Genomic DNA, 110952 nt, shown 5'->3' on the forward strand with positions numbered 1-110952 from the left:
GCTTGAACAATATGAAATTTTTACCAATTTTAATATGAAGCTATCTACTAAAATTGAGCAACTTGAGACTAGTGTAAACATAAATAATTGCACAATCAATGATGAACATCTTGTAAAGAAAAATAAAAAATTAAAGAAAAAGTTAGCTAGCTCACAAGATGCTTATAAAAATTTGCTCGCTAAAATGGAAACTATGTGCAAATATTATGATGAGCTAACTAATAAAGTTGCTAATCTTGAAGCCGTCGGTTCTACCCCCAATGAGGCATCTAAAAAGAAAGGTTTAATTTTTTACTCTTGTGCAACCAAGTTTGTGTTGAAAAAGTTGTTGTAGATATATGCACACAAGAGGTTGCAATGGAGAATGAGCAACTTAAGCAAAAAGTGGCTCGCCTTACCAAGGACTTAATTCAAGTGAAAGGCAAAACGGAGCAAGCCCAACTTCATCAAGATAACACCGTCAAGGGAGTGAAGAAGTTTGATGAAGGACAAACCGTGGTTTGTTACGTGTGCCACAAGGAAGGCCACAAAGTCCTATGAGTGCAAGGTAAAAAATGGGGGAGGAGCAAAGAAGAAAGAGAAAAAGCAAACAAGCAAGTTTTCTAACACCTACACCAACAAGGTGGACAAGAATGCCTCCACATCATACTTGTTAAAGAAGAAAAATAATAAGATGGTGGCCATCAAGATGAACAAGCAAGTCAACAATGGAGCCAAACACATTTAGATGCCAAAGGAGATCATTTTTAACATAAAAAGCACCAAGAAGGTTTGGATCCCGAAAGAAAAGTGAGAAGTCATTTTGGGCTTCAGGGAATTTAGAGACTTGGCAAAGTATGGGTGCATTTCATAGGATGCATCATTATGAACAAAGTCATTGCCAAGTGAGTTAGTGGATACTATGGATCCAAATTACTCTTCCCATGTTAGGTAACTAGATATAATTTCTTTCAATTTGTATTACCTATAAATTGGTATCTTTTAACATCTAGTTCCTTTTTATGTCTAGGTTTGCATTTGCATGTTTAATCTTTTGTCATGCATACACTAGGTAAATCATATGGTAGGCTTGCTCCGTTTTACTCTTGACCCTTGGAGCAAACCTATATGGTTTAAATTATTTAGGAGCACGCCACATAGCTTGTTTTACAAATTATACATCTAATATGTGCCAAAGTCCAATTTGTAGATAATTTCTTCCGAATATTACTTTCGAAAATGATTCTCACATTCATGTGATATCATCTTTCAAGTGGTATTTTTGATTCTAAAATCAATATGCATGTTTCCAACAAGTATTCTATACTTGTGTGCACAAATTTAGGAGGAGATTACTCTACAAGTTGGATGCTTTGAGACTAACACCTTTTAAAGCTTATCATGTGTGTAGTAGTCTCGTTGCAAGAAAAATAGAGTCCCCGGAGTTAAGCATCATACTTCAAATTCAACCACCTATTGCAAGTGGTATAAATCAAATTGGTTTCCACATATGGTATTTCTAAACCAATATTATTATGTTGATTTTATTTTAATATTTATATGTTTTCTCCATACATTATATAGATTAAACTCCCTTGAGCATTTGCCAATTATGCGTAAACTACATTCTCCATCACATGTATGCATATATTTAGGGGGAGCTTAGTCTATGTAATGTGAGACTCAAATTATGTGACCTATTTCACTCCACATACAAAGGATCACAAAGTTTGACCCTCTCTTGTGTTACTAATGTCTTTCTTTTCGATGTTTGATTTCAAAGAGGAAGAATTTAGAAGACCAAAAGCAAGATCATAATAATTTACAAGTGGAAATGGTCTACAAGTGGTAATAGTCCAAGAGAGAAAGGACAGTGGGTTATGGATTAGTCTATGTAATGGAGAGAATTGGTAGGACAAAAAAGCAAAGCTTAAATCCATAATGTCACATGGGGATATTTGTAAGGGCAAGATAAGTTTCAAAAAATGTTTACATGTGGTACCGTTTAGTTTTACAATTGGTATCTTCAATTGATATCTTTTAGTCTTACTAGTGGTATCTTTTAGCATCATATAACCTTGCCCTTTGCATTACATCCTAGCAAGTAAATAGTTTTTAAATTTTAAAATTTTTACTATTTGTTTGTTTTAGTCGTGTTGCCATCAATCATAAAAAGGGGAAGATTGTAAGAAAAATGGACCCTATACCCATTTATTTTGGATTTTGGTGTTTGATGACCAACACAACTAAATTGGACTAATGAATTTGTAAGTGATTGTTTTGTAGTCCAATAGGGTACAAGACGTGACTTGAACGAAGGCGACGTGATGATCCCACGATCAATACCATAAGTAAGACCCTAGAATCACAAGAGAAGACCCAAGATATCAAACAATGTCCAAGCACGAAGATAGGAATCAAGCCGGACGCAAGATCGCGAAGAAACGAGCTCACAGAGGTGATCGGACGCTAGAAGGTGATCGACTAGACGCTCCGATCAGTGACTCGACTACAGTAGGCGTCAGCAGCAGCGACCGGACGCTGAATAGTAAAGGGACCGGACGCACCGATGGCACTGTTCATCGTCCCGACAACACGTTCAGTATTGACCGGACGCTGGCGGCAAATCGACCGGACATAGGACTGCAGCGTCCGATCAAGTACAGAGAGGTTCCAGAGCGGCAAAATTGCGTCCAGACGCGTCCGGTGGCATGTGACCGGACACCATTAGCGTTCGATCAGTTGATCGTGGCTCTTCCGGTCGGGACGACCGGACGCGTCCGATTAGGATGACTTGCGCGTCCGGTCAGTAGCAGAAAAGCGGGATTTCGTCCCCAACGGCTACTTTCTCAGTGGGGCTTATAAATAGAACCCCCAACTGGCCATTTGATAAGTATGGAGCTGATGAAACATATGAAGGGTGTTGATACGCCATTTTAGTGATCTCCATTTGTATAGTGCTTAGTGATTCATTAGGTGATTAGCGTAGGTGCTTTATGAAGTGCTTATGTTGATTAGACCACCGCTTATGCGCTTGCTCTAGGTTTTGGCCAAGTGTTTAGTGAGGTTTGCATATCTCTTACCACTCGGTGCTTGCGCTCACCATTGTTGTACATCGGAGGGGCTTGTATTCTTGCAAGATCACACTAACCGTGTTTGTGGTGTGGCCGCCACCGTATACCGAAGGGAATAAGGCCCGCGCGCGGTTCGGCCGGAAGCTTGATAGTGAAGACGACGGGGAGCGGTTCGGGATAGGCTTGTCGGAAGGCACACCGGAGACCCACTTGCGCGTGGGGAATGCCTAGGGCTATCCACGGAGTTACCCGACCAGGAGCTTAGCCCTTGCGAGGGGCTCCAACGAGGACTAGGGGGAAGCTCGTGCGCTTCTCGATACCTCGGTAAAAATACCGGAGTTGTCGACGGGAGTTTGCATATATCTACCCTACTCTTTAGCTTCCGTATTTACATTATTTGCATAACTCTTTTGCGGTAGAGATAGCAACACACTAGCAAAACCATGGTTGCACATTTAGATAGTTTATCTTTTGCATAGGTTTTGCTAAGAATGGAAAAAGATGCCATAGTTAAGAGTTTGAGTTTTAAGTTGACTAATTCACCCCTCTCTTAGGCGTCACGATCCCTTTCATGTGGGATAAGGTGCTAAGAAAGTGTGGCACGTCATAGTTGTAGTAGTGATTAACCAAATAGCTACCGAATAAACCGTGGCATGATTAACCTTTGATGTTGCAAGTTTTGATCACCAACCAAATAGGGATTGGTGTTACATATCAGTTGATGCATATGATCAGTCAGATGACGACGGGATTGTTTGGTAGGTGCCTAAATTTGACAAACCATGCGTTAGTATCCCTAGTTTCATATGCAGCTATTTGGTTTATTTGTAGTAACTATGGTGTTCCAAAGAGGAACATGACATGATATGATACTTTTAGAAAAAAATTTATACTATGTGATCGTAATCGTTTCTGGAACGAGGAGAGGAATACGACCTCTTTTAGTCTTTCCATGTCACTAGCTGCTAAGTGCGTACCACTTTAACACTTTTTTTAACATCCTATCTCACACTATATAAACTTATTTTGTTATCAAACTCTGTTTCACACAATATGAACTTATTTCCTTGTCAAATTCTGCCATAGGTATGGTACCTGCCGCTGGATATTCATTCTCCGTGTCCAAATCCACACCCACGGTAATTGGGGAGGGTATGGGTAGAAATAAAATACCCATTTAGATATGGGTGTGGGTAGGATAATACCCACCTTAATCATTAATTATCCATTTACCCGTTCAGTAGCTCAAGCTCCCACCGCGCTGCCTGTCGGATGTGCTCGCCTGACGCCACATTCCTGTTGCTAATGCCTTCCTGCTGCTTCCCCCACTTTATCCGCTGGGTAATCAAAATCCATCGGGGATTACCCACTGCGTTCGGGTATGGAGAATTTTAGGACACTTGGATATGGACAAAATGCGGGTGTGGACATGGATGCCCCGTACCCTCCCCAACGGCAGCTATAGGTATGGCTTCAATTTTTTTCGTCATGCTTTGTGTCGGGTACAACTTTGCCTTGTGTTCTTTCCTCTTCTCTTTGCATTGTTTCTTTCCAGAGCTCTCTGCCCCCTACCAGGCTCCTTCCATCTCTGATATCTTGACAACATGCCCTCCTGTCGTTCAACCAACGGTCCTGCGTTAGGACCCGCCTCTATGTCAAAGTTTAAGTTTCTAAAACAAAAACTTGACCTAGCAATCAGTAATCGTTCTTGAATTCCGAATTTCAGATATTTGAAATAAGACAAATAGTTGCATTGCATGTTGCATTGAATTGTCGGACATAAACAGTTGCATCAGAGGCGGAACAAGCGATTTTGATTAAGGGGGGGGGGGGGGGGCGGACAAATATGATCGCATTTTTTACTATGATAAAATATACATAATTATATGTTTCAATAATTTTTTTAAAAAATTACACTATTTATAACAAAATCATAATATTTTAATAAAAAAATAGGTGAAAATTGATATTTTTTGTGCTGAAAATTCATATATTTATATAGATATTAACATAATCTACTATGTTTGGTGGGGGGGGGGGGGGGGGGCACGGCCCCGCTGGCCCCCTGGTTACGCCACTGAGTTGCATCCATACCAAAAAAATAATTTTCATATAAAAATTGTAGCTATATACGAGACTACAACTCTTTAAGAATTATCTTCACATACATTATTACTTTTATCCAAGCTCATATGAAAAAATTATTAATGTTCAAAGGTTTGTTTGCCCATTGGTTGGGCGATATAATTTGTCCAACACTAAGGGGCGAGAAAAATGAATTCCCACGTGTCGTGGACCATTGCATTTTTCAGCGATGTTTGAATTTTCAGACAACAATATTTGACAATCAACTACAGTATAATTAAAAAAATTGTAATTTTTTCTATAGTCAAACAATGACAAAATAAAAAAAATATTTTCCGGTCATTCTTCTTTTCCAGTGCTCGGCCCGTACCGCCATATCCTGCTAGGCCTGGAACTGTAGAAGCTGTGGGCCGCTCCCGTCAAACAGTATGGGCTCCTTTGTGCAGGTGGTCCGATATCGAAGGGCTTCGCAAATTCCAACGGCCCATCCCCAAGCGGATTAGAACACCTGATATTATACCGGCGGCCACGCCTCTTCCAGCAAACCCTAGCACGCCGCCGCCGCCTCCACTGCCCCGCCGCGCCTCGGCTCCCCTGCCTCTCCTCTCCTCCAACCCAACCGCAGCCATGGTGAGTGGCCACAGCTCGCACCCTCGACCCGCCCTCGAATCCACAACGCGCACGCATTTTGCTGTGGCCGAGCTGACTAACCCCTCTCCGCGCGTGATGGTGCCTCGCAGGCGGACGTCGACGTCGAGGCGGAGGTCGCCGCCGCGGGGCAGCCCAAGAAGAGGACGTTCCGCAAGTACAGCTACCGCGGCGTGGACCTCGACGCGCTCCTCGACATGTCCACCGACGACCTCGTCCAGCTCTTCCCCGCCCGCGCCCGCAGAAGGTAGGCGCAAGCTGCACCAGAAAATGGTGTTGTTGGCGACGGGATTCCGTGCAGGAGGGTATAATGTTTCCCGTTGTTTTGATTGCGTTTTATGCTTTTTCATTTTTTTTGGGTATGTGTTTGGATTTAGGTTCCAGAGGGGTCTGAAGAGGAAGCCGATGGCTCTCATCAAGAGGCTGCGCACGGCGGTAATGCATTCCCTTCCTCTCTGCGATTTTGTTTCATAGATTGCTTGGTTGTCATGCCCATTGCGTTCTGTAAGTTTAATGCTGGGATGCTAGAATGTGCGATATTTGTAGTCTGGATGTTGAGTGCATATAGCAGCTAAGGGTGATATTGATATGGACATGTGGAATCATCTGACTTTTTAGATTCAGTGGGTGTAGTTTCAGACGTGTTTTGCTCACACAATCGATGGTCAGCAGAATTGAAATGGTTCTACTCACGTATTTCACTTTTGATGCTCGGCCAGAACCCTGGTTCAGACTTGCAGTAGAGATGGTTGACTTGAGGTGCATCGATAATTTTGCAGCAAACGGTGTTAGATTATTAGTATGAAATGTAATAGCAATTGCGTGATCTGAATGTTACTGTTTGAAATGGAGTCATTATTTGTTGAGCTGAAGGTTGATTTTCGTTTTATGCAGTTGCTATAAGTACGTACCAATTTATTTACCAGCTATGAAATTCAAATGCATGGCACATGGTGGTTAATATAGCATAAATGTTAGTTTTGTCCTAGAAGATTTATGCTGTGCTAGTCTGCTGCCAAGGCTCAGATGATGAGTTTCTTATGAGCACTTGAAATAATGCATGTTACAGAGTAGTCAAATGGAGCTTAAGCTATATAGTAGTTTGGAATAGTCTGTCTAGTCTGTTGACTTCTTATTCCTGTTGTATGGAATGTTATGACAATGATATTTTCTAATTAGAGTATATTTGCTCTTTGTTTTACCCACAGCAGTGAGTAGAGTTGGTAGACTTAAGAATTTGTTTATGACCTATCTATGCATTTTTTTCTGCATATTCCGATTTCATTTGATCCTGAAGATAAGTTGTTTTCTCAATTTCTACTGCTAATGCTATTGTTTGTAGCTGTTTCACTGTTTCTAAATTGTTGTCATGGAGCTAAGCTATTGCTTCGAGATCATAAAAGCTAAGCTATTAACCCATTTTCTACTTTTTACATGCACAGAAAAAGGAAGCACCTGCTGGTGAGAAGCCTGAGCCTGTCAGGACTCATCTGCGCAACATGATCATTGTGCCAGAGATGATAGGCAGCATAATTGGAGTGTACAACGGGAAAACATTCAACCAGGTTGAGATCAAGCCTGAGATGATTGGGCACTACCTTGCTGAATTCTCCATCAGTTACAAGCCCGTCAAGCACGGAAGGCCGGGTATCGGTGCTACCCACTCCTCCAGGTTCATCCCTCTCAAGTGAAGGATCCCAGGGCATGCTCGTGTTTGCGCCAAAGTTATCTGGCCCTGCTGCTATCTGTTATTGGATAAGTCTTTGTTATTTAGCATTTGGTGCTTTGTCGGAGGAACGTTTGAACACCAATGAATTATAGTTCTTTTTAGTGAAATTTTGACATGTGTGCTACACTGCTACTTGCGATTCGAATTGAAAGTAGAGATATATTGTTATCTATGGTGCAATCCCTACCCTGTTATCTGTCAGTGTATCTTGTATTCCATCCTGTATTCCTGTCTCGCTTGTCAACTGAAATATTATTTTGTGTCTTGAGTATGTCAATGAAAGGACTATTAAATTGTATTAGATGCAGTACAAAAATAGGTGATGGATGAAACCATTAAAAACGCAAGAATCATATGCTCCAATAATGGAAAGAACTAGTGCACCGTGATGACGAAATAATAAGAAATACAATGAAATTATGAGGAAATATAGAAAGGAGATGGGAACACTTGAATGAAAGTGAAGAAATCTAGAAAGAGATGACAAAATAACAAGAAATATATTGGGATTATAAAGAAATATAGAAAGGAGATGGGGACACTTGAATGAAAGTGACCTGTCCAAGTCTGTTTTGAATCCTTCCACTTTGCAATTTTTGATTTGAGAACTGAATAGAGACAGCACAAAAAGAGTTGCAGATGGACAGGTCTCAGTGTCTCACCGTAGGTTTCAGGGTATTGTAGAGTTCTTTTGTTAGTTCAAGTTCTACTTCTGTTACAAATATATAGGTTATTCACTCAATGGTGCAATGCAAACCAGCCGCTAAAATGTTCAGTCGCAGTTTTCTGTCTAAATCTTTGCAGTTTTATGTTCAGCAGATATAAGCAAAGCCCACTCTTTTATACATTAGAGGACTTCATTTGGAACCATCTAGATTGAAACTCAATAGTTCATGGGCACCAAAAACTGGCAAAAAAATACAGAGGGTTTTTTATTTTTTAGCATGTACTGATGTACAACAAATTTCTCAAATGATGGAACATAGACAGAACAAGAGCTTAATATCAGTAAGCCAAAGCCACAACTTCAGTTTGTTGAAAGTCAAAAACAGTAGTGAGAATGCAGACATATCAACACTGCTATGTGCAATTCAGTTTCCTAAAGCACAGGTGCAGTCAACTTTACACAGACAACTTTTTGACTAAACATATTGGTGCAAAGAAAAATGAAAACTTTATGGACGACGATAAATAACTTAAACAGTAGGCCAACATTGAGGAATGCTGAGGCATACAGAGCGGAGGTATGCAAAGTGGACAGTCGGAAGTGAAATACATAATGGGGAATGAGAAGAACAGTAACGAAATAAGGTCACAATTATTACAAACACAAAGACCTTTTTTTCAGATAATGGATAAGTTGGTGCTTCAGACCTCTTTAAACGAGAGAATCAGTTCACAATTTGTCAGTGCCTCCGAGGAGCCTGAACCTGATGAACCAAGTAAGGAGCCAGAGCAGGCCGAGACGTCCGCTGCACCCAGGCCAAAGCGCTCCGTACGGCCCAACACGCTGCTCAGCGGCCCAGAATGGCTCAAGTAGACTATATGTACTAGGAGAGGGAAAGAGAGAGGGCATCAAACATTGTATCCCAAAACCTGAACCTGAATTAAGATTCGTCCTCGCCTCGCTATCGCTCGCCGCTCGTTCTTCCCCCTTCTCCTAGTTCTTCCAATTTCCTCCCCAATTTCCCCCACTCCTGGCTGATTGCTAACAATTTGGTATCAGCTTCCACGCTCTCTGCATCCTGGACACCGACCCCAATCCCCACCACCACTACACCCGTTTCTAGCGAGCTAGAGGTGCCATGGAGCCCAACTTCAAACTCATCCTCGACGAGCTGTCGCAGCTGAATCGCCGCTTCGACGACGAGCATGAGCACTGGAACCGGTTGTTCTCCGACCTGGAGCGCGGCCTCACCACCCGCGCCACCACTTTCGATGCCTGTTTCGACGCCCTGGATGTTGAGTTATGATCCAAATTCAAGTTTGGGCCGAAGCGAAGCGGCCCATTAGCGTTAAGAGGGACTACACCATCTATTAGTTCCGTATTGCTAATAGACGAGGGTGTGGGATTTTTCCTCCCAATATATACGGACCACCTCCCTCATGAAAGGACGCATCATAGACTTGTATATGGGAAGGCCCCCAGGTTAGGGTATCCCTAAGTTGTAAATCTCCGACGTTTGTAATCTCGCCTGATATAGTGAAGATTTGCTGGCTAGTGCCCGTGGTTTTTTCCCTTCCACCTTGGGAGGGTTTTCCACGTTAAAATCTCGTGTCTCATGTATTTGATCTACTGTTCTTCGTCGTTTATATTGCCTATCGTTTATAACAAGTGGTATCAGAGCTTGGTTTGACCTTAGGGTTTTCGCGATGACATCGATGAAGTTTGATCTACCGCTGCTGGATTACAAGACGAGATTTGCACTGTGGCAAGTCAAGATGCAGGTGATTCTGGCACAATCTTCAGATCTTGATGAGGCACTGGACGGTTTTGGAGGAAAAGAGCAAAAGTCATGGACCGCTGAAGAGAAGCGGATGGATCGTAAGGCTTTGTCTCTGATTCAACTTCATCTACATAATGATATTTTGCAAGAAGTGTTGCAGGAGAAAACTGCCACAGAACTTTGGCTCAAGCTGAAATCGATCTGTATGTCCAAAGATCTAACCAGTAAGATGCACGTGAAGATAAAGTTGTTCACGCACAAGCTGCAAGAAGGTGGTTCGGTGATGAACCACTTATCGATCTTTAAGGAGATCGTTGCCGACCTAGTGTCGATGGAGGTAAAATATGATGATAAAGATTTAGCTCTTCTACTGTTATGCTCACTGCCTACTTCGTTTGTAAATTTTCGAGATACCATACTATTAAGCCATGATGAACTAACTCTTGCGGAAGTATATGAGGCCCTCCAGACGAGGGAGAAGATGAAAGGTATGGTTCAATTTGATGTGTCGTCCTCCAAGGGCGAAGTGTTATAGGTTAGAGGTAGGCCCGAGCAGAAAACCTACAACAACAACAATAATCGAGACAAGAGCAAGAATGGTAAAGGCCGTTCTAAGTCCAGAGGTAGGGATAAGTTCTGCAGGTATTGTAAGAAAGATACTCATGTCATTGAGGATTGTTGGAAGCTGCAGAATAAGGAGAAAAGAAATGGTATGTATAAACCAAAAAAACAAATCCGATGGTGATGGTAAGGCCTCTGTTGTCTCCGCTGTTGATACTTCTGATTCAGGAGACGTTCTGGTTGTTTTTGCTGGTTGTGTTGCTGGTCGTGATGAATGGATACTTGATTCTACATGCTCGTTTCATATATGCTCTAATATAGATTGGTTCAGTTCTTACGAGTCTGTGCAGAGTGAAGATATCGTGCGTATGGGAGATAACAACCCACATGAGATTGTGGGTATTGGCTCTGTTCAGATCAAGATGCATGATGGCATGATACGCACACTGAAAGATGTGAGACACATATCAGGGATGGCCAGAAATCTTATCTCCCTCAGCACACTTGATGCCGAGGGATACAGACACTCCGGTTCAGGTGGAGTGTGTAAGGTATCAAAAGGTTCTCTCATTCATATGATATGTGATATGAATTCTGCAAAGTTATATGTTCTTAGAGGAAGTACTTTACATGGTTCCAACAATTGGTATCGTGAGCCCATGGTAAAAAAAAGCTAAACCTGATAAAATCTCGAGCGTCACATATGACGGGGGCACTCCGATGTGTGACTAAGGGGAAGATTGTTGGGGTTTAGTCCCACATCGTGTAGCGATGGTGGGGGAGCACAACATATAAGACGGGAGAACCCTCACCTATGGGCTAGTCTTTTAGGTTGGGAAGGCCCAATGCCTTATATGCTGTAGCTCCGGTGGACCTGGGACCTGTGGGAACGTAGGCTCGTGGTAACGAGCCGGGCCGACTGTAAACCAGCTCCAAGATCGCGAACTCGGTGGTCACCACCGGTTCCAATAATTGGTATCAGAGTACATGTCAAGAGTTCCATATTCTAGTGCTGTTGGTTCTTTTATGTATGCCATGGTTTGCTCTCGTCTTGATTTATCATATGCTATGAGTCTGGTTAGTATATACATGGCTAATCCTGGTAAAGAACATTGGAAGGCTTTTCAGTGGATTTTTAGGTACCTTCGTGGCACAATAAATGCCTGTTTGAAGTTTGGCAGGACTGATAAGGGACTCACTGGCTATGTGGATTCAGATTTTGCTGCTGATTTGGATAAGAGGAGATCTCTCATAGGTTACGTGTTCACTATTAGTGGTTGTGCTGTGAGTTGGAGGGCAACATTGTAGCCCGTTGTTGCCCTGTCTACCACTGAAGCAGAATACATGGCTATTGCTAAAGCATGTGAAGAATCAGTTTGGTTGAAAAGTTTATTTGCTGAGCTTTGTGGAGATGATTATTGCATTAATTTATTTTGTGACAGTCAAAGTACTATATGTCTCACTAAAGATCAGATGTTCTATAAGAGAACGAAGCACATTGATGTCAAATACCATTATGTTCGCATTGTGGTCGCGCAAGGTAAGCTGAAGGTATGCAAGATAAGCACACATGATAATCCTGCTAATATGTTGACAAAGCCAGTTCCTGTTGTTAAGTTTGAGCTTTGCTCAAGCTTAGTTGGTATAACTGTTTAGCCCAAGAGGCTATTTGGCACAGAAAGTATTTCTTTGTTATTTTAGGGTGAAGGTTCATTTTATGCTACAAGAAGGAATTTGTCTTAAGGTGGAGTTTGTTGAGTTATGATCCAAATTCAAGCTTGGCCCGAAGCGAAGCGGCCCATTAGCGTTAAGAGGGACTATACCATCTATTAGTTCCGTATTGCTAACAGACGAGGGTGTGTGATTTTTTCTCCCTATATATACGGACCACCTCCCTCATGAAAGGACGCATCATAGACTTGTATACGGGAAGGCCTCCAGGTTAGGGTACCCCTAAGTTATAAATCTCCGACGTTTGTAACCTCACCCGATATAGTGAAGATTTGCTGGCCGGTGCCTGTGGTTTTTTTCCTTCCACCTTGGGAGGGTTTTCCACGTTAAAATCTCGTGTCTCCTGTGTTTGATCTACTGTTCTTCGTCGTTTATATTGCCTATCGTTTATAACACTGGAGACGTCCCGCGGCGCCGACGCGGATGACCTCTCCCGCCGCATCGCCGACCTAGAGGCTGCCCCAGCGGATCCTCAGATCAACGCCGTGGAGAGGCGTCTCGCCACCCTCGAAGCTAGCTACACCGTCCACGACGCTGAGTTCACTCAGCGCTTGTCCGAGCTGGAGCGCCTCCGCGTCAACCCCGTCAAGGACGAACACCAAGGCCTTGAACTCATGGTGCCCCGAGGTCAATGGTGTGCTCGATGACGTTCGTATTGTTGTTCGGCGGTTAGAGAAGGGTCACAACCGCCAAGTGTTCGACGAAGTGCCATTGAACACGAGTCTCCTTCCAACCCCGAACAAGGCGGCCACACGCTCATCTGTCGGGTTCCCCGCCAACCAACCCATTGTTGGGCACCGCGTTGATATGACTCCACGGGATTCGGGATCCAGGGTCGTCACGACCTAGATCCCAATCCCGGGCAACGGTATGTTGCCGACTTCTCCTCCTCATCCTCCTCCTGTTCCTCGATCCCCCACCACGTTACCTCGTCCTCTTCCTGAGCCACCTAGAACCACCACCCACCCTGCCATTATTGCCTACCTACCACCACGCCCACCACCTACTGACCCCTATCACCAAAATGATCCTAAAGGCCGGCTAACCAAAGTCCCATTTCCTCGGTTTGACGGCGAACAACCTCGTCGTTGGAAAACTCGTGCTGAGAAGTATTTTAACATGTACTTCGTTGAGCAATCTCTCTGGATCAGTGTTTCAGAGATGCATTTTGATGGTGCAGCCCCCTTTGGTACCAGTCCATTGAGCCCCAAGTCGCCGAGTACTCCTTGCATGAGTTTTGTGCCCTATTGCCCGATCGCTTTGATCGTGATCAGCACAAGTCTTTAATCCGCCAACTCTTCATTGTTCACCAGACCACTACAGTCACCGATTACCTCTCCCGCTTTACTCAGCTTGCTGACCAACTGAAAGCCTACTCTCCTAAACATGCAGCATGTTCGTTTGGCTTGTGCTTGTCGTATACGATCGTAAATTTTCAGCCGGAATAGTATTTTTCTCTCACACAAACTAGCCAGCAGTACTTCTTCACGAACCAGCAACGATACCAACCAGCCAACCGAACAGGCTGATGACCGGCTCTATTTTATTATGCGCTTCATTGATGGTTTACGCCCAGACATTAAAGGTGTAGTGCTTTTACAAAGGCCGAAAACATTGGATACTGCCGCTACTCTTGCTCTGTTACAGGAAGAGGTGACATCGTCGCCGTACGGGCGTATTGGTCCATTTGGTGATTGGTCTACTTCATCACGCCCTACTGTCCCTGCTCGGCGACCCTTGCCGTTGCCGCCACCACCAACAGCTGGCAAGCCGACGCCTGCTGCAACTTCGGCTCAGCCGCACACTGCTCCAAATGCAGCAGCCAAACTGTCTGCTCTCAAGGCCTTCAGGCGCGCTCAAGGTCTGTGTTACAAATGTGGCGCCAAGTGGTCCAGGGTTCACACCTACAGTGCCGAGGTATTGCTGGCAGTAGAAGCTATCTGGGATTCAGTTGATGATTTATTGATTCCTGATCCTGAAAGTGAGCAACCCACAACTGAAGAGCAAGTGTTTTTGGCAATCAGTAAAGTCGCAATGGGTACTTCTGCATCAGGCCGTGTGATTCGCTTCATTGGGACGATTCAGGGCCACTCTGTTCTTATACTGCTCGACTCTGGAATTTCAGCTTCATTTATCAGCCCTAATGTCGTGGCTCGTCTTACTGGTGTGTCTGCAGTACCTCTCTCTAGCCAAGTCCGTGTTGCTGGTGGCGGACTATTGGACGGTGCTGCAACGATACCGCCAACTCCAGTGGAATGTTGGCCAGTGTTCTTTCATCTCTGACTTCCGAGTGTTACCGATTGGTGCTTATGATGCTATTGTTGGCATGGACTGGCTGTCGTCCTTTAGCCCAATGCAGATTCATTGGCAAGACAAATGGTTGCTCATTCCATACCAAGGGCAGTGGATGTTGTTGCAGGGTATTGATTCTGATCTGCCTGATAAGTTGGTGCTGCAAGTTTGTCAGGTTACCTCTGATTCTAGCTCGGACCCAACTACTGAGCCTTTACCTCCCCCAAATCCAAGCTATCCTCGATCAGTATCCTATGGTGCTTCAACCACCAATATAATTGCCTCCTTCTCGCCCATGCAACCACTCTATTCCACTAATCCCTGGCGCTCAGCCGGTCTTCATCCGTCCTTACCGCTACCCACCGGCCCTGAAGGACGAGATTGAAAAATAAGTGTGCGAAATGCTCAGCCAAGGCCTGATCCGACCCAGCTCTAGCCCGTTTTCTTGTCCTGTACTCCTTGTTAAGAAGAAAGATGTGTCCTATCGCTTCTGTGTTGACTTCCGCCAACTAAATGCCATCACTGCAAAATCCAAGTTTTCGGTCCCTGTGTTTGATCAGTTGATTGATGAGCTGTCTTCTGCCAGTTGGTTCTCCACATTGGATCTCCGGGCTGGCTTCCACCAAATACTGTTGCAGCCCAGAGAGGAACCAAAGAGTGCGTTCCAAACACACTGTGGACAGTATGAATTGACGGTCATGGCCTTTGGTCTTACGGGTGCACCGGGAACCTTTCAAGGGGCGATGAACTCTACTTTGGCCTCGGGACTTCGCAAATTCGTATTAGTCTTCTTTGATGACATCTTGGTTTACAGTGCCTCGTTTGAAGAGCATCTTCACCACTTGGACTTGGTCTTCCGATGGCTAACGGCCGATCAGTGGCGCCTCAAACTATCTAAGTGTCGGTTTGCTCAGAGGGAGATTGCCTACCTTGGCCAAGTGATTAGTGAGCGTGGCATCTCCACAGACCCTGCTAAGATCCAGACTATCTCTAGTTGGCCTACACCAGCGAATATCCATGCTCTCTGTGGATTTCTGGGTCTTTTAGGATACTATCAGAAATTCATCAGGCACTTTGGGTTGATTGCCAAGCCTCTGACTGACTTGCTCCGCAAAGATACCATGTTCATTTGGACTTCTGTGCGTGAATCAGCATTTCAGTCCCTCAAAGCAGCTTTGTGCTCGGCACCTGTTCTAGGCATCCCGGACTTTCCAAAATATTTCACATCGAGACTGATGTGTCCGGGTCTGGTGTCGGTGCGGTTCTGCTTCAAGATGGGCATCCCTTGGCTTTCATTAGCAAGGCGCTCGCACCGCGCAATCAAGGTTTATTAGCTTATGAGAAGGAGTATCTCGCTATTATTATGGCTATTGAGCAGTGGCGCCATTATCTATTGCAGGCAGAGTTTGTCGTTCATACAGATCACCACAACTTGGTGCATCTCAATGAGCAACGTCTGCATATGCCGTGGCAACAAAAGGTTTTCACTAAACTTCTCGGCTTACGCTATCGTGTTGTTTATCGCTGGGGTGTGGACAATCAGGCGGCCGACGCTCTGTCCCGTCGTGATCATGATTTGGAATTGGCAGCAGTATCCTCGCCAGTGCATACTTGCATGCATGATCTGCAACAGTGGTACAAGTCTGACACTGAAGCTCGACAGATACTGCAGCAGCTGCTCTTGGATCCAGCGGCTCACCCACCATATAAGTTACAGAATGGGATCATCATGTACCGTGGCAGAATTTGGCTCAGGCCTCGTTTAGATGCTGAAAAAATTTCAACCCAATAAATAGTACCATTTTCGTCTTATTTGACAAATATTGTCCAATCGTGGACCAACTAGGCTCAAAAGATTCATCTCGTGATTTCCAACTAAACTGTGTAATTAGTTTTTTTTTACCTACATTTAATACTCCATGCAAGCGGCTAAAAATTGATGTGACGGAGAGTGAGTAAAAAACTTGGAATTTTGGTGGCATCTAAACAAGGCGTCAGTCAAAATACTACATTTCAGTCCAGGGTGCTTGTAGCCCTCCATGATAGTCCGGTGGGGGGTCACTTCGGCGCCCCAGCTACTCTGCAGAAGCTTCGTCCCTTGTTTTTCTAGCCTGGTATGCGTGCATCAGTGCTCAAGTATGTCAGACGTGTGCTCAAGCTAAGCCTGATCGCGCAGGGTACCCTGGTCTTCTATAGCCGCTACCTGTGCCGCGTGCGGGAGGTAATTTCCATGGACTTTGTTGAGGGTCTGCCCTTGTCTAGATCTGCAAATTCGATGCTTGTGGTGGTTGATAAGTTTTCGAAGATTGCTCATTTCCTGCCGCTTCGCCACCCATTCATGACTGCCTCTGTTGCTCGAGCGTGCATGGATAATATCTTCAAGCTGCATGGCCTGCTAGTGGCGATTATATCTGACCGGGACAGGGTGTTCACAAGCAAGTTTTGGCAGTCACTTTTTCAGCTAGCCGGCACCGAGCTGCGCATGAGTACTGCTGCGCATGAGTACTGCGTACCACCCACAGAGCAATGGTCAGGCTGAGCGCGTCAACCAATGCATGGAGACGTATTTACGCTGTTTCGCTCATGCTTGTCCCAAAAGTTGGTCTCAGTGGCTCTCCTTGGGGGAATGCTGGTACAACACAAGTCTCCATTCAGCGTTGGGATGATCCCCGTTCGAGGTGCTCTATGGCTGTCAGCCTCGTCACTTGGGGTTGGATATCAACTTGGCCTCCCCTGTGCCAGAATTGACAGAGTGGCTTGACGACCAGGAACTGATGCAAGCTCTGGTTCGCCAACATCTCCTTCGTGCTCAAGCTCGCATGAAACGTCCAGCCGACAAGTGTAACACCCTCGGTGTTACACCCTAAATCAATTATTAAAACATGTCATAAACATCATGTTTATGTGTTAATGCATTTGATAAAGTGTGTAGATTAATTACTGTAACTCAAAATGATCAATAAAAATGCTAAACGAAAGTAGATTCGGTAGTTCATATATATCAAGTAGGGTTTAAAACTAATTTTTATTAAACAAAAATGCTATAGAACATATATGTGACGCGTAAATAAAGTTTGAAGTACAAACTTTGTAGATGACAGTGAAATACTTATTGTCGAAAAATAATATTACTAGCCAACATTTCCACTAGCTTAGAAATCGTAAATTAAAATCAAATTCAGCTCAAAACTTAGAAAAAATTTTAAGCTCGTCAACAGCTTTAGCAACCTATTTTGAGAGATTGGGTTAAGGGGTGGTGTAGTGTTATAGCTCGATTTGGTAGCCTCATATGTCATCTTGAGCATGGTAAAGATGGTTTGGCTCCTGAAGCATCCGTTTAGTCGTTTTGGGCGCTTTAAAATTTGTGCACGACACAGCCTCGGGATGGTTGGCGCCGTGCGTGCGGTCACCGTGTAGCCACCTCGCGCCGCGCACATGGCCGTATCCCGCGCGGTCACCCTGTGTCGCCACGCTAGGTCGTTCGGGCCGCCGCGGTTTGGCCGAGGCCGGTCGCAGCGAGCCGCTGGCCCCGCGCCCTGCTGCCTAGCCTCGCGCTGCCGCCACTGGTGCCACTGCAGTCGCGCTGTCGTCGCGTCCGCCCACTGCTGCCTCGCCACACTGTCGACCCGCCTCGTGTCGCGATGCTGCCGCTGCCGTTGCATAGTCGTCGCGTCCGCACCTGTCCGCTGTACTCTCCGCGTCACTACCGCGCGCACGTGGTCAAGCCACCGTCGCCTTGTCATTTAAGACACTACAGTCGCGCAGGCCACGCCGGTCGGACGCGTGCATGCCTTATCTGTAGTGCCTGCGCGTGGTTGTCCTAATCGTGCCGCTCGTGTCCCACCAAGGCGAGGACGAGCCGAGCCATCTGCCGCGCCCCATCTCTCTCTTTCTCCCTTTCTCCCTCTGTTGCCACCATCGAGCGCGCCATTAAATTCGTCAGGGAGAGATCACCTCAAGTTGATCCGTCGTGTTGTTGGCTTCGTCACGCAGCTGCCTAGCTACCCGTCCCTACCCTGCCTTGAATGGCGCCCGGCCGAGCTTCAATTTTGGAGCTTTTCCCCGCCACCGTGCCGATAAGGCTGAGTTCGCCCATCACCGAGGGCAGCTCTCATTTGACCACCTCAGGCCAAATTGGTTGCATCGCTAGACTCGCCTCGAACCCTCCTCGCCATGCGCACCTGAGCCGTACCCCTACCGCTGTCCTAATGCTACTGACGCGGTTGTGTCCACCGTGGCTCGTCGCCGAGCTCGCCACGCGTACATGGCTAGCCTTGCTCGAGGCGTCTTCGACTGAACCATCGCCTCGGTTAGGTCCTTGGTAAGTCGCTGATGCTCACCTGCTATCTCTACTGCTTCCTTAGCATCGTGGCTCACTGGAACATCGTTGTCGCCACCGTAGGTTGTCCCTTGATGTGGAGAGGTCGCCCTGCTTCGTCTCTGGTCTCCAAATCGCTGCCCATTGTTGCACGCTATCCCGTAGGTGAGCATCGGTCCTCTAGATGGGTTGAGGGGGTCTCCAGTTGGCTGGCATTGCGGCCTAGTGCCGGTCAATGCCACGGCGGCGAGAGTGGAGGCGTCGGGGACCTCCTCGATGAGAAGACAATTTCTCTCGGGGTCTTTTGTGTTAAGTGTTGACTGAGTAAATAGGATGAATAGTGGCTGCAAGAATAGTAGGAAGCTCGAGGACATTTTCGCTAAAACGCCAGCGCGCACGGGGGCTCCTCGTCGTGGGTCGCGCCCCGTGTGGGCCGCGTTGGGCCAGTTGGTTTGTCTTTTTAAGTAAAGAATTAGAAATGGTTTTGTATTTTTATTTAAGAACCAGTTTTGTGTGATTAATCTAAAATCATGTAGATGGTCAAAAATTGTGAAACAAATTTTGTTAGGTTCCTAAAATTATGTTCTATCTGTTAGTGTATTTAGTTCATATATGTTCATGTTGATACAAGGAGCTATTAAATCATTTGAAAATGTTTAATATTATTGGTTTAAATATTGTGGGAATTTTTGTGGCAAAATGGTGATAGCTTTAGCTTAAAAATTTTGTAGTAGCTTCATTGTATTATTATATGCTCCCTGTAATTTTTGTAGCCTAGAATAGGCTAAGCACTAGGATAGTTAGGTGCTCCTTGTTGTAATATAAGTTAAATCGCTAATAAGAGTAAGATTACATTTTAGTTGCTAAGTTAATACCGGTTAGATGAATCCATACCTGTTTTGGGTGGAAATGATAGGTAGTTAGTATCTTAGCCATTAGAGCTAGCTTAGTGGCTTAGTAGATGTATTCTTATTTTAAGAATTGTTGTTGCCTTAATATTAAGGGTTGCATCGTCATTGCATGCATGTAGAGAATGAGTTGGTGGAGTTCGGGACCACCGAAGAGCAGGAGTACGAGGAGAAGGTTCTTGTACAGGAGGAAGCCTCAGAGCCATCGGCGACTGACTTAGCTGACACCCTGCCTGCCCAAAGCAAGCCCCTTATTTTGAATAATCACTGGATATATATGGCATTTATGTTATAGGATTTATATTGAAACTATGTGTATAGATGAACCTACCTATAAGTCCTACTAGTATAGGTCGAGTAGCTGCTATGCTTAGGCTTTTGGTAGCTTGAGTAACTTGTCGTTACCCACAATAGATGATGATTATTATTACCCTTATGATAAAATGATAAAAGAAAATAGAGATCGGGCATGGATTGTAACACCTCTGGTGTTACGAGCTCGCTTAGCACCAAGGTTATGGCCTAAGAGAAATCAGTCAACTAAATTTTTTGGTTTTGAAAACCTAATACGCACATGAAGTAATAAGTGAATCCTATGTGACTCACTTTTGTGGACTCAAATAAACATCCAAGGTAACTCACTCAGTGCATGAAGTATTTAAAAAACATCCAATAACGATTCTAGCAAATAAATAGTGAATGGCTTGTTCTAATAGATTAAGCATGAAAAACAATTTTTATAATTTTTTTAAAGTATAACTCATATTTATTACTTGAATAAAAATTGGAGTGCAAGTTTAGTAGATGGAAATGTAACATTAACTTTTGGGAAATAGATGTTGCTAACTAGTGCTTTGGGAGCTCAAAGATCAAATAGGAAATTAAGATAAGCCTTTTTCGTTAAGACGACAAACGCTTGAATTTATGTTTAAAATACCATTTGTGGCGAATTATATTGAGCGAATTAGTTAAATGGTGCTTATATATTTTGCTCGTACGGGTTAGTATAAGGTATGGACTATGGCATGAAGTATTTGTTAGTTGAGGCTAGCAAGGTTTACATCTATTAAAAATTGCAACAAAAGAATTAATGGTTACTTAGTCCTAACTGAAAACCTTAACGTTTCTAAGCATGAAGGGTGGTAGACAATGCTATTTTAGTATTTAATTTCTAACAAAAATGTTTAATCACTAGTTGCATGTTTTGATATTGTTGATTGCATCAAAGTAAGTGCTTTGTGATGGTACAGGGGTTGATTTGGTTAGTGCTTGTTTTGATCACTAGTTAAATGTCGTAAAATAGCTAGAACGTGTTGTTGGCTAGCTAGTTCTTGACCTTGGGCGTTGGTTGGCAGTCCCAAGTTGGCAAGTCTCTATCTTCCACTCTAGTTCATCTTTGTCTGAGTTTGTTGCTACTACTAGTAGCCGTATATACCTTCTTGGACCTTGTCGAGATCGTTTAGTCTTAATCGAGCTGGATTAGAATTTGGGCGCGCTTTAACATTCGTGCAACGCACGAATCTGGCTGTTTGGCCTGGTGTGCACGGTCACCGCATGCTTTGGTGCTCGCGGGCTACCTTGCTCGCCCTGTCGTCGTGCTGCGCTGTCGCTGTTGTGCCATGAACTGCTGTCAGTTGTGCCTGGCCACGTCCGGTCATCACTGACCGGACGCGTCCGATCAGAAATCTCCCTCTCTGGAACCTCTCTGGAGTTAATCGGACTCTGGCACTCAGCGTCTGGTCGCAACCAGACGGCTTCTGCTTGATCAAATGAACTGACCGGACTTTACTGCCAGCGTCCGATCCCAACTGGATCAGCGTCCGGTCAATATTTGACCCTCCATTCACTTTCAACTCGAAATCATATGTGAATGAAGTTTACTCCAATTGATCTTAGGGCTACTCCGGAGCTACCTAGTACTAGATTTGATAAGTGTGCACCACACCTAACCCACTAGACTAACCTAGGTCAAGCTACTAGTCCATACCCCCCTTAATAGTACGACAAAAAAAACAAAGTCCTAAACTACTCTAAGTGTCTTTTCAACACCAAACGACACTTATAACTAGTCTATCCTTAACATTGTCGTCCATCCTTTAAAAATCAAAACGATATCCATCGTAGGGGCATGACAACCATGATTACCCAATCAATTGCCATTACAATGACTTAACTTAATTGTCTCTGCAAAACACACGTTAGTCATAGTAATCTCATATTGTCATTAATCACCAAAACCCAACTAGGAGCCTAGATGCTTTCAGAGGAAAAGAGAGAGGGCATCAAACATTGTATCCCTAAACCTGAACCTGAATTCAGATTTGTCCTCGCCTCGCTATCGCTCGTTACTCGTTCTTCCCCCTTCTCCAAGTTCTTCCACTTTCCTCCCCAATTTCCCCCACTCCTGGTTGATTGCTAACACAATTATTACAAACACAGACTTGAGACGAAGCACAAGACGTTCACCATTTATGATCAATAGGGAACCTAACAATTTTCTAAATCCCTTCGAAAAAACTTGGCAAGCGAGAAACGAATGGTAGGCGAGGGCGCGAGGCTTTCTTTGTAGCCGTGTGCATTAGCTCTTGGAACTATGTCATTCCTCGGGTACTTCGCTATAGTCTTGCTATTGCAGTCCGTCCAAGTGAAAGAAGTACGGATTATGACAATCACCCTAGGGTAACAAGCATATAGGCCTGTTCGGCTGGTATTGAAGCTGATTTGTTGTGAAAGAAAAATACTGTAGATTTAAGCTGATAAGCCGGCTGATAAGTTCAAGCGAACAGGCCCTTTACATAGCAGATGGCAAGTTTTCCATCCATCTCACGACAAATCAATGAAAGTATAATAGCCAAAGGGGTCGCATCAACCTGAATGACTCATCCTTCATATCAACTTATTGTCGGTGTCATCGGGGTGAGCCCTTAGGATCTGTTTGGTTTCAAACAAGTCACCTACTTATAAGTTAAAAAGTGAAATAAGTGACTGATTTTGCCAAACACCACCAACTTATAAGTCACCTCTGCTTATAAGTTTTAAGTTGGTTCACCCCTGCTTAAAACTTATAAGCCACTCTTTTTTGCGTGGGGCCCATAACTTATAAGTCATCTACAACCAAACAGCCATGACTTATAAGTCACTAGTTTTCAGTCACCTGACTTATAGAAACCAAACAGACCCTTAGGCCCTCCACGATGATATCAAGTGGTGCCAATAAAAAAAGCAAAGGCCACCGTAAAAAAAGCAAAGCCCACCATATTTGTGTCATTGATGTAAGATGGTGTTGTAGAGAGAAGCAAGAAAGTAAAAAATCTATATAGTTGGCATCAATTGGCATCGAGGCAGGAAGTTGTGCGGCTCCTAGTTTATCTAGAGTTGGCACCACTAGCTGCAGCGCAGCAACACTCCAACCTTCTCTCTCCTCTATTTTGGCGCTACTTTGGGTAAACATTACGGAGGATCTCACGCCGTGTTTGGTTTCCATAAGTCAGGTGACTTATTAAGTCAAGTGACTGAAAACTAGTGATTTATAAGTTATGTTTGTCTGGTTGTAGATGACTTATAAGCTCATGCCTGTTAAGTGAAAGCTATGGGCCCTACGCGGAAAAGGGTGGCTTATAAGTTTTAAGCAGGGGTGAACCAGCTTATTTCTTATAAGCAGGAGTGACTTTATAAGTTAGTGATGTTTGACAAAATCAGTCACTTATTTCACCTTTTTAATTTATAAGTAGTTGACTTATTTAGAACCAAACAGGCCCTCAGCATCCCTGAAGGAAACGGGAACGTGAAACGATAAGAGAAACATGAACTTAGACGATATTTTATAATCAGGAGCCTGACTATATTCCACATTTTTTACTGCTAAGAACATGTTTAATAAGCTCCGCTTTAAGTCAAGCAAGTCAGCAATGGACCAACCCTATATTTAATTTGTCCGGCATCTTTTTTCAGCCGGAACAGTATTTTTCTCTCACAATAATTTAGCCGGAACAGTGTTTTCAACCAGTTTCAGCCAAATTTCGGACTAGCGAACGGGCCTAAATATCATTTTTATTGCCTGTGGGACCCACCCAACCTTTCTCGTCCGTTCCTTTATCTCCTCCCCGCACCATGCGTCACGCAGCGAGGATGGATGCGGTTGCTGCGCGGACGGCGGCGAGAACGGCGGCGGCCGGAGCGCGGACGACCGCTGGGGTGAGGACGACGGCCGGGGCGCGGACGACGACCAGGGCACGAACGACGATGGACATGGAGAGGACAACGGCAGACGCGATGAGGACGGCCTGCGCGCGACAGCGGAGGGGATGGTGGCGGCCGGCGTGAGGACCGCGGCGGACGTCGCGAGGATGACAGCAAACACGGCGTAGACGACCTACGCACGACGGCGCCACGGACGACCTGCGCGCAACACCGGCGCGGAGGACGACGGATGCGGCAAGGAGACCTACGCGCGATTGCGGCCCCGCTAGGTGGGGTTGTGAAGCCGACGGTGAGGTGCTTGCTAGCACGGGCGCTTCACTGCGATGGGGATGGACAGGTCACGCAAGGTTGGTGGTGGCGGACCCCACAAACCTTGGGTACTGCGTAAGCGCTTGGCGCGGGAACTCGCGACAAGCTCGTTCTCTCTTTTCTTTTCTCAGGTCTTGTTTAGTTCTAAAAAGTTTCTTTTCTAAAAAGTGCTACAGTAACGATCACATCGAATTTTGCGATACGCGCATGGAGCATTAAATGTAGACGAAAAAAACTAATTGCACAGTTTGGTTGGAAATCGCGAGACGAACGTTTTGAGCCTAATTAGTCCATGATTGAACATTAATTTCCAAATAAAAACGAAATGCTACAGTAATCAAATTCCCAAATTTCACCCAACTAAATAAGGCCTCTATCCTCCACGTAGGATTTTGCTGAGCTGACTTAGCTATAAGACAAACTGACTAGCTGAGGTGTATTATTATAGATATCTGCTCTAAGACTGACTCCAACAGATCCAATCCAAACACAGGAGGTATTTTTCGGTTTGCGTTGCGCACAGTAAAAAGGTACATGACCCATATCATCTCTCCTCCAATAGCAGCCGCAACAGAGCGTCCTCCTCCCTTCCTCCTCTCGCGAGCCCCGCGGCCTCTTCCCTTCCTCCTCTCGCTCCACCGGCGGCGCCCCTCCATCCCACCCAGAGGCAGCCCCTTTCCCTACCGGATTTGGCCTCCCGAGGTCGCTGGCAACTCCGTCCGCAGGCCCGCCTGGCCAAGCGCCCTCGTCCGTGGTGCCGCGTGGCCGAGCGCCCCCGTCCGCGGGGCTCGCTCCACAGCGCGAGCTCTGGATCCGGCGCCACCATGCGGGCGAGCTCCGGCCCCTGCCTCACCGCGTCGGCGGCGCTCTTCTCCGCGGGCTGCGAGCGGCCCTTGCCGGCGGCGCTGCTCCACCGTAGGCGGACCTCGCCGGCGGGATCCTCCCTCCCCTGCCCGATGCCGCCTACCCCTGCTCCCTTCGATGGCGGCCGGGCAGATCCGGATACCACGACGGTAGCCGTGCCTCCACCGACCTCCATCGGCCCCGCCCCTGTGCCGGGCCCCGGCGTCGGTCGCTCCTCTCTCTCTGCAGTGTTTTGCGTCGTCGTTCTCGACGACACTTTTTTGCCTTCCGAGTCGGTTGCTACACAAAATAGCTGCCGTGTTTGCGTTCTCCGTTGAACCGTGATTTTGGGACCCAAAATACTGTGCACCAGGTATTTTGCGTTTAGGTCACCGTTTACCTACGCTGTTGGAGATGGTCTAAGCACGAGCCTAGTGGAGGCAGCCGGGTGGGCAGCGGTCCAGCGGATAGAGGCAATGGCCAATCAAACGAGCCGAGTTCTCCCAGGAGCCAGAGCCACGCGGGTGCTGGTCCGATGGCCCCACGAATTTTTTTCCGCGTCCACGGTTGCTTCTTTTCCTGTGGGAATCGGTGGATCTACGTGGCGACCACTCATTGGCTCCAGAACGATATGGCATGTACACATGGATAACCAGGCCGTTGGCAGCCAGCCAGCCACACTTGAGTTGAGTGGCAGCAATTTGGCTGAACGCCTACTGGAGAACACCAACACTTGTATTGCATCTAGAGTAGTTCTAGAATCTAGACACGGCAAGCACGCGACAGTTAGTTAGCCCAGCGAGAGGGAGCAATGGCAACCATCAGCGTCGCCACCATCGTCGGGGCGGCCGTCGTCGCCAGGCCGTCTCAGGCTCAAGGTACGTAAGCTCGTCGTCGTCTGGTCTGGGGATCTGGTGCAAGAGCTAGCGGCGCCGTCAGTCACACCTGCATGCCGCGGCGTGTAAGCACAGAGTATCTCTTGACATGAGGAGGTTGCTGTGTGTGTCTGTGTGTAGGGCTGCCGCAGCTGAGGGCGAGAGCCGAGAAGGTGCGGTGCGGCGCCGCCGACTCGAGGCGGCCGAGTCAGCGGGACGGCACCAGCGTTAGCGCCAAGGCGCCGCCAGCGTCTCCGGCGGGCGCCGCGTCGTCGCTTCTGGCCGTGGCCAGCGCGATGACGACGTCGTCGCCCGCGCTGGCGCTGGTGGACGAGCGGATGTCGACGGAGGGCACCGGGCTCAGCCTGGGGCTCAGCAACAACCTGCTGGGGTGGATCCTGCTGGGCGTCTTCGGCCTCATCTGGTCCCTCTACACCGTCTACACCTCCACGCTCGACGAGGACGACGACTCCGGCCTCTCGCTCTGAAAAACTCGCTCATCTACCTGATTCGTCGATTCCTCTAGTAGCTACTGTATTTTTGTTCAGCCTGACTCCGTGTATGTAGTCCTTGCGAGTTCGATCTGTGCATGCGTGGGTGCAGACGAAGCAAGCCATGGTTGTATGCGACCGTAATTCGGTTGTTGCATCTGAGATATGGTAATGACGAGTACTTAGTAGTAGTTGTTGGTTTATAATTGCTCCCCCGTTCCAAATTAATAAGTTGTTTTGACTTTTTTTTAATATCAATTTTGTTATATACCTAGATATATAACAAAAATTATGTATTAAAAAAGTCAAAACGTCTTATAATTTAAAACGGATGCATAGATGAAGGCACGTTGAAGCTGCACACATGAAGTATTGTATGGAGTTTGATAGCGATGTGGCAGTGTCATGCGTGGCCTTTATCTGACTTGGAGATTAGTTGCCGAGTATGGGAATGGAATGGGAGTGGCACAAGGATATTCTAGAATCTGCTTCATGTGAGCAGTGCTACTGCTTTGTACTAGTATCTGGCAATGAGACAGTGTTAATGTTTCCAATGTTTTACTTGAAACAGAGTTTAATCTGGCGCCTAGCTTCATTTGAGGCTATGGAACACACCTAGATAGTTGAGGCATTGGCGGATCTAGGGGGGGGGGGGGGGGGGGGGGAGCCCCCCCCCCCCCCCCCCCCGAGCCTTAATTCCTTGTTAAATTACTGTAGCATCAAGCGTAAATCATCATTAAATCTTCATTATCAATCAACATGTCCATTACTTAGCCCCCTCCTTAATCTCATCCTAGATCCGCCACTGATTGAGCACCTGAAAGGTTGAAACCCATGATGTTGATCATAGGATAACTGGGCTTTTGAACAGAGACCAACTGTCGCAATGTTTTCAAGAAATACTACTGTAGGCACTAGTTGGAAATGAACTCAAATTAATTGGACGAAAGCTTTCCTTTCCCACATCTCCTATACTACAGGTCCCTGAAATCGAGAACAATTTCAGGCACCGTTCTCCTCGCCGATGAAGCATTTGGGTTTGAGCTGCTTGTACTTGGCAGACTTAGAATAGAAAAGGGCTTGGCCATGGGGAGGTAGGCGGGCCAGGTAGAGGAGGCGGACGCGGGGGCGAAGCAATGAGGACGCCGCTAGCCATGGGCACATGAGGATAGCTGCTGGGCCACGGAGGGGCGGGGAAGCCTAAATTTGGACCGACAGCGCCAGGTTAGAGTGGCGGGGGGACAACGGAAGCAGGCTCGGCGATGGGGACACCGTCGAGGATGGAAGGTGGCCAGTGGTAGGCGGGGGGAGCGGGCATCGGGAGTTTTGTGGGTGTTGAAGAAGAAACAGTTTGTTTGGATGTCCATGTATCAACCTCAATCCATACTAACGCACCCGAAATACACATGGATGGAGATCGATACATGTGCATCCAAACAAGGTCCAACGTGGAAGAAAAACAATACCTGAGCTGGAAATGGTTGGATGAAGATCCAATGGCCATTATTCATTGTCTGAAAAGGTAAATAACAGTCGCTTGACTGGATTTTTGAGAATTGAGGCCGAAGGGGCGAGGATGAGAATATTACTCCGTAAAATTTAAGGTTGAAAATGGTGTGGATAATTCTTCGTTCTGATTCGAATCCGATCCGATCCTACCATCACTAATAAAAAAGGATCAATAGAGTGACGATAATGAAATAGCATGCATTCGCTGATAATGAAATAGCATGCATTCGCTGGCAAATCAGTGGGGGCTCCGCCAGGTAATCGTTGAATCGGATTGCGCGAGAGTTATGTCTTCGTTGAAAAATCATTTTGAGGACAGGTCAGTGTTTGGCCAAATTATTGAGGGGGCGAGAGGCGTGGCGCGTCTGACAGGTGATTGGAAGTGTTTCAAGTAAAGAGAGAGTACAATCAAGGGGCAAATGCCTTAGCTTCTTTAGCGAGACGTCGTAAACATTCTGGGGCTTGGCAAGGATAAGTGCCTGCGTGTGCTCTGTCCTTCCATCATGCCGATTGTAATTTGCGATGGCTAGCTAATAAATCTTCCCTCTTTGCTCGAAAAAAAATCTCATAAGATACTGTTAGGGAAAAGGGCAGATGATTTTCACCGCTAAAAATCAGAAAGAGATTGCGTAAACACCCCAAAACTCAACCGAAATCACTGAAAGTTCGGGTGTTAGAACCTGAGGGCTCTTGGTTACGTTACCGGTCTGCCACGGACCAGACTTTAAGCCCAATTTAAAAATAGGGGCAGACAACTAGATCTGGCCCATTGGGCCTGTAGGGCTCGCGTCTTAGCGATGCAACGAGAGTGGAAGACGGGTCGCTTCTTCTCCTATCTCGCAGGCATCGCAAGGCGGCCACAAGCCGATACATCCACCACCACCCGCTCCGTCGCCTCCCCCGCCGGCCACGCCACCATGCTGCCACCGGCCGCGCGCCTCGCGGCCCGCCGCCTCCTCGGCCTCGCCTCCGCATCTGCGTCGGAAGCAGCCGGCCGCCGGCTAGCTTCGTCTCCGGTTAGTCCTCTTCTCTGCCCAACCCCTACCCCCACCATTTCCCCAAACTAATCGTCTGATCTCCTCCGCGGAAAATTTTCCTTCCAGATCGCCGCTGCAGGCTACTCCGCCGCCGCCTCTAGGGGCTCCGTCTCCAGCACCAGGCCCTTCTCCACGGCTCTTAACTACGTGAGCACTCCTCGGATCCGTTCCCCCCGCGTTTGCCTGATCTGGTTGGTGGTTGATAGCTCAGCTGAGTTGACGTTTTTCTATTGTTGTTGCAGCACCTTGATTCGCCGGAGAACAAGCCGGACATGAAATGGGAGTTCTCGGAGGCGAATATGAAGAAGGTACCGAGTTACTGACTGCCCTTGCCTTTGTTTGTGATTCGCCTACACCTCTACTCAATAGGGTAAATTGGCTAGGTTTGGATTGATCATGTCAGATGTTGTTCATACCTGTGCTTGGATCCTCAGTGTCTCAGATATGGTAGTGAGGAAGTGAGGATAGTGTATTAGTGTTTCCAGTGGGATGGTGATGTTAGTGGATTGGCCGGCTCACTTGGATGTTGAAGTTTTCAGTTTGAGCTGATTGTTTGTTTATGAGAGGGAGATATCCTTGTAATGTGACACTTCACCAATGAGCTCATGTAATATGGTGATGGGCTTAATGCTGGACCTTGTTGACCTAATAACATGCTTGGTGAATGCAGCTAATATCTATAGTATGGACCTTGTTAGCAGTGCACTTTAATATATATGTTTCAATGTGTGTTCAGGTCAATGAGATACTCTCTCACTATCCAAGCAACTACAAGCAATCTGGTATTATTCCGCTGCTTGATCTTGCACAGCAGCAGCATGGTGGATGGGTGCCAGTTGCAGCCATGGATGCTGTAAGTTCTACTATGTAAAAACTAGGCAACTATCTGTTTTCTACATTTCAATATGTTTTGTTATGACCCATTTGAAAAGAAAAAAAACTTGACGAACTTGTTTACGGACCTGTAGTTATGCATTCATTCACCGCAGTGCTTACAGAGTTATATTTCAGTTGTAATATATAGCAGTAGCAGAAACTCCTTGATTGCTTCATGTCACAGCTGCTGTCATTTATCCTTCCCAGGATAATCTTCACCCTATCCAATTCTTCAGGAATTTTGCATTTTTGCCTATTGAACTTTGTCTAGGTTCACAGGGAAATAACATGCACATATTAGGAGATAGGTTTATTCAATGACTTGTGCTGTGTCAATTATCTTTATCTTTGACAAATCTCTTACCAAGAGTTACCTTAGGTCTTGTACAAAAATAAAATCAACTACTGCAAACTTAGTCTATGTGCTGTTAGCCTGTTATTGATGGTTCAACACTTACAATGTGTATTTGCTTTCTTCTACGAGTGATGTTAGCTGAGTTTCATTAGTGTTCAAATCTAATGTCTACTGAAGACAAGGGAGAACCAAGTCACATCTTGTAGAGTAGTAGAGTACACAACATTTGTATGTAACACCATTTGATAAATATGATATTATCCTGGCCTTGCTTGTGCAGAAAAAAAATGCTACCAGGAAACAATATGCCTATTTTTTTGAGGCAACAGGAGGGGTTTCCCTTTACTGAAAGCTCTGTAGCTATTCCTCTGTGTGCGAAGTAGTTCTGCTTTGCATTGAATAATATTTGGTTGTATTCCTCTGAAGATGTAATTGTCTCAATGGCCAAATACTCCAGCACATAAAAAACATGATTTCCATGAGCCAACTGTTGAAACCTTCCAGGACCTGAAATAGATTGTTTTGTGGCTGAATTTGCAAGTGCTGGTAGATGCCTTAGTTTTGAGTGCAGTGTTGGAAAGTGGAGGTTAATGACCAATAAAAACAAGCATATTTGCCTCAATGGAAGTTGACATCTCCTGTATAAATATATCTTTTGTGCAGCTGAAGCTACAGCAATTCAGAAATATTCATATATAATTCTGTTCATAGCATATGAATAGTTGAAGTATTAAAAGTGGTTATGTTATACACTTATCAGATGTATGTTATGATGGATTGTGTTATTATCTGTTTACGAACTGTTGTCATCATGTTTGGAAAACTTGATTTGCTATGTTTTTCTGTACTTCTGACAATGCTGTCTCTGTTATTTCAGATTGCTAAAATCGTCGAAGTTGCACCAATCAGGGTATATGAAGTTGCTACCTTTTACACAATGTTTAACCGGACTAAGGTATCTTGATGCATTACTGCCTATTTCGTTGTCATCGTTGCCCCCACTAGCATCTCTGTTATGCTTTTGACCTTTTCATTTTAATATCATTTATTAGGTTGGTAAATACCATCTTCTGGTGTGTGGAACTACACCTTGTATGATTCGTGGTTCACGTGAAATTGAAGATACATTGTTGGAGCACCTTGGAGTTAAACGAAATGGTTTGTATTACTATTCATGATACTTTATCCTGTTAAGGGTGCTATTTTCTGGTTAGTTACCACCAACATTGTCTTCTGAGCCTGAGCTTCTCGTGCTTTCTCTGCAATATCATTGACATTTTTGTTGCCTTGCAGAGGTGACCAGTGATGGCTTATTTTCTGTTGGAGAAATGGAGTGCATGGTAATTTGATCTACATATTTATGAGATGCTACTGCGGATGCCTTCAGAGTTCAAATTGCTCTTTTTAGTTGTGTTTTAAATGTTTAGCAGCAGTAGTCTATAATGTGTCATCAATTAATGGTTTTTAACACATCAGCTATTTCTATTAGTTCTTATGTAGAAATCACTTTTATTTTATTTGTTTTATTTCGGGGAGCTAGAATGCACCTTTTCTAATCACATGTCTCCTGCATTTGCAGGGTTGCTGTGTGAATGCTCCTATGATTGCTGTGGCTGACTACTCGAAAGGCTCAGAGGGTTACACATACAACTACTATGTAAGTTTACTTGCATGAATTGGCGCTTTCCTGCTGTCATTATTTGTTTCCCTATTAGTCTGTTATATGCTCTTAAACCCTATTCCATGCAACAGAAGTACTTAAGGCATAAAAACATACATGACATGACAAAGAATGTTTATTACTACTAGGTGATTGCCCGTGCGTTGCAACGGGGCAACTAAAAATTTTATGAGACATTTGGTAGCCATCCCACAAAGACCATAGTGCATTGTCTTGTGACAGTAACATAAATATGATGTTTTGAGTTCGATCTTAGCAAGGGAATCGCTATAGTGTAGTCCTAATTTTTCATTTTTTTTTCAAGCGACGCATTAGACCCGTTAGATTTAGATCAGATGGTTCCTGTTGATCTTCTACCTTAAGTTGTTCTTCAACACCAGTCTCAAACAGTTCATGTGTCTCCGCGTATTGTGGTCGACCTCCGTCCTCGGTGGCCTTTCGGTCGCTGTGTTTGGCCCACTCCCCCTGCCACGCTAACCTAGTTTTGCCCTGGCTGGCAGTGGCCATGCCACTCCTCCCCCACGCCCGTCTCCTATGCCTGAACAGCCTGCCTCCCCTAAGCCTCTTTCTATGCCCACATAGCACAACCAGCCCGACCCCGAATGCTTTGACAGCGTTATTTTTCAGTTCATTGATGTCCATCCAGTTGCAAAACAGAACCAAGGAAGATTAAGTTTTGGTTTTCCTTTACACCTCCCCTATTCCCCTATACTACAGGCGCCTGAAGATAATACCTCAGTTTTTCAACTGGATGGGCATCAATGAACTGAAAAATAATACTTCAGTTTTTCAAATGAAGCTTTTTACTCATTCTACCAGAGTTCCAAGAATTAACGTGCCTCTGTGAGATTAGACTTTAGATATCACCATAATATGTACTGCTTTTATTTGCACCTGCTTAGTACATCTAACTATTTGTACTGCGAGATTACCTTTTTGAGAACTCTGTTAATCATTATACCCTATCAATATTATGAGCAGATGGAATCATTTTTACTTTTAGTGAAGAAGATTCCTGTTTGTTTCAATAATTTACCATGCATAATAAAGTGGTGGCAACGATCTGAAATACAACCAATATCAATGCTTACATGAGTTGGCTTCGATGGTGCTGGTCCCGCTGAAATCGAGTCTGCATCTTGCCCTTGGACGCCTGGTCGTCACGTGTAACTTTTCTAAGAGAAATAGGCGAGGCCAAGGCCCAATAGCCGAGTGCCACCACCTGCCTGGAGAATGGAGTCACGGAACATCACCGGCAGCACGGCGGTCGTGCCCCTCTTGTGTAGCTTCTCCGTCGCTGATCCGCGGGCCATCGAGCAAGGACGGTGTCATCTCTTGTTGTTGTTTGCAACTGGTCCGCTGCATGTCCACAAACCGGCCGCCGCGCATCTGCAGACCGCAACCCATTTGCGTTGCATCTTCATAGCCACCCAGGTTCACCAGCAGTCCATGGAGGAAGGACGGAGAGCGTCGTGTCCCGGTCACCCTTTCAGGCGACAGCGAGGAACAACGTGGGCGGCAGCACGTAGGGACCCGGCAACTCACGCTGCCGCTCGAGCAGCAAACCGTGCACACCGGAGGTGCGCCTTCTCCTGCTGGCTGCTAGGCTGCGAGGGCGGCAGGTTCGCGAGACCTCGCCGTAGGATTGGGTGCGAGGAGGGCGGGCCTTGTGGCCGCGTTGAGGAAGGATTTGGGAGGGTGTGGTGCACGGCACTAGTGATCGGGGACGGTGATGCAGTTCCTCGCCGAGGACAATGGAGAAATCAAGAGGATTGGTGTGGGAGAATTGCGTCAGTTTTCGTTTCTTTTCTTCTCTAAGCGATTCTTTTCTTTTCTGAGCGAAATAGGAGCATGGGCGTTGGGGGCAGATCGTGGGCTGCGGCATGTGCGGGAAAAAAAAAGATCGCGGAGGTTGGTGGAGAACGACGAAAACTATCGCGGAGTCGTACGAAAATCGTTTGGCAGATGGGACAAACACTTCCTTCTTCATATAGTAGTGAAGTAAAGATAAAGGGGCGTACCCAGTGCAGAGAGCTCCCGCTCTGTGTTGGGTCTGGGGAAGGGTGTTAGTGGCAAGCCTTACGCTCGCCTGTGCAATGCGAGGAGACCGCGACTCGAACCCAGGACCTTCCGGTCACAGGCGGTAAGGCTCTACCGCTTGCACCAGGCCCGCCCTTCATAGTAGAGAAGTAAAGATGACTTGACAAAAAAAAAACTGGTGCCATAACTCTGAGCTTCTTTTTCTGTGCCTCCCTTCTTTTGCAGGAGGACCTCACTCCGAAACGAGTTGTTGAGATTGTTGAGATGCTGAGAAGAGGCGAAACACCTCCTGTAAGTACCAGCTAACTTAACTGAATATTTCTACTGTGCTTTTAGTTGGTTTGATTTTTTATGTTAAGCCACAATTCTTTTGCTCACTGGTCAATGTACTGTTTTGGTTATCAAATTAATTTTGCAGCGAGGCACACAGCACCCGGAGCGAAAAAACTCTGGCCCTGCTGGGGGGAACACCACCTTGCACGGAGAGCCGAAACCTCCTCCATGCAGGGATCTCGATGCCTGCTAGGTTTGCTTCGGAGCATTACGAGCACACAAATAAGTTGTCTCTCACTGTAAGGGATGTGTTGTTTGTATTCTGAAGCTTTCTTGTGTTTCATCAGTGAAAGCTTCTCTAACTTTTATCCTGCACCATCAGAGAAACGGTAAATTGATAGACAATAAGATGTTTTTTGAGCTGTTATTCAGTGGCAAACGCTTTGTATTTTGGCAACCGGACCGGTGAAGGAGCTGAACCTGTGACAATTGAAGAATCGACCACCATGCTATGCTATTCATTTTGTTCTATTAAGTCTTGTTGTTAACCCATTTAATGATGAGATCATATACTTGATATATCTCGAATTTTACAAATCAATATTAGATTATCTGCAATGACTGATAGTAGTTGTCGTATCTATCATGGGCCTCGGTTGATGGAACAGCTGGCAAATCTCACGAACTGGGGCACATGGATGTCAAGAACTCGTTTATACTCTCTCTATTCCAAAAAAGAATGTAACTATGAGCTATGTGCTAGTTAAAGTGGTTCATGTTTGAGTCAAATTTCTAGCGAATAGTATTTAAACTTAGGCCTTCAAATCAATTTACAATGAAAATGCATTTTATAATTAATACAATGGTATTTAATTGATATGATAAATATTAATATTTTTTTATCTATAATTGGTCAAACTTAAGATACTAAAACATGACTAGAATTGTATTTTTTCTTGGACAGAGGGAGTACATGGATAAGAATGTTTTAGGAATTTTCTAATTTTTTTGTGATATTTTTCATTTTTCTAGAGCTAAATCTATTTTTAAAGGATCTAGAGATATTTTCATGAGCTCTAAATATTTTATTTATATTTGGTAGATTTCAAACCATCTTCAATTTTTTTGGGATTTTTTAAAGCTTCGAGATATCTTTTATGGCTTAAAAATCTTATAAAGTAACTATAGAACTTTTAAACAAAAAGATAAATAGCACCTTTAAAACCATTCAAAGTCCAAACCAATGCAGGGAGGTAATATGAACGGTTTCAAAAGTATTTGACCTAGAGTTTGAGGAAAATCATACTACAACAATAATCTTGGAGTCTAGGCGGTGGACTCTTAGGGCATGTTTGGCCAGACTCTTTTTAGCTGTCGCTCTGTGCTACAGTAGCTAAGGAGCCAAAGCTAGAGCCGAAATAGCTTGGTCTGTTTGGCAGAGTTCTGCTCCTTAATTCTTAGGTGGAGTGATTGCACTTGATTTTGGTGAGAACAAGGTGGGGGAGCAATGGTAATTATTTCTAGAGTGATTTGGTGGAGATTGAAAAGGGGAATTGAGGAGTGGGTTTTTTAAGTTCCGAGTGTAAATGACAGTGATTTTTGTTTTCTTTTCATCAAAATCTATATGCATTTTGGTTGACGAGGCGCAATTTTTGCGAAGAATCTACTTCAAAAAGTCTTGCCAAACGGCCTCTCATATACAGTTTCTTTTAACCCCCCAATTCATTTATTTAGACAAGAGAAAGAAAGTGCTTTGATGATGTAACGTGAATAGTGCAGGAGCTAGAAGAGTTCGAGGCGCTAAGAGACCTTTTAAACGAGATTTTATCCTTTTTAATGTTGACTCCCGATAAAAGGACTCAAGAGAATTTGTTTTGCAGGTACATGATTTCACGTAATCATTGTGTGGGTAAATGATTTTGTAAAATCGTTCTATGAGTAGACGTTCTCTTGGAAGAAATTAATTCTGTTCTAGCACGTGAACGACTTTTCAAAACACATTCCTATTCTGCACTACTTCAATAATATTTTTCAGTGAACAAATAATATTTTCTCTTATAACAAATCAGTATAAGCATCAACATAAACCAAATTTCAGCGGAACAGAGCCATTAAATTTCGTTCTCCCAGCGGCCCATAGTATTATTTTGTAATCGTTTGTCATTATTGTATTTTTTTTTAAGAGGCCCAATTCAAAGTGGCTTGCTCACTTTGCATAGACTAAACTTAACGAAAATATTAGAGACCAGAGGGGCCTAAGTACAAATTTTTCATCACCGTTTTTTCATTGTGGCTTTTACCTGTGTGCCATTATAAAAGTTAGTAGTTCTCAACAGCCATTAAAAAAGTTGAGTTTTCACATGTGCCACTGCTATAAACTCTTTTACCCTTCACGCCACGTCCGTCAGATTTGACGGTAACGGTGTCAAACCGCGAGTGCGAAAAGTCGAAAAAACCCTCAAGTCTGAATATGCAATTAATTTTTTTTGAAGTATCTTAATGACCTCAAATGAAAAAACTCAAAACTAGAAAATTATAGATCTTGACAATATCTATAATTTTTGTATAAAAATTATAATTGTAGATCTCGACAATATCTATAATTTTTATATAAAAATTATCTTCATTATTTTCGTACAAAAAATATATGATTTGATATGATTAATATGTCTTAGAAAAGTCATATTTTTTACGAAATCAAATGAAGATAGTTTTTATATAAATATTATAGATCTCGACGAGATCTATAACTTTCTAATTTTGAGTTTTTTTTATCTGAGATCGTTAAGATGCTAAAAAAATTAATTGTATATTTAGATATGAGAGTATTTTTGACTTTTCACATTCACAGTTTGACACGAATCAAATTTAACGGAAGTGACGTGAAGAAAAAAAAAAAGAGTTCAACTCAACCTCGTAGGTAATTATCGACTTTTATAATGACACACCGGTAAAAGCCTCTTCCCACTTTCACTTGCCCAAACGCTCTCCAACCGTCTTCCTCTTCCTCGCTTTCCCTCCCAAAACCCTAGCGCTCCTTCCACCAGCCCCCAGCTCCCATGGCGCGCTCGACCTCACTCTCCGAGGCGGAGGCGGGCATCTCCTGCTTCGCCTCCTCCCTTCCCGGATTCCGCGGCGTCCTCAAGCACCGCTATGCCGATTTCATCGTCCACGAGGTTGCCCGCGACGGCGCTCTCGTCCAGCTCACCTCGTTCGATCTCCCCACCGAGGTATCAGGCCCTCTGTGAAAGTTTTTGCTCATAATTGCGCTTCTCCGATCCCAATCTCCCTGCCAAACGCGGAATTGCAGTGCGTTGATGTGAATGAGGAGGATAAGGCGGCGCCGTCGGCTGAAGCGGACCACTCGCAGGCCCTTGAGTCGTTCCGTTCGCTTTGCGGCGATGCCGACTGCAACGCATTGAAGGGTCTCCTGGAGAGGGTGTCGGCTGGTGGTGACAGTGATGTCTCGCCTGTCATTCTCTCGCCTGATGCTGACAAGGCACACCGATCGGTCAGTTCACTTAGCGGTTACTGATGTTTTTTGCGACTGCGATGGTCGAGTTTGATATGACATTTGTGTTACTTGGTTGTAGGAGGTGCATAACTTCTTTAAGAAGACCTTCAAGTTCCTGGTCACGGACACGGTGGAACACGGTGATGGGGTCCAGAGGTGCATCAGGGTGCGGTTGGGGTCAGGAGCAGGTGGTGGAAGGGGTGGTGGCGGCCGCGGGAGAGGAAGGAAACGGAAGAACATGGGTAGTTCTGATTGGAGAGATGACAGGCCATTTGATAGTAGAGGGTCGAGTAATTGGTCAGATAATGTTGGGAAGTTCCTGAGGTGATGATATCCTGTTTTGTTTGTTAACTTTGTTGTGTGTTATTTTCACTTGTATTGGGATGAGGTCATTTCACATGTATGGCATACCTGAACTTAGTAATAGCAATGCACCTAATGTAGCTGCACAACAGCCTTATATGATTGTTCAGTTTATCTAGTTTTGCTGCCGACTAGTGTTTTAATTGAACTTACCATTTTGGTTCATTGATCAGGTTTCACCTGTACAAAGAGAACAAGGACACCCAAGAAGCATTAGGAGTAATAGGAAAAATGCTAGGACTTCAGGTATTTCATAGTTGCTAAATCCTAGAATTCATTTACCTGCCTTAGATAACTGGGTTCATTTACCTGCTCTTGCTGCTGCTAAGTTAACTGTACCTTTTGCAGCCACGCTCATTTGGGTTTGCAGGGACAAAGGATAAGCGTGCTGTTACTACACAGCAGGCACGTATTCCTCAAGTTTATAACAGCAGAGTAAATTTATTTAGTTAGTCCTGGAGCTTCCTTGAATAATGTTGGCTAACATATAACATTGAAGTCTGGAAATGGAACACTTCGTGATTTTAGTTGTACAAGAGACTGCATGTTAGATTACTAACTTAAATGTCTTCTGAATGACATAATTAGTTTTCAAAGATATTTGTTATGTATTTTCATACATTCCATTCTTTTCACTATTGATAGCTTACCTATGTGAATAGTTTCTCATTTCTGTCTATAATTGTGCATACAGTGATATTGATACTTTTCTAATTTTTATCAGGTAACTGTTTTCAAGGTGCAAGCCAGTAGATTGGCTGCTCTTAATAATCGGCTGTTTGGGATTAAAGTTGGAAACTTCTGGTATGTGATTAGTATTATCCTGTTGAACATATAACCATGATATATAGCAGTCTTAAAATGTTGATAATTTTGGCAACTAACTAATGCTTTTTAGTTATGTGAAGGAGGGACTTGTTCTTGGTCAGCTCACAGGAAATCGATTTACAATTACTCTGAGGTACCGTCTTTGCTTACAATTTAATATTTTAGCATTCCTGACTATAGTTTTTTTCTGGTACTAAAATGCTCATCACTTGACTCGAGCCATAGTAACTTCTTAGACTAAGACTGTATGTTCAACACAAGAACTTGGGATCATGTTTTTAGCATTCTATTGTTTGCTATGACGTGTGCATTTGTCTGTATTGTTTGCTATGATACTTCAGTCCACAACTCCACATGCAGCATACCTTGTACATTCTCTTTTAGGAAAACAGAGCATATGGAGATCTTATGTTTCCCTATATTTATTTAGGGGTGTTACTGCAGAATCTGAAGACATGATAAAAAATGCCGTAGATGGCTTAGGAAAGAATGGATTTATCAACTACTATGGTTTGCAGGTATTATATCCTCAAGTTTAAAACCTATTACCCTATTATTTCTGAAGCTCATTGAGTTTATCTATTTCATCTACTTAGCGTTTTGGAAGTGGTTCAGTACCAACACACCTTGTTGGGGCTGCTTTGCTTAGAGGAGAGTGGAAGGCTGCTGTAAACTTGATTCTTGATCCAAGGGAAGGAGATATCCTACAAATATTTTATGTGTCCAATTAGGAGTTTGTATTCAGTTCTGCCAGCTTTTGTTTAAACATAACTAAGTCCGTACAGCGTGATGACATCAATGAGGTGCGCAAACATTACAAGGAACATGGTGACATTGATATGGCACTGAGGAACTTCCCTCGACACCTCGTAGCTGAGAGGGCAATAGTAAGTATAGTTACCATTTTTCAACATATACTGTGGTATTAGTTGAAAAAATGTGGCCTTCTAATTCTTTCTACTTTGTGTAAAGCACATTGCTTTGTGCATTTAAACTGATTCTTTTTTCTTATCTTCCGTTGTTTGCATGTTTCCAGCTTCAATGTCTGAAGAAATGCCCTGGTAACCATCTACAAGCACTTAAGGGTATACCAAGAACACTTAGAATGATGTATGTTGCATCCTTTTATTTGAATATACTCCATTTTTTCTTTGTGTTATCATCATTAAGTGCAAATTAAGGTACATAATTTTAGATGGTTAAGAATATGCTGCCTAGACCATCTTTGCTTGGGGCAAAAAGGCTTTTTTGTTGTTGATGACGTGTCATGTTTTTCCCTAGTAAGAATATCTAGTTATTCTTGACTTGTGCTAAAAATTGTTTCTCGGTCTCTAATAACAGCTTTACGTCTGTGTCCAGCTCTGTTTTCGTATTCTGCATTTATTTGTTAATGTTAACGGCCCTATTCTGCTGCACTACTTCAGCAGTACTTTTTAGCGAACGAACAGTGTTTTTCCTCTCACATTATTTCAGCATAAGCATCAGCATAAGCCAAATTTCAGCAAAACTTGTCAACTGTTAAGTTATTCCGTCACGGCATACAAATGTACTAGTGTGCTTGTCTCACATCATATAGCAGTGCTTACTTTGTTATATGCTAAGGTAATGCTTTGTTGCCATGTCATATTCTGTTGTCTAAATAATCTCTTGTGATGGTGTCCATATTCTGTAGTTGTATTAGTTCATAGTATTGTATACTCTCATGTCAGTTGAATTTTCTTGAATGATAGCCATGTCTTCTTTCTACTTTTTCTGAAAGTTTTTATTTGAATGTTCTATGTAGGTACGTACATAGTTACCAAAGTTACCTGTGGAATCATGCTGCCAGTATGAGAGTGGAAAAGTATGGTTAGTTTCTTCCCTTCTACTAAAAGAATTAATGAAATCATTACATGGTTTGATGTTTGTGAATTGATGTATATTATTGCTTGATGTGGTTATCTTTGAACTGATGTATTAGTCTAGCAAACAATTTTGTCGTTTTTCATTTTCTGACTAGTAATTTGACAGGCATTTCACAGGTTGTAGAAGGTGACTTAGTGTATAACAAAGAATGTCCTCCAGAAGAATCAACTTCCGTAAACATTCTGGAAACTGATGATGGCCATACAAATTCAATTGAAATTGATCTATGTTCTGAAGCACGACCAGAAGAAAGCATCCAGTCTGTGAAGGTTTGGTACAGTTGTGACACATGCTGATACACAAAAATGTCCTTTCTAATAGAGATCCTAATAATCCACCTTTTATTTCTTCTCTAGATAGTTGATTCTGGAGATTTATTGAAAGGGATATACACATTTGATGATGTTGTCCTACCTTTGCCTGGGTAATACCAATTCCTTTGTATTTGTACTTTCATTTTTTTGTTTATGCTTATTTGTATAAGCATGCAGTTCACAAGCATTGTTTCCCGGGAATGAAGTTGCTGAGATTTACCATGAAATGGCTAGAAAGGTACACTATCCTATAGTGTGTATTTTGTAGTTTATTAGATGTTCTTTCTTGTTTAGCAGAAGTTTGTGCACTGCAGCAGTTGGATTTTTCGTGTGAGTGTTTCATACTTTTCACAAAGTTAGATACCAAGATGTGGGTCTAGTACATTTCCAAAGTAACTAGCATTTGGACTAGTAGGTTTTGCTGTGGGTCTAGGATGAACATTTGAGTTTCCCCTTTTGTTTCTGTATACTTTAATGTGGTGATTGGTGTCTGTCACATGAAACCTTATTAATTTGAGTTTCCAGAACTGGAACTTACTGCGTTAGCTATTTATAGCGATGTTGATTTGAATTGATAGTAGGTTGGTGCTTTTGTCAACTCAATCGGAATCTGTTTCTTCAGTATTCCATGATTGCATAGTATTTCTTTACTTGAGAGGAGTATTTAGGAAATATGTTATGATTGATACAACATGTTTTGAGTGATTTCTGGACAAAACAGATGGAAATATTTGAATTTTGCTTTCATGACACAGGATGGCATTAGCTTGACGGAGAATGCTCATGGTGTCAAGTGAGTCTTTATTAGCCTGGTGTGCTTGTTTTCATCTGTGACTTCATATCCTAAGTGCAATGCCTTTAATGCAACCTTCATTTGTTAGAGAGTTTTCAATTACAAGCATGAAAGGTGGTTACCGTCGAGTGTTCCAGCGGCCTATTGCTTTCGAGTGGTATGTACCCTGTGCTCAAGGATTAAATATTTCTTGTCTCCTTTAGAACATGCAATGCAATGTGTGTTGGGTTTGCCTGGTTTCAAGTTGTTTCTTGCACATGGAACTTCTTTTGGTCCTTCCATTGAAATATTTTTCTCTAATATGACTGCAGGGAACTCATGACTTACACGGATGACAGTTCATCTTTAGCAGAAACTGATTTAGATGTTCTGTCCAGAACCAAGCCTAAAGAAGCAAATGAGCTTATTTCTAACCAGGAGCAGCAGGATAAGTTGGAAAAGGCTCCTGATACCTCTGTACCAACTAATGAGAATAGCTCCCAAGAAAATAAGCTTATTGGCAGCCCAGATACACTATCAAAGAAATTGGCCTTAAAATTAGCATTTACTTTACCAGCATCATGTTATGCGACAATGGCTATCCGGGAGCTTCTGAAGACTTCCACATCGGTATGTTTGTACAAATATTGTTTACCTGTAGTGTTTGTTGCTTAGAAATTGTCTTCAAAATCTGTTTCCTAATCTCCTTGACTGCCTGCAGGTTGCATATCAGAAAACACTCAGCTGCTAAATTTTGTTTGGAAGACATTTCTTTCTCTTCTTAATTACATGGCGCTGCTTGTGTTTCCAACTCTTCCCATCTTCACGGCAGAGAAGACCTGGAGGGCTGGTGAATCCACAAACGAGATGCCATGTTACTCTTTTGGCAAACAAACAATATGTCATATTAAAAGATATTCTTGGGGGCAGTCGGCAGGATAATGTATTGGGATAATTGTAGTTCTGTACTATAGGCTGCACGCTTTGTGTAACCTAAACTTCATTTGCAATAATGGAATTAGCTTGAGTTAGCCTGGCATCTCATATACTTAGGAACCAATAGAAAATTTGGTACGGTTGAGCTTGGTTAAAGCTCAGGTGATGCACAATCTGCAGTATAAGATTTGTCATGCTGATCTGTTTCACGATGCTGCCGATGCACCACACATTTCATTTGTCGAATTGAATCGTATAAACGCCACTGGAAGCCGTTCATGAATGTTCGACTAGTATGGTTTCCATGAATGTTCCCAGGCCTGCCGCCCTCCCCTATTCGTCGTCTTCGTCATCTGAAGAGTGAACTGTGATGAACCCAGCCAAGCGCAGACTTTCTGTATGCTATTTGTGGCTGCGCCGACTTCCAACGCATGTGTGAACACTCGAGCATAGGTTTTCCAAACAAAACGCTCCAGTAGCATTTGCTTCTAAATTTTTGATACTTCCCAACCAACCTGATAGCGGTAAAAACAGTACAATATACTGAAGGCCACTGGGACGACAGGTCGCGTGGGCAAGAGAGATGGACCATTGGGAATATATAAACGGCAAGTCTGGCAACCATAGCCCCGAAACGACCTGTAGGTGTATAATCTCATTTTATTAACTGATACCAGGCTCGAAACGGCTATCTCTACAAAGACAATACATAATGGTAATCCAGAAATACACCTCAGTATACAGGGGAAAAAAACCTAGAATCCTGTGCATGCCCACGACCAGCAGAACATGCACAATCTAAAAGATAACTCAATGTCCCCTCCAATCTCCACTCGGAAGGACGGCACAAGGAAACCCACCCTAGGCCAGGTGCTGAATCTTGCGCTTCAGCCACATGGCGCGCACGTCGCCGCCGAGGGAGATGAAAATTTCCCGGTTGCCCGGCTGCAGGAAGACGTCGGGGGCAACTGATTTCTCCACCTGTGACAGCTCCACCATGCCGTTGAGGATCTGGACGCACTTCGATATGCTGTAGCTGTCCTCGTGCTTGGATAGCTGCCAGTCATGGTTTGAGTTCTTGTAGTTTGCAGAGTCGTCCATCGCCCGGTCATTGCTGTTCCTCTTGTTGGAACAATGCTGCCACGAGCGGGGCAGTGCCTGCCACTGGGAGATTGCCCTGTGGGAACACATGTGTGTCTCTGCTTGAGGCCCTAAGATGAGGTGGGGTTTGGTGGAAAGAAGACTCCTTCGAGATAGGTGATTGTAGACGAGGCGAGCGCTCCACAACAAAGTCATGTTCACCCTCGCTGTGATCCAAATCAGCACTAGTATATAGATAGCGCTTACTATCATCAGCCATTATGCCTTCTGCAGTAGGGAAACCATCATTAGCTAGTATATAATAATAGCAGCACTGGCTATGTACTGATAAAAGATTACTTGTATAACTAGAACAGTCTATAAAAGTATTCCGTAGGTACCATTTTTCCCAAAAGGATTCTGGCAATCGTCACAACGGCAGAACAAGGAACATCCGGTCCCATCCTGTCCATAACAGAGTTTGGTAATCTTGTCTCACCTATTTAGCAAAGAACTTGAGAAAAAGATGAAACCTGGTAGCAATCACAGTATTTCTTTAGGCAACTTGATTTCTTGCAGTTGCAACCTCTCCTTGGTGGAGTTGAAGAAGAAGAATGGTGAGCATCTTCCTATAGGTGACAGAATATTGAAATTATAATTAAGCCTAACAGAAATTTAAACAGTGTGACATCATTTAACTGAGTTAGGATAACAACCATAGGTTCAGCATTTGCCTCAGGTCTCCTATTAATTTTCATTGACATACGCTTCTGTCTTGAAAGTAACACCTTGCGAGTAGTCTGAACTGTTTCTGAAAAAGCTTCTTTGTTGAAACATGGTTGGCAGCCACACTTATCAGAACAATAACCACCTCCAGAAAAACATGGGCAATAGCTGCAAATGCAAACGGTGATAATGTATTTATGAGATTCACAAAGCATTCTTACACCCCCTACACCCATATTATAGTCAGGGATCTGGCAAGTCATGGCAAAGAAACATCTACCTAGGAAACTGTGAGCAGGTATTAGTAAATAATAACTAACATCACAGGAAAAAAATGAATGCACTTCAAATGGTAACAAATTAGGAATTTGAGATGCCGACAATGAAAATGAACCAAAAGTCCTTTAGATATTTCCATAGCTCTATATAACAGCCAGGTTCCTACTTCACGTGATCACGTCTGATGCACTTCACATTCTCAGCCAGGTTCCAAACTGGCCCAGTTGAAGACAAACCCTATATCATCTCCCCTTCACCTCACGCCAAACAAGCCGCCACCGCCGCTCCTCTTCTACCTCCCTCATCTCTCATATTCCCCTATCACCCCACCCCCACCCCATATCCCCATTTCCTTCTCTCCCTCTAAGCAGAAATATGACAGCGAGACAGAGAAGCAAGGGGTGAGCAGCAGAAGCAGATAAAGGGCGGCAGCAAGGGCGAACTTGAGTGGCGGTGGTGGGCGGAGCCTAGGGCTTCTTAATCTGCTCCCCCCTCCCCCTCTCAATTCAAGGCGGTGGCTGCTAGGGCCTTCAACATAGTCGAAGGCTCAACGGCCAACTCCACCAGTTGACCACCAAGTCTGGAAAGCAGCTCAAGAGGGGCAATTGTGCTCTAGGTAGTGGTGGCAAGGGCAAAATTGTGTCGCGGCGGCGGTGTTTAGATCCGCAAAGGCAATCGCTTGGATCTAATCCTAACCCAGCCCAGGAATGGACTGATCTAGGGCTCCTCAACATGGCGGCTGTCCAATGCCTACCCAAGTGACACCCAACTCCACCAGCCGCATGTCTACAAAGCAACATACTGTCGACTGGACTCCTAGGCGTTGACATGGTAACATACTGAATTGCTGATTATGAGTTCCATATAGTTCACAGTTTCATCAATAGCATAGACTGGCACATAAAATCCATAGTAGGGGCATATGGCTGTCACCAAAGTTTTTTCTTCCAATCATTTAGCTAAGGAATGAAAAGAAACATACGAGATATAACTAACAGGGAATGGGTTTGTCAAACACTAGCCCATCCAAGTTAGTGCCAAATTTTGGCAAGCTTCATTGGGCACCAACAAAACAACACCTAAATTTCCAATCATTTAGCCTAACATCATTTTGATCTACACAGTTTGCTCCATATAGTAGTAGAATAAGCAGATGCTGATTCCATCTTAAGAGGAAATTAGTAAGTATGACTTCCACACTAGCTCTAGTTGGTTGATCATACAGGTATATGTTGTCCTATCTTGAGCTCTATGGTTCAGACTTCAGAGTGTACTAGAGACAACCTGAGGTAATCAAATAATGTGCAACAGCGCGAGCAGATGCTAAAAATGCATTTTGGATTTATTTTGAGAACAATACAGCACTCAAATTTCACAAATATCTGAAATTTACATTGCCTACGAGAGAAAGATGCAGCTTATTGAAAGAACAGCCTAAGAGAATTAGACAACAAATTACAACCAAAATCCTGACTTAAACCACTGATTATAAGGAACTAAACCAGTAAAAATCCGCAACAATCCCCTTCCTCTATAGCCAAAATGGATGCAAATCGCATAGTATCCAGCATTTCGTCCCCCCGCTGTCTTAATTAAACGGATAAGGATATTAATCGCGATAGGAAAAACTGACTCCGCCCTGAGACTGGCCAACAGAACCAAAACGAAACGGTCGAAAAAGTACAGTAGGTTCCTTACAGCTTCAAGCATCTGGACTTCTTGCAGGCGCAATGCTTGCACCCGTTGCCATCCACAGCCTCCTCCACCCTCTGCCTGCTCGAACACAAAACACCACAAATCAGACGACTCAAAGCCCCCAAGATACGCCCAAATCGAGAAACCAAAGCCCCCCCAGGTTCGGGGCCGCCGAACCCTCACCGTTTGGGGTCCGGGGCTATTGCGAGCTGGTTCATGCTGGACAGCTCCAGCTCGGTCCCTCCGACGACATGCGTTGGCAAGTCCCTGGGCTCCAGCGTGGCCGGGGCTGGCGCCGCCGGCGCCGGCGACGGTGGCTTCATGGAGATCGGGGTGGCCTCCATGGGAGCACGAGGAGGGGTGCGCTCACACACGGGTCCGTGTGAACTGGGAAGGAGGTGGCTCCCCTCTTTTAGACTATGAGATGGGCCCAGCCTTAGGCCCGCCCTTGTGGGGTTTGCTTCTGGCCTTCTGGGGGTTTGGTGTCTATATATATTATATATTGATTGGAAGTTTTTTGGGATGGATTTGGTTTGGTAGTTTATAAATATTGAATCTTTTACGTTATTGTCTTTTCTTTGATTGGGTTCAGTTTGTTAGAGACATGTACTGGAGTCTCTGAACTAGAGTGCTTTATGTTTTCACCTTTTTCGTGAGTGGTTTTGAGTAGTATGGTGTATGGAAATGATTTATTTCTTTGTTTTTTCTCCTTGTTTAGTTTTTTTTTGAGCAAATTCTCCTTGTCTAGTGAATATAGAAATTTTCAACAAAAAGTTTAAAAAATACCAAGGTATTAAATCTACGGCTCTAGCCGCCGCTATCTCCGTCTATACCTGCTACTATCTCCGTCTATACCTGTTTAAAAAGGATTTAGCTATTTTTATATATATTATTCAACCGTTATCTGCGGCTACTGCCCGCTATAGCCAACTATTTGCTATTTCGAGAGATAGATGGCTAAATTTCTTAGCTGGCTATTTAAAACACTAAGAAATACGTGAGCCTATAGTAAATAATTATATTTTAACCTACACATGTTTTGATATTTATTATCTCCGGCTATAATTGCCGCTATCTCCGGCTATAGTTGCTACTATGTCCGGCTATACCTGTTTGAGAATGATTTGGCTATTTTTATGTATCATTTGGCTGTTAGCTGCTGCTATTGCCTGCTATAGCCGGCTATTTACTGTTTCGAGAGATAGATAGCTAAATTTCTTAGTTGGCTATCTAAATCACTAAGAAATACGGGAGCCTATAGAAAACCATTATATTTTAACCTACACATGTTTTGATATTTATAATACACATCTTAGAAAACATTGTGTTTTTTCATATGAGAAGTTTAAAGGTCAATTTGATAGCACTAAGTATTTTTTGGGATGAATTCAAAGGAGCTCTGTCAAATAATATCTTACAGAGAAATGGTTATATGCTACTTCTGTGGGATGATTCTCTTAGATGAACTATGAGCCACATATTAGAAAAAAAAAACTTACTTGTACTAATTCACTTCATTCACAGAATCACTTTTGATATAGAATTTATTCTAGAGAACCACTTCAACCACATAAAATTAAAAGGTGGGAAGAGCTCTACAAACATACCCTAAGAGAAGGAGTTTATTTTGTTATCTGTAACATCACACGCAATGGTGAAGTTTGCTTGAAATCTCGAAAGGGACCAATGATGAAGTGGGTTCAAGCATAACCATTTTTCAGTTTATTCACCGGTAACAAAGCTTTCAAACCACTAGTTTTCTTAACAATTTACTCAAATGCAAGGGTGGTCTTACCCTTATAAGCTCGATGATTTTAAATTTCGTATATTGTTCTTTTGCTATCTATGTTACTAAAAGTTAATTTACTTGCACCAATCATATTTCTTCATGAAATATATGGTATTCAGGAAAAAGTGCAAAGAAGGAAATTTGTACATAGTTTAGGGCGGGGCCAGTTGCCAAGCTACGCACTACTGTAGCAAGTGCCGCTGCAGCCACAGCTAGTTGAAACTAGCAAGTTGTAGTTTGTTTCCGTTTTATTTTCAAAGTTAAGAAAATGTTAGGCCACATGCAACGCGACCGCTTGAGGTGGTGCTAATCAGCAGTTCCCGGATTTTATGCCACCATGTATGTTTGCTAGGCGCTTGGCACAAAGTATCGCTGCTAATGCAAGCAGTCGGCGCTAGGAGATTTCGTAGTTTAAGAAGTCACAGTTACAAAGATGGATAAGTAGATTACATGTAAGGTTTACTTTTCCCCATTGTAGATAGGCTCTTAGGTAATTGTTTGATTATTCTCTTTCCTTGAAAGTCCATTTAAGCGTTCATGGTTGTACATACCCTTAGGCCTCGTTCGGTTTAGCTTAAACCAGGCTAGGAATAATTCTGATTGACAAAATTTATTCAAATTAGACAACGAATCCGAGTTGGAATATTTTCAGGGAGTTGTTCTCCTTCAACCGAACGTGGCCTTAGTTGCAATGGCACGGAGGAAGATCATGGCAGTGGGGGATTGGGGCTTTGGAGGCCGCTCCATGGAGAGAAGAAAGCAGGACCAGCCGGCCAGGTATGCGAAAATACAAAGAAAAATAGTGGTGTTTCCCCTTTCCCCCCTGTGCCTCATGCATGTATCATTGCTCGATTGATTGACTATGTTTATCGACATGGCTATTCTTCGCAAATTTATGGTAAGTTTGGTTCTTTGCTAGCTTTCCTCGCCCAGCAAGGTGAGCCCTGCTAGCAAGGGAAATCCTTGCTTGCACGGATAACAAGGCAGGTGAGGATGGGATACAAACACATCATTTGTTCTAAATTCTCGTCTAGTGAGGTGAGACAACACTAGCTTGAGATCCTAACACGTCCTAGTTGGTTGGATACTTGAATTCGCACTAGCTTATCTAAAATATAGTAGGATGTGTGATACTCTTTTCATTCTAAATTATAAGATGTTTTGGCTTTTCATAATATACTAAGATATACGCTATATCTACATCATAGTAAAAACGATGTATATAGAAAAGCCAAAACATCTTATAATTTGGAATAGGAGGAGTAACGATCAATGAATATCTTTCTAGCTTTCTCGATGCCGATTAAAGATGCTCGACAGTCCAACAAGAAGATACTCACGATGGTAGATTGTTTAGTAGAGGTGCGTGTGATCAGGAATCGGATGGTAACAGAGACACAAGACATAAGATTTATACAGGTTCAGACCGTCAACGATGACGTAAAACCCTACGTCTTATGCTATGTTGGTTTGTATTGATCTGGATGACCAAGACCATGGCGACTAGGGGACCCCTGCCCCTCCTTATATACTCTGGAGGGGTAGGGTTACAAGAAAAATATTCTATTTGGTATTACAATATATAATAAATCACATATTCTTGTAGCCTTACGTTGTACGCCGACAGTGCCATGCGCCGCATGTCTTGATCTTTTGGGCTGGACCACCTCTGATGGTGTAGCCCATATCTTATCTTATAGGACCGAGGGTCGTATCCCTACACTCGCCTATCTAACTCGTTGCTTTGTCGGCTGCAACAACTTGATTTATTTATTTTCCTCTGTACCATTTTTTACTCAATTACGTCGTTACTCATTGTATTGGATATAGAAGAACTGATATTCATCTAAATAGAACAAATTTGATCCCGTTTTTATATATAACAATTAAAAAATGTGCAAATATTATTGTCGTCCAGATAACAAGTACTTTAAAACTTAGGCCCCCTGAAGGGTCGAGATGGCGACTAGAGGGAGGGTGAATAGTTTTTTCTAAAACTTAATCGCGTTGGCTAACCGATACAAATGTGGAATTAGAACTATCGGTCTAGCCAAGACTATACCCCACTATATATGTTCACTAGCACCTTGCAAAGATAACACTTATGCAACAAAGGTGCCGGGCTAGTTAGAGCTCTCCTAACCAATTCTAGAAGCAAGGTCACACAAACCTATGCCGCTAGTACTTTAAGCAACAAGGGAGCTCCTACACTTGCTAGTAAGCAAAAGCACAAAGCTAACTGAGCTCACTAGCAAGGCTCAATAACAAGGCGACCAATGTCAAATTAGAGAGCGCAATTACTTAGCTACACAAACTAAGTAATGTGACTAACAAGGTTACACAAACCAAATTAGCCACACAAGGGAGCTACTTCTATGCTACACAAGCACGAAGGTAACTAGCAAGCTACACAAGCTAACTAATTACAAAAGCAACAACACAAGCTTAATGTATATGAAAGTAAACGCAAGCTTGTGTAACGGGGATGCAAACCAACGGGAAGAATAAGGTTGACACGATGATTTTTCTCCCGAGGTTTACGTGTTTGCCAACACGCTAGTCCCCGTTGTGTCGACCGCTCACTTGGTGGTTCGACGGCTAATTAGCATCACCCGCTAAGCCCGCACGTCGGGCGCCGCAAGAACCTACTCCTTGAGTGAGGGTAGCTCAATGACACGCTTTACTAGAGTTGCTCTTCGCGGCTCCCGCGGGGTGAGCACAAGTACCCCTCACAAGCACTTCTCCGGAGCGCCGCACAAGCTTCTTGCGGGCTTCGACGGAGACCACCACCAAGCCGTCTAGGAGGTGGCAACCTCCAAGAGTAACAAGCACCACCGGCTTGCAACTCGATCACCTAGTGCCACTCGATGCAACCTCACGATGCAATCGCACTAGAATCGCTCACTCACACAATCGAATGATCACTATCAAGTATATATGTGATGGAGGGCTCCCAAGCACTCTCAAGCATGGACACAAAGTCCCCTAAGGTGCTCCGCACCAGCCATGGCCGAAGGCCACTTCTATTTATAGCCCCAGGGGCTAAACTAGCCGTTACCCCTTCATTGGGCAACGGTCGGGCCGACCGGACGCTCCGGTCGTGTTGACCGGACACTGGACCTCAGCGTCCGGTCGCCCACAGACGACCACGTGTCCCGGTTCCAACGGTCACTTGACCTGACCGGACGCTCTAGCTTCAACTGACCGGACGCTGGATCCTCAGCGTCCGGTCGTTTCTAGTAAGCTCCCGAGCATGACCGGACGCGTCCGGTCGAACGCGATCGAACGCAGCCAGCGTTCGGTCACTCTCCAGCTACTGCTACACTCCACGTCAGCGCGACCGAACGTAGCCTGCCAGTGTCCGGTGCATTCAGATCTAGCGTCCGGTAAGTTGACCGACGCCAGCATCTTCTCCATTTTCTTCACCCTTGCTCAAGTGTGCAAACCACAAGAATTTGCATCCGGCGCAATAGAAAATAGGCATTCTATTTTCCCGAAAGCGCCGAATCCCGCCTCATAAGCTCGGCGGGAGGGAGAGAGGGACCCAAACCCATCTCACCCCTACAAACACCACCTCCTTTGTAAATGTGCCAACATCACCAAGTGTACACCACCATGTGTATGTGTGTTAGCATTTTCACAATCATTTCCCAAAGGATGTTAGCCACTCAACTTGCCACGCCACTCGATCCTAGCGACAATGCAAAGTTAGATCACTCGAGTGGCACTAGATGACCGATATGCAAACAAGTTTGCCCCTCTTGATAGTACGGCCATCTATCCTAAACCCGGTCATAAACTTCTCTACACACCTATGACCGGTGAAATGAAATGCCCTAGGTTATACCTTTGCCTTGCGCATTCCATTCCATCTCCTTCAATGTCGATGCAACACATGCACCAACACGATCAACAATGATATGATCCACTTCATATCATCACATGATCATATTGGTTCATCGATCTTGACTCTACTTGCTCTTCACCGTTGCCATCGTCCATCGGCGCCAAGTCTTGCTCAAGCTTCACCGCCACGCGGTCCATCACTCCAAAGCCTTCGACTTGCCCTTCACGCTTGTAACCGGTCTATCAAGCCAAGTCTTGTCTTGATCTTCTCCACCTTGATCACATGACTCAATGTCATGTCTCATGTGCATTTAAGCTCCTTCATCATCACATGTGTGAGCTTTGCAACATCTCCAAGCCATTTTCACCTTCATGGCATATGTTGCTCATACACATGTACCTGTGGACTAATCACATGTGTATCTCACATAAACATAATTAGTCCACCTAGGTTGTCACTCAATTACCAAAACCAAACAAGGACCTTTCACCCCCTTTGGTGCAGCTCCGGGCGGCTCCGGCTCCTCCTCCCATTTCCTGTAGCATCACTGTTTGACACTATAGCAAAGAGCCATTTTACTTTCCGAGAAGAAAAATGAACTACAAAGAGGAGGAGCCGGAGAAGCCACGATTTACAGCTTCATCGGCTCCATGCTACAATGTCGCTATAATGTTGTATAGTGGAGGAGCCGGAGCTACAAGGAGCTGTGCCAAATAGCCCCTTAATCACTTTCACTCTTTCAAGGTTGTTTTTGTAAATTTGCGTAACACATATAAGTAATGAGTAGTAGTGCCATATCCTAAATGTGCCTGATAGAAAAAAATTATGAAAAATAAAAATATTAAATTTTACTGGACTTGACACTTTATTTTTTTATAAGAAAAAAATGCTTAGAAATGCATCTAATCTATGAGTTCATAAGAGATAATTTATTATCTTAATAAATTTCTAATAAATTTCCGTGTTGTACAGGATACAATGTGATTCTATGTTTCGCTTCGTCAGAAAAAAAAAACTAGGACGAAATGATTCGAACCTCCTAAACCTGCACGACTTCTCCTCAAATGCTCCTCAAGGACCACTTTTCACAGCTGCGTCCAGCAATTTTCAGGAAGACCTCTATCAAGAATAGTGTAGGGTATCATCATATTTCAACCTGTAAAAATTATATACAGTGCAACCACGCCTGGCAAAACTAATTTGACACGAGGAACTCAAAAGCAGTCCAATCCCAGTTCCCAAGTAGTGGTCGTTGGATCCAATGCAACAAAATCAACATTTAGCACCAAGCCGATCATAACCCACCTAATGGTCAAAACTCCAGAGTAGTACTCACAGCCTACCTATACGATACCGTAAAAAAAACGTAATATGCTGATGAACACTGCAAGGAGTGGCATTTGCCCAATACCATTACAAATTTGAGGTTCTTTGCCGTTCAGCCAATATTTTATCCGTTTCTTAGATTCGTGGAGAGAGAAGATAGGAGAAATGACTTTGCCGCCCTCGTCTTTAACCTCCGGCTGTGCACCAAATTTTGTCGTAACACACTGCCGGTTATAGATGTCCATCAGGCCGGCCCAGCCCGGCACGACAAGGTACGGCACGACAGAGCCCGGCGTGCCGCCCTAAGCCTTTGTGCCTGGCCGACGGCCCAGGCACGGCTCGCCAGGCCACATTCCATGCTGGGCCAGCCCGATGAGCACGGTCATTTTTTGTAGGGCGGGCTGGCCCAAGGCCCGCTAAGAGAAAGGGGGAAGGGAGACCGCCAGACCGGGAGTCGGGCCTCGGGAGAAGGCGGAGGTGGCCGACGCTTGCGGTGCGGCTGCGCGGGGGTGTGGGGGAGGAGGAGGTGGCCGGCCGGCCGGCAGCCGCACTCAACGCCGCCACCGCTCGAGGCCGGGCATCGCTGCTGCTCGAGGCCGACCGTCGTGGTCGCGTGGAGGAGGGGCGGCGAGGAGGTTGCCGCGCGATGGTGCTGGGGCGTGGGGGAGGCGCCCGGCGGTGCTGGCCTGCTAGTGATAGGGGCCGCGCCGCCGCGGAGATGAGGCTGATGAGCGATTTGGGAAAGAGAGATGAGCGGGAGGAGAGGGAAAGGCAGGGTCGTACTCAGGAGAGAGGAGCGTGCGCGTGAACGCATCGGGAGAAAGAGGGGCGGTGCGGGGGTGGGAACCGTGAGATCGTGAAAGCAAGTTAGGGTTAGTTTGCACAGGAAGAAAGCTTGGGCTCTTAGCAGGCCAGGCCGCCAGGGTGGTCATCGGGCCGCTACCGAGCCAGCCTCTAAAATGCGGGCCATGTCGTGCCAGCCTATGTACCTAGGGTGCGGCCTAGACGCGGCCCTATGCATCAGACGGTACCAGTCTGGACCCACACAATATGGGGTTGTGCCGTGTTTGGGCTGGGAAAAAAAAACGTGCTTCGGACCCTGCCATCGGGCTGGATGCACATATATACTGCCGGTTGCTTGTCTTCTCCGGCCCAGCGTGACGGTGGTGGACTTCGGCCCTCGCACGCACGATGGCGGCGACCAGCTGCTGCTGACACCATGGGAGGGAGGTGGCGTCCTCTGGAGCTGCACGAGCGGGGGCTGGGCAGGGAGGTCCGGGGACGCCGCGCCGCCGCCGCCGCACGAGGCCCGGGAGGCCGCGTCGTCGCTGCGCGAGGAGGCCGCGGACACCGCGCCCCCGCTGCGGGAGGAGCCCACGGACGCCGCGCCGCCGCCGCCCGATGCCGGGGAGGCCGCGCCGCCACCACGCGAGGTCGGGGAGGCCACGCCGCCGCTGCGCGAGGTGGTCATGGAGGCCGCGCCGCCGCTGCGCGAGGTGGCCACGGAGGCCGCGCCGCCGTCGCCCAATGTCGGGGAGGCCACGCCGCCACCACGCGAGGCCGTGGAGGCCGCGCCGCCGCACGCACAAGGTTGGAGAGTCCCACACCGCCGCTCGTGGGAGGCTGAAGAGGGACGCGCCGCCGCTGACGCTGTTGGTCGGAGAAGGACGGCGAGATGAATCGGCGCATTGTGTGACGCCAAATATTAGTGATGAACCGGGGGGGCATTTACATATTTATCATCTTATACCGTGTCACTGACATATGAGTGAGTTACTGATACGATGATATTTCTTATATCACTCACATCGCCATGATGATAAATCTGTAAAAATTCCATGAACCCGAGGTTGAAGACAATGATAGATTGGACATTTCTTCCGTCCTCTCTCTCTCTGAATATGAGAAATGAATAAAATATTAGCTACATTCGGCGTGTTCGCTGGTTGGTTTCTAGACTGGTTTGGACTGACAGGTGCTGGTTTGTTGTGAGAAAAAAAAACATGGTTAATTGGTTGAATAAGCCTGACTGAAACTATCAAACGAAAAGATAATTACAGTGTCCATCAACATATTAAAGTTTTTGACGGTGTCCTGCAACAAAATTTGCCTATACCTAACGGTTGCTATCCACGACTGCAATGGTTTAGCTCATCTACTTTGAGCGCCCATTTGTTTCATCATATTCTGCAGCCCAACCAGGCCACCAAGCTGATTCAGCATCTGCGGAGGGATGGCATTGGCTATGGGCCTTATGTCGCGGTTCGTATTTAATCTCCTCCTGTTGTTGGTAGGCAGCGGCAATTTCTTCCACATTTTGGCAATTCGCTTGTACTCCTCCAGCATGTGCACCACTTCCTCCACGAGCCTGCCGGATCCCCGAGCGATCCGGTTGATTCGTGACTGGTTCATCAGCTTCGGGTTTGTCCCGTCAAGCTCTAAGTAGACAGTAAGAGACAAATGAGTTTCACAGTGCCTGTCCAGACTGTGGTTACCCAAGAGAAAGTGTTGCACAAGCTCACCTGCATCAGTCATGGAGTCCATCATCGTCATGTACCGCTTAATCTTTGCTTGACCTTCCTTCTCCTTTCCTTTTTCAATAAACTGAGCACTAAATCCAGGTATCATAGAGACGACCTGCAAGAGAATTTTATATCTTCCTATGTTGTTGGATAATTTCATCGAATTTAATCACATTTATAGCAATGAAAAGATAGCTAACCTGTCCAAGAGGACCCATACTCTGGAGACTCTGGAACATCTCATACAGAAGCCTGAGTGTGAAGGTTCCTTCAACCAACTGAGGGGCAATATGCGGTTGCTGATTATTAGGCATAATAACTTCGTGGATCTTGTTCACCAAGCCAGACAAGTCACCCATACCTGACAAGTACAGTGACGTTAGGTAAACTGTAAACTGGAAAGAAGAATCGCATAGTTACAGAGTATATTGAACATATTTTGCTGACCCAACAAACGGCTAACAAATGGATTCACTTCGAAAACCTCAAAGTCTGGAATATGTTCTCCAGTTCCAATAAATATCACAGGGCTTTTTGTAGCTGCAACCCTGAAAACAAAGAAACAAAGATGTAAATAGAAGCTCTTCAGAATCTTCACCTATATACTCGAAAACAAGAACCATTACTTCATTTTAAGAAGTAAACAAGGATTAATTTTTAAAGTGAGCACATATTGCACGCATAATAGTTTGAACATTGAAATGTTTGATACACACTAAACATTTGTTCTCAAAGAAAAATGCACATTAAACAGAACTGAAAGTAACCTAAAAAACAGTTGCATTTCCTTTTGAATTTAATATGTCCCGTCTGATTTTACTTGTGTGGAATTTAATGGAGAGAGAGAGAGAGAGAGAGCTTTTAAGTGTGCAGCTCAGTCTAAACAATCACCATTTGCATGCAATATGACGTCTAAAATAGCATCATGTGGATTATGCAAGAGATAAAGGATACTTACGCGCTAAGTGCACCCCCGCCTTTCGCATGACCATCCATTTTTGTAACAATCACAGCACCAACCGAGGCACTCTGTTTAAACGCTTGTGCCTGATCAAATGCAGCCTGACCAATACTACCATCCATAACGAATATCACCAGGTCTGGTTTCTGCATAGAACACACAAAAAAAAAGGTTGGTTAAATTCTCATTAGCAGTGCAAGGCTAGATTGAATATGCCGGAGATTCAGAAAGTGGGAATACCGTAGCTTCTGAAACTTGGCGCATTTCTTCGAAGAGGGCAGCTTCCTGCTTGTGGCGTCCACTTGTATCAACAATAATGAGATCACACTTTTCTTTCCTGAACATGTCCACTCCCTCAACAGCAATTTTCACAGGATCTGATTCAGTGTAGCTGCAAGAGCAAATATTTCATCTATGTCAATTTTGGATGTAGGTTTCTAACCAAAAAAACTTTTAAATAAGCACCTTCCGTAGAATGGTATCTTGGCTTTTGTTGCATTCTGTTTCAACTGATCAAAAGCACCAGCTCGGAATGTATCAGCACAAACCAGTGCAGGATTAAATCCGTTACGCCGATGATAATCTGCATACTTGGTGCAGGTAGTTGTTTTCCCAGAACCTACAATAATGAAATGTTACTCAGTGAAATGAAAAATTCTATGCTTGATCTTAAGAAAAAAACATGAAAACAATGATCAGCAGAAAACATTAGTCTTGGAAATAGGAAAAGAAGAAGAAAGGAAATGTCATGTGACAATTCACAAGTCCAAACCAACCAGTAAACAGAAAATAAAACAAGAGGGCCAATGGTCTCTAATAAAATGTCTATAACTAGTTGTACAAATGCCTGATCAAGTTTTGTAGCAAAATAAATAAATCAACATATTAAAAATCAAAGTGACAATTCCTGCCGGTATAACATAACAATAGTTATGAAGTTGACCATGAACTTGCTTCACGATAAAGACTGTAAGGCTACGAGAAGTTATTGTGGTTAACTCATATGAACAACAGGAGTATCAAATACTTCAGAAAAAAATTGACAAAGCGATCGAAATCACAGCCATTCATACTTTTCTAACCCCTTCATAAATTCTTTTGAACACGGTCCAAACCCTTTGAAATAATAGCCTCGAACATTTGAATCATACATCTAATCATCAGCAACTAAGACACCCAATAAATAGAAACATGAAAAAGGAAACGACTACATGACTAACATGAGCGCGTTGTTGCTTCTCAAACAAACACCCTGTGATATTCTATCCCAGGCGTTCGGAAATAAACACTGAACGCAGACAAGCATCTTCTACCGTATGTTACAAACTTCCAATACAAACATTGCTATACAAATACGAGCGCAATCAAAACGAGCAATTCAACATTATATGTAAGATGTAACGAGCAATTTGGCAGATGAATGAACGATACTGACCCTGCAAACCGACGAACATGACCACATTGGGCTTCCCTTTGCTGGGGGTGAAGGACGGCTTCCCGGGATCCAGCATCCTGCGTATCTCATCGACAACGGCCTGCAACCACGACACAGAGAAATCAGCCCTCCGTCCGCCGTCCGCTCCGTAGGTTACGAGTTCCGGCCTGCGACTCGCGAGGGGGGCGGATCGAGGGAAGTTAGCTTTAGGTAGGTATATACGACGTGCGTGCGTACCTGCTGTATGATGCGGCGCTTGTTGGTGCCGGCGGCGAGCGCGTCGAGGTTGACGATGCGCTTGATGTTGGCCTTGACGTCGCGGACCGTCTCGAAGCGGACGTCAGCCTGCAGGAGCGCGCGACAGATCTCGTTGAGGCAGTCGGCGAGCACCTTCTCGTCCACCACGGTGGCGTTGCTCATCCGCGCCAGCGCGCGGGCGATGCTCCCGCCCAGCTCCGCGAGCACCATCTCGGCCGGTCGGTCGGACGCGCCGCGAGATGCCCCCTCTCCTCTTCGGCGGGAAGGACGGTGGACGGACGACGGGTCACCGAGAGTCCGAGACGAGACGAGGCGAGACGATTGATCACTGACGCGGAGGCGGAGGCGCGGCGGCTCTTTTCGTGACTCGTGCGCGGCTGGCGGGCGCTGTGAGGATGCCAACGCAACGAGCGGGTTGGAGCCGTTGGATCAAGCGACCGGCGTTTCTGAACGGAAAGGATCGGGGTCCACCAACGCGAGAAGGCGGTTGCGTGGTTTGCGCCTTTGCAGGGTTATGCGTACCCGGTACCTTGGCGTGGGGGACGGAGACTCGGAGAGACCTCCTGTACTGCTACGAGTCGACCAAAGAAACCGACCAAGAAACGAGTCGGTTTCTGACTTTGGGTGTACGATAATGCTCTGTCGATGTCCGGATATCCCCGCCGTTCGCGCCCCTTAAAAAAATATCCCTATCCAGTGGTGCTCACCTGCTCGCCCAGGAGGGGTTCCTCGCCGATGCTTGTCGAGCTCGTCAGTTCGTGGCCTCGCGTAGGTGCTCATTCAGACCGCCGTGCTCGCCCCGGGTGCTCGCGGCCTCGCCAGGTGCTCGCCTAGGCCGCTCTGCTCGCCCAGGGTGGCGTAGTGCCTCCCGCTGGGGCACTGGCGAGCTCCGTGCAACCGCCCACCTCTGCACCGGCATCGAGCTCCGCAACGATGAGGCCTTCATTCGTTCAAGCAGTAGGTGACAATGCGCTGAAAGAACATGTTGCAATTAAATGTTTTAAATGCTTTAGATCTATGTTGCAAGTGTTTCATATCGATGTTGCAAAAATAGATCGAGATATTGCACACGTTGCAACGGTTATACACGTATGTTGCAAGCGTGTGTTCCAAATGTTTCATTTGTTTTTCAGAAGCACGTTGCGCGTGTGTTTATTTTGGGTGTTGCTATCTGGATGTTGCATATGTTTGCTATGGCTTTTCAAGTGTTTTTTTTTTCAGATGTTTTTGTAAATATTTTAGACGCATGTTCCAAGTGTTTCATTTGTCTTCAGATGTATGTTACAAATGTTTCATCTAAATGTTTCAAAAGTATATTAAATTGTTGCATATGTTGCAATAGCAAACGGCCTGCTGCGTGACTGGCTCTTGCCTCACGTATTCCTCTCGCGTAGGGATGAAAACAGATCGGATACGGACGGATATCACCGATATTACATTTGTTTTCATATTTCTGTTCGGATTCGGATTCGAATACGGATAATATCGACTATGTCGGATAGGATACGATTGGATATCGACATCATAAATATGCGATTTGAGTATTCGGATACGGATACGGTATCGGATGTTGGATATCCGGACTCGGATACGGACAGATCTCACCCCCTTTAAACAGATCCGGTTTCGAATACGGTCGGAAAATATCCGTACCGTTTTTATCCCTACTCTCGCGGCGCGCCTCTCCCTCTCCTCAACTCTCCTCCTCCTCCCCTCTCCTCCCTTCCCTTACCTCACCATGGCTCGGTGGAGAACGCTACCCGACGAGGCGACGAGCGCCCGCGGAGGTGGTGGCCCGGGTGGGTGACGGCTGCGCGATGGCCGCGTGGTGACCTCGGATCCGTCCACTGGCTACGCGCGGAAAGCAAAACAGTCGCAGGCGTCCGGACGTGTGTACCATGTAGCCTGGGTTCCCGAATCCCTGGCGCTTGGTAGCCGAGTCCGTCTGATGATGCGAACCGAATGCCACCTATCTTAGGCCCCGTTTGGTTCCTCGGAACAAGAGGCCACAAAATGTTCCGCGCTAGTACAAATAATAAGTGAAGGAGCTGTTCGGCTGGAAATTATTCCATGCAACCGAACGGTAGGATTTTCTGGATGCCGATGAGTTCTCCAACGATGAACGAAACAAGAAATAACCCCAAAGAAAATCAGAATTTCACTTTTATTTATGCACGTAGTCTTCCACAACCATGAACCGCTCAAACATGTGTAACTAGCTAGGCCGCAGCCTCTAACTTGTCTCCACGGACCTGGCGGGCCGGCACGGAGGCCAGATCCCGAGGACCGGCGTCCCCGCGCCTGCGGGTTGCCCGCTCGTACGCCTCGCGGCACCGGCGCTCGCAGCCGGGCTTTGGCGGGCCGGCGCGGCACTCGTGCAGGCAGCGGTCGCGCTCCCGCTCGGCGCCCTCTTCCCGCTGCTCCTCCCGGCGCTTGGCGCGGCCGTACTCGTCGCACTGGCGCAGGCAGTGCCGCCGCTCGGCCGCGCCGAACTGCCGCTGCCGCGCGCACTGCTGCCTGCACGCCGTCACCTCGGGGTCCACGGCCCCCTCGCGCTGCTGCTCCTCCGGTTCCGCTGCGCGTGCGGACATGACGAGCAGGAGGAGGAGCATGGGCAAGGCCAGGGGCACGGCCTGCGCCGTCCTGGATGGTATGCTTGACTGGTCTGGTCTGGTATACGGCCGGTGTGTGCGTGTGTGCACGTAGGCGCGAGGCGAGGGTCCTAAACTCCTGAGCACGACTGCAGCTGGGTCGAGGTGAGCGACGGGCCCTTGAGGAAATGCAGCGTCTCAGCATTTGCATGGAACGCACGTGTCCGCCCGCTTGGTACGTGCAGGATGTCTGCATGTGTCGTGGCATCCAGCATCCAGCAAGTTGCAAATAATGGATAACGTACTGAATCCATGTACGCACGACATATAAAAATAATAAAAATGGCACCCTGCCTGCCTCGTTTGTTCACTACAATTCTTCGGCGATGGGCCGTCTAGAAACTAGAAGGATGGATCCTTCCAAAAATAAAAATTTGCAAGTTGCAGGCAGCTGAAAGCCCGAAGGAGATCGACCACCTGTACGAAAATTCATGGCCCATCCTAGAACTCGATCGATTGCACGCATCATCTTTTGGCCTCCCACTGTTTGGATGTGCGGTACCGACGACAGGTACACTGGCTAGTGTTCATCCCAGATCTTCAGGACCATTTCGGAAACTTGTCCAGCGTCCGACACACGGTACACACGGGATCGTCGTCCGATCGTGCCGTGCGCGCAGGCCGCGTATCTTGGCGTGCCGGGGCGGATCGACGCTCGACCATCCCAATATCCCATCCCTGTGCGCGGCGAGAACGAAAGGCCTTCACGTGGAAGCGCCAAGTGAGCTAACACCAAGGCATGCAGCAGCAGCAGGCGCTGGCCGAAAGTGGCCACCGAGCTGTCGGAACGCGCCAAACGCCAGGGCGCGGCCACGCATGCCTGCCCCGGCCGGCCCGTGACCCCGCCGCGGCGCGCGCGGGCACATGGCCTGCGCGGCCCCCGGCCCGGGCGAGAGATAAACCCGGCCGGCCGGCCGGTCAGCTCTACATACCACGCTTGACGCGTACGTCTCCGCCGCGCAGAGGGCGCTGTCTCAGCCTCTAAGGTGCCCGCTGCGCGGCCCGTGACCGTGCGTCGACGTCCCCGGAAGAAACGCGCGCGGCGCACGCAGCAGGTTTGGCGCGGCTCGCGATCGCGATGGCGATCGTGCACGCGCGGCGCGGGGCTGGCCTTGGAGGCAGACCTGGGCGACAGGGCGAGGCGTCTGTTCACGGCACATGCACGTACGCCAGCGGCCAGCGCGCCGTGATCCCGGGCCCTTCGTATACGGTGCGGTGTCCTGTCGTCACTCGTCAGTCGTCGCCCACCCCGGTGTGCACAGAAGAGTGTTAGCAGGTGGACAAGAACGAGACCGGACAGTGTGTCACTGTGCCGTTGAGAATGCGAAAACAAGATGGCAACTATTCGTGCGCATCTACTCCTCCCTGGTAAGGCCTCGTTCGGTTACGGATTAATCCCGGCCCGGTGGATTCCTTCCTAAAATACGTGTTCATTTAGCCTACAAAACTCGTATACCCGGAACTGTTCCGCTATACGGCCCGAAAAATCGTTGCACAACGCCTGGAATCAAACCGTAGCTCTGGAGTGGAGGAACAGATCCCCGCGGAACGCTCGCGACTGCTGCGGCGCTACTCCTCACGACGGCATCGGCGCAAGATCTCTCGTGCGGTCGTGCCTGCGGATCGGAGGACTCGCGATGGTCGGTATTGCTCTGCACGTACCCCTGGGTCAATCCGTCTGGATCGGTTCCATTACAAATACCCCTGGGTCAATCCGTCTGGATCAGTTCCATTACAACCGAACGAGGCCTAAGGGTAACGACGACATGCATGGCTTCCATTGCCATTTTTACTGGCGTTTCGGGCAGGCAGAGAAACGCTTACTATACCACCTTGCTTGGAATCTGCCAAGCTGATGACCGACGATCTGCTTCGGTAACATGCTAGTAGCTACAACAATTCGTTGTCACTTTGCTCGCGTAGCAGACTAGCAGTAGCGTTTGGGACCTCTCTGCGTTGTCTTGTCCTCTCGGTGAGACCTCCCGGGTGCAGTTTGCTAATTTCCATTCGATGGACAGGGAGACATTGACGTGATACCCATACTGGATCACCTAGATATAGATTTAGCAGGTACAACCTTATATATGGGATAAAACTTCCTAAAACATGATCTAGAAAGATAGAGAGGAAGGGAGGTGAGATGTCACCGACCATCCGCTCAATCGCAGTGCAGTGGTGGCGCAGAGGCGACGGTGAAGACGGCAGTGGAGCTTCTCGTCGCTGGCTACGCCCCTCACTAGATTGGATTGTGTTTGTCGGTGGGTGTGGCGGCTCACGGTGAACCTCGTTCTGAGAGCCGCCGGCCTCCACCTCTCTTTATAGTGTAGTGTGACGGAGCCCACCAACAGGTTAAGCGCCCCCGATCAAGACGCGAGGTCAAGGCCTAACTCGACCGTTGGGCCGAGCTGGAGAGATCTAACACTAACATGACAAGGCCCGAGAACATGGCGAAGAGCGACCGTCGACTGAAATCTACGGCGGCACGGTCAGTGATGGCGATGCCACCATGGCTACTGGCTGGGGTCTCGATCGGCAACGTCCAAGCCTCTATAGGCATGGGCAGGGAAGAGAAGTGCAGGCTATGCGTTCCCGCCTTCCCGGTGAGTGACGGAAACCGGAGGAAGCAAGGGAAAACCTTTGAAAAACCAAATGTTTTTTTTCTTGTTCATTAACCTTGCATCTCAGAGCAATTCTCTCACCCCAAGCACTCCTTCAATTCAAGCATCTCATGATCCAAGCATTCAGCAAAACAACCCCAGCACAAAGCCTCTCATCTGGACATAATACACGAGTTGCTAGACTGCCCAGTGCCAGCAAAGCGCAAACCATAGATAGAGGTAACGTGAGCAAAGTTAAAAGTTCAGTAATTAAGGCCAGCATACCAAGCATATGAAACCCAATTTCAGGTATAAAACCATAAACGACCTGTTATTGCTTCCAAGAAAAATCTATGGAGTTACTTCATAAACGAAACTCTTAGTCTTTGGTACGGTTGAAAAACTAGGAGAAGTGCAAGCAGAAACGCAGTGAACCAAGTTTTACTGCATCTTCAAATCAAGAGTACAGGCTTCTGCTGATACTTGTACCTTCATAACAGTTACAGCCATGTGAACCGCGGCAGCCATCAACGCAGATCATAGGCCTTCACCAGCTAGTGCACTGCTCAAGATACAATGGGCCTGGGCAAATCACGAAATTTCAATCATCGATCAGAGCTAAGCAATACAATCCAGAGGAAAAGACAAGCTGTCCAATTTTTCCATACGAGTAGCAACCTAGTCCAGAGGGGTGAGGCCCCAATTATTCCCCTGCTGGTATGTATTGTCTCCCTCTACCTTGCTTGCTATCGCTTTCCAGCTCTATTTCTATGCTTCTGCTGGTTCACACACCTGGCTTTCATGAGCACTGAAGATGGACATTGAATCGGTGAGGTGTGCTTGCTGTAGCCTCAAAGAGGACTGCACCCAGGAATACATAGACAATGTCAAGGGCAACTTTGGAGGGAAATGGCTCTGTGGCTTATGCTCAGAGGCTGTAGGGGATGAACTCAGTAAACACAGGAGCAGCCAGGATGGAATTGAAGAGGCTATCAAGGCTCATATGGAATTCTGCAGGATGCCGCTGTCAAGCCCAGCTGTCCGGGTAGCTGATGGCATGAAGGAGATGCTTAGGAGGAGGTCAGGGGAAAAGAGGAGGCCAGCAACACCATCAAAGGCACACTAAGAATAGCAAGGTAGGTAACAAACTTCGCAGTTGAGGACTGTCAGCAGAGACACTTTTAGTCGCCTTAAGGTCAGTGCATTGATGTTAGAGCCTCTCAATCTACTAAATGTTTGTCCTATAAGTATTTTTTTTATACATATTACAGGCAGCATGTCAAGTGTAAATATGAGCAATATTATTAATCTGAGGTTTCATGATCACAACATGAATCAAGTGTCGTCCACAGGAGATACATCTAGCTTATTTTCTGTTTTTATTTTCTTATTTCTGCATTTGTTTCCCTTCAAATCTAGAAAATAAAATTGGTGATTTGTTTCTTTTACTCAATTTATTTATTCTGATAATTTGTTGTCGGGAGTCAATTCTTACTATTCAGTTCTAATGGTGTGAAGAGTGAACAGTAGTTTTACTTGATTAATCATAAGGTATTTGAAGATAGTACTGGAAACAAAGGGTACTTTTTTTTACTAAAAGAAAGCCAACATGAGGATCAAGGAGGCCTGGATAATGACAGGTGTGCATCACATGGAAAAGACAGTAGCACTAAATTACACAGAGAGATGTTACATTGAGGGCTCAAATAGTCTGCAGATATGTAAATTTGGCACTATAAGCTAGAGTTCAAATGAATGAAAATCCAGCCAGAGAGGTAAGCAAGCATCACTCTTATACTAGTGGTGCTGAGACTAAGAAGAACAAACATATTCGAACTTGCCTCAAGCTAGAAGCATACTCCTGACATCCTTAACTATAGCTAGAACAGTCCCCCTGCAACCAAAGGTTATCGTTGTTATCATTTGCATGATTGAAAACTTGGACTCAGAAAAGGTAGCATATCGATGGCCATTCGCATTTGTCAAGTGTATATTTAAGTACTAATGGCTTTCCACATTTCAAATGTTTGGAGCTTCTCATGCTGTTAACTGTATTACCAAGTTATGAATTTAGGTGGACACTAAAATGATAATTATAATTCCATACGTACCATTCGAAAAGGTCAGATTTGATAGATCAAACAGCTTTTATTTGTTTGTATAAGAAATCAAACACATGTTTGGTTGCTCGTGTGTACTTTCTTACGATATCAAAATCTTAATATAATCAGTGAACTTACTTAGCTCATCTAATGATATGTTAGCAGCACTGTCCCCAGATTTAACCAATCGAATCTTGCCTGCACATAGAATAGATGTCCAAACATTAGGCTTTTGTTCAATGTAGACACATGAAAATAAAAGGTAGATGTAAACTACCATATAAGGACATCCTATTTCAACTGAAAAAAAAAAAACACATAGCTGTGTGATTGTTAGCACATAAAAAATGGTCATTGCCATTGAGTTACCTATGAAAACTACTTATGTAGAATACAGTCTCACTAATCAACATACTAGGAAAGAAGCTTGCGTGAATCAGCATACCATCACGTCGAACACAGATCTCAGGTATGTTTGTGACTTGATCATTAACACTGTCATTGTAGACCCTGGTTTCAATATCACCCTCAACATAGACTGCAGAACTGACATAAGGTAAAAGAAAAAAAAATATAAAACTGCATCCATGGCGAAAAAGACAGATATAGTTGTATTAAGGTAAAAAGAGGATCTTTTGATTTAAACCACATACTTTTTCACCAGCTTCTGAACAGCATAAGCACCTAGTTGGTCATTATGAACAGCTATGCGATGCCACTGAGCTGGCTTCGGCAAATCATTAGGCCCAATTACCCTCTGGTCAAACATGCCACCAGTTCCAACGGTAAAAACAGTTACTGTATGCCCATTCCTTAAAATTTTTTGCACAGGCACTTGTCCAACCTTTGCCACAGATGATGGCCTAGCAAAAGCAGAACAGATTATAAATGTAAAGTAGGGCTCCTCAAAAACAAAAAAAAGGCAGAATTTCATATAGAAGATATAGGATATCCAATTTTTTTATGTCCATACCCTGTGCACGCCACGGAATTCCCAGCCTTTTTTGGGATCTACGCTTTGGGGCCGTAACTCTCTCTTTGAATCTGGACGATTATCATCATATTCCATATCACCCTTCTCATCAAGGTCAGAAAAAGAAACAGTAGAACTCCAAACTCGTGATTGTCTGCAGAAAACTGCAAAGAGAAAGGTTGAATATATCTTGCACCTCAGTGTAAATGTATATATCATATAAAATGATTGATCAGTGATCACAGTTTCCATGTTCCTATGTTAGGTGAAACCTGTGAGTAACACTGAACCAAATACCTACCAGTTGAAATCCTTTGCTGTTCCATGACCCTCCTCAAGCCCTTCAGCAATCCACTGCTGACACGAGTCATGGTGAATCTACATGAACAGAGAAAATGAAGTAAGAAGATATAACCACAAACACAATAAATAATGGGATTTTCTTGTTTCATCCTTAAACTTAAAGAAAACATCAGAGCAATTTTGTTCAAGCTAACAGTCTCATTTAAAACTTTTTATGACTTTAATGTTAACACTTAACAGTAAAAAAACAACATGATGAAAATGATACGTCAGGAAAAAACTGACCATGGATAGCGTGATCAGAATGGTGAGAAATTATTTCACAGGAGAAGGTTCAGAATAACTAACTCATAATTATATGCATCTGAGGAACACTTTGTATGTAAACTGCAGATAGCAGAAGGCAAAATAATAAATGTCGAATGCGGTCTGCCTACTTTAATAAAACTAGAGTGAACCGTTTGTATTCTCAGATAGCAAATCTTTTCATTAAACAACTATCAAAACGTGAACTAATTATTAGGAGGTATATAACCAATAATGGGGGACAATACAGATACAAGACAAAAGTTGACAATTTGAGTAGAGATGACCCAGTCACTTCTTTTTCACTTGTTAATGTAGCGCAACATGGGAATTGTCTATTAAACATGCGGTACCAATGTTGGACTGGATAGCATAAGGTACTGCAAGACTAAATTGTTTCTGCTCTGGCTAAATAATATGCCTAGCACACTACTGTCCATTGACCTTCCATTATTTCCTCCACCTTTCTAGAGGCAATCCTTTTAAGCTAAGGTAACACATACAGAGGTTTAAGTCTCAGCAGAGTACAGTATTGCTCCATAACAAATAGCATGGGCATGTTATATCAGACTCATCCTGCATCCATTTCCACATGTTATCTCTTGTCCGTACTCGCCTGTAATCCACGTCAAGTTGTACATTTGCATTAAGGCAATCCGGACACTCGAAATGACCAGCATTATGATTGGACCATGATAATTTCCACATCACACTGCAAGAGCTTAGGCAGCATGCTGAGACTGAAGTTTGCACAGAGGGATCATGGCAAAGATCAAAGGACAAGGATAAGCCACTGAGGCATCAAGGCAAAGATCAAAGGACAAGGTTAAGCCACTTAAGGCATATGAACGAACACCTCTGGTGCATGGTGCATAGAAGTTGCCTGCTTCGCCGTAAGATGGGAGACAAGAACCGTGCAAGCAAATTCATCAATCGGAGAACCCCATCTCCGATTACATACAGAAACTCCAGCATTTGCGCGGCGGAAGTCTTCCCAGCAAACCAGAGGTGGTAAAAGTTTTAGATGGGGATTGCAGTTCATACCGAGATGGAGAACGCACGGTTGTCGAGGGGCCGTCGGAGATGGGTTTCGGAGTGGCGGCGCCCGGCGCAGCGGGCAGAGGCGCCTCTCCTCGCAGATGGGAGAGGGAGACGGCGAGCGGGAACGGCGGCGCTGATGGGAGAGGGAGGGGCTCTCGGGTATGTTTGTTTTTCTTATAAGGAGCTGAGCTGGGCCACGTTTGGTCAAAAAAAAAAACGTTCCGTCACCCGCTCGTAAACCAAGCTACCAAGGGGCCAAACGCCAAAGGCATCCGCTCTCACGCGTAGGCGGCGGCCGGAGGGGCACCCCGCAGACGGCGGCGCAGTACGGCACAACCTTACCCAGGCGTCGGAGCGCCCTTCCCCGTCACCGCATCCCGTAAGCGGTGAGCCTGACGACAGGGAGCCTCCGCAGCGGCGATAACCCAATTCCACCCCACTGCCTCCTCCTACCTGCCCCCACTACCGCTCTGTTCCCGCCGCCGTCGGCATTCGCCCCACGCGCTCGTTCGCTGCGCCGTCGCGCACGTCAACGGCCGCACCCTCCAGTCGTTCGACGACGAAACGGCACCGTGCCTGGCTGCCACTGACGCGTCCACTGCACGCGAAGTCGCGCTTCCATCATCCTCCGCCGCCCCGCAGTTCACTTCAGAGCCGGAGGGAGGCCACCGATCCATCCATGACCGTCGCGAAGCGGTACGTGCTGCGCCTCTTCGTCTCGCTCAAGTACGTGACGGCGAACGTGGTGGACCGGCAGTGCGGCCGCATCGTGACGACCGCCTCAACCGCGGAGCGGCCCCTGCGAGACGGGCTGGAGCGCGGCCGCGCCTGCAACGCCAAGGCGGCGGCGGCCGTCGGCGAGGTGCTCGCCATGCGCCTCAAGGTGGACGGCCTCACGCAGGAGCCCATATACCCCAACGCGGAGAAAGAGGTCGCGAAGAAAGGGTTCGAGAACCAAACCAAGGTCTGGGCCATCCTCAACGCGCTGCGCAGTCACGGGGTCAACCTCCGCATCGATGACGATGGCGACCACAGACCGCACTTCTGAAACAACCATCAGTTCACTGTTCACCAGTTTGTTCCTCGAAGTCATAGGTGGCGTTGGGTTAGGGATAGGGATAGCTAGGTATGGAATAGCGATGTATAGAAGTATGAAAATTTGAGCATGTTGATTGTTATGTGCTGTTTTATGCTCAGTTAATTGAACACCATAGCTTTCTGTGTGTAGCAATGTCACTGCTGAAATTTCTGTGTAATCTGTTACTCCATTCGTTCTAAATTATAAATCACTTTTATTTTTTTGTGCATTCATAAGTCGCTTTGACTTATTTCATTTATTTGCAGGCGACTTATAATTTGGAACGAATGGAATACTTTGATACGGAGTACTCCGTGTCATCTAACTCTCAGAACACTTACACATATATATCAGAAAAAAGGGGAAGTGATAAAGTAATTCACCAAAAGGCCACGCCTATTGGGAAGGAAATTGACACCCAATGGTATTTTGGTAGTCAAAAAAAGGTTGCACAGGTTTGACAGATGCATAAGACCCAATAACTGATACAACACTCGGTAGCAAAACAAATCACGGAGCACCTGAAGAGGAAGACAAAGAAAAATGTCAAAGTGATGTAGTAGAAGAGATGCAGTTGAGGTTGGGAATATGTTCTCGACGTGATCTGCCACCACAGTTTGAAAATGTTGGGATATTTAGTGATGCTGGGAAACCTGAAATTGAGAGCGCGGCGAGTTCGTGGAGCCAGCCGCTGAGAACCAGCAGCACGTTCGTTTCGACTTATTTATTCATATTTGGCTTATAATCTATGACTTGAATAATATTTTTCTCTCACACCAAACCAGCCAATAGTATTTTCAACCATGGCTTATAAGTCAATTCAGCCGAAACGAACAGGCTGTAGATACCTGGAAAAGGAGGCGGTAGCTGAGCGTTAACACTTAGCAGCGAACAGGCAGGAATCAGGACCCTGTTGCATTCTCAAGTCCGCCTCACTGCGACTCACACACGTACCTCGTCCTCGCCTCTGCGCCCGCTGCTCCTCGCTTTTGGACAGTCTCGCAGCCCGTCCCCATCCGCCTCGCACGCGCACCCTGCCTCGTCGCTGCGCCCCGCTCCTTCCCCCTGACACCCTCCTCTCTATCCATGTGGGTGGAACCCAGGAGCCGGCCTCTAGCTCGCCGCACCCCATCCCCCAACGTCCAGGCCGTACACCGATCCATCACTCCCCGTGCCCCTATGAAACACTTATAAAACACTTGAATGCAACATACATATGACACAAATGAAATATTTGAAACATATTGTCGCAATATACGTGCGAAACATATGCAACATCCAGATAACACACTCGCAACATGTGTGTGAAACATATGCAACATCCAGATAAAACACTTGCTGCAATATATGTCTGAAAACAGATAAATATTTTGAACAAACATTTGTAACATACTCCCTCCGTCCCTAAATGTCTGTCGTTTTCGTTTCCCGAGAAACAACTTTGACTAAATACATATTAAAAATATTAATATTTATGATGCATAATTAGTATCATTGGATAGATATTTAAATATAGTTTTTTTAATAAATTTATTTGAAGATATAAATGTTGCACGCATTTTCTATAATTTGAGTCAAAGTTATTGGCACGCAAATCGTGGCGACAAACATTTAGGAACAGAGGGAGTACCTCTTAAAACACTTGCAAAATATGCCACATGTGCAACATTCCGTTGTACTTTTGCAACATCCATATGTAATAATTGCAGCATACCTCTGAACACATTTAAAACACTTGAAACATACATTTACAACATAGGGGAAAGCCTGGGCTGGTCGATTCCGGTCGTCGGGGTGAGATCTGGCAGCGAATGGCGCCGCACGAGCACCACCACCACGGGCACCAGCAGCACCTGCCTTAGCTCGGGCAGGCGGCACGCTACAGGAGGGAGCGGGCAGCGCGGCGCATGGCCGAAGCGAGGGGCGGGCGCACGATGAGCAGAAGAGAGGAGCTAGCGACGCAGGCAGGGCGCGCGACAAACGGGAGAAAGGAGCAAGCGAGCGAGTGACGCAGGGTGGAAGGGCACGGTGGGAGAAGGCCGCAGAGCAGCCAGCAGATTGAGACACGACGTCCGGATGGGACGTGTTAAAAGTGAATGTAAAATGAACAAGATTTGGGAGAACTATCTCTTTCATTGATCTCTGAAATATATTTATACAAGTGAGGGGGTGTCACGAAGGGACACGACTGTTCCCAAAGGACATGCCCTTTGGAGTAAAACTAACTGTCTAATCCTATCCACTAATCTTGTAATTGATGGATGAGATCACTTCATGAACAGGTGTCTGTTGAGAGACACCGTTTCACAACACTCCCCCTTGACCGAATCTTCCTTGAGATCAATGCAGCTGTAAGCTGAAATTCCTCGAAAAACCCTATGGGAAAAATCTGAGGAATATATGATATGCCATAAAAAACTCCATTAAACCTTATTGGAAAATAAGGAGAAAATAGCATATTTATTTGTGATTTAAGTAAACCACTATGTCATTGGTATCCCATTAAAAACCCCAGTGGAGAAAAATATTGGAGATACGACATAAAGATAACTCCTCCAAAAACCTTTTAAGAAAAAATATGAGTAGCAATATAAAGTGATATGCCGCTAAAACTCCTATAAAAACCCAGTGGGAAAATTAGGAGAAAATATGACGACATATTATTGGTATTGCCTTTTGGATAACTCACATGAAAAACCTTTTCAGGGAAAAACCATGGATGAGTTGTGAGGGCAATATGTGTCTTTGATATTTCCCACAAAAACCTCGGTGGGGAAAATAGGAAATATGACACATGCTTATGTTAATATTACCTCATTAAAAACTTTGACAAGAAACCTTGCAAGTAAAACTTGTGAAAGAAAAGAGTATAATATGATGCTGGTATAGGTCAACATTTAGTAGATGTCTCCCCCTGATTCTGGCAAATCTCGAAGTCGCCGCATACCAATTCCATGTACCAATTTTTAAAACACAGAAGTTGATAAGGACTTAGTAAATAGGTCAGCGAGATTATCACATGACTGGATTTGCAAGATATTTATTTCCCCGCTTTCTTATAACTTATGGGGAATAAACAGCTTAGGGGCAATGTCCTCAGCGACATTACTCTTTATGTAACCTGTTTGCATTTATGTAACATAAGCAAAATTATCTTTATAGATAATTGTAGGTGATTCAATTGAACCAATACCACATGCATATTGTATGTGGTTAATCATTCTGCGAAGTCATACACATTCATGTGATGCCTCATATAGAGCAATAATTTCAGAATGATTAGTAGAGGTCGCCGTCAGAGTCTGTTTAGAAGACTTCATGAATAGCTGTACCTCCATGTAAGAATACAAATCCAGTTTGGGATAGGGACCAGATAAGTAACCAGCATCCGTGTATCCAATTATATTGGGATCATGATTTCTCTTAAAGAATAAACCAAGATCCTTTGTGCCACAAAGATATCTGAGGATATGCTTCGCTCCCGTCTAATGACGGTGAGTTGGATTGGCACTATGTTTAACTAGTATGTTCATTGTAAATGTAATATCAGGCCTGGTGTAATTTACAAGATACATAAGTGCTCCAATGACACTAAGATATGGAACCTTGGTCCCAATATCTTTTCTCCAGTATCTCATGGTCTAAATGGATCTTTCTCTATTTCTAAAGAACGAACAACCATTGAGGTATTGTTATGATATGATTTATCCATATTGAATTTCTCTAATATTTTCTGGATATAGACTGATTGATGCACTAAAATCTCTAAAGGACGGTGCTCAAGTTGTAAGCCTAGCAACATTTGGTCTTACCCAAATCCTCCATCTCGAATCCACATGATGGAAATGGTATCTCAAATGATTGCATAATTATTTCTATATCATGATGATATCAAAATAACCAATATACGCAATCATGCTTAATTATACACAATGTATGTTGCGATTTGTATTTGGATTCAGAATATGAAGTCCATTGGGACTTATACGTCCGAATCTATCAAATTCATTTGATCCGCCAATTATTGAATTTGGAAAACTTCATTTTCACACATACCATAGGGTATACTATGCTGGGTCTCTGCGTGAAACCATATGCTACAAGCTCTCATTGTTCACCACCTTGCTTCTGAAAAGAAACTCTGTGAGGGAAGATATTACTGTGGTAATACTTCTCATCATTGAACAAGAGCAATCTCCTTAATTACCACCTTTTAGTTTGACCAAATTTGAGTGTGAAGACACTCTGCCTAGGATTTTTGGTCTGGATCCAGTATGGTAAAAAGGCAATCTTTGAGGAGTATATGCCGCGACAATTTGTAGTCTTTAAATGATTGATTCAGTTCTTGAAATCAATATAGCATGTGAAAATGTTAACCCTTTTGGACTCCGAGTCATTTCCCATATGGAGTCAGGGTGTTCCAATGTCCTAGGATCAGAGTTTGGGTGCACCGTTGATCCGGGTGGATTTTGATCCAGGTTTTGGATGCTCATCCATTTTGGGTGTCTACCAACTTGAGGTTGACTTGGATTTACTGATTTGGAGAATATTGTCCTCGATATCCTCGAATGCTTACTTGGAGCATTATCCTTAAGAGCGGCCGTACTTCTCCCCCTCTTCTTTGAAAGTGGGAGTTGAATGGTTTTAATTGGTACCTCCATTCTTTCAGGCGCATTATAAGTAGGATAAGAGGATTTTATGATACCCTTATTATCAGTAAATGTTTTTGGCAGATTCTTTGCAGTATGATGCAAATATAAGATATTCTAAATGATTAGGTTTAGAATTTTTTTGGTACATGAATGTGAGGATTGCTCTTTTGATTCCTGGCATTCTTGATGTGGTATAAATCTCCCCCTAATGCCTAGAATTATCTTCAAATGTGATCAACATACGGATAATTTATAAATCCCCTGCAGAGTTACCTCTTGGGATCCCTAATGCCCATTGGTATGTTGGGGTGGTGATATGGGTATGTGAAAACATACTCGATGCGCAGATGGGAAATGTTTGCCTACGGCCAAAGTTTCACGTACATACTGCAACGGAGGGAGTTGTATAAATGCAGCTTGATGAATTTGAATTAACGATGCGGTGTGTAAGGCCGCATGAAAACAACTTAGTTCTGGTAAATTACAATTCTATTTTAATATGTCATGCAATTTGATTCTCAATAAGAGACTTAATAAAACCATTATTGGTATAGACATAAGGTACTTGATATATAGTACCCAAAAACCAAACAGTTCCATATAAAATGGATTTGATCCCGCGTCCAGGATAAGTTACTCTAAATTAAAGATTTCGAGCAATGAGTTTGGTATAGTGATGGTTCTCATGACTAAGAGACACACCTGGGACTATATTATGGATGCATAAATGTGCATTATATAGTATCTTTATGGTCCATAAAATGGTAAATAGAGTCACAAGTTTGTTCTTGAATTTCTTCAAGAAATATAGTGGCTCATATTAATGCTATGACCAATAGAATTGACAATAATTCTCAAATTATCTCTATAGTTGAATAACCAAGGCAAATGTGCCCAGTCTTGTTGACATCAAGAGAGAGAATTATTTGTACGCAACATTGGATACAGGTTATGTATGTGTAGTCAAATCAAACTGAGGATGTTTTGTTTAAGTATTGCCATATCCGTTGTTAAGAGAAAAATACTCCTCTTAGTTGTCATCTTGAGGTTTCCATATGAAAACCACATTGACGGATATCTCTATAATCTTAATTGGGTACATTATGGAATCAGAATTCAAGAATGGATTCATGATTATTATTTGAGTACCAATAGGGAGTATGATAGTAGCACGACCAAAACCCACTATCATGACATCGCGTCAAGCGATTAACAAAATATTTTCTTATCTCTATGTAAGAATTTAGGCATATTTTGCTTCCCTATATAGAGTATGTGGTGCAACTATCCACTAGGCAAAATTCCTCTTTGCATTTGGATTGACTCCCGTATAAGTCTATATATAGCATGAAGAATATAATGACATTCTTTGCAGATATATAGATTACATACATGTTAATTAATGGAATATCAAATGTGATGGCACATTATTGTGATATTCAATTGAAATTGATGACAATATTTTATATTACAACACCAAAATGGGACGTAGAAACTAGGTATGTTTGTAAATGGGAGACAAATTTTGGTCCCAAAATGGATCAAGCGAAGTAAATTCGATGATCGTGCTCTCCATGCTCATAAAACCCACTTATTAATTAAGTGTTTGGTTGCTACTTGGTTTCTTCATGAAACTTGTTATGAACAACTGGCCTTCCTAGTGGTGTCAGGTTGAAGATAGAAGCGTGCTTCATATCTTTATTGTTGAGCCGGATATTTATGTCCAATGGATTTGTAATACCGATCAATTAAATGTTTCAAGGCATGACATTTCCAAGTTGTGTGGCTGAACATACACAATTGGGACAAAATATGGTTTGTCATATTTGGAAAATGCCTTGACCCTAAGGAATGCATGGGGCTGCTACTTCTTTTTGCATTAAATCTTACCATTAAAGTTCTTTGGATGGCATTATTACATGGCATCAAACTTGTATGATTCTAAAAATTCAATGTACTTCAGATGATAGAGCATCACTATAATGCTAATGATGATTCCTCGATAAGAGTTTATCATACACATAGACCTGAAGTAATGTAGGAATTAATCTAGAATACATTTGGTAAGTTATGTCCTCTCGCAAAAACACAATATTGGAGGATATTTTGGAACAACGTAATTATATTCTCAAGTGGACTTATGATCCTAGAGATAAAGTTGTGGCCAATCATAGTTGGCATTGGGCAGAATGACTGCCTTGTGTTGTTCGTATCACTCATTGAAAGCTAGCCATATAGTGCTTCGATTTGCACCCATTGAGATACACATACGTGTGACCTGGATGTATACGGTGCTTTATTTAAATAAAACTCCGTATTTAAATTGATCATAAGTGGTGATACTCTCTTATGAGGAGCATCAAATATTGCCATGAATCCATAGAACATCAAGTTTAACATTACGTCCATTAACTATGTTAGATAATTGTGATCATCAAGAGCAAGAGATCAAACTCTTTGCTGGCTATTATTCTAACAAGATTTAAACCATAGATTTTCTGAATTTACGCTAAGGGTAAATTTAAATTGCTATGGTGATGCTGTATTAATTAATACAAAATAAATAGGAGATAAGATCTATCTCTCTAATAGTGTAAACCTCATTTATGCTAACACATTAGAGGTAGTCATCGTAAAGATGTAGACCGTATGTTCCAATTTGTGATGTTGGGTACGCACATTGAGAATAGTCACTAAGAATTTAGTGTAGATCCAACAGTAGCAACTATAGCGCTACCTTGTGTATGGCCAACATACAATGTGGAACATTTGTGTTATACAAATAATGAGGTAATACATTTAATCAATTTTGCATTAAAAATGTAAGCGCTATAAGCTTTAAATAAAGCATAAATGGGCTTAGCATAAAATGAAAATTGCAAATAACAAAGTAATTGCAATACAAAGGTCGTGATAGTAATACTACATGTTTATTGGGTTTGCCAATTTGGACAAACATTTTGAACATGCAATGTTAATAGCACATGTTTATTGGGTTTGCAAATTTGGACAAACGCTTTGAACAGTACTAAAAAAATTCCAGAAAACATAGGATCTGGAAAGCGAATTTACAGTGATAAATTCATCTGCAGCAGTACATGTCATGATGCAATTCTTGATGACACATGGGTCTCAAAAATACTTATTTACTGAGGTAAATATTGTGCATCATATTGCATTTTAAACCTAGGGTCTAAAATTAATATTTACATGAGGTAAATATAGTATGCTACAGACATGTTAAAACCTGAGGGCTTAATCATGAATCTGGATTACTATAATAATTCATGAAGATCATTATGTAATTCATAAGTAATAAGGGGGATTTTTATGCAAAAACCGCATAATCTTATCCCTTCCACACCGACGGTTTCCGTCGCTTGGACGCACGGCTTCTTCGTGGGAGTCCATCCGCCGCCGAACTGGCCTCTTGCCGCCGGCGCCGCCTTTCCACTTCACTGCACTGCCGTCCCCGTCGACCTTCAAGCCGAGGAAGACTCCCCCTCATCGGAGGAGATGAAGCGGCCGCCGCTGGCACGACGTGGGCGCACCAGGCGTTGGAGCCGGTCAGCGCCGTCGCCATGTGGGGGGTCGACCACGGGCGCAGGAACTGGCCGCTGCGCGAGGGCCTGGCCGCCGAGCGCAAGGCTGCAGCCACGGGATCGCCTCCGCGGGCGGGGGGCGGGGCGCACTGCCGCGGGCTCGGGGCCGCCGATTGGAGCAACCGCCGGCCGACCGTGTGGTTCCGTCGCAGTCCCTGCGTGCGGACGCGCAGGAGCCGGGAGCCTTCGCCGGTCGAGCGCGTCGCCGCCGCATATGGGCGGTCGGGAACTAGATCCATCCGGTACCATGGACGTCTCACGGCGAGCGCCGCGTGGGAGCAGGGACGTTGAAGGGCGTGAGGCCGCAGGCGTGGGGCCTCTGACTGGGCCGGCCGTCGGGGTAGCCAGCCGCGGGCCGCAGGTGCGAGGCCGCCGCCACTGCAGGCGTGGACGGCGTCGGCCACGCGCTCAGGGGCACGTGCGTGCCCAGCCAGAGCCGCTCGCCGCGGGCGTGAGGCCGCATCCGGCCTCTAGTGCTCGGCATCGGTGATTAATGAAAGAAAAATCATGATGTCTTACGTGCAAGATGCTAGTAACGATGCCGGCTGTCTTGCAGTGATTGTGGACAGCGCCAGCGAGGCCGGATGCATGGCGTTCAACAGCAACAGCGCCGATTCTCCTGGGCGAGTCCTCCAGCGAACAGAACTGCTTGTCCGGCCTTCTTCTCAGGGAAGAACAACGTGGCTGATAACGTGTTAAAAGTGAATGTAAAATGAACAAGATTTGGGAGAACTATCTCTTTCATTGATCTCTGAAATATATTTATACAAGTGAGGGGGTGTCACGAAGGGACACGACTGTTCCCAAAGGACATGCCCTTTGGAGTAAAACTAACTGTCTAATCCTATTCACTAATCTTGTAATTGATGGATGAGATCACTTCGTGAACAGGTGTCTGTTGAGAGACACCGTTTCACAACAGGACGGACGCCCGTGGCCTAGCATTGCCACACTTGCAGCAAATATGCTGAGTGCTGAATCTGGCCGATGCGGATCGCACACAATTCACAACTCATGCAGCTGACAACTCTCATGATTCAGCATGAATTATAGCTCTAGTAGACAGCACCAGGAAGTTCGTTCAAATCCGGGAGCCATGGCTACCCTCATTCAAATTGCAGATCCTCCATTTTCTCTGCATTAAGTGGCTAAAATTGATACCCATGAAGCACATTTGCCCGGTAATTCAGACTCTCTACATTTGGTTTCAATTCTTTTTTTTTTCCTTTCCCTAAACAAATGTGTATCCAGCTTATATTGTTACAGATAACGCCTCTTAAAGCATACAAATGAAACTGGATCACACGTGTTTGTGTGGCCTGAGTTACAAACAGAGAACTAACGATTCTGCACACGTCAGACCAACAAGTCGTCTGTCATCTTCAAGCAGCATCAGCGTCTCCTGTGGATTTCTTGTACTCTGGCTTGAGCTCATGCGTTCCCTGGTTTGGTCCTCGTTTATTATACACACAGAGATCGTTCAATATCTCCTTCAGGAATTGCTGCATAGAGACAAACATAAATAATAACCACATGAGCAGAGAACAATAAAAGAAATATCTGTAGTTGCACTCTGCTTATCTTAGATGCATTTCCCCACTGACATATCAGAGAAGAGACAAGGGAATACCTCTGGCTGGTCAGTTTCTTGCACTAGTGCCTTTAGGGCCCAATTGGGTTGCCTTTCGAAAAGCTTGAATATAATGTTTTCCATCTCTGTGCGATCCCTACGAGTTCTTTTGACATCAGATGGTTTCGCTGGTGCTTGCTTCTTCTTTTCCTGGCAAGCAAAAGGTTCAATAAGTCACAAGATGTCATAATTGGCAGTGCAAGTCAAACAGACTGACGACATGACTGAGATCAACGACCTAAAAGGAGAGTAAAAAACACTGCAAACCTTTTCCCAAGCAGCGACCATATTTCGGTAACATGGAAAATGTTTCTCATTAAAGGCAACAGCAAAATGAATAATTTCAAGTGTTGTGGAAGATGAAACTACCTTTGAACCAGAAGTTATGAGACCAACAATGCCAGGCATTGGCCTCATGCTCATTCCGTGGTCATTGTCAAGTACCTACAAGTAATCAGAAAATGTCATATTGGTAAACCACAACTTAAAAAATGTGATAATATGATAATATAATGTAACCATCAAAGCACTCCACCTGCACTTGTCTAGATTTAACCATGTACTTTTGTGTTCTTTCACGGCATAACTTTCCATAATTCGCCAAATTATCACTGTGAGGTTCCATGTCAAATTTATGCTCGACTTTTCCTTCGCATGAAAGTTTCCCTGCAACAAATAGGGCACTATTAGAACCAAAAAAAAACATTCAAAAAAAGCTGCTGGAAAGTGGTAAGGTTCCTAACTGGTTACAATCAGTAAACTGCAAGCAAACAGTTACTAGTAACACCCACTGACGCCAGTTGGTTATTCAAAAAAGAATACTCCCTCTGGTTGTTCATATATCATGCTGCAGCTATTTGGAATGATCACAGAAACATGATGTTTCGGGGTTTGGCCTGTCCAAATTTGTCCCCACAAACTTGTATGCCAGCTCAGATTTCTCACGTTTACGTGGTTCTCCACATCAGGAAAGGCAAACAGGCATCTCGAACTTTCTCACATCCCACACAAAAACTGACACATTTCGCAAACGTCCACCACAAGAGCTTCAGCTTAAACGAGTACTGCCCCTTGCACAAAATTGAAGTAGGGTAGGGCACACCAGGTCTTAGACTCAGGCAGAAATAACTCCATGGGGGAAAGAGGGAAATAGGAATTATATTTCAATGAGGGAGAGGAGTTTGTGGATGGGCAGAGGCATGCAGATCTCGGGACACCAGAGGAGGTCAACAACCATCAACAGCATGCAGTGCTTAGGAAAGGTGGATTCATGGCCGCATACAAGGACGAGCGACTGTAGAATCATAGGTCAGCAAGTGCTGGAGACAACCGAAGCCCTAATTTGAAGGATTTTGCCTTCGGACCATGGCGGTGGCGGTGTGTGTATGAGGGTGGTCGGAGTTGACGGATCATGCTTTTAGGCCACGGAAGCAGTGTGTGAAGGGAGGAAGACAATGGATCATGTCTGTAGACCACGGTAGCGACACTAGGTAGCGCATGGATGGAGGCGGAGCCACACTGGCATTGCTGCAGTGGTGACGTTTATCTGCTGGGATGGGTGACCGTCTTGGAGATTAGCTTTGTGAATGGATAACGGGGCAAAAGAATAAAAACACTGTCCTTAATTTCTTCTACTAGGCTGTCGGGAACCGACATGTATTAGCAACCAAAGCGAGCATATAATACAACAATTAGATCAGTCTGGAAACAGTTGGCTCAGATAAGTAACTGTTTAAGGGAAACTTAAGATATATCCTTATTTTCCTATCTCTTTACAAATAACTTTCAGACGAGATAAGTCAACATGCACTGATTATGTCGAAGTTTCTTAGCATTAGCATAAAATTCCCTATATTAACATAATATAGGAACCAAACCTACTGTGAATCAAATGATCTAGAGTTCTAGAAATATTGGTAAACAAATAACCATCAAATCACATTTATTTATGTCAGACATGTAGTGGCAAATATGCCTAACTGCATGAATTTATTTCAGATGACTAAATCACTATAATGTAAAAGGTAATATAGAAACAGAGAGATTTTATGGAGTGTTTTGTTTGGTGAGTCAACCCATTTAGATGGCTCAAATTTAGTGGAATGAACATATTCCTCATACTAGTACTAATTATTAGCTTGTAAGGAATGAAGTGGGATCAACTCATTCTATTCCACAAACCAAACAAAAAACTAAAGAGTGAGATGATGATGGACTACTTCATTCCACAAACCAGACACCCACAAGAATATTAAAAGAATAGAGCCAATGTACAATGCTAAAACATATGAAGATTACTATTCTAATTGTACCAAACAAAATCACCGTGCTAAATAAAATGGTATTGTTAGAACTAAGGATTAATGGATATCTGCCATGCAAGAACAAAGGCAAATCATTAGCATGTTCGGTTGGCTGGTTCGTATCGTTGCTGGTTCGTGAAGAAGTACTGCTGGCTGGTTCGTGTGAGAGAAAAATACTGTTCCGACTGAAAATTTACGATCGTTTACGACGAACCACGGCCAAACGAACAGGTTGTCTGGGCAGTAAACTTGATTTCAATCATAGATAGAGAGGCGTGCGTTGAAGCAGTGTAAAGCTAACAAGCTGTGAATCTGGATCCTACCTTGGTTAGATTCGGAGAAAACACACATAGGCACGAAATCTTTGAACATATTCAAAGAGTAGCTCTTAGGTGTATTCCCTGTGTTAGTTTGAGCCAACTCCATCTTGAACTGTCATTGCAATAGCATGATGTAAGAATGATAGGTGCCAAAAGATATACATGAAACAAACCCCACAATGAGCAGCATTAACACCAAGGAATCCGATTAGGGCATCTGCTCTTAAAATTAGTCACCTAACGATTTACAATCACTTTCAACAAGACCGATGTGTGGTATGTAGCGTATGTAGACCACAGCAACTACGCAATCAACTGGAATTTGAACACTTGTTTTGGTTGAATATCAATCTAGTTTGTCCACAATTGCAGTGGATTGTTCCTCTTGTTCTTCCTGCAGTCCAATCAGTCTCTACCAGCCTGTTTTGTGCCAAATATACAGTCCACCCTGTATACTCAAAACCAGTCCTGCAATCTAGAAACAAAATTTAAGACTCCCATCCCCATCCCTATGCACATTCCTCACCAACCCTTGGAGTAACTCAAACAGGACAGCAGGTACACAATTTGTTCGAGCATACGCCTTCAGTGTGGCAGCCAATTAAGCAAACACAGGAATTTCAACAATTCCCCATCAGTTCGATCGAGGAGATTCTAGAATCTATAGCCGAAGCACGGGGAGGGGACCAGCGGGGTGGAGGGGATTGGGGGGATACTTACCTGGAGCGTAGGCTCTTCAGGGCGCTCTTCTGGGCGGAGTAGGTCGAGGGAAAGGACGACCTTGGCGACGACGGGGTTAGCGTTGGCGGGGTCGGAGGAAGAGGCGGAGGCGGCCTGCCAGGCGCGGGAGACGACCGGGGGGCACTTCATAAGCCACACGGAGCGGTCGGCCCGCGCCGTCTCCAGGTACTTGGCCTCCTCGGCCATCGTTCTTGCCGCCGCGGCGCGACCTCGATCCGCAAGGCTCTCGTGCTACTCCGGTTCAGACTGAGATCGTCGGCGCTAGGGCTCGGCGACCGACGGACGATCTGACGCTGCGGAAGGAGCGAAGGCGGAGGCCAATGGGGGGGGGGGGGGGGGGGGGGGGGGGGGGGGGAGGGCACGCTGCGACGCGGATAGCGTGGGTGCGGGTCGGTTCGGGGCGGGGAGAGGCTTCCGATGGGCCCTTCCTGTCAGAACTAAATTTTCTTTTCCTGGTCCCACTTGTCGGTGATGAAACCTTTGACTATTGAGAGCGTTCTTTTTTTTTTGCTCTGAAATTTTTTTTGTTCCCTATTTGACATTCACTTCAATTTTCATCTCTAATTTAACACTACCGTCAAATCCGTTAGCTAACGGTGTTAACTGGCGGTTAAAAAGACGTTTTTGCCCCTAGAAAAAAAGCGGCGAAGCAAATTTGAGAAGAAAAAAAAACCTGCGCCTTTTTTTTTGCAGCTGGGCGCATACATCAAAGGCGGGCGCAGGTTTTTTTCCTCTCGAATTTGCTTCGCCGCTTTTTTTCTAGGGGCAAAAACGTATTTTTAACAGTCAGTTAACACCGTTAACTCACGGATTTGACGGTAGTGTCAAATTAGGGATAAAAGTTAAAGTGAATGTCAAATAGGGAACGAAAAAAATTTCAGGATAAAAAAAAAGAAACGACTCATTTTTCCCATGTCAATAAGAAATTCTCTCTTGCTATTTGGTTAGAGGCATCGGAAGCATCCTCCAGCCCGAGCCCATCTACCAATCTTTGGTGTCGAATGGTTGGGTATTTTAGGCCCGTAATCAGTTTACAACTATCTATTACCGTCACTTTGTATTTAGTTTGGTGCGGCTGTAATAATCTATCGTAGCGGAATTGAATACAGGCCTGTCAAATGCGGATCATGCTCCCCTGCGGACTCCCGCTCCTATTTAGTGCCGGTTTGTTTTGGCTTAATCTTGACCGAATTTCTAGGCTCTATTCCATGCTATCCGAACGTGCCCTTAGTGTAACAGCGTAACAGGTACCACTGTCTTGCCAACATTGAACCAAACAACACCTTAGCCCAAGGCTTTCAAAATTAGATGTCTATATGGTTCGTTACTGGACTCAAACCAAACAAATTCTTAGGATTTGCAGCCGCAATATTAATTTGAGTGTTTGTATAATATAGGGTGTGTTTGGTTCTTCGACTTCCCCTAGGCTTGTTGAAAGCCAGCTTAGGCATGTTTTATGGCATGAACAGGCCCCTAGCCAGGCCCCAACAAAGCCCTCGATGATCAGGCTACTTGGGAACGGAAGGATCGGTCGTTCCCATGAAGCCTGGCTTCGCCTAGCCGTCATGCTTGATCCTATTTACCACCTGTCGTTCGCCTTCTACCCTGGTCCGCTCGCCGCCCGCCGCCCCAGACTCCACCCTCCACTTTGCCTCTGCCTTGTCGAGCTCCATCTTTAGGCCCGCCATGCTCGTGCCTCCGTCTCCAATCCCTGCGTGCTCGTCTTCCTCTGCCCGTCGGTCGTTGCCCTGCATCCGCCCTCCTCCTCGCCTCCAACTTGCCAGCCACTGCCCATCGCAGCGCCTCTACCCCGTTGAGCTCGACTCCACACGACTAGCATAGAGGAGCCTCTTGCCGGCGGCGTCCATGGCAGCTAGCGTCAACCGGCAGGACAGATTAGTGCACATGACGAGGTGAGGTGGTGGTGCTGATACGCCATGCATCACCACCGCATTCGGGGCTACTCTCCTACCGACGATGAGGAACGAGTGATGGAAGAGCATGGTGTAGTCGCTGACCACCGGTGACTGCTCGATGAAATGCCAACATGATGGAGGTGGGAGATGATGGAGGTACGGCCGGAGGGAAAAAAGGTTATTCTACTGTAGCAAACAGACAAGCAAAATTCTTTCCAATGCAGGCTTGACTAGTACGGAGCAGCCAAATGTAAGGTCGTTATGTTGGGCAAACCTGGCTTAAGGTAACCTGGCTTATTTCCTAGCCAGGCTTAGACCGGGAAGTGAACCAAACACATCCATATTGACCACGAGAAATCTGCTCTCTGATTTAAATAATAGTATATCTTCAAAAAAAATAATGCATTTGGTTAAAATTGAGACCAATTAACTTCTTAAAGTACGTAAGAGTGATACTCCGTATTTGTCGTTGACGAAGGGAGTACTCGTACTCCGTATCTCCCATCTTGGCAGTTGCAGCATGTCTATTTCGGAGGGCTTTGGCCTTTGGCGTTTGACCATTTGCTGTTTTTCACCTAACCGCTGTTCATTGCAGCACCGGTCCAAAAAACAGGCCCGCCGCGGAAGTCGTTCACCTGACACTGCGCCCCAAAGTCGGGACAAAGGCGGTCCCCAAGTCTAGAAGTCCGGAGCCCAACGGCCGGGGCCCCGCCGGGACTGAGCCCTTGAGGCCTGGGCGTCAGCTTCGTGGCACCATCTGGACCACGTGGACCAAGCGTGTGCAACGAGCGCTGACGCGTCTCGTGCCTTTTTCCACTTGATCCAAATCTCGCCATTTCAAAAAACTCACGGTAAACATCGGGGAGGGAAAGGAGGCGCCGTAGTTTACCGCGGCTACCGCCTGGTACCGCGCTGTTGTTTTGCCGGGTTCGGTGCTTCAGCAGATGCGCCATTTACCGCAGCACTACAGCAGGCTGTGTTGTTTAATTTGACACAAAGTGTTAACGATGCTTATCTTACCTCGCGGCAAAGGCAAAGCTCCAGCTTTACTCAACGCCACAATGCCTACGTACGACTCGTCAACAATGTGCCGTGCGCATTATACTACGTTACGATCGAGTTACTACTAAATACACATCCAAATCCAATCTGAATCCATCCGTTGCTTCTCCCGTTGCGTTCCCGCGTCTCGTTTGTGGCTCTGGCAGTCTGGCGACTGACGGCGGGCGGACGGCGGATCGGATCGGATCGGATCGGATCGAATCAACCCGCCCCAGCTGGTGGCCCCACAGCACCCGCCATGGCCGGCGCGTTGGCGAGCGTGTATAAACTGGGGAGCCCTCACACCCACGCGAGGGCGACGCGAAAGCGAACGCCCACATCTCTAGGCTCTCTCGATCCGCCCCCGCTTGGCCACTTCATAAACCAAGCTGCTGCTACAACCACCAGCCCGGCCGTCTCCGGTCTCCACCCGCCGCTCCCCGCTACTGCCGCTATCAGCACGCGTGTAGCTGTAGCACGCCGAGGCCGGCCGAGCCGTCTACTAGCGAGGAATCGATCACCAGGCAGAGAGAGAGAGAGAGAGAGCACGGGAGGGAGATGTCGCCGCCGCAGCAGCAGCAGGCGGCGATAGTCGGGGAGGAGTACTGCGAGGGCGAGGACAGGGAGCTGACGGTGCGGAAGACGACGCTCTTCACCCCGGGGGACGGGCTGGAGGCGTACGACCACCGGAATGGCGAGCTGGCGTTCCGCGTCGAGACGTACGGCCGCGGCGGGGCGTGCGGGGGCGGCGCCGCCAGGGGGGACCTCGCGCTGCTGGGCGCTCGGGGCGAGCCCGTCCTCACGGTGCGCCGCCGCCGCCCCAGCCTGCACAACCGCTGGGACGGCTTTCTCGGCGACGGCGCGGCGCAGGGACAGAAGCCCGTCTTCTCCGCGCGCCGCTCCTCCATCCTCGGCGCCGGCACCGGCGCCGCCGCCGTCCTCGTCGACCTCCTCGCGCCCGCCGTCGTCGCCGGGGAGTTCCGCGTCGACGGGTCCTTCCCGCGCCGCTGCTGCCGCGTCGTCGCCTCCGCCAAGGCCTGGGCCGCTGGCGACGGCAAGGACAAGGAGGAGGAGGAGGACGTGGTGGTGGCCGAGGTGAGGCGGAAGGTGGACGAGGACGCGCACGTCATGATGGGCCGGGACGTCTTCGTGCTCTGGGTGCGCGCCGGGTTCGACGCCGCCTTCGCCATGGGGATCGTGCTCGTGCTCGACCGGATCACCGGGGACGACGTCGACGGCGACCTGGGAGAGGAACTCCTCGAGGCCGCCACCTCGCCGGCGTAAGCCACGCCGGACCGACCTCCCGCTCCCGTACTCCACGATCCACAAACATTTTTCTGATGGTTCTTCTTCGTCGTCAAAGTTTGGATCTTTGGCTTGTGAATTGAGCTCGTTGTACTTTACCTTTGAGCATGATGTGAATTACTGTATTATCTTCTCAATTCGGTGCTTCTTTTTCCTTCCACTACCTGAGTTGACTTCGTCAGAGGTCCCGTTGTTTTCGGAGTCAAAAACGTGGAATTCCTGTGTGGCAGTGAAGTGAAGCTGCCTCTTTCAAGCCGAGAAAATGGACGTCATTTACGTGGGCGACAATGCACGGACTGCGGCTGGGCGGCGGCAAAAATCTCTTGCCCTTTCGGTATAAACTGCTGTGGAGACGGGACAAATTGACACTCCAGAGGCTGCATTGATTTTTCTGTTTGGTACAATAGCAACGTATCCAAACTAACCAAAAGGCAGGTGATGCTAATCACTAACGTATCAGAGGCGACGTCAGATCTCATCTGCCGCACGGGTGACAGGTTTGCGAATAAAAATGGAAGAACTAATAGATATAAACAGATTCTCCCAACGAATGTCCAGCCTTTTCCATCACAAATAAACCACATTTGACGTTGACACAAGTCCACAATATGACATCGACCATAAATATATATTTGTAATATATACTAGGATCATAAATATATATTTGTAATATATACTAGGATCATGCCCGTGCGTTGCAACCGGAAAAAATTATATCATGATAATTCTAATTCAAATGTGTTGTACTATTACAAAAAAAGAAATGACACTTCAACTGCAATATTCGTGACATTCCGTTATGCAGTTACTCCATCCATGCTTTGTGCAATAAGGCGAGAGTAAAAATCTGCAGTACAACTGCTAATTTATCAGAACCTTAGTTAATCCTAGTGGCATCAACAGGTCAGATACATCTGCCTCTGGCTCCTCCAACACAAATTATAGTAATTCAGATGCATCGAATAAAAAATTGAGTGAACCTCAAATAAGAAAACTGATGACACTGTTCTAAATTATCCTCAAATAAGACAACGCCTCAGCTCAGAAGATATACAAAAAACAAAGAATTGGTTAGTGCAAGGAGAGGAACCATATTTGCAAGGTTGATCTCCGGGCTTGTGTTGTCAGAAAGGTACAGTGTCATGATTAGCACAAAGCTACTCTGCAGCAGTGCCAACATCATCTCTTCCATGTACTCCACCACCTGTATTGTCATGATCACCGTCAGAAATATTCCCCCCCCCCCCCCCCCCCCCCCCCCCCCCCCCACCCCCCAGCTAATCTCTATAGTGATCTCAAGCAGGAGATGTGCCGGCTGACTTGGATTATGAATACACATGGAAAAAGATCGAGATCACAATATCATATTGAACTATCAACTTGGACTACGAATACACGTGGGAACAAGATCAAGGTATGATATTGAATTATCAAACTACTACACTAATACAAGAGATCATATGGTTACTTGAAATATATGATTACTCATAGGTCCGTGATTGTGCATTGCTACGAGCAAAACAAAACCAGATGGCAAATAAAATATGTACTGGAATTTTGTACATAGTAGTGCCTGTGTCTGTACAGCTTGTAGGCACACAATACAACAAGCTGCTAAAACAGAGGGCTGTAAAACTGTTTGTGTTTCATTAAATGGTCTGGACATTTTCTCAAGTGTAGGGATCTCCAGAGCAAGATTTTTCTATCGACCTTTGAACTCTCTAGTTTTGGAATTACTAATAGGTTTGTTACAGCGCCTATATTGACAAATAAGAAGAATAAAACTATGTGAATGTAAATCACACATAACGTGAGCTGTAATCTACTGTGAAGTTCTGACCAATTTTGTTTCCAATTTCCTAACAGCATTCCATGTTGTTGTGTCCCAGATTATGACAGTGCAATCCTTTGATCATGAAACCAGACATAATCCTTCAGAACTAAATGATAATGCACTAATTGCAGTAAGTAGTTTAGACAGATAATAATTTTAGCTCTCTTTTGTCAGACATATTGCATAGTCAAATACTTCATGGCACAAATCAAAATAAAATGGAGAAACAAATACACGTTCTGTAATTCCTTACAAACCAACCATACCAACAAGAATCTATTAGCTTCCATCACATCACTGGAACTGAGCCAAGAATGTACAGATTATAATTGCTGGACTCAATTCAGACACGATTATGGACTAAACAACCAAAAAATAGGTTAAGCTTGATGTTGTTAGAGTATGGCAGGGGCCTATTGGGCCTGGGCTGGATGTATAGCCCATTAGTGTTAGGGTTAATTAGAGATAAATGTCGCTTGCTTAGGAGTCAAGTAAACCTCTCTATATAAGGAGAGGATATGTATCAATCTAATCAAGCAAGAATTAAGAAGGAAAACCCTTCCCTCTTGCCCGGCCGTGGGCAAACGCCCCGCGGCCGGCTCTCTCTCACCCTCGCAGCCACAGTCGTGAACAGTACCCACGGTGCTGTAGCTCTGCGGGTACTGTAGCGCGCCAGCCGACTCTCCTCTCAATCCTAGCAGCCACATAACATTCTGGTATCAGAGATCTTTGGTTCGATCATGTCCACCCGCCGGCCATGTCGATCCCGCTGCCCTCCACCACCGTGCCCCCGCTCTTCGCGGCGGACCAGCCAGGCACCACTGCACCGCTGTCCGCGGTCTCCACGTCGGCCAGGGTGCCGCAATCCTCGCTGCAGATGGCCGCGGGTGCGTCGTCCTCCGCCGTGGGCGTCATGACGAATGAGCAGTTGACGGCGGCTGTCCTTGACCTCGGCAAGATGGTGGCCGGGATTCATGGGTTCCTGCTGGGGCCACAGCCGAACCCGACGCCGATGTCCCAGCAGCAGCTGCCGCCGCCGCCGCCCCCAGCGTCTTCGACCGCCCCGATTCCCATCCACCAGCCGTGGATGCCGCCCTCTCCTTCGCCGATCCCGTCTTATGCTATGGCATCGACGATGGGGCCGATGTACACGATGGCGAGCACCACGGCGGCCACGACGAAGGTCGCTCCAGCGCCCACCACCGGCGCTATTGTCCTTTCCGGTGGACCGAGCCTCCAACACCCATTCACCGATGGCATCTTCTATAGGGGCGCCGACGTCCAGCAGATCCAAGACGCGAGCGAGAAGTCGCGGCAGATCGAGCAGCCGACGGACATCGCGATGGAGCCGGCGGGGAAGATGCTTACACACCAGGTGTCGGCGGTTTCCCCCACGGGTGACGGGCATGCTGTTTTTCTCGCGGGCGGCGAACTCAAACTCTGCGGCGGCGGCGGTTGGGGAGGCGCTCCCCTCGTCATTCTCCGTCGAAAGCCATCCGCTCTTCTTTGTGCGGTGCAGACCAGCATCCGTCCGGCGGGGAGAAGGCATGGTGTCACCGGCGGGAGCGCACTGCCTAGCACCGCCGCTTTCCGCCACCGACCACCGCGAGGGCGCCTTCGATGGCCGTTGTTGCGACTACTTCTAGGTGGCCATATACATGCACCCCTTTCGTCAAGATGGTGTCCATGGGATCCAGGTGGTTGTCTACGTGCAGCTTATGCGTCGGGCTGGTGTCCGCCATCAATTGAAGAGGCTGCAAAAATAAAGAGTTCACATCTATTTTCGGTTGATAATAATAAAATAAGCCGATATGTAAAAGGCTTGTTTTTAAGTGATAGGTTTATGTCGAGACTTCGTTATAAGTTGGTTAGGTTGCAGCTCGAGGACGAGCTGCATGTCCAGATGGGGTGTAGTGTTAGAGTATGGCAGGGGCCTATTGGGCCTGGGCTGGATGTATAACCCATTAGTGTTAGGGTTAATTAGATATAAAGGTCGCTTGCTTAGGAGTCAAGTAAACCTCTCTATATAAGGAGAGGATATGTATCAATCTAATCAAGCAAGAATTAAGAAAGAAAACCCTTCCCTCTTGCCCGGTCGTGGGCAAACGCCCCGTGGCCGGCTCTCTCTCACCCTCGCAGCCACAGCCGTAAACAGTACCCGCGGTACTGTAGCACTGCGGGTACTGTAGCTCATCAGCCGCCGCCGCTCCCCTCGACTCCCTCCTCTCAATCCTAGCAGCCACATAACAGATGTGCTATGAAATAAACGACAAAAAAAAATTGCAAGGTCGTACTAAAACATTGGACATGAGGGATAGGAGCAGACACAGCACTGCAGCAGGTCAATGTTGAACATTGCACATTCAGGGGTGGCGTCAATGGACTGGAGCAGACACAGCAGCGTTGATTGCCTCAGTTGGCAGGGGGGTTGGTGGCTAGAACAGGTGGATGTGCCCTTCTTGTTGTCCTTGGCCTGAGAGATGCACACCCACGCGACCATCACCACTCAATCAGCACATGACACCACCACAGAATCAAGATCCGGGGAGATTGAAAATGGTAACGTCACCATGCTAAAACAACAACAATTGAAAATAGAGATTATTTAACTGAATAATGAGTGATGAGGACAGATAGGCGAGATTGTAAGCAGAAAAAAATAATTATTCCAATACATGGGTTATGCTTTTAGAATTAGACTGATGAATAAAAAATACTCAGGCTCGAAGTTGATACCCTTTTTACCAAAGCATTCTAATTACTTTTTGCACATACGAAGTTCCTGTGTTCTTTACGTGTTATAAAATCCATGCGCAATGGTCCCAGGTTTGCTTATAGTCGAGAATTTGAGTATTGGTTTACAATAGTATCAATACGGGATTGAGAATTCTAGCTAATTTAAAAAGGCTGCACCGCTGCACAACAAATACGTCAACAATGTCTTGATCGAGATGTCAAAATTTCTATTTGCTTCCTGACCAGATAACTAACCACAATGTCTAGCATAAGGCATGACTATAAAAGAAAAATTGTATAGGCAAACCAGTTATTAAAATTGAAATTATTATTCATATCTAGCTTGCTAATGCCACTGTTCCTGCTGGAAGAGATGCTGCTGCTGCCCTACAAGATGCACAAGCACCCGTGAACTACCTATAAGTCTCAGCAGCAGCTAGCAAAGATTGGGCTTCTTCAAAAGTTTAGGGATGAACAGTATATATGGAACACATTTGTAAATTTAGAGATCTAGTACCAAGTAAATCCAATTCATAAATCCAGCCAGGACGTCAGGCATGACTATAAAAGAAAACTTGTATAGGCAAACCAGTTATTAAAATTGAAATTATTATTCATATCTAGCTTGCTAATGCCACTGTTCCTGCTGGAAGAGATGCTGCTGCTGCCCTACAAAATCCTGTAGCACCCGCACACTACCTATAAGTCTCAGCAGCAGCTAGCAAAGATTGGGTTTCTTCAAAAGTTTAGGGATGAACAATATATATGGAACACATTTGTAAATTTAGAGATCTAGTACCAAGTAAATCCAATTCATAAATTCAGCCAGGACGTCTTTGATATTATAATGTGCTTTTCATTAGGTTGGAAGAACAAATCACTGCTTGCCTCTCTGGTAGCTGCAATTTATCACAATACGAGAAACCATCAGGCACAACTCATCGGGAAGCACCATCACTACAACTTCTAAAGCTCCAACATAAGAGAGAGCGACAGGAAACCTACCGGGCGCCATGGGTCCTTGACCGAGCAGGGATTGGGGACGGCCGCGCGAATCTCCGCCATCCCGAATGGCGGCGGAGCCCTAGGGTCAATCTCCCCGCCCGCAGCGTCGTTGCCCCCCAGGTCTTCCTCCCCTAGGGCAAAGCGGAGGAGCGCGAGGGGCGGGGCTGGGCAAGCTTCTCGGGCACGGGGACAGGCGGCGCGGCGGCGGCGCGAGGCGGCGGCGGCGCCGAGTTGGGCGGGGCAGGGCGGAAGGACGCAAGGAAGGAGGGCAGAGTAATTTATTACAGCTTCTGGTGAATTACAAACTTAGCAATCCCTGGTATGAATTATGGATGTTTACAAGATTCAATAAAGCTTCCATTGTTTTTCTAAAAAATGAAACTAATTGAACTTAGCTTAAGAAATTATGATGTTACTTTCTTGTGAAGTATTCAATCAAGTAATGAACCTCAAATCTATTTTTGAAACTAATAGAAATCAGTGAACTAGTATGTGCAGAGGACACAACACCCTTACCAGGGACTTGACGAGTAGATCCTAAGTCACTGCCACAATCCATGAAAATAGAACCCTCCAGATGCTTCACCTTCACAGAAACATGTCTCAATACTTTGTGGTTATGCCAAACAAATATCACTGTTCTAGATACTAGTGATTTATTGGACAACACAAAGATAAACAGAATATCAAAGATTCACAATAAACTGATGTTGGTGAGACATTTCCATGGAAAGTTCTTAGTGATTGCTGATTTCTTGAAAAAAAATCATGATTGGTGGTATCAAAATTCTTAGTGATTCTGTTTCTTGAAAATTCTTAGACACTTCCATGGAAAATTCTTAGTGATAAGATTCTCAACACTAGTTTTCATAAAATGCTGGAGCTAGATTGGCAATGCTGATTACTTGAAAATTGTACCGATCATTGTTTCTCTCCAACTAGAGACTGATTACTGATTTCTGGTTAACTGCAAATTTTGCAATCCCAAATCTTGCTTAAAGGATTCAAGAAAACTTCCAAGTTTATTTAAAAAAAACTGAACATGAACATATCTTAAATTGTGTGATCAGTGGAGTTGTGGGTGGCTGCAACTACCACCATAACTTAAAAAATTGTTTCACATTCAACAAAATCATCAAAGAAAAAACTCCAGTGTAAGAGGCAGATGTTACACAACTCAACATGAATGGTGGGAAGTACATGGAATCAGCACTTGTTTACTGCTCTAAACAGTGTGCAACTCTAAAGGGATGACCCTTAATAGCATGCTAGCGGCAACTCTCAAGATTCAGATCTTGTAGCATAACAATTCAGTGATCAACATGAAATATTCGAAATTATGAGTAGAACAAGTATCTTTGGTGCGGTCCTACACATACCATCTTATCAGCAAACGTTTGTTCAGCATCTAACCCCCCCCCCCCAAAAAAAAAAAAGATCATAACAATAAATAATAAAAGGATATGTATCTTATGCATCCCAACTATACACCTTTTGAATGCCAGCATGTACAAACAAGAAGATTCTACTGGCATGTCCGGAACACACACTGTCAAGAAAGAAAACTAGGGGAAGCCCCTTCTATGTCCACGGAAAGAATCAAATTGAATTGCCAGCCTATGTTAAGTGAGAGTTGTGTCTTTCATAACCTAAGAGCCACCACTACTGTTGATTCCAAAATAGATGGTCTTGCGATTAAATGCATTCATAGCGTAGTCGACACGGATCTGACCTAGGTCAGTGTTGAAGTGAAGCCCATATCCAAATCCAATACCAAATCCTGGTTTCCCTTGCCGCAGAGCTGGATTACCTGTAGTTATGTGTGAATAATTGTTCATGTTACTGATACTACTGAAAAAAAAGATTTCCATAAGAACATAGAAACACTGCATCTGATGTAAAGAAATCTCGGGGATGTTGAAACTATATTTTCCATAACTAGAGATGAATATGTAATCATCAATTATCGATCATGTGTTGTTGTTGTGTTTCTCTAAGTATTATCATACTGCACACTGATGTCTATCATGCAAATTATTGATTGTCTTTCTCCATTCTATATGATATGTTATCTAGGCGTTTACACAAAACCCCCTGCTAGAGATCGCATCCCATATAGCAGGGCAGAGTAATTGATTTCAGCTTCTGGTGAATTACAAACTTAGCAATCCCTGGTCTGAATTATGGATGTTTACAAGATTCAATAAAGCTTCCATTGTTTTTCTAAAAAATGAAACTAATTGCACTTGGCTTAAGAAATTATGATGTTACTTTCTTGTGAAGTATTCAATTAAGTAATGAACCTCAAGTCTATTTTTGAAACTAATAGAAATCAGTGAACTAGTATGTGCAGAGGACACAACACCCTTACTAGGGACATGACGAGCAGATCCTAAGTCAATGCCACAGTCCATGAAAATAGAACCCTCCAGATGCTTCACCTTCACAGAAACATGTCTCAATACTTCGTGGTTATGCCAAACAAATATCACTATTCTGGATACTAGTGATTTATTGGACAACACAAAGATAAACAGAATATCAAAGATTCACAATAAACTGATGTTGGTGAGACATTTCCATGGAAAGTTCTTAGTGATTGTCGATTTCTTGAAAAAAATCATGATTGGTGATATCAAAATTCTTAGTGATGTTGTTTCTTAAAAATTCTTAGACACTTCCACGGAAAATTCTTAGTGATAAGATTCTCAACACTAGTTTTCATAAAATGCTGGAGCTAGATTGGCAATGTTGATTCCTTGAAAATTGTACTGATCATTGTTTCTCTCCAAGTAGAGACTGATTACTGATTTCTGGTTAACTACAAATTTTGCAATCCCAGATCTTGCTTAAAGGATTCAAGAAAACTTCCAAGTTTTTTTTTTAAAATTGAACATGAACATATCTTAAACTGTGTGATCAGTGGAGTTGTGGGTGGCTGCAACTACCACCATAACTTAAACAATTTGTAGTTTTGCCGTACATTATGATCGGAGGTGGGAGCATAGCTCGCTATTCCCACGAATTCAGATATGAGAGGAGGCGGCAGCAGCATTTTCCAGAGCCCCCGGGTGTACGCGTCCGTGGGGAACGCGAGGCCATAGGGGAACCAGTCATACGGTGGTTAAGGTGCGGACAACTCGGTCCCTCCGGATAATCGGCGAAAGATAGTAAGCAGCGAGTAAATAACGGTATGTACATTACTCACAGTGGGGTTTGAGCAGAGCGTTTGCTCGGAATGAAGCGCGGGCGCCTCGTTGTTGAAGTCGTCGTGTGTCCTAGAGCCGATGGAGGGTGCCCCTCCGACAGGTGCCAGAACGAGTGCCTCATCACGGAGGTGTAGTACGCCGAGCCGATCGGCGACGAAGTCCAGGCTTTCAAAGAGGATGGCCTAGGATGGCTCGAAGATGGGTGGAACCCAAGTCCCAACAGGTGGGAGTGCGGGAAACTCCGATGAGCCGAAGCGAGTCATATCGCTTGAGCCTGCCATGGCGATGGTGGTGAAAAAGTGGGTCATCCGATAACCAAAAGTGTGAACGTACAATGTCTTCCCCACCGACGGCGCCAACTGTCGGTGCAGAAAGTGACCAACATGTAAATATTTGTAGTTTTGCCGTACGTTGTGATCGGATGTGGTCTAGCACTTAATGACATAGGGTTTATACTGGTTCAGGCAACGTGCCCTACATCTAGTTTGAGTCGGTCGGTGACTTTATTTCTGAGCCCAGGTGCTCGAAGTTTGCTGTGGGGTTACAAACGGAAGGGAGAAAGATGGGGGTTGCAAGAGGTCCGATCAGACTCTGGTCTGAAGGGCCGAGAGTGATGGGAGCTCCGCTATGTGCTAAGTGTTTGAGTGTGTGCTCGAGGTTTGAACCTAGTGGTTTTTGTTGTGGTGTGTGAGTGAACTCATCGATCTCCTTGTTGGGAGAGAGTGCATCCCCTTTTATAGATGAAGAGGATAGCCTTACAAACAAGAGAGAGAGTGTACGTATACTAAGTCTTATTGACTACACCGTCAGGTACAAGATAATTGTAGGCGCCCATAACACTGTTAATGTTAGATGCATGTGGGAGGTTTACCATGTTCGCCTGGTATGGTAAATGTCGGCGCCCACAACACTGTTGATGCCCAAAGGAATGTGGGGGAGCCTTACCGTGTTTGTCTAGTATGGAAGTTGATGGCGCCCACAATACTGTAGGGAAAATGTCAGCGCCCACAACACTGCTTGGGTCCTAACATGCCACGAAGGTTGTAGGGTACTGTCCTACAGGTGTACAGGGTACAGTCCTTGGTATTACGATTGACTTGAGTGCCCTGCCTTACTTTCTCTATCCATTTCCTGGTCCTCACCAAGCGGGCGTCCCCGATGAGTTGGTCCCAGTTGGCTCTAATTGCGCCAGTCGGAGAAGAGCTGTATGTAGGAGTTTGGTGCATCCTCGGTTGGAGACACGGGGCAGAGTCGGAAGTGGTGTTTGGCCAGGCCTTTTGGTCGGGGAGGTCGTCCGGAGGCAGGCTGGAGTCAGAAGCGAGCGTTGTTCCTCCTTAGTGAGGCCTTTCGGTCGGAGAGGCGGGCTAGAGTTGGAAGCGGGCGCCATTCCTCCTCGGCCAGGCCTTCCGATTGGAGATTGGATCGCCGTTCTAGCCTATCATTTAGGTTTTTGGGCCGACCTAGGAGTTACGCGTTGTTCGCAACATTGTCTGCTGGGCCGAGCCTTTGTTGGCAAGCCAGTCCAAGAGGCACCCTGGGTTTATGAACCCGACAAGAGCCCCCAAGCCCCTAGACGATTCGGGTAGAATCATCTGGGGGATTTTTGTCTTGACAGCGGGTGCGCGCGAGCGCACTCACGGGTGTAACCCCCAAGCCCCTGGGCGATTTGGGTAGAATCGCCTAGGGGGTTTTCGTGTCGCCAATGGGGGAAATTTTGTTTCATCAGCAGGTGCACGCAAGCGCACCCGCGGGTGTAACCCCTGAGCCCCCGAGTGATTCGGGTAGAATCGCCTGGGGGGTTTTTTAGCTGGCATGCGTGAGGCAATTTTTAGGGATTAGGCGAGATGGAGCTCGCGGATCCTGGCATCGGGCGCAGCCGAGGCAGTTTAGGGATCGGGCGAGACGGAGCTCGTGGATCCTAGCGTCGGGCGCAGCCGAGGCAGTTTAGGGATCAGGCAAGATGGAGCTTGCGAATCCTAGCGTCAGGCATAGCCGAGGCAGTTTAGGGATCGGGCGAGATGGAGCTCGTGGATCCTAGCATCGGGCGCAGCCGAGGCGATTTAGGGATTGGGCGAGACGGAGCTCTTGGATCCTAGCGTCGGGCGTAGCCGAGACAGTTTTAGGGATTGGGCGAGATTGAGCTTGCAGATCCTGGCGTCGGGCGCAGCCGAGGCAGTTTAGGGATCGAGTGAGACGGAGCTCGCAGATCCTGGCGTCGGGTGCAGCTGAAGTAGTTTAGGGATCGAGCGAGATGGAGCTCGTGGATCCTAGCGTCGTGTGTAGCCGAGGCAGTTTAGGTATCGGGCGAGACGAAGCTCTTAGATCCTAGCATTGGGCGTAGCTGAGGTAGTTTAGGGATTAGGTGAGATGGAGCTTGCGGATCCTAGCATCAGGAGCAGCCGTCAAGCGTAGCCGAGGCGGTTTTAGGTGTCTTGAGCCTCTGAGCCCCATTGGGCTTTGGTAGGGTTTGGTTGAGTTTTATGTGTTACCCCGTCCTCGGTTTCTCAGAACCGGAGGGGTTGAGCTAACGTCGCTTGCCTCGATGGCTCGAGTGACGTGCTCGGTGAGCTTGCTACCGGGTACGTTTGAGTGAGGTCTAGGTCCATCATTCGTGATGGGGTCAGCATAGCCCTCATGTGGCACTCCACTGCTCCTTAACCTACAACCCAGCAGATGCATGGGTCATTCTAGAGACTGACCCGTGTGGCCCACTGGCCTCCCCTCAATGGAGATTCTATGGGTTTAGCAAGAGGTTAGGATCGAATGAGAATGTTGAGATGACCCTGTCTGCTTCAGGGCAGACTGGGCGAGGTCCGCTTGGGGGCTCATCTGCATTTTCTCCCCTGGCTCTGTTTGACGCGAGGTGGCCTCGAGCCCTTCGTGGTCTAGCCTTTGAACCCCGGTCGGTCGTTGCTCGTGTTGAATGAGGCAACTGCCGCTTCATGATGCAACATGGAGCGTTGTGATGCATTTAACTGCACATACGATGCCTCGGATGTATGGAATGAATGAATGCATGTATAGATGGACGAATGATTATATAAAGAAATAGTGGGGGTTTGGTAATGTTACCTTGATGACTCGAGTGACAGGGTTTGAGGAGCTCTAATCGGAAATGTCTGATCGGGATCCACGTTCGTCGTTCATGACAGACTTAGCATGGCCCACATGGGGCATCCCTTTGCTCCTTACTTGTCTCTCATCGTTTGCCTAAGCCATCCGATCGACTCAGGAAGCTCAATGGTCTCTCCTAGGCAGAGATCCCGTGGTTGGGCCTTTCTAAGTCCTGCCTAGGAAGGCGGAGGGCCGCCTGCGCGTGGTGGCGCTTTGTTTCTCGTGCCCAGCGTGTAGTAGTGGTGGGCCATACCTAGTCCATGTCCCATCTGACCAGGCATCGTTTCGCTGGGTAGGGTGCGTCTCATCGGTCAGGGCGTGTCCCGTCATTTCCCATCTGCATTGAATGGGGGAAGGGAGAGGGTTTTTTGCCCCAATCCTTTGCCTTTCTTCAACTGCTGCATCTCCTCCTTAAATAGGGGAAGGGAGAGGGAAAGGAGAACTCACAAAGCCGTTTGTGATTTCAGAGTGCAATGTCGAGGTGGAGGTCATCTAGCCTAGATGAGGTGGTGCTGGTCGCCTTCACCGAGAAGGGGCTGCTTCCGCCGAAGGAGGTGGTGCTCTAGAGGGTACTACGCGTCGCCGGCTTCGTCACCATCTGCGAGGCTTTCATCAGGATGGACCCGCACATGGATTCCCTCTGATGAATCTTCTTCGGGCGAGTCTTGTTGGAGGGGAAGATGCTCAGGACCGCGCAAGTGGGGGTTTTTGCCCTTGTTGCTGCTCAGGTTGGTCAGTTCATAAAGTTTGATGAGACATCCTCCAGCCATGGTGGCCATACTTTGGCGGGCAATGTCCCTCACCAGGAGCTGCCTCGATTGCATGAGAAGGTTAGGAGCTCCATGCTCTTCTACTGAGCATTTATGGGTGCGACGCCCTTGAGGTACCTGTTGCGCCCACCGAAGTCAAGGGGGCGGAACCAGGCGAGGCCCTTGCAGTGGTGGTTATGTCCAGTGGCATGTGTCGTGGCCTCGCCTTCGGCATCAGTCGATGCCGCTGAGCGGCCATAGTAGCATTTGGAGTAGAAGTAGTTAGCAAATGTAATCGTTAAGTTCATGGGGGAGCCCCCGTGTGAATAGTTTTTTGTATCAATAAATACATCAGTTCTACTTTGTGATAGAATCACTATCCGTTCCTTATTTTTTATCCTAGCATAGCTCTATTTTTATCCTTTCTTTTTCACACCTATCTGTTCGTTCCGTAGGCTGCAACTTTAAGAACCTGGGCGTGGCCCGCGAGGCTCGGTTGCTCATAACCGTAGGTCATGGCGGTGTGCATTTGGTTGGGAGTAAAAACAAAGTCACATAGAGTAATCAAAGGAATGGAATGCCCTTTCGTTCGGGCAATGCCCTTTCGTTTGGGCAAAAAGTTTTTACCATGTGATAGTAAAAAAGAGAGGTAGTATTTAGTATTGTACCCTCATGGAGCCCCTGAGCGACCCGGGCTGAAAGTGTTCAGGCTGGGGTGCTTTACAGGAGCAAGTGTTGAATAAAAGCGGTAAGACCAAATTTAGGGGGAAAATGATATAGCTATTCAATGTTCCAAGTGTTGGTGAGAACATTGTCGTTGTTGTCCTTTAGTCGGTAGGCGCCCGGTCAGATCACCTCGGTCACCGTATAGGGACCTTCCCATGGTGGAGAGAGTTTGTGTTTCTCCTTCATTGATTGGGTGCTCTAGAGTACGAGATCGCTGACTTTGAGGATCCTCCCCCTGATCTTCCTTTTATGGTACCTGTGAAGAGTTTGCTGGTAACAAGTAGAGTGGATGATGGTTGTCTCGTAGGCCTCCTCGAGCAGGTCGACTGCATCTTGTTGAGCCTCCGTGGCTCGATCGTGGTCGAAAGCCTTCACTCTTGGGGCGCCGTGGTCGAGGTCGGAGGGCAGCACTGCTTCAGCTCCGTAGGCTAGAAAGAAGGGTGTGAACCCTATGGATTGGTTCGGGGTCATTCTCAATCTCTAGAGGATCACGGGGACCTCTGCAACCCATTGCCTGGCGTACTTGTTGAGTCGGTCGAAGATGTGTGGCTTAAGTCCTTGGAGGACCATGCCATTTGCATGCTCGACTTGACTGTTAGTATGTGGATGTCCGATCGAGGCCTAGTCGATCCTGATGCTGTATCCATCACTGAAGTCCAGGAACTTCTTCTCGATGAAGTTAGTTCCATGGTTAGTGATGATACAGTTAGGAATGCCAAACCGGTAGATGATGTCGAGGAAGAATTTGACCGCCTCTTCCAAGCAGATGTTGGTGATGGGCTTGGCTTCTATCTACTTGGTGAACTTGTCGACCACTATGAGCAGGTGAGTGAAGCCGCCCGGGCCCTTTTTGAGGAGACCTACCATGTCGAGGCCCTAGACCGCAAACGGCTAGGTGATGGGGATGGTTTGAAGATCCTATGCCGGCAAATGAGTTTGCTGAGCGTAGAATTGGCATCCCTCGCACCTGTGGATGACCTCCTCTATATCTCATAGTGCAGTGAGCCAGTAAAAACCTTAGCGAAAGGCTTTTCTGACCAACAACCTTGGGGCCATATGATGTCCATAGATTTTGGCATGGACCTCAAGGAGCTGCTTCCCCTGGTTGGTAGGGATGCACTTCATGAGCACCCCTGATGGACTCCGCTTGTAGAATTCATCACCGATCGCGATGAAGGTCTTGGCGCATCGAGCGATTTGTCGATCTTTAGTCCTTTCAGGTGGGAGAACCTCTTCGAGGAGGTAGGCGAGTAGCGGCGCTCGCTAGTCGGTTTGATCGAGCGCCAACACTACGACGTTGTCATGGAGGTGTCAGGGTCAGAGCCCCCGGGTGCTAGTTTGGCATCGGGGTGTGTCTAGATTGGACCTTCTAGGATGCGGGTGGATGGCTCGTAGACATCGTTGATGAAGACCCCACTTGGAGACGGATCCTGCCTGGCGGCCAATTTTGCAAGAAAATTGGCGGCGTTGTTGTCCTTTTAGGGGATGTGATGAAGCTCAATCCCTTGGAATTTATCCTCGAGCTTGCGCACCTCTTGGTAGTATGCTACCATGAGGGGGCTTTTGTAGGAGGAGTCCTTCATGACCTGATCAACGACTAGCTCTGAATCGCCACGAACGTAGAGTCATGTAGCGCCGAGCTCGATGGTGATGCACAACCCGTTGATGAGGGCCTCATATTCCGCAATGTTGTTTGAGGCTGAGAAATGGAGGCGGATGGTGTAGCGAAGCCTACTCCCTTCCAGGGAGATCAGCACCACTCTAGCCCTCAAGCCGGGCGCCATTACGGATCCATCGAAGTACATTGTCTAGTACTCATGGGTGATGTTCGGGGTCGGTAGCTGGACCCCCATCCATTCGGTGACAAAATCCATGAGAGCCTGAGATTTAATAGTGGTACGGGGGATATACCTGATGTCATGGCCCATGAGTTTGAGTGCCCACTCGGAGATCCGTCCCACGGTGTCGTGGTTGCGAACGATGTATCCGAGCGGGTATGAAGTTACGACCGTGACTTCATGGTCGGTGAAGTAGTGCAGGAGCTTCCGGATCCCCATCAGCACGACGTATAGGAGTTTCTACACCTAGGGGTACTGGACCTTGGGGTCAGTTAGTACCTCCCCGATGAAGTATATGGGTCGCTGGACCTTAAGGTGGTGTCCCGGCTCCTCCCTTTCGATGACTAGGGCGATGTTCACCACATGGTTGCTCGTCGTGATGTAGAGGAGGAGGGGTTCTCCTTGTTCGAGAGCGATAAGGATTGGGGCAGACGTAAGTGACGCTTTAAGGCTCTCTAGAGCCTACGGAGCTTCCTCAGTCTAGACAAAGGCGTCCGTCTTTTTTAGGAGCTTGTAGAGTGGCATCCCCCATTCGTCGAGCTGGGAGATGAATCGGCTCAGGGCAGCCAAACAATCGATGAGCCTTTGTACGCCCTTGACGTTATGTATAGGGCCCATGTTGGAGATGGCCATGATTTTTTTGGGGTTGGCCTTGATGTTGCGCTTAGATACAATGTATCCAAGCAGCTTCCCCTTTGAAACCCCAAAAACACATTTTTCAGGATTCAACTTGATGTTGAACCTTCGGAGGTTCGTGAATGTCGTGGCCAAGTTTGCGATCAGGTTACAAGCTTGAGTCATTTTGACCACTATGTCATCACATAGACGGCGATTGTTGGTTTCGGCCGCTCGGCTTGATCAGGCTGATCGAGCGGGTCGATTTGGTCGGTGAAGCATTGCTGCATGCACCTTTGGTAGGTGGCGCCAACGTTCTTCAGGCCAAAAGGCATGGTTACATAGCAGTACGAACCATATAGGGTGATGAACGAGGTTGCGAGCTGATCAGACTCTTTCATCGCAATTTGGTGATAGCCAGAGTAGGCATCTAGAAAGGAGAGGATCTCACAACATGAGGTGGAGTTGACTATCTGGTCTATGCGCGACAAAGGAAAGTGATCCTTCAGACACGCTTTGTTGAGGCCAATATAATCAATGCACATTCTCTATTTCCCGGTCTTCTTTTTAACAAGAACAGGATTGTCAAGCTAGTCGGAGTGGAATACCTCTCTGATGAATCTGGTTGCCAGGAGTTTGGCGATCTCTTCGCCTATAGCCCTACGCCTTTCATCGTTGAAGTGACGCAGGCGCTGCTTGGCGGACTTTGAGCCCAGGATGAGGCATAGTGCGTGCTCAGCGACCTCCCACGGTATGCCTGGCATGTCAGAAGGCTTCCATACGAAGACATCGCGATTGGCGAGCAGGAAGTCGACGAGCTCGCATTCCTATTTAGCCGGGAGCTAGGTCCTGATCCGCACCATCTTGGTTGGGTCAGTGGGATCGATCCCTACCACCTTGGTTTCCTCGATTGGGCGGAAGGCCGTCGAGGAGGTTGGTTTGTTGTAGTCTGGGACTGCTGGGGTCGATGACTCCCCGAGCTATGGGAGCTCGGACGAGCTGATGACCGTGGTGGTGAGCTCGAAATGCTCGTGGTCGCACATGAAGGCGTGCGAGAAGGCACTGCCCATGGTGATGACGTCGTTTGGTCCCAGCATCTTTAGCTTGAGGTAGGTGTAGTTGGGGATCACCGTGAATTTGGCATAGCATGGCCACCGCAAGATGGCGTGGTAGGACCCTAGGAAGCCCACCACTTCGAAGGTGAGGACCTCTGAGCGAAAGTTAGCTCGGTTGACAAACGTGACGGGCAGGTCGATCTACCCGAGTGGGTACGCCCACGCTCCCGGAATCACGCCATGGAAGGGAGAGCCCACTGGGCGAAGTTCTGACCAGGGGATGCGCATGGCATCGAGGGTGTCGGCGTAGAGGATGTTGAGGCCGCTGCCTTCGTCCATTAGCACCTTTGTGAAGCGCTTCTTGTGGATGATGGGGTCGATGACGAGCAGGTAGCGTCCTGGTCTGGCAACATGGGAGGGATGGTCCCTCTGATCGAAGGTGATTGGACATTCCGACTAGCTAAGGAAGGAGGGGACGACCATCTCGGCGGCGCATGCCTCTCTGTAGCCTACCTTGTGCTGGCATTTGGAGCATATGGCATTAGATCCCCCAAAGATAATGATGCATTCCTCAGGGTGAGGGAAGTTGTCCCCATCCTTGCCCGCCGCGCCTCCCTTCTTGTCTGTCACCTCCTTGTCGTTTCCTTCTTTTGTCCCATCGGCCTATCACAGGAAACGTTTGAGGAGCTCGTAGTCCTTATAGATGTGTTTGATGGGGTAGGCATGGTCGGCATCGATCCTGTTGACATAGAATTTTGCCCCGTGCTGAGGACACACGTAGCAAGCCAGAAGGGTTCGCTCGATGGAGCTTGAGATCCACCTAGCTTCAGTGCAAGGGTGGTCGATCCTACGCACTCCTCCCAAGATGTGCCAGTTAATTTGACCCTACAATTGACAAAGAGAGAAAGCTTATCAGTAATTAAGGGCGGAACATGCCGGTATTGCTAGACAGTCCTGAATGTGCGGCTCTGAGAGCCGATATGAAAGGAGATCGACTAAATAGCCAATTCCAGCATATTCATAAGAATAAATCGGTTAAAGCTCATGGGGTTGTGTAAGAAGAATCGGTTATCATTATGAATGTTGTTGTTTAAACAAATACTGGCCAGTAGCAAAAAGATATCAATAGTAATTTGATCATGCTAAGCTAATGACTACAAGTAACCGAACTCCTTTATAAAAGAAACAGTTCATCATCATTCAACTATTTAATAGAAATAAATCTAATGAACATATTAGATCTCATCTATCACTATGACCCGGGGCATGAGGCAGAATCATGTAGGCCGTAGAAACGATAATAGACTCGACGACCCTAACTTATTACTAATATCAGTGGGGCATGAGACAGAATCATGCAGGTCATAATACAATAATAAGATCATGGGGCTAACACATCTTTCAACCTATCGCTACTTCAACGATCTCGTGATACGAACTATTCGTAAAAACGCTCGATATCGGCTAATACAGCCAATTCAGGCATAGCGCACAGTTAAGGTCATGCCCTCTCAAGAATAGATCTACCAAATAGCAATCCCTACTCCATGGTACTAACAGTGGGGTGTGAGGCAGAATCACACAGGCTATGATAATGAGCCATGGAATAGTTTTTGCTAACTAATAGATCTACTCAAGATCAAACACGCATTAACCGCACGCTATGCACGATCAAGATTGATGTAAAACAGCCAATAAAACATAACTCATCGTTTAAAATATAGATTAGATAAGTTTTATATTAACAAACAATGGGTTAAAAAGGATATAAGGCCGATCTAGATCAATTCCAATCGAGCGAAGTGATATTGCTGTAATTAAATAAATAATGGAAGTAATAAGCAATATCGGTAACTTAATGAATCTATCCGAAGGAATGCTACCCTTAGATAGAGCCGATAACTTGACCTTGATCTAGTTCATGCAGTGGGGGTCGACCGGATCGATGCAGCCACAGTTGAACTAGGCAAGAATCGATAACTAACTTATACTAGAGTCACAGTGAAGGTTGATCGGATCAATGCAGCCGTACGAACAGAGATATAAGCCATGACAGTACTTACAACAAGTAGTGGAGGTCGACCGGATCGATGCAGCCATACTTGCTGAAGAACTCGTCAAGATCTACTCTACTCCTACTCCTAAGGGATGGCTGGAGTCAAAAAAGTAAATGGCTTGTATAATGGATTGATTGTGTGTCTTTTACAATAGCCGGGGTTTGATATTTATACCTAGGACCTGCGCATGACTTCTGTCTAAGCATGACTTATCACAATTTTGACCCTAGAGAAAACATTTCTATTTTAAGATAACTTGGACCCTAATTTTTCCCTTTTTGTAGAGTCCAACATGTTTTGTCCTGGCGCCGATCATAGCATTTGTCGTTATCTGCTGGCGCTATCTAAAGAAAGCTGATTTTAGTTTTGCATCTGAATCAGCTGGTTCTGATCTGCATGCAATTGATTCCTTGATGACATGATCTTGGGAATTTTTGAGTCCCTGTGACTCTTCTTCTAAATTTTGGTGTAAACAGATCCTTTTTGTTCTTCTTGCCCCTCTACGTGGAGGGGCCATCGTCTTGGTCCTCGCGGTTGGCCTTGCCTTTGTCCCGGGCTCCGTTGAAGACCGCTCTGACTGCCTCCTCACTAGAGGCATGGTTCGTGGCGATGTTGAGCAGATCGCGGGTGGTACGGGGCTTTAGACACCCAAGCTTGTGGATCAGGGACTCGTAGGTTGTCCCGAAGAGGAATGTGCCGATGACGTCCGCATCGACGACATCAGGAAGGGAGTTGCATCATTTGAAAAACCTACGGATGTAATCCCATAGGGACTCGCTAGGCTCCTACTGGTAGCTCTTGAGGTCCTAGGAGATACTAGGGTGGACATACGTTCCTTAGAAATTTTTGACGAAGACCCTCTTGAGGTCCGCCCAGTCGTGGATGCTGCTGTACAGGAGGAATTCAAGCTATGCCTGAACATGTTCCCCAACGTAGATGGGGAGATATTGATGATGAAATGGTCATCATCCACCCCTCCGCCACGATAGGTGAGCTAGAAATCTTCGAGCCATATACCGGGGTTAGTCTCCCCGGTGTACTTGGCAATGTTGGTGGGCGGTCGGAAGCGCTGTGGGAATGATGCTCTCTGGCTACGTCGGCCAAAGACCCGTGGTCCTGGGTCATCCGGGCTACGACTTCGGTCGTCTGGCCAGCGACCATGCCTGGGGCGCATTTCACTGCTCCCCTCGATGGTCCGGCTAGGGCCTAGGTCGCCTACCCTCACCACCGCCCGATGGATGTCATCATCATGCTAGGCCCGATGCTAGCTACATATGACACTACGAGCGTCTTGGTTCGGCCCGAGCCACTCGCGCATAGGGGGCCGATGTGGAGCGGGCGCTAGGTCAGACTATGGCACGGCTGCGGCCTCCTCGCCACGCTCGACGGTCATAGCGGTGAGCGGATGGAGCAATTCGTTTGGTGCATCCCTACTCCCCTAGTGGGGAGAGAGGCCACGAGTCAGTGTCATGATGCGGAGCTCTCTGCCTATTGAACGGTGGCGGTTTCCACCAGTGCTCGGAGGTTCCGGTGGATCACCTATTACTAGGGGGTCGTTCGGCTTAGGAAGGCCACGCAGAAGCATTGCCACGGTGGCGATGTTCTGGCCCGCCTAAGTGAACTGTGGGGGATCATCCCCCTCGTCCATGATGTTGTGTTGCACTTGGCGGGTGCAACCCCAAGCGCCGCTCGCTGGGTTACACGCACGGGGCACAGCATGGTGCGCCGAACGCGCCGACGCAGGTGGCAGCTAGTTCTACCGCCGTTGTCATAGCTCCTCGGCGTGCGTGCGAGCATGAGGGCCCCCGCATGATGGTCTAGAGGGGTGTGAGTCTACAAGGACTCCACTACCATCGGTGGCTGTCTTGGAGCATCCGCCATAGTGTACTCCTAGGACAGACGGTGGCTAGGTGCCATATCACCGATGCTGGAGCCGTCACTCTCAACCTCGTCATCTACTAGTTCATAGAAACAGGTGGGATCAGATCTCGCCATTCCCACAAATTCAGATGTGAGAGAAGGTGGCGTCAGCATTTTTCGGAGCCCCCGGGCATTCGCGTCCATGGGGGACATGAGGCCGTAGAGGAACCGGTCATACGGTGGTTGTGGTGTGGACAACTCGGTCCCTCCGAACAATCAGCGGAAGATAGTAAACATCGAGTAAATAACGGTATGTACATTACTCATAGCGGGGTTTAGCAGAGCGTTTACTCGGAATGAAGCGCAGGCGCCTCGTTGTTGAAGTCGTCATGTGTCCCGGAGCCAATGGAGGGTGCCCCTCCGACAGGCGCTGGAATGAGTGCCTCCTCGCGGAGGTGTAGTACGCCGAGCCGATCGGTGATAAAGTCCAGGCTTTTGAAGAAAAAGGCCTCGGATGGCTCGAAGATGGGTGGAACCCATGTCCCAATAGGTTGGAGTATGGGAATCTTCGACGAGCCAAAGCGAGTCGTATCGTGTCCGCCCGGCATGGCGAAGGTGGTGGAAAAGTGGGCCATTCGATGACTAAAAGTGTGAACGTACATCGTCTTCCCCACAGACGGCGCAAACTGTCAATGTAGAAAGTGACCAACATGTAAATATTTGTAGTTTTGCCATACATTGTGATCGGATGTGGCCTAGCACTCAATGACACATGGTTTATACTGGTTCAGGCAACATGCCCTACGTCCAGTTTGAGTCGGTCAGTGGCTTTATTCCTGAGCCCGCCAACTGTCAATGCAGAAAGTGACCAACATGTAAATATTTGTAGTTTTGCCATACGTTGTGATCAGATGTGGCCTAGCACTCAATGACACAGGGTTTATACTGGTTTAGGCAACGTGCCCTACGTCTAGTTTGAGTCGGTCGGTGACTTTATTCCTGAGCCTAGGTGCTCAAAGTTTGCTGTGGGGTTATAAACGGAAGGAAGAAAGATGGGGGTGCAAGAGGTCTGGTTGGACTCTGGTCTGAAGGGACGAGAGTGATGGGAGCTCCGCTATGGTCTGAAGGGACTCTGGTCTGTAGGTGTATAGGGTACAGTCCTTGGTATTGCGGTTGACTTGAGTGCCCTGCCTTACTTTCTTCGTCCGTTTCTTGGTCCTCACTGAGCGGGCGTCCCCGGTTAGTTGGTCCCAGTCGGTTCTGATTGCATTAGTCGGAGAAGTGCTATAAGCAGGGGTTTGGTGCATCCTGGGTTGGAGACGTGGGTCGGAGTCGGAAGTGGTGTTTGGCCAGGCCTTCGGGTTAGGGAGGCCGTCTAAAGGCGGTTGAAGTTGGAAGCGAGCGTTGTTCCTCCTTAGTGAGGCCTTTCGATCGGAGAGACGAGCTATAGTCAGAAGCGGGCGTCATTCCTCCTTGGCGAGGCCTTTCGGTTGGAGATTAGATCGCCCTTCTAGCCTATCATTTAGGTTTTTGGGCTGGCCTAGGAGTTGTGCGTCGTTCGCAACGTTGTCTGCTAGGCCGAGCCTTTGTTGGCAAGCCGGTCCATGAGGGACCCCGGGTTTATGAATCCAACACTAGCAAACCAAGGTAACCTCAGCGCATGTTGTTATGTTATAGGTTTATTGTTGTGCATCAAATGGAAAACCCTAGGTTTAGGGTTTAATATTAATTGCTTTTGGTTCTTAGAATGAAATTGGTTGAATTGTAGTTATGGCCGGATGACTGGAAATGCCTTCGACCCATTGCCTCTACCTAGTGGTGTTCTAGTACCCATGTGCTTTTGCGACGATCCTTGCAATGTAGCCAAGTCCGATGAAGATGACATGTATAGGCAGAGGTATTGTATGTGTTCCAATTTTGCATTTGAGCCTACACTTCGTCAGCGCCACATTAACAAGATGATGAAGAATTGATGTTTGTGTCATATGACATCTTGGATGATTTTTTTGTTTTGTAACAATTGCATTTTTTGTAGACCCCTCCATCGTTATGTGATTTTGAGCAGTGGATCAACACTGAGATTAAGCCTAAAGACAAGGAATGGATGTAGAAACTATTGCGGTGGGAGGTAGAGGACAAGGAGATGATGGAGAAGAGACGCGGAGAGGAGGCTGCAAAAAAGGAGCACAAGGAAGAGGATGAAAGGAGGCGTGTTGCTGTGTACATGGAGGAGAGGGAGAAGAAGCTTGAGCATGCACGCCGAGCAAAAGCAGCGATGGAAGAGAATCATGATGCCCTGAGGAAGGAAAAGTGGCCTCGTTGCACTCAGTAGTCTCCATAACTTGCTAATTCTATGGTTTATTCATGAAAAATGTTGTCTACTGTTGACACGTACTTCTAGTATTATTGTGTTGTTTAATGTGGCATAGTATTGGACTTTTCATTATGTAGTTGTTTTCATTATTTGTGGTCATAATATTCAGTATAATGTTGTGGACGTAGTGAAATGTGATCACATGCTGCAAACACAACCTAACGAAGTAGGGCATTATATAATTCAACACACAAAACACATAAAATGACATGTGAGAACATGTACCGAACTAGGCTATAGAGTTCCTTTGACTAAACCTAACATGCCTTAGGTAATTAAACCAAACAACAAACATATGGATATGCCATGTGAATAAGATAGAGTCGTTTTAGTAGTGTGGCCACATAGCAAATTGTGTTGCACCTTCACCACAGTAGCCTCCTATTGTTGTTGGTGGTGGTGGCGGGG

At 46.1% G+C, this 110952-nt stretch overlaps 9 protein-coding genes, 1 long non-coding RNA gene and 2 pseudogenes across 11 annotated transcripts; 7 read left to right on the forward strand and 5 right to left on the reverse strand.

The window, feature by feature from the left end:
• Positions 1-5650: 5650 nt before the first annotated feature.
• Positions 5651-7695, forward strand: LOC136517838 (small ribosomal subunit protein uS19-like). The gene is made up of 4 exons (XM_066511484.1): positions 5651-5768; positions 5879-6033; positions 6164-6221; positions 7229-7695. The coding sequence occupies exons 1-4, from the start codon at positions 5766-5768 to the stop codon at positions 7475-7477; spliced, it is 465 nt and encodes a 154-aa protein (XP_066367581.1). The 5' UTR covers positions 5651-5765; the 3' UTR covers positions 7478-7695.
• A 1460-nt stretch (positions 7696-9155) lies between these two features.
• On the forward strand, positions 9156-13637 carry LOC136514762 (uncharacterized). The gene is made up of 2 exons (XM_066508475.1): positions 9156-9476; positions 12656-13637. The coding sequence occupies exons 1-2, from the start codon at positions 9321-9323 to the stop codon at positions 12899-12901; spliced, it is 402 nt and encodes a 133-aa protein (XP_066364572.1). The 5' UTR covers positions 9156-9320; the 3' UTR covers positions 12902-13637.
• A 12169-nt stretch (positions 13638-25806) lies between these two features.
• LOC136517378 (photosystem II reaction center W protein, chloroplastic-like) lies at positions 25807-26696 on the forward strand. Its single transcript, XM_066510931.1, has 2 exons — positions 25807-26002; positions 26141-26696. Exons 1-2 carry the CDS (start codon positions 25936-25938, stop codon positions 26485-26487), a joined length of 414 nt encoding a protein of 137 aa, XP_066367028.1. The 5' UTR covers positions 25807-25935; the 3' UTR covers positions 26488-26696.
• Positions 26697-28781: 2085 nt separating this feature from the next.
• On the forward strand, positions 28782-34758 carry LOC136517711 (NADH dehydrogenase [ubiquinone] flavoprotein 2, mitochondrial-like). The gene is made up of 10 exons (XM_066511355.1): positions 28782-29015; positions 29103-29183; positions 29279-29344; positions 29773-29889; positions 31145-31222; positions 31320-31425; positions 31561-31607; positions 31847-31924; positions 34214-34279; positions 34407-34758. Exons 1-10 carry the CDS (start codon positions 28797-28799, stop codon positions 34512-34514), a joined length of 966 nt encoding a protein of 321 aa, XP_066367452.1. The 5' UTR covers positions 28782-28796; the 3' UTR covers positions 34515-34758.
• Positions 34759-37247: 2489 nt separating this feature from the next.
• LOC136515065 (uncharacterized) lies at positions 37248-42988 on the forward strand. Of its 2 annotated transcripts, none has more exons than XM_066508749.1 (19): positions 37248-37491; positions 37572-37772; positions 37855-38099; positions 38312-38384; positions 38487-38573; positions 38863-38942; positions 39037-39099; positions 39397-39484; positions 39563-39665; positions 39750-39853; positions 40003-40076; positions 40750-40814; positions 40977-41140; positions 41228-41295; positions 41363-41423; positions 41941-41978; positions 42067-42135; positions 42290-42587; positions 42679-42988. In XM_066508749.1, exons 1-19 carry the CDS (start codon positions 37321-37323, stop codon positions 42706-42708), a joined length of 2082 nt encoding a protein of 693 aa, XP_066364846.1. In that variant the 5' UTR covers positions 37248-37320; the 3' UTR covers positions 42709-42988. The 2 variants fall into 2 exon arrangements, with proteins under 2 accessions (XP_066364846.1, XP_066364847.1); XM_066508750.1 differs by having other exon boundaries at positions 38487-38543.
• Positions 42989-43535: 547 nt separating this feature from the next.
• LOC136515066 (CRC domain-containing protein TSO1-like) lies at positions 43536-47113 on the reverse strand (annotated as a pseudogene).
• An 8520-nt stretch (positions 47114-55633) lies between these two features.
• LOC136517867 (signal recognition particle subunit SRP54 2-like) lies at positions 55634-59189 on the reverse strand. The gene is made up of 9 exons (XM_066511524.1): positions 58791-59189; positions 58554-58653; positions 57584-57737; positions 57359-57509; positions 57116-57264; positions 56605-56705; positions 56358-56518; positions 56158-56272; positions 55634-56073 (listed from the first exon to the last, which is right to left on the reverse strand). Exons 1-9 carry the CDS (start codon positions 59019-59021, stop codon positions 55787-55789), a joined length of 1449 nt encoding a protein of 482 aa, XP_066367621.1. The 5' UTR covers positions 59022-59189; the 3' UTR covers positions 55634-55786.
• Positions 59190-65630: 6441 nt separating this feature from the next.
• Positions 65631-68975, reverse strand: LOC136516868 (single-stranded DNA-binding protein, mitochondrial-like; annotated as a pseudogene).
• Positions 68976-69160: 185 nt separating this feature from the next.
• LOC136516869 (uncharacterized) lies at positions 69161-69963 on the forward strand. The gene has a single exon (XM_066510364.1). The coding sequence runs from the start codon at positions 69464-69466 to the stop codon at positions 69830-69832; it is 369 nt and encodes a 122-aa protein (XP_066366461.1). The 5' UTR covers positions 69161-69463; the 3' UTR covers positions 69833-69963.
• Positions 69964-79291: 9328 nt separating this feature from the next.
• Positions 79292-83441, reverse strand: LOC136516435 (uncharacterized). The gene is made up of 6 exons (XM_066509830.1): positions 83090-83441; positions 82373-82481; positions 80282-80412; positions 80116-80190; positions 79747-79896; positions 79292-79618 (listed from the first exon to the last, which is right to left on the reverse strand). Exons 1-6 carry the CDS (start codon positions 83294-83296, stop codon positions 79499-79501), a joined length of 792 nt encoding a protein of 263 aa, XP_066365927.1. The 5' UTR covers positions 83297-83441; the 3' UTR covers positions 79292-79498.
• A 2884-nt stretch (positions 83442-86325) lies between these two features.
• On the forward strand, positions 86326-87606 carry LOC136517490 (protein LURP-one-related 5-like). The gene has a single exon (XM_066511057.1). It carries the CDS (start codon positions 86626-86628, stop codon positions 87349-87351), a length of 726 nt encoding a protein of 241 aa, XP_066367154.1. The 5' UTR covers positions 86326-86625; the 3' UTR covers positions 87352-87606.
• Positions 87607-91418: 3812 nt separating this feature from the next.
• On the reverse strand, positions 91419-93241 carry LOC136517610 (uncharacterized). Its single transcript, XR_010774312.1, has 3 exons — positions 92948-93241; positions 92742-92841; positions 91419-91779 (listed from the first exon to the last, which is right to left on the reverse strand). It is a non-coding gene; the product is annotated as an uncharacterized lncRNA (long non-coding RNA).
• Positions 93242-110952: the final 17711 nt, after the last annotated feature.

The sequence above is a fragment of the Miscanthus floridulus genome, chromosome 17 (genome assembly GCF_019320115.1).
Source record: "Miscanthus floridulus cultivar M001 chromosome 17, ASM1932011v1, whole genome shotgun sequence".
Classification (NCBI taxonomy): domain Eukaryota; kingdom Viridiplantae; phylum Streptophyta; class Magnoliopsida; order Poales; family Poaceae; genus Miscanthus; species Miscanthus floridulus.

What these genes read in the sequence shown, in the direction of transcription:
- LOC136517838 (XM_066511484.1), top strand. An exon ending in CCCGCCCGCGCCCGCAGAAG is followed by an intron (nt 6,034 to 6,163) that starts GTAGGCGCAAGC and finishes GTTTGGATTTAG; the next exon opens with GTTCCAGAGGGGTCTGAAGA. An exon ending in TCAAGAGGCTGCGCACGGCG is followed by an intron (nt 6,222 to 7,228) that starts GTAATGCATTCC and finishes TTACATGCACAG; the next exon opens with AAAAAGGAAGCACCTGCTGG.
- LOC136514762 (XM_066508475.1), top strand. Translation starts at nt 9,321, where the DNA reads ATGGAGCCCAACTTCAAACTCATCCTCGACGAGCTGTCGCAGCTGAAT. An exon ending in CCTGTTTCGACGCCCTGGAT is followed by an intron (nt 9,477 to 12,655) that starts GTTGAGTTATGA and finishes ATAACACTGGAG; the next exon opens with ACGTCCCGCGGCGCCGACGC.
- LOC136517378 (XM_066510931.1), top strand. Translation starts at nt 25,936, where the DNA reads ATGGCAACCATCAGCGTCGCCACCATCGTCGGGGCGGCCGTCGTCGCC. An exon ending in CAGGCCGTCTCAGGCTCAAG is followed by an intron (nt 26,003 to 26,140) that starts GTACGTAAGCTC and finishes GTCTGTGTGTAG; the next exon opens with GGCTGCCGCAGCTGAGGGCG.
- LOC136517711 (XM_066511355.1), top strand. Translation starts at nt 28,797, where the DNA reads ATGCAACGAGAGTGGAAGACGGGTCGCTTCTTCTCCTATCTCGCAGGC. An exon ending in GCCGGCTAGCTTCGTCTCCG is followed by an intron (nt 29,016 to 29,102) that starts GTTAGTCCTCTT and finishes TTTTCCTTCCAG; the next exon opens with ATCGCCGCTGCAGGCTACTC. An exon ending in CGGAGGCGAATATGAAGAAG is followed by an intron (nt 29,345 to 29,772) that starts GTACCGAGTTAC and finishes ATGTGTGTTCAG; the next exon opens with GTCAATGAGATACTCTCTCA.
- LOC136515065 (XM_066508749.1), top strand. Translation starts at nt 37,321, where the DNA reads ATGGCGCGCTCGACCTCACTCTCCGAGGCGGAGGCGGGCATCTCCTGC. An exon ending in CTGACAAGGCACACCGATCG is followed by an intron (nt 37,773 to 37,854) that starts GTCAGTTCACTT and finishes ACTTGGTTGTAG; the next exon opens with GAGGTGCATAACTTCTTTAA. An exon ending in TCGTAGCTGAGAGGGCAATA is followed by an intron (nt 39,854 to 40,002) that starts GTAAGTATAGTT and finishes GCATGTTTCCAG; the next exon opens with CTTCAATGTCTGAAGAAATG.
- LOC136517867 (XM_066511524.1), bottom strand. Translation starts at nt 59,021, where the DNA reads ATGGTGCTCGCGGAGCTGGGCGGGAGCATCGCCCGCGCGCTGGCGCGG. An exon ending in ATTTGTTAGCCGTTTGTTGG is followed by an intron (nt 56,519 to 56,604) that starts GTCAGCAAAATA and finishes TGTACTTGTCAG; the next exon opens with GTATGGGTGACTTGTCTGGC. An exon ending in GTATGGGTCCTCTTGGACAG is followed by an intron (nt 56,273 to 56,357) that starts GTTAGCTATCTT and finishes ATTCTCTTGCAG; the next exon opens with GTCGTCTCTATGATACCTGG.
- LOC136516869 (XM_066510364.1), top strand. Translation starts at nt 69,464, where the DNA reads ATGACCGTCGCGAAGCGGTACGTGCTGCGCCTCTTCGTCTCGCTCAAG.
- LOC136516435 (XM_066509830.1), bottom strand. Translation starts at nt 83,296, where the DNA reads ATGGCCGAGGAGGCCAAGTACCTGGAGACGGCGCGGGCCGACCGCTCC. An exon ending in TTAAATCTAGACAAGTGCAG is followed by an intron (nt 80,191 to 80,281) that starts GTGGAGTGCTTT and finishes GATTACTTGTAG; the next exon opens with GTACTTGACAATGACCACGG. An exon ending in TCATAACTTCTGGTTCAAAG is followed by an intron (nt 79,897 to 80,115) that starts GTAGTTTCATCT and finishes TTTGCTTGCCAG; the next exon opens with GAAAAGAAGAAGCAAGCACC.
- LOC136517490 (XM_066511057.1), top strand. Translation starts at nt 86,626, where the DNA reads ATGTCGCCGCCGCAGCAGCAGCAGGCGGCGATAGTCGGGGAGGAGTAC.